This window comes from Culex pipiens, chromosome 1 (genome assembly GCF_016801865.2).
Source record: "Culex pipiens pallens isolate TS chromosome 1, TS_CPP_V2, whole genome shotgun sequence".
NCBI lineage: Eukaryota > Metazoa > Arthropoda > Insecta > Diptera > Culicidae > Culex > Culex pipiens.
The window spans coordinates 121,092,402-121,236,580 of record NC_068937.1 but is presented as its reverse complement, the minus strand read 5'-3'; the positions used below and the strand labels follow the sequence as shown (position 1 = coordinate 121,236,580).

The following is a 144,179-nucleotide window of genomic DNA, read 5'->3' as shown; positions in this document are numbered from 1 at the left end:
ATTGCGTATATATTGTATTGCAAGTTTATATTATTATATTATGGATATGCTAATACATCCCCACTTTAAGGACACAACCCCTTCCGGCTTGAAATTTCAGCAATTTTAGTTTATGATCCAATCTTTCAAGTGATCTTAGTTTCATGTTTAGCATCGGTTAGCAAAAAAAAAATACTCGATTAATAAACACAAAAAAAAACAAATTTTGTCAAAAAAAAATGCTCCAGTTACTCAATGAAAACTTCAGTTTTTGGTTTGGAAACAACATTTTATCTATAAATAGTTTCAAAGTTTATCTCATTACATTTCCAACGATGTATAATTGTCCTAATAAAATATTTAAAATGGCTGAGCTATGTTAAAATGAAAAAATGAGCTTTTTTTTAACGAAAACGCTAACTTTTTACTCCATTTTTTGAGTTTCAGCAGCATGCGTAGGGCGTTCAATTTTCCCGGGTTTTGAATTTCCCGGGAAACGAGAAACATATTTTTGAAATCCCGGGATTTTTTTAAACAGTCATTGAATCTATATTTTTATTATATTTGTTATGTTTTCAAACTTAAAATCATAGAATCAGCTCAATTATATTATTTGGTGATAATCTACACTTCAACCTAAACATAGACGACAGCTTTTAAATAGCTTAAGGGGTTACATAAATGTAAATCGGCATAAATGTCAGAAGTTGGTAGAACATATTTAACTTTTTTAAATCTATTTTCGAGACATTAAAATATATATTTTCAACTATCAACAAAATATTTTTAAAACTTTTGGTTGTACTATTGCCAAGATATAACAATTTGAAGTTGGCAGTTTCAAAAAATTGGATAAAAGATAAAAGATAAGATAAAAATATTTTTATGTTTTTCATATAAAAGCTAGAGAGCTTTTGATTCTTGCATTTTTCAAATATGCTAAATTCAAAAATCAGGCATCGTCATGTACACGAGAGGTCTTGTGGGTCTTCTCCCCAATTTTAGCCAATTTGGTCCATCCTATCTTGACAGTTTGCTTTGCGCACGGCAAAATTTTGTGCTTAAATCGTCTCTTGCTCAGTTTTTTCTTCATGAAACTTTCAGGAGAGATCATCTTTAAAGTGGATTTAATAAATTTTGTTATTTTATTCTGCTTTGGCCAATTGGGGAAAACCGGGAAAAAAGTCTGAATAGTTTAATATATTCTATCCAATTTTTAAAATTATTTATATTCAAAAATGTAATAACCAGTCTTTAAATAATCAAATCAAAATCAAATTATTCGCTCAATAGCATTGCCTTGGCGTTCTCGATTGCGAGATTCCTACTCGAAACTAGGTGTCCGAAGGATTGGTTGTTGAGGCAACTGCAAACCTCTTTTTACACCTTAGCTTCCATCCACCCCGGGATTCGAACTGACGACCTTTGGATTGTTAGTCCAACTGCCTACCAGCGACTCCACCGAGGCAGGACCCAGGGAGACGACTCCTACACCTGGATTGAGCTAACGACCTAACCCTCTAGGTTAGACCGGGGCCAACATTTACTTCCCCATCCGACGGAAGGCGTAGTCAGACAAATCTCGTCTCGAAAAATGCCACCGGGACCGTCTGGGATCGAACCCAAGCCAACCACGCTTACCCCTACACCACGGTTCCCGGCTTCTTTAAATAATATAAAGAGATAAATAAAAAAATTTTAAAACACTAGGAATTTTGTGAACCTGTATGCATATACAAATTTCAACAATTTTCACTTAAAAGCCAAATTAATGCTGATATCGGCATAAAATTAAAATAATAATTCAACTATTAATGTATTTCTACATAAAAAAAATATATATATTTCCGTGCTTTAATTTGATTTTTTTTTTCAATTTCGGGAATTCCCGGGACAAATTGTAAAAAATCCCGGAATTCGGGAATTCCCGGTTTTGGAAAAATCCCGGGATTTTTGTCCCGGAAATTCCCGGGATAGACGCACTAAGCATGCACTCAAAAAACCTTTCACTACATAGTCGCATGAAAATTCCGGTGGCAGCCAATTTTTGGTCCAAAACAACGTTTCACATGAGTCATGCAACTTTCACCATGCATTCATGTCAACTCTGCTTGGTTTTCACGCAGCTTACACTCACACAACCGAATGCCACGTGAAATCCATGCCTGAAAATTTGGAGGCGTGGCTTGCAGTCAGCTGGTTTTGTGTTTGCATGAGAATCATGCAACCTCCGCATGGAAACTGATATGGAAAAAATCTGTACACCTTTTCATGCAACTTTGTGGTGAAAATTCAGTCAAGGTTGCGTGAAATTCCTGTCTGAAAATTTCAGCCCTTGGCGATCGGCACTTAGCAAATTTCCATTCAGTTGAGCCATTATTTTCGTGTCGAACGGATGAAGTGTTGGCGTTCTCCGTTGTTTGAAATTAAAACAGTTCGATTGGCGGATCAAATGTTTGGCAATTGTTGCCGTATTCGGTAAGTGAAATAAATCATTACAGCCAAATATTGGAAAATCAATATTTATTATTCTGTTTATGTTCTATTTTCAGGTTTTGTTTCCACGACAGGAGGCCCGAATTCAAAGCCCTCCCCAATGGAACCGAACCGAAAATTTTCTACGGGAATGATTGTGTACTGCCTCGGTCATCGCCACAGAAAATTCGTGTGCCAAGTTGGAGCCCGACCGTCGCTTGCTGATATGATCGACGATTTTAAGTGGAAAGAATGCCCAACCCCAGGCCGCGACGGATCATTCTTGGGCGCTGATTTTCGTGACGTCGGTGCTAGGAAGTTGATGGCGAAAACGTCAGCCGCGTACGGCAGGAGGTTAGGGAACCCCGCGAGCAGCAAGAACGCCGGAACTAAGGACCATGGTGTCGTGACTTTCCCCCGATTTATTCCGCGAATTCCGAATATTTCGAACCAAATAATAAGACACGTCTTTTCATGCCAAAGCAAAACACACGACTGGTTTATTTCTCGTTTGCTCACGCACACATTCTCAACTTCTCTCTCGGCTTGCCTGCTCTCTCATTACACTACATACACTCTCTCTATTCTCACTCTCTCTTCTCTGCCACACTCATTCACTACATCCTCGTTCTTTCCTACTCTAAAAATTCAATAACAAATTCATCTGCAGATTAAAATCAGCTTTTGTTGATCCATGGTAGTCAGGAAACTCAGCTCATCTCAGGATTCGGCTCCGATAAATACTTCTCCGGTATCCTTGATCGTGACACATATCTGCCAAAACCCCAACGTCAGCATGGTTACCTGCAATTAAAGAAATAAAATACGACAACTTCGAAAGTTATCGTGTAATTAATTAATTGATCGGGAATTTTAACCTACAATTATCCAGAAATTCAATTTGGAGCTAAAATTCAAGTGGTGTAGATTACAAGTCCATCGTTTCTCAAATCATAACTACAAAAAGATTGTTTCTTAAATCATCACATTAAAATATTGAAAATCTACAAATTCCATTACCGACTTGTCCCACCAACTAATTTTTAAAAATCTTTTACGTTATCTTCTCTAAAATAAAATCCTGCGTTCAAATTTAAGTCGCGAAAGTTATTAGCGTATCGTTTCTTAAATCATCACATTAAAATATTGAAAATCTACTAATTACTTCTCCAACTTGCCCAACAATTGATTTTTTTAAATCTTTTACTACATCTTTCCTGAAATACAATTATTCCCTAAAATTTAAATTGAATAGGTTATGAGCCTAACGTTTCTTAAATTATCACATTGAAAAAATTAAAAAATCTACAAATTTCTTCACCCACTTGTCCAAGAACGATTTTTTAATAATCTATTGCTACACCTTCCCTGGAATCCAATAATGAGTTCAAATTTGAGTCGTGTAGGTTATGAGTCTATCGTTTCTTAAATCATCACTTTGAAAAGATTGAAAATCTACAAATTCCTTCACCAACTTGTCCAACAACCGATTTTTAGTTATTTTTTACCACATCTTCCCTGGAATCCAAACATAAGCTCAAATTTAAGTTAAATCGGTTATGAGCCTATCTTTTCTAAAATCATCACTTTAAAAGATAAAAAATACAAGTTCCTTCACCAACTTGACCAACAACCAATATTAAAAAAAATCTGTTAATACATCATCCATGAAATCCAATCATGCGCTGAAATTTAAGTCGTGTAGATTTTTTAAAATCTATTACTACCCTTGAATAGAATCATTAGCTCACATTAAAAAGATTAGATTAAAAACCTACTAATTTCTTCACCCGATTGCCCAACAAAAGATTTTTAAAAATAATTTATTGCTACATCTTCCCTGAAATTCAATAATGAGTTCAAATTTGAGTCGTGTAGGTTATGAGCCTGTTGTTTCTTAAATCATCACTTAAAAAGGAATAAAAATCTGTGTATTTCCTTACCAACTTGTACACGAATCATTTTTATTCTCTTATCGTTTTCCACATCTTCCCTGAAATCCAATCAAGAGCTTAAATTTAAGTTGAATAGGTTATTGTCATATCGTTTCTTAAATCATCACATTAAAACATTGAAAATCTACAAATTCCTTCACCAAGTTTACAACAACTGATTTTTTTAAATAATCAATTACCACTTCTACCGTGGAATCCAATCATTAGCTCAATTTTATGTTAAATAGGTTATGATCGTATCGTTTCTAAAATCATCACTATGAAAGATTTAAAATTTACAAATTCCTTCACCATTTTGTTCAACAATATTTTTATATAATCTTTTACTACACCTTCTCTGGAATCCAATTATGGGTTCAAATTTAAGTCGTGTAGGTTATGAGCCTATCGTTTCTAAAATCGTCAGATTAATAGATTGAAAATCATCAAATTTCTTTACCAACTTGTCCACAAATCATTTGTTTTCTTATCTGTTTCTACATCTTTCCTGGAATCCAATCATAAGCTCAAATTTAAGTTAAATGGGTTATGGTCTATCGTTTCTTAAATCGTTAGATTAAAAGAATAAATCTTCAAATTTCCTACAAACTTGTTCAACAAAATCTTTTTTTGTGGTTACTACATCTTCCCTGGAATCAAATTTAAGTCGTATGAGCCTATCTTTTCTTAAACCATTACTTTAAAAGATTAAAAAAATACAAATTCCTTCACCAACTTGTTCAACAATCGATACATTTAAAATTCCTGCATGAAATCGTTTCTTAAATCAACGCTTTGAAAGATTAAACATTCACAAATTCCTTCACCAACTTGTCCAACAATATTGTTTAATAATCTTTTACTCTAGCTTTTACTACATCATCCCTGAAATCTAATCATGAGTTCAAATTTAAGTCGTATAGGTTATAAGTTTCTTAACTCGTCAGATTTAAAAATTAAAAATCTTCAAATTTCACTGCCAACTTGTCCAACAATTTTTATTTATTTTTTTACTACATCTACCCTGGAATTCAATCAAAATTTAAGTTGAATAGGTTATGAGCCTATCGTTTTTTAAATCATCACTTCGAAGATTGAAAATCTACAATTCCTCCACCAATTATTCCAACGATCGACGGCATATTTCTTTTACTACATCTTCTTTGAAACCCAATCAGAATCATTACCGTGAAATCCGAAAAAAAATGCAGATATTTTATTTTAATTTTACCCATAATCTCAATCGCGATCTCGAATTTAAGATCTCAATGTCTCTCAGGAGACTCAAGCTCAAAGTACCAATAATCACGCTCTACCCTCGCAGAGCACTGCGTTTAAATGGGATGAAAGGCCGTAAGAGAAATGTCATACCGCCCCTTTCAAATGTTGCTCCAGAAATTGAATGAAATACAGAGCATTTTAAATTGATGATCAATTTTCCTTGAAAATGATCAACGGCTTCACATTAAAAATTCAGCAATTTAAAAATTCAGAAATTGAAAAAAATAAAATGAAAAAAAGTGATCAGAAATGTTTTTTAATCATGTTTTTTTACCATTGTACATAAAAATTTACATAGGGCTTTTAGGACCCAATTAAATATAAAAAAAAATCTTGAAACTTTGATAATTTAATTCAGACATTCATCAGCACAACACTCGTATGGCTTCAGAAATAAGAGCAGCATCGTTTCTTTTAACAAGCACACAAAATTCATTATTTTATAAAGGTATAAAACTATACAATACATTGCCTAGAGACTTTAAAATTGAAAAGAACTTTGCGGTGTTCAAAAGGAAGACATTTGGTTTTGTAAAAGAAAATGTTGGTATATGATTTGAGTACTAGTTAAGTGTAGATTAAGTCACTTTTTTAATGTATTAATTGTGTGAATATCCGAGGAGGACGTCACTCTAAAACGCACAAAAACGAGCTCGAAAAGCATCAACGCTACTCATCGTGCCGAGTTTTCACATAACGCCACCTCAAAGCAAGTTATCGCAAGTTAACGCGCGTTAAAGCGAGTTAAAGCGGCCAGCGTCTGCTCGACTTTTTAACCAAACCAAATCGATCTTGCAACCTTGCCGTCTTGCCGTCGAGCAGTTTTTGATCGGGTTTGGCAACTCGGTGTGTTTGTTTTGGTTTATTACTGCAGTTTTCGTAAATAAACAAAGCAATCGGTGAGTTTTTTGCCGACTCCGTGACAAAATCGCTGCAGGTTTGTGCCGCTCCGCTGGTGGTCCCACTGGGCAGGAATCGTCACCGTGGCAGGTGGAACCGAAGGTGAACTAGTTCGTGGTACGAGGATATGTATGCCATCCACGATGCCATCGGTGCGGGTCCAGCGAATCCGTTTTTGACGGGGCAGATGCTGGCGCCAAAGATGCTTCAGGGTTTATGGATTTCCAAAGCTACGAGACGCGTTTGATCCGTCGGTGGAGGTAGAACCGAGTGGATATATCTTTGTATGATGACAAAATTAGCAAAAAAAAAATAAATAAATAAAATAAGGTTGATGGACGCGCATGGGCTTAAAAAATAAATAATAATAGCAACATAACAATGAAAACAAGAAGTGAATTAACTAAACAAAATATCTAACAAGATAAATCAGACACTCTGCTATTCCCATGGGCGGGGGTAAGTGGAGGGCCATCATCATCAAATATTAAATAGACACTTTTAGTGAAGTTTTCGGTTGTACATTTTTGCCCGGGGGACCCCTTAGATCCCATTTCCTGGTGATAATTTTATCATATTCGTGTTCCTGAGACAATTTCACTATAGAAACATGCATAAAAATGTTTATTTTGATTCACGAGGATTAATTTTTCAAAATTGATTTAAAAAACCATTTTAAACTCTTTGTGATCGTGAAAAGGGTCATTGTACACAGAAAAATGAGCTTTATCGCTGTAAACAATAATATCAGCAATCTTAGCTTCATTTTAGGACCCAATTTTCTCATTTTCAGAATTTCAGAAATATTGCGCGTATTGAGAAAATATCAGTTTTGGTGATTTTCTTGTAGGGGTCTCTCAAGCTCAAAAACTCCAAGAACTACGCTCTACCCTCACAGGGGACTCAAGCTCAAAAACTCCAAGAATTACGCTCTACCCTCTCAGGGGACTCAAGCTCAAAAACTCCAAAAACTACGCTCTACCCTCACAGGGGACTCAAGCTCAAAAACTCCAGGAACTACACTCTACCCTCACAGGGGACTCAAGCTCAAAAACTCCAGGAACTACGCTCTACCCTCACAGGGGACTCAAGCTCAAAAACTCCAAGAACTACGCTCTACCCTCTCAGGGGACTCAAGCTCAAAAACTCCAAGAACTACGCTCTACCCTCTCAGGGGACTCAAGCTCAAAAACTCCAAGAACTACGCTCTACCCTCTCAGGGGACTCAAGCTCAAAAACTCCAAGAACTACGCTCTACCCTCTCAGGGGACTCAAGCTCAAAAACTCCAAGAACTACGCTCTACCCTCACAGGGGACTCAAGCTCAAAAACTCCAAGAACTACGCTCTACCCTCTTAGGGGACTCAAGCTCAAAAACTCCAAGAACTACGCTCTACCCTCTCAGGGGACTCAAGCTCAAAAACTCCAAGAACTACGCTCTACCCTCACAGGGGACTCAAGCTCAAAAACTCCAGGAACTACACTCTACCCTCACAGGGGACTCAAGCTCAAAAACTCCAGGAACTACGCTCTACCCTCACAGGGGACTCAAGCTCAAAAACTCCAAGAACTACGCTCTACCCTCTCAGGGGACTCAAGCTCAAAAACTCCAAGAACTACGCTCTACCCTCTCAGGGGACTCAAGCTCAAAAACTCCAAGAACTACGCTCTACCCTCACAGGGGACTCAAGCTCAAAAACTCCAGGAACTACGCTCTACCCTCACAGGGGACTCAAGCTCAAAAACTCCAAGAACTACGCTCTACCCTCACAGGGGACTCAAGCTCAAAAACTCCAAGAATTACGCTCTACCCTCTCAGGGGACTCAAGCTCAAAAACTCCAAGAACTACGCTCTACCCTCTCAGGGGACTCAAGCTCAAAAACTCCAAGAACTACGCTCTACCCTCTCAGGGGACTCAAGCTCAAAAACTCCAAGAACTACGCTCTACCCTCACAGGGGACTCAAGCTCAAAAACTCCAAGAATTACGCTCTACCCTCTCAGGGGACTCAAGCTCAAAAACTCCAAGAACTACGCTCTACCCTCTCAGGGGACTCAAGCTCAAAAACTCCAAGAACTACGCTCTACCCTCACAGGGGACTCAAGCTCAAAAACTCCAAGAACTACGCTCTACCCTCTTAGGGGACTCAAGCTCAAAAACTCCAAGAACTACGCTCTACCCTCTCAGGGGACTCAAGCTCAAAAACTCCAAGAACTACGCTCTACCCTCACAGGGGACTCAAGCTCAAAAACTCCAGGAACTACACTCTACCCTCACAGGGGACTCAAGCTCAAAAACTCCAGGAACTACGCTCTACCCTCACAGGGGACTCAAGCTCAAAAACTCCAAGAACTACGCTCTACCCTCTCAGGGGACTCAAGCTCAAAAACTCCAAGAACTACGCTCTACCCTCTCAGGGGACTCAAGCTCAAAAACTCCAAGAACTACGCTCTACCCTCTCAGGGGACTCAAGCTCAAAAACTCCAAGAACTACGCTCTACCCTCACAGGGGACTCAAGCTCAAAAACTCCAGGAACTACGCTCTACCCTCACAGGGGACTCAAGCTTTAAACCCCAAGAATCACGCTCTACCCTCGAAGGGGACTCAACCTCAAGACATCAAGAATTACGCTCTACCCTTGCGTTAATTCATGCTCAAAGTTCAACCATCCACGCTTTACTTTCTCAAAGAACTAGATTTTCATGTTGCTTTTTAAATATCGCTTAATAAATGAAAAAACTCCATAAAATATTCACAAACTTTAACCCTGCTGTAAAAACAACAACAAAACTGAAGAAGAGCGTTGGCTGTACGTTACTCTTCATTACAGCAAGGGGCATATAAAAATCAAAAATTCCACCCAAAATAAATCCAACATCGGCCCGACGATAAATTATATCTACTGTCCATAATCCATAATTAAATCTTCACAAACATTTATCCTACTGTAAAACAACAACAAAACTCAAGAAAAGCATTGGCCGTACGTTACTCTTCATCCCGGCACAGGCTCTCGCAAATAAAAAAATCCATCAAACATCAACCCGACATCAGTCCGACGATAGAGTGTTTACCATACATATTGTTTTTTCAGTATCGCCTGAATAAATGAAAATAGTACATTAAAATTTTTCACAAACATTTATCCTGTCGAAACATAACAACAAATCTCAAGAAAAACATTGGCCGTACGTTACTCATTATTTCAGCACCGGTTCTACAAAAAACCAAAAATCCATCCGACATCAAACCGACATCGGTCCGACACTAGAGTGTTTACTATATTTGATTTCGAGCAAATCCGTCCAACGTTGATCTTTATTTTTACTGTCTTACCTTAGCGGGAATATACTTCCAAACAAATGACGTCTTCATTCCCCATTTATTTTTTTCTTTCAGCTGCTACTGTAAATTTTCCTCTAAAACCACCAAACACAGCAAAAGGAAAAACAAGAATTGCCACTCTGTCATCCCACACAAACATTTCTGCTGCCACCAAGGTCAGAGGCGTCAGACCTTCAACACTGCTGCTACTGCAACCAAACACCGACGCCATCATGGCGACTGCTGTTAGCCACACGGCAAACACATCTCGCCCATCATCAAAACAATGCAACTTGTTAAAAACAAAAAAAAATACTCAATCTTCACTAATTACACTTCACACTTGCAACGGGAGCATTTGCTGCGCCATTGTCGTGACTTTCCCCCGATTTATTCCGCGAATTCCGAATATTTCGAACCAAATAATAAGACACGTCTTTTCATGCCAAAGCAAAACACACGACTGGTTTATTTCTCGTTTGCTCACGCACACATTCTCAACTTCTCTCTCGGCTTGCCTGCTCTCTCATTACACTACATACACTCTCTCTATTCTCACTCTCTCTTCTCTGCCACACTCATTCACTACACATGGGTGCGTTTGTGAAATGCCCTTCGGAATTTCCAGACATAAAAAAATAGTGTATTGTATAGAGTGGTTTAATTGAGATGGTGTATTAGTGAATATGAACAGCGATTGTGAAAATAAAATTTTAAAAGAACAACTCAACTTTTTCATTCATTTGAGAACCTAAATAACAATAAAAAGAAGAAGAAAACCCCCACCCCCAACCTCCCACACTGTAAAAGTTAGTAGAAAATCATATAGTATTCACATTCAAATCAGGCATGGGTTGCGTGAATTGTCTGCAACCTGAACGTGAAATTCTTGTGATGTGGCGTATGATTGTATTGGTACACTTGAAAATTAATACAGCCTTGCCTCCAGAGGTTCACGTAGATTTGGCATGAACATCCATATGGAAAATAATCACCTGTATTTTCATGCAACATTGTGGTGAACAATATTTTGAGTGTGCGTATCTCCGTAATTAACAAACTTAGAGCTTTGAAAATTTGGATTTTTGTTTGTTAGAATGTTTACTTTCGAGAAAAAAATAACAAATATTATTTGGAGAAGGTCACTTTTTTGAAACATGGTCACCCAATCTACCATAGTACACTGCTGTCAAAAAAGGTAAATGTTAGGACCGGATTACCATGCACACGAATAACATTTTTATGTATTTTTAATCAGTAATGCTTGGAAGAAAGTATCAACCTTGAAGAAGGTAGAGAAACGATGAATAATTTTACTCACCTGTCCTGCCATCGTTTGGCACAGCATCAGTACGAACCGCAGCAGCGTGGACGCCTGGTAGGTCTTGTGGGCCCACAGCCTATGGGCTCCCGCAGTGGCACCCAGAATTCCGCATAAGGTTAAAAAAGCCGCTGTTGAAAAAAGGGATGTGTAAAGATTTATTATGACAAACTTGTTAAAAGACTCAACGCGCTTACTGAACACGAGTGTGATGGCCGAGGTGTGCGAAAACAGCACAAAGATCCCGTACACGCCGAGGATGTTCAGGTGGATGTAGAACAGAACCCAGGGCCAGCTGGCTTCCCGCGTGGTGTCACGTGACTTGGGCTGGCTACTGCTGGCGGGGGTCGTCGTCGTCGTTGTCGTCTCGGTTGTGCAACCATTGCTGCTACTGCCAAGGGTCTCACTGTTCCCACTCGAGCCGGTGGGCGTCGTCGTTTCGGCCGATGACATGACTGCCAGGGCGTCGTCACTGTTCAACTTCTTAAAGGTCTGCGAAAAAAGAAGCGGAATTCCAAAATAAATATCACACACCGCCGCAAGTTGATAAAATCGGAAACAAGTTTTTGCACGGCTGCGGCGCGTCTTGCAGACCTTGGCGCTCAAGGTAGGCTGAGCAAGTCGGTGATGGCCAGCGGAGCGGTAATTCCGCGACCGGCTGTAAGTCGCTGAATTGGTGATGAGCACGGTGACAATCGGCGCGGACATTAGCGACGTAATGTAATTAGCCGGGCGCCGGGCCGTTTTGATCCGTTTACCTTGTTGAACAAAAAGGGTAAGATACGCGATTTTCCCAGGGAAAATGAGCAGTTAGACTTCGAGTATTGCATGGGGTTGCGAGACATTTAGAACTTCTAGCAAGTCACCGATTGTTGTTGATGTTCGTTAAGGTACTAACGCCTATAAAGCAATGTTACAAACATAAAGATTTAGGAGGAATAAAAAAAAGTTATGCTGAAGTACTCTTACTTCAACAGCCTGTGGAATGATGCAACCTTATATTTCTAAAACTAACAAAGGAAAGTTAGATAATCGTATGAATAAATTATCAGCTAAGGAACATTTTATGATTTTTTTTTTCGTGAGAAGTTGTTTGATAATATAGTAAGATTATTTCAAAAAGGTTTGTTATGATCTTATTTAAAACTTTGTTAAAAGAAGATGTTCAAAAAATTATAAATATTGCAAGTTCATAATCTAGTTAAGACCAGGTAAGCCGTTTAGCTCAAGTAAGAAGCAGAGATATAGGGAGAGTGGGGAGACTTGATCCCCGGGGACACTTGATCCCAAGCCTGTATCTCGTCAGCATAAGGGTAAAACAATTAGCTTTGTTCTAGAAAGTTGTGCGAAATTGACTAAAACTCATGGTAGAAAACAAAGAAAAAAATTAAAAAATGTTTAGATTGAGTTACACACATTTTTCTAAGAAGTGCTGCAAAAAACTTCCAAGAGATCTTTTTTCTTTGTTTTGATAAGTATAGAAAACACTCAAAAATTATTCAAAAAATATGTTTTATACATGAATTGTTTGATAAACATATCGACTCCAAAACCCTTACGCATTTGACTTTAAATTTATCGTCATACTATTTTTACAATCAATTGTTTAAAAAAGTGCGTTTAGGGAGACTTGATCCCTGAATTTTTACAGTCACTGGAATCAGCCTCAAGATTAAATAATTGGGCTGGGTTTTCGTACATAGTTTTCTTTAGTATAGTTTTATATAACTTACTGCAGTTTGAACCATTTTTCAAAAGTTTTGTAAACAAAAATTACCAGCTTTTGTAAACATGCTCAATTTTGGTCTAAAAAAGAAAATCTGATGTTTTTAAATATTTTGCATGCTAAACATGTTATATTTTGAACACAAACGCACAGGTTTAATGTGAAATTGCTGTAACTTATAGAAAATTAAAAGTTTGGATGAATAAGAAACATTTTGCTTAAGATTTCTTCAAAATGTTGAAAAAGGGATCAAGTTACCCCTAACATTTTTAAAATGCCGGTTTAAAATATTTTTTTAAAGCGCTTGGCATGATTCGAAGAGTTTATCTGATGAAATACCCTTATCAGCCAAAAATAGTTGAATGTTTAAGCTTTCAATTCATGCAAAAAGATCATAGTTTTGTGATAAATTGACAGAGTTATGTGCGATACAAAAAAAGGGGATCAAGTCTCCCCACTCTCCCCTAATCAAATTGCGACTTCTCTGCCAGTAATATTTAAACGCAACAATAACACAGTAGCAGAACACACACAAACACGCGGGTGCGCGAACTTTCAGTTACGCTGAAATGACGCCTTAAATCTTCTACATTTAGCTTTTCTTCGCCGCCACAGAAATCGGTGCATCGGCGATGAGCTTGCACTCTTCGGAGGAGGTCTAGTTAGCATTGACAGTTGGGGGGGGCTAATTAATACTTTGACCTCACTTCCTGCGGGTGGAGCGGCGACGTTGCCTGAAAGTAACAGTAACCGGGTAGCGATAAGTTCTGGGACGCCTTACATAACTGGGCTTGGACGGTGGTGCGTTGTGACTTGGTGGAATATTAAGTATGTAGAGGTCACCGAAACGTTCGGGCTATCGCCAGTACGTGACCCCAGGAATAAATAATTTGAAATACGAGGCTATTTGAATTCTGAATGTTGACTTTGCAGTTACGGCGTTTTTACCAAAGTTTTACGCCTTTTGCAAAAAATCACCGAAGTACTCATTAATTTGATGATATCTTTAGTTCACCCTATCCGGGATAGCAGTGCACGGAAATATTCAAGACATCAGGTGAGCAGCTAGTTGATCCCATTACATTTATTGTGCTATAATAATTGCCCGCATTCATTAACTCTCAATGTGATAATTTGCCTAAACACGCTCATGCTCAACTCAGCAGGCCTTAGGGCTTAAGAGCGGTGGGTAGCGAGTGCTTTGATTTAACTTTGTAACTTCTTGCTTTGGAGATTGGGTTACTGCTGTTGCACAAATTGAATGGTGTTACCCATTGAGCAGAGGTTACATGATCGACACTGGCTGAACGTAATCGGCTCAGTAGTTCTTGCCTTCAATAATTTTACATGAGTAACAGAACATTTGAACTTGAGATTTGAACCACAGACAACAGGCATGTTTTTTTTGTTATTTTTAAATTTGCCTTAAACTTTTTGGGGAAGCTTTTCCTATGATCAAAGAAACCATTTTAAGTCATTGATTCACTCGTACAAGATCCCATATAATTTTGGCAGCTGTCCATACAAAATACATTTTCTGATCGGTTTGGTATCTTTGGTAAAGTTGTAGGTGATGAGGTTGATGGACAATTCAGAAAAAAACGTACACGGAATGTTTTATTGCCGGTTTTTAAATGACTTTTCTCCATAATTCAGGTTCTAGCTTGATGCAGCTCGAGTTCAGTGAACAGCTGCAAGTGTTTGAGGAATGGTTTCTGTAGTCCCATTCCAAGAAACGCTTCTCATTTGCATAATCGCTGAACACGGCCAGGAACTGCAGATGGAATTGGTAATGTCAACTGTGAACATTGAAGATTAAGACAACATGTGACGAGACGATCAAATGGACTGACGCCCAAGATTCCTGATTTGGTGAGTTCTTTCCAGTTTTTGTGAGGGAATACTGAGCTCGATTTTCTAACCATCCGTATTGACCTTTTCTCGTCTATGATTTTCTTTTTTATTAATAGTCAGAATGAAAGCCATCAATGGGGAGGGAGTATCAGGGCAGTAATGGCGGCGACATGCATGGATGTGGATAGTTGAAGACTAAAACTACGTCGCAAAGGGAAAATAGTTTATTTAATGTACAATTCATAAAGATTGTCTGAAATATAGCCAATAAAAGAAAAAGAAACAAGAAAATTGAGGTTTGTTAAGAGGCAGTATTTGTAGATTTTGATCGTTTTGTTCTAAAGGTTGTTAGGATTTGGATGAAACTATCAGCATTTGTTTGTCTAAAACGGGCATTGAAGCTTGATATCAAGTCTTAAAATAGTTTTTATGGCACATTTTGAAGGGCTTGCAAAGACCTTTCGAATGCAACTAAGAGAATTGAAATTGTTGAAGTATAACGAAAATGCGATTTCCAGATTTGTTATGTTTTCTGGACCTCAAACTTCAATCACCGTTTTACCCCGCTTCCCTTTGTCGTAGATGGCTCATATTTGGCATATTTGGCATGAGTCGAAGGCCGTGTTACGCTCCATACAAAAAAAAAGATTTTGTATGACAATTTTGTTACGTGGAGGTTAGGGGGTCCAAAAATCATTTGTTTGCTATAACAAAGAATGAATCAGGCAGAAACACGCGTTCCAAAATATACAGAGATTCTATTCTTGTTGGCCTCGTCGACATTCTAATAAGAAATGTTTGTTTACATGTAAGTTGGGCAACGGTCAGACAGCTGTTTTCAAGCTAACTTTCCTTTTCAGTGTGCGCTTTGATTTGACAGCACAGCCGTAAGCCACGCCCCCTTTTTTCTTTGAATTCCTTGTTAGCTAGCACAGTGTTTTCAATAACATTTGTCCAACTTACTCCGATAACTTGCATCTTTTTCTGGCAAGTTATACAACAGAAAAAAGTGCGCTTTTTCCAGTTCACAGGAGTTGTAGAACAAGTTGTGGTAACGAGGCCTATTGGTTATACAACCAGTTAGGAAATGCGTTTGTCTAGCAAAGTGTGTTGCTTGGGTACGTTATAAAAGAACGCTCCCAAAGCCCCTTTCAGCTGTGTCTGGTATTATTCAAGACACTTTCTCAAAAAGGCACAAAACCACCTCATCTTATCGTATCAACAATCCCTGTCAGGTCAGGGATGGGAATTCAGTAGAGCGTCCAATTTCCTGTCCCGGAAATTCCCGACACCAAATTTCCCGAGAAATTTGTAAATTTCTCGGGAATTTCCGTAATTTAAGTGCAAGATAAAATTTTGTTACCTTTTTGGCACATTTTTTTAAATGAAAAAAAAAATAAAATAGTGAATGAGGTCAACTCAATGAAAAGTTCAATAACAACTTTGGAGATTTTTTAAAAGGTCCAATAAACCAAATTTCCAGTTTTTGCTTTTTGGGTGTAATACCACTGACTAAAGGCGGTTAAAAAAACTCCCAAAAAGCAAAAACTGAAAATTTGGTTTATTGGAGCTTTTCAAAAAAAACTCCAGAACTGTAAATTTTGTCGAACAATGTACTGTTCTTATTGAACATATTAGTTTGTCTAAAAATGTCATGTTAAGGGTGCACAGCAACCGCGGAAGTTTCTGCCACAACTTGATTGTAAAAATGGTCAAACTTTGTTGTAAATAACTTTTAAGACAATACTTTAGGGGATGAATAAAAAATCATATCGATAGTTCCTGTAAGGTTCTTAAGGTCGTTAAGGTTTATTTTAGATGACATAAATTTCTGAAGCATTCACAACTTTGAATAGATCTTGTTTATTTGTTGGACAACAAAAAATTAAAATATTATGGAATGAAAATAAACTATAATAAGTTATAAATTAGTATAACTATTATAATTTTAATTCGTTATTTTTATGCAAAAAATGTCTCAAAGCGGGTTGTGCTAGAAGAATTAGGAATTAGTGTAAAGTTGAATATTTATAATTCACTTGACTGCCCACCATTGAAAATATCGCTAATATCCACTTTTGTCAAAATCGAGATTATCCCTTCAAGTGGTAGAGGACGTTCCACAAACTTGAATTTCTCTAAAATATTGTTTGGTTTTGGCTGACGATGCAAAAACCAAAAGGCTAATATCTCGTTCTCCTTTGAAATAGCCGTGGCGAAGATTTGGTGACAAAAACGCGTTTTTTTCTCGGAATACTTGATTTGGTTTAAGAGGTTAAAATATGATACAATTATTGATCCTTGCACTGTAACTTGGATTTGGCCCGCACTTTGCTCTCGCGACAACAAAAAATCAAAAATCTAGGCAACCGCTCGTTGTTTATTTACATTCCCAGTCGCACCAAACTGGACATTCGCCCTTCAAAGTTGCGAATGGCAGCTGAAAAACAAGCGATAAACTTTGGCTCGCTTTGATCACTTTTGAGGAAATTTTCATTTTCCCAAGCCAGTTTGACAAGTCGCAATAGTGCGAATGATAGCGATAATTTAGTGCAAAGTCCAAGTTAGTGGGAATTGCACAATATCATGTAAACTTATTACAAAAAAAAAATAATTTTAATTATATTTGACATTTGTACGAAACCAACTTATAAATTTTGGGTAGAGGACCCAGTTTTCGCCCTGCTCCAGTTTTCGCCCACCTACTGGATTTAATCAGTATTTAGCAAACTTATATCATTTTTTGGTTGAATTACTTATGCAGGTTTCAATATTCATTCATTTCTAGTACTAATTGAAACTTTCCTAATGAATTGCTATTGTTTATCACGTTTTTATAAACACGTCAAAAAAAGCTTTCTTACCGCCGCCATATTTTTGTCAATTTCGACTACAGCGGGTAATAATGTTTATGAGCGAAAACAACTCATTTTGTCCGAAAATAATGTAAATGAGTAATTCACTGCTTCACTGTATGTCTGAACTTCATGAAAGTCTATCGATTAACCTGTTTTAACCGTTTACCAAAGGTTATTTTAATAAAATATAGTGGGCGATTTCTGGGGTCATGAAAAAACATGCGATCCAATTTTCGCCCAGGGCGAAATCTAGTACTGTGTTTTCAGATTTTATCTAGAACCAGTTTTCGTTTACCATAAAAACTAATCTAATCACAGCGAAATGTGCTTGAAAATATATTTTCAACATTCTAGATTATTTTTAAAAGTTAATTAATCAATTTATTTTATTTCTTTCATTAGGGACCATCCATAAACAACGTGGACACTTCAGGGAGGGGGGAGGGGATGTATGGCGATTGTCCACAATCGATACAAAAAAGTTTTGTAGGGGAGGGGGGGGGGGGAGGAAACAGATTCCCAAAAAAGTGTCCACGTGGTTTATGGATGGTCCCTTAGGGTGTTTTGGTACAAACATATGTTCAAAATTTAACCTAAGCTGAGATATGGGACACCTATTTCAAATGTGGTAAGAGTTTACTGGTACATAGGAGAACAAATCAAGCAGAGGATGGAAAAGCAGTTACACAATATCCTTCAAAATAGCACATGTGCTTTAATATTTTTATTAAGAGGTATTCAAAGTTTTCTATTGAGTCAATTCGGGAGCAAATGACTCATAGGGTTAAAGCTCCCCTAATAAAATCAACAACAACATGGAGCTAATCTCGGAGCTAATTGTAACTATGTGCCCTTATCTTGGGTGAATGGGAAAACATGAGTTCTACCAGGAATTTTGATTTAGTCATATTTTTTAGTGAGAGTACAGAGAACCTCAAAATTAGTAGGATATCTGTTAAAAAAAACTCCTAGGGTTTTATGACCTTCAATTTATTTTGCGATAAAATATGTGCACATCAATGAAATTGAGCTTCGGGAATATGTTGTGTATCAATAGGAGACCATATTTGCTTAGCTTTGGGCCATAATTTCATTTAATTAATTTCTTGATTTTTGTCGTGGGCGAAAACTGGTTCCAAGGGTGGGCGAAAATTGGATTTAGGGGGGCGAAAATAGGCACTTCAGAGCACTTTATTAAAACGCAAAATTTTAACGAAAATAAACTTGTTTATGATAAAAACCTTGTGGAAGCTTAAAATCAAATAGTTTATCAACGTTCCACAACAAATAGAACCAAAAAACATTAACTGTCACTAATTTCTCGACAAATTTCCAGGATTCCCACTATAAAGTGGGCGATTTTTGGGTCCTTTACCCTATTTTCTTTGAAGTTTTGTTTGTTTATGCAAGCAGTCAAGTCATTAGTTGATCCTCACTCTTATTTTAACTATAGCTATTGCTATTCTATACAATTTTGTTGCAAAATAATAATCAGAACCAGGATCACATAAATTTTCAATAAATTTCAAATTTTCCAGGAAATTTGTTGAAAATTTGAGAATCTGGCAACCCTGTCTCAAGTAATGGCCACTTAGGTGATATTTATGTACTTCTTTGAAGCCGGATCTCACTTAAATGTATTTAAACTATGTCCGGATTTCGTTGTTACGTTACATCCCACGCACATTTAATTTTACAAATTCCTCTGATATCGATCATATTACCAAGCAATTTACATTCGATTTGAATAACGAGTTATAAACAAGTCGCACTCGCTTATTCATTGACAATATCGTAGCACAGTTTGTAGCACCTTTCTTACGGAACTTTTGTATGAAAACTTTTCGCACCAAACTACAAACACCTTATTTCTTCAAGGTGACACCAAATACTCAACAGCTTTGAAGAAAAATGCTTGATTACAAGCAGTAATTTTCGGTGCTTCATCTGTGAAGTCTTCGATATGGCGCAATATTTGAACAACTGGTTGACGCGCACTTTTGAGAGCCCCAATATTGCTTTGAAAATTTCTCACTTCAAAGCTGGATTTGTTTGCCGTTAGCACATGTCACGAAAATTAACACCTGCGCCCGATGGCTGCGCTATCGCTGACCATCGCCCATTTGGGGTCCGTCAACTACATGTACAACAGGAAAGCAACGGCACTTAAAACTTGAAGCGAAGGTTTTCTCTCGTACGAGTCAAGGTTAGAACTGTGTGTTTGATTTTACGACATCTTTGTCGAAGTCGCAAGAATTGTTCGACTAGCTGGGCACTGCCGAGGGTTCTTTGGCTAATTAGGCACGACTAACCATCGGAGAAGCTGATCGAAATCCGTGATCATCACCCTCAGAAGGCTACAAGTAATGACTCTAGTCGAATTGAATTCATGCTCTGATAAATGTGAGCTGATTTTCGTGCAATTGCTTGGGTTTACTGAGTGCCATAATTTTTCGCAAAAATCCATCTTAACATCTGACGAGCTGTGCAATAAAGCCAATTTCATGCGGTACACCCCCTATCACATAAATACAACGGCAATGAAAGTTTAAGCCATGTGCCGATCATTTCAGTTTCAACTGACTCAGGGCGACTTCATTCCGCGAGCAGGCGTGGAACCCGCTCTTTTAACGCAGAAAATTCTTCGCACTCAAGGTCATAGATTCAAGTTCATTCCGGATAGGTTCCCGGTTCTACGGCGTGTGGTCGATGCACTTTTTCTGAACCGGTTCCGAGATCCCTTTCACTTGCAATTCTTGCACACTGCAGTTTTGTCCCTGAAACGCGGAAATTTACAGTTTTGTTGTTTTTCTTCACTGCAGTTGTTTTGGTTTGTTTTGGGTTTAGCGTGGCAATAACAACTTCAGTGTTCGGTTAAGAATTGTATTTAAGCTGCCTTGTGGTTTTCGTTCTCGTGCCTAGTGAAGATTCTGTGAAGTGCATCTATCGCAGTGATTGTACCTATTGGCCATTAGGCGTTCCCTTGACTTGTAAATGGATGATTGATGAAATTAAATGAGAGATTTAACCGCGTACAATTCGCTATGACGGATGTGCAAATAGTTACTTGGCTAAGGTAACTTGAAACTGTTTTGTTTTCCCGAGCTACGAAACTCATTGACGTGGTTAATAGCTTCTAGGGTTGTTGTCACAACTTGAAGAAGGGGTTGTTATTATCTTGAAGAAGGGTACGTTATTACAATGGTCAGGGTATTCTGGAGATAACTTGCTAAGCTGTGAAAGAGTTAGTGCAAAAAATTTAAATAACAAGCCGTACTTTTCCTATTTTAATAAAAATGCGTTTTAAATGCATTTACACTAGTTCAGTTGTTTTGAAATCATAACTTTTCAAAAAAAGTAAAATTTGACGAAACAAAAATTTTACCGAAAATACAAGTTTTTTTTTGCGGTAACGTCCTGATTCGAATTCCTGGACGCTTCGAAACCCGGACACCTCGTCTTTTTTATCATTTATTTGGATATAAGTTTGCATTATGGATGTCAAATCTGTGTAATTTGATGAATTCTAACATCAACTTTCATTTAAAGTTTGTTTGAACGCTGTTGTTAATTCCAAAACAAATAAATAAAATAAAATTATAAGTGTACCAAAAATGCGAAACATTTCATTGAAATATTTCATTGGCATCCGAATCACTGACATTTCAGTCCAAATTTGTGCGATTCATAAGCAAAATCGAGTGTCCGGAATTCGAAGCAAAAGTGGCCGGATTTCGAATCAGCTTTTATCGGTGTTCGGGATTCGAAGCACAACAATTCATTCTAATTTTCAAATTCTGATGAAAAATTGTTAGAAAAGACATATTTGGCATGAATATTTCTACATTTCCAACTTATTACATTATATTTTGCCAGCTATAACAAAACAGCAATTCCCCACGAAAACAGCATGATTCGAAAAAAAAGTTCTCCGATCGGACTCAAAACTTTTCTGGAGGTTCCTTGGCCGAAATAATTAGACCCGTATTTTTTTTGTTTGGCCATTAGGGTGACCTACGCCGTGTTAGGGTGGTCCAAAAAGTGGCAATTTTCGTCGATTTTCGCAAAAACCACTTTAAAAATCTATCTCCGCGCCATTTCATCCGATTTTAGCTGTCCTAGATGCAAAAGAAAGGTGATTAGTTCGGCTTTTTGGTAAAAATAGTAAGAAGTTTCAAAAATCTAGCTAAACATTTGAAAAGATCGTATGAAAACTTAAAATGCTGTTTTGAAGGTCTTGGGACCAAAGAGCCTATGTCAAAAATATTTTTATCGGATTCCTCGGAAAATTTCACATAACATATCAAAAAATGGTGGAGTTATGTTTTCACTACTCTGAGATACGATTTTTTGAAAATAAAAACTGGGTTTTTCGACGCCCCACGCGCAAAAATGGGAAAATGACGAAAACGGGAAAAAATCGACTTTTTTCACTAAAATTGCGATAACTTTCAGCGATGACATGTTTGTACCAAAAGTTGCGTTTTTCATTTTTTTTGATAAATTATGTGAAATTTTCCGAAGAATCCGATAAAATCATTTTCAGACATAGGCTCTTTGGTCCCGAGACCTTCAAAACTGCATTTTAACTTTTCATACGACATTTTCAAATGTTTAGCTAGATTTTTGAAACTTCTTACTATTTTTCCCAAATAGCAAACTAATCACCTTTCTTTTGCATTTAGGACAGCTAAAATCGAATGAAATGGCGCGGAGATATGATTTTTTGAAAAAAGTGGTTTTTGCGAAAATCGACGAAAATTGCCATTTTTTGGACCACCCTAACACGGCGTAGGTCACCCTAATGGCCAAACAAAAAATACGGGTCTAATGATTTCGGCCAAGGAACCTCCAGAAAATTTTTGAGCCCGATCGGAGAACTTTTTTTCGAATCATGCTGTTTTCGTGGGGAATTGGGTCCTAAAATGAAGCTTAGATTGCTGATATTATTGTTTACAGCGATAAAGCTTATTTTTCTGAGTACAATGAACCTTTGTACGACCACAAAGAGTTTAAAATGGATTTTTAAATCAATTTTGAAAAATTAACCTCTCGGTCCTTCTTGACAGAAAAGTTCCTACTTGACAGCTCGTTCCAAGGGGACCATAGTTGATCCATCGAAAAAATGTTGTCTAGTCAAAAAAAAATTTTGCATTAAAATGAAAAAAAGTGATCAGAAATTGTTTTTAATCGTGTTATTTACCGTTGTACATAAAAATTGACATAGGGCTTTAGTACCCAATTGCTGAAAAATGATATGCTTATAAGTGTCCGGATTTCGAATCATGACGTTACTGTACATAGAACTTTTTTAAAAATTCAGAAAAATCAAAAGAGGCTCCATTGCGTCAAAATTGCATTTTCTCAAAGGGAAAAATTTTTGCCGTGAAATTTCCTACATGCTGCATGCATACGTTTTATTGGAAAAACTTTAAAAAATGCGAAAAGTTTCAATGAGGAGCAAATTTAAATTATGCTGATCAACTTTTACTTTCAATATTACACATACAAATGGCCATGGATGCAAACTTCATTATGTCACATTTACATTTAAATTCTTTTTTGCCAAAAATTCTGCTGCCACTGACCTGCCACAGTTGAGGGTGCCCTACCCGAACGAAAGACCGGTTCGTCGAGCGATGACCAAGAAATGTTGATATTGAAATCAAAAATTAATTTATTCACCTCTCAGTCGTGCTCATCTGGGCTTACCTGTTGTTTATTACAAGGCAATAGTGTCGTCTGGGTCCAGTTCCAAGAAGCTGCGACGATCGCACGTGCTTTTTTCTGGTTCTAATTAATGATCCCCTTTGCACAAGGGTTATTTTGTTCTGGTCACAAAAGAAATAATGTGGGCAACTCCGTGACAAAAGTTTCTTTCAAAACTTCGCTGTGCGCCAATTTCGAGCTTTTTAAATGTATCTTAAATACTCAAATTTCACTCAACTTATACCACACTCTATTTTTCTCACAAACACACACACTTTTATCAAAGACAAATCACAATCACAAAGTGGTACTCGACGATGTCCATCCGGTTTCCGGTTTCTCCAGAAGCGATCCGGCTTTCGATCCGCGAATAGTTGTGGAAGAAGCTCCTCCGACGTCCGTTCGGCGCGAGTGTTCGAGTTCGAATAAGCCGTCCGATAAGCGCAAACCGCGCAGCAAGGCCTAGGTCGGCTCATCTACTAAAAACGGGCAGCAGCAGCAGCAGTAGTAGCAAGGTTTTGAGGCGTTGGCTATTGTTGGTGGTTGTTGTTCGAGGGTAGTTTTTTACAGTCACGGTCACAATGACATCGGCGAGAATTTTCCGGAAGATGTGCTGTTGTAAGCATTACAAGCAGTTTGCATCAGCTGTTCAGATTTTTGACCTGACGTTTTTTCAACTTTAACTATTCTTTAAATTTTATTATCCAATAAATATGATTCCGATTTTTTTTTATCACGGTAGGGGAAATATACCCTTTCTAATCAAACACCTATCTTCGTCATATGGAGAGTTTGATGCTCGATTAAAGCTCCAAAAATACTTTTCAGGCTATAAACTTACCAGCAACAGCACCGCCTCGAGTAAGCACGCAAATTTATGCCACTTACTGGCCAAAAAGATCAAATTTAATGCACTTTTGATCATTATTTCATTTTTGCGAGACCATTTCTCATCATTTTGGTGGCACACACATCCACACGCAAGATCAGAGGTTAACTGCTTAACGAAAGTCGCCATCAATATCTTTTCACTTGCGCTAACGATTTCAAAGCGCTTAAGATATAAAATTGCTTTCAACTACCGGCAAAATGTTCTTTTGACCATTAGTTAGTCACTCACTTGAAAAATAATCCCGAAAAATGTAAATAATTAGCAAGCACCATACAAAAAAACAAACGCGCTGTCTTTTGACGTTTGAGTTTTGGATACCCATTCCAATCGAAGGCTGAAGAAAACCGTGCAAGGAGCGAAGGCAAATAAAGAACAAAGGGTGGCCACCAACACCACCAGCATGCTGGTGCAGCGCCTGTTGGAGTGAGCAAGTGCTGCCAGGAAACTTTCGCTATAAATGCTACTTTTCGTGAGTGTTCGCTTAAAATTTCATCAATTTTGGCAGCACTAAGCAGACCCAAAAGAGCGCTGGAAGAAAAAAAAGAACTAAGCTGAAAATAGAAAAATGGGCATGGATTGAGCCATGCACTCGACTGATTAGAATGCATTTTTGGAATATTTTTGAAAAAGAATAGCATAACCTTTAATAAAAGTGAAAATAAACAGAAATGTTCACAAAAAGTTGCTCTACTCGTTGGTGTACTTGGTTTTACTGAATTTCAAGGAACAATCCAGATTATCCAGCATCATTCAAACACGACTGCTTATTAGGCTTAAAATGGACATATTTCCCCTATATCTCATCAATTTCGCGTTAAAATTATGTTTTTTTTGTATTAATCTATTGCATCTTATTTTTTTAAATTTACGAGTAAACTTGCTTGAGCTTTCCTGTTTCAGTACCACTTTAATTTTTTAATTAAAAAAAAAAATTCATAAACTTATAGTTAAAATGTCAAAGAATAAAAAAAGTCCATTTTCCAATTCAAAATTATTCGATATAAAGAAACGTAATTAGAGTTACAGTTATAGCTGAGTTCCACAACTTACTGTGTAATGTTAGTCAGGTGAACGAAGTTAAACATGTAAGAATTACATTTTGCAAAACATTGGCAAAGGTACACTTTTAATCTTTTTTCCCTATTCAGACTGTAGTCCCGGGTTGCCTCAGTTGACGGTACAATATTAATTTGTTATGAAATTCTCATAACCAAATATTTCTAAAAATATAAAAAAAAACATTTAGACTTACTTGGCCTAAATATCAACGAAAATAATCTGGTCCACGAAACAAGTTTAAAATAACAAATAATTAATTTTTTTTTAAGTCTGGGCCTCCTGAACAAAAATAACAAGAGAGAGTTCGTCAACCTCTAGCTGACTAACCAGGAACTAGTCACATTCCATTGGTGCTCATGTCCATCAATCGAGACAAGCTTTGGGGTCACCAATTTGGGCTTGACCGTAGGTTTTAAATTGAGATGCAGTTGTTTTAAACTGGTTCCTCCAGTACCGTACCATTCGCGGTCAAGTTTCAAAGCTTAACCCACCACTAATCAACACAAGCACATACGAAATCTTGCTGCGCCTTTTCTCTGAAAAACGCACATTCAAAGCGAACGAAAGTTTGGTCTGATTTTAAGCTCTGAATTGATTTAAACATAGGTCTAGTTGTTTTCTGCCTTTAAAATACAGAAAACTGATACTTTCAAGAAAAAACAAAATCAACGCATTCATTACAGTCCGCTTCACATAACCACATCAAACGTGACAATTCAAAAAAGCAGCAACGGCGAGCTCACCTTTGGTGTGACCCGATTCGACGATTCAAAAACATGCGACTTTTGATTTCAAGAACCGCGTTTTAATTAACCCTCCCTGCGTTACCAACCCGGCGGTTCGTTTAAGGTGAAATGTTCTTTGTTGGGAAAATTCAGATAAGATAATTTGGATTCTCGACATGCTTCTTTCACTTTTGTACGCAGTTGTAAAACTGCCGTGTGAATTTGAGCACGTGGCAATCGTGTCAATTCATTCGCGGTTTCACATTCTAGAACCAACAATACTGCTCTGCTTTTTCCACTTCCTCTTGAAACCAATCGAAGGTGGCCTAGAACTTTCGCCCATGTGCGTTTAGTTAGGAAATGAGGGGGAAAACAAATGCCTACTAGGTTGGAAAGGCGTAGTAATTTATGCAACAGTGTAGCGAAACGTACGCATCTCACGAGAAAATATTTGATAATTAGAGGCTGATTTTTTTTCTCTACTGATTGTTCTAAGATAGATGCACTTGCGTGCTGATACTGGTTCCCCAGTTAAATTAAGTTCAACCTGCCATAGCTGCGCTTATAACATTATCTAATGCGTCAAAATGAAGTGCAAAAAGATAAAAGTGTGATGCTTGATGAGACTGGCTAAGCAATGTTAGATTGATGTTTTGAAAAGGCACATTTAACTAACGTGAAAATTTTTCGTTCAAAGATATAAATTTTGCGTCGCTTTCAATATTTTGACAAAATTTCTTCCACAAGTTGTTTAGAATAACGTCATGATTCGAAATCCGGACACTTAGTAGCATATCATTTTTGTTATAGCTGGCAAAAAATCATGTAATAAGTTGGAAATGTAGAAATATCATCAGGATGTAGTATAAACAGTCAGTTTCAAGAAAATGCATGCAAAATATGTCTTTTAAAACAATTTTTCATCAGAATTTCAAAATTAAGATAACTTGTTGTGCTTCGAATCCCGGACACTGATAAAGGCTGATTCGAAATCCGGACACTTTTGCTTCGAATTCCGGACACTCGATTTTGCTTATGAATCGCACAAATTTGGACTGAAATGTTAGTGAATGGCATTCTTTAGGTCTCAAATGAGCTGTTAACATCAAAACAATCGATAGTTTATATAAAAATTTGCTAGAATTTAAGGAAATCGTAACCATAAATTTCTGCTTTGCCTTCCCGGTGCTTCGAACGTCTATGAAATATTTCAAGTGAAATGTTTCGCATTTTTGGTAAACTTATAATTATATTGTATTTAATTGTTTTGGCATTAACTACAGCGTTCAAACAAACCTTAATTGAAAGTTGATGTTGGAGTTCATCAAATAACACAGTTTTGGCATTCATAATGCGAACTTATATCCAAATAATTGATAAAACAAAATGAAGTGTCCGGGTTTCGAAGCGTCCGGGAATTCGAATCATGACGTTAGTGCCCTACATATGCAGATTCTTTTTGGTAACGATTATCCCATTCCTTGCAAAATTATGGAAATCGTCATTAATCAATGATTGCCAACTAGGCTACGACGTCAATGGTTTTTACACAAAATTATATAAATTTTGAAACACATTTGATTTAGACCAAAAATTCTTTCATTGGCTTCAAGAAGGCAACAACCAGCACATGCTGATTCATTTTGGTGCAGAAATTCGAAAAATTGGGTCCTAAAATGAGGCTTAGATTGCGGATATTATTGTTCACTGCGATAAAGCTTATTTTTCTGAGTACAATGACCCTTTTTACGACCACAAAGAGTTAAACATGGATTTTAAAATCAATTTTGAAAAATTAACCTCGCGGTCCTTCTTGACAGAAAAGCTCCTACTTGACAGCTCGTTCCAAGGGGACCATAGTTGATCCATCGAAAAAATGTTGTCTTGTCAATTTTTTTTGTTGCATTAAAATGAAAAAAGTGATCAGAAATGGTTATTAATCGTGTTTTTTAACGTTGTACATAAAAATTGAAATAGGGCTTTAGTACCCAATTGAATTCAATACAGAGAATTTTATTTTCGCCGCGTCACTAAACCGAATTGAGCAGGTTTAACTCTCGCGACGATTTTCTGTCGCGAAATATCTGTCAAGCATGTTTAGGTGATTTTGAATCAGTGTGTTTGCTTTTTTGTTTTGACGGCTTCGGATGTTGAGAAAAATGTGGCTGATTTTTTCTGATTTGCCGAGGAAATGGAACGCTTTAGATTAAATTATTGTTTAAAATCTTGGTTTTAAGTTCTCCTACGACTAGAACTGTTTCAATTGGGGTAATTTTTGAAGGTCAGTCGGTTTTTAGCTTCAGAAAAAGACGCAGCATGGAAAAAGTCTTGGTTGAGTTGCTGATTGCGGATGGATTCCGTCTGAATCATGGCCATCATTGTCAAGGGCCTCAATCCGGTCCGTTGTGTCCTACCACCGGGAGAGTTTTGCTGATGCGGGTTGTTGCGGGTGCCGATTGAGTAAGCTCTAGAATCAAAATGGGAAGACCTAGCCACCAATTTGTAAATCAAAAGCGCCGTAATTGTCTTCTCCAAGTTAGACATCATAAAATGGTCCATCTGGTTGATCGAACCCACGCTCACATAACGCTTTCCGGTAGATTTTCGTGATCGATTCCGTGCTCCGTGTAAGTCGCGGCGCGAGTCTTTTCGCAGCTCAACTGGCGACATTTCAGTTTGGTGCCGCGGCGAAATTTTGTTTTGGTTTTGCGTGTGACATTTGAGATACACTCAGAAAAGATCAACAATTGCTTCGCGAGATGAAAAGCATTCGCGCTGTTAATTCGATTTATTTCAAAAACTACAATAGAGTGATGTTCATTTTTCTTCGCAAATGATCAACGGCTTCACCTAAAGTAAAATCATAAAACAAAAAAAATACCAGTTATCACGTTAAGAGCATAGAAAATACAATGATGTTATTTCAGCTTTGTTAGTGAATAAACATCTAAATTTTACACCTAGTGAGTTGATAGTGAGCATAAATTAACTCATCAATCAGCAGTTTTTCACAGCTTATGCTTATGCTTATTCCGGGAAGACGCTGCTGCGACGTTATTATAGCGCCTCCTCGCCATGACGGCTGAAAAGCTTTCAAAGCAATCGTAACTCTGCGTAACACTTCGCAGTGCGGAGCTTTTGATTCGGTTGAGAAAGTTGTGAGCAATAATACTGAAACCAGCGAATGGCCGTAAAGGTTAAAATTGCTTTAAATGATCTAACAAACAACATCGACAGAAGCAAATTTCTAAAAATATTTTATTTTTTATTTAAAAATTACCCTGACAGGCACATTTTTGTCAAAAATCAAATGCTCACACATTAGGGGAACAGTATCTAATTCCAGCGTGCCTCTAACGTTGCCATATCAACACTTTGACATTATAAGCGTTTTCAACTGAAATGGAATTCATTAGGTCTCGAAAAAACTATTAAAAAACTTCAAAACAATCGATATTTAGAATAAAAATTTTCTGGGATTTAACATCAAACTAGAGAAATGGGAAAATTCAAACAAATTTCTCAGGAAATACCCTTAAACTTTTTAAATTTATCGAAAATTATTCTGTTCTTGTTACACAGCTAAAAAAGTTGTTATCCAGCTGCGTCTAAAGGCCTGGGTGAAAATTAAATTTTGCATTATTTTATGAAATCGTATGTAATATTACACCCTGCTATATGTAGCTCATCAGTATGGGAAACCTACTTGACCGAAATGTCAAGCTAATATATGCGTTTATCCTTCCCTTACTTCATCGGTCTGATGGCCGAGCGGGCTAAGGCGATAGTCCTCACTAATGGTGCTGGGTTGGAATCCCGTCGGTTGCAACTTTTTTTTTGTGTTTACGAAAATTGTACATGCAGTGTGTAATATAAAATGTCTTTTTTTACGAAGGTGATGTGCATGTGATTTTACTATCGGATTTTTTGCTAAGTTTCTGATTGATATTTTGCAACAGAATTGTATAAAACAGCAACTTTAATGGTCAAAATGAGTGTGAAGAGCAATAGGGACGTGGCGTTACATCGTGCTGCCATCTGTTTTTTTTAATTGCAAGAGTGGAAAAGTGCTGAGTCATTGTCTAAAAATAGACGGCGTCCTATCTCGCCCAGCAAAATGAAGTCGATAAAGTAGTCGATTTTGATAGGGAAAAAGTGGAAAACTTGGTCTTAAAATAGCGACGCCATCCCCCTATTAATGGCTTGACCTGCTTGTTAAAAAATCATGCAACTTTGAGAAAATATATAAATTTTCAATTTTATTATGCTCTGTCTTTCAAATTGTACCAAATAAAAAATATTATTATTTTTTGTTGAGAAGTATTTGAAGTATGGACAATTAAGAACAATTCTCCACAACAATAAAATTCCTTCAAAATTTGTCTCAGTGACCATAAAGTGAAAATGAAAAAAAAAAATCATGCAAAAATAATGTGAATTAGTATTTTCAACCTGGGTGATGAATAGAGCGAATGTGTAACGTGATTTTCGAATGATCCCACTTTGTTTACATCTAGAAAGTAGGAAGCTGCTAAAGCACAAGCATGACTTTTTTCTTACTAGTAAATGAGCTGTTTTATAATAAGTTATTGGTGTTTCATTTGGGCTAGTTTTGATAATTTTTTTATGCGGGATGACGAAGAGCTGCGGCGAGAGTGTCATTCTGCGATGTCACAGATAAATTCTCTGGCTGATTTTGGAATCCTACAGACCTGGTCCAGCGAAAAAGATCGCTAATTCTAGCGAAGCTGATCCAACAAACAGAGAAGATTTTTCTGTAAACCAGTGTGTTTTCAAACGGATTCAAATTGAGATTAAGGCTTCTGGATGGATACAACCGCATCGACTCCATAAACAACTTCAATTCATAATTATAAAAAAAAATAACGATCTCAACTTCAACTTTTTAAAGATTTCTTGACTTCCACTCCAGATCCTCAAAAGCCACAAATTTCTCATTCTTGAAAAAAAAACATTTTTGTAATGATCGATAACAATACTCTCTACTTTTGGCGAACAGTAAATTGTTTCCACTTTGACAGTTCAAAATTGAGGCGGTTTTGCGAACCACTATTCAGCACCCAGTTTTCAACTTGTGAATAAATAGATAATCATTTAATTTGGCTTAAAAATCTGTTTTCGAACTCTATTTATCTTGAAACGCTTTTCCATGAAATCATATCTAAAAGTTTAAATATTGGAAGCGAGTTTGTGAAATATGGTTACATTGTTTGTGTAAAGTTCTTTTGATACGAAGTTGTTTTTTTTAACGATTTTTCATGGTTCCATGTATGGTATGATTTTAGTTAGGCACTATCCATAAATCACGTGGACACCTTAGGGGGCGAGGGGGTGGTGTTCGGGGCCTTGGCAATTGCCCACGCTCCATACAAAAAAGATTTTATTTGTATGGAAATTGTCCACGATGGGGGGGGGGCGTAGGCTGAGATTTCAAAAAAGTGTCTACGTTGTTAATGGATGGTCCCTTATATTAAATAGATTTAAATAATTTTCATAGTGTAAAAGTGGTTGAAATGATTTTTTTCATATTTACGCCCATGGTAGCTCACGTGCTTCATAAATTTAGAACTTCAAACAGTAATTTCTTGAACTCTTCTCGAACAACCCTGTTTGAAAAATACAATTATTATATTAATTCATTTTTTTTTTCAATTTTATCAAGGTATACAAAAATGTTAAACTAATCTCAATTTTGATCATGGCTGGAAGAGGTGAATAACTTATTTTCAAATGATATAACAAAAAAATCTTTAAAATATGTTGTCAAAAATAAAAATAGTTAATATTCATTCTATAATAGAGCAATTTTGGTTGCCTAGCAAATAATATTGCTTCTGAAATAAATGTTATCCTTGACATGAAATTGATTGAAATGAATAAAATCAAATCAGGTTTTACAACTATTTTTTCTGTAAAATTTCAAAATATTTATGCCAAAAAGGTATGAAAATGTATACTTCCGCTTGTATTTCGGGAATTCCCGGGAAATTTACATTTTTCCCGGGGAACGGGACATTTTTTTCGGGAAATCCCGGGACGGAAAATTCTACATCAATCTGACAATAAAAGTTGCCCAATAGGTTCCTAATAAATATTTTTTTTTCAATCCTGTGCCATTACACCATTACATTTTAAAAGATTTTCGAAACAATCACTTTGTAAAAAATAGTTGGCAGAACAAGTTCCCTAAAAAAGTATCAATGTTGGTTTAAAACAAGCAGAGGTATGCTCAATTTCGAAAAATCCCAAAATCCAACTCTTTCTAGCAAAACAATATAGATAGATTCGTATATTATTCGTTTGTCGTTTATTTCATCATCATTATTTAAAAAAAAAACATGCTTCACGTTCTGAAGGAAACACTGGGTCTAAGCGTTTTTAATGTTCTACTGAACGAAACTATAGCATTTGAACATAAGCATGCGCCAAATACTTCGCTCCAATCTATTTGTTGTATTTTGCTACTTTTCTTAAAACTATATTAAAGCACTTTTTCTCGTTCCTCCATCACTCTTGCCTTCGCAGAATTTCGTCCAGGTCCTCCTTGGCGATGTCAGTATCGCCAAAACCCCACACCGGATCCCGATGGGCACAATCGTCACTGAGGAAGCGCGTCCCATCGCCGTACTTGGCCGCCCTTCGTTCGATAATATCCGGTGAAACTGATTTCCCTAAAATTTAAAAGTTGTGAGTTGGGGCGTACCATTAAAAAAAAAGGAATCGACTTACGTTCGTAGGCCCACCCCAGCTTGGCAAACGCGTCGATAAATCCGGTCGTCACGTTGAACATGTAACTGCCCAGTTCGCCCGTTTTGTAGTCCCACGGAAACACGTGGTGGTAGTTGTGCCAACCCTCGCCCAACGCCGCAATGGCCACCGGAAGGTTCTCCACCGGGCTGATGTTTCTATTTGAAGATAAAGTTAAATCAATACAGTTCCGACAGCTCAGGCTGATGATAAGCATACTTATCGTAGGGTCGGTTCCCGAACATGTGCGCGACGCTGTTAACGAAGAAGGCGATATTCAGCGTTGTGGTGAATCGCACCGTGAAACATACCCAGAAGGCCACCCAAAGGTTTTCGGACCAGTAATAGTATGGGACCAGCACCGGGAGCCCAATGACCAGCAGTGCAAATAGAGGAAGGTAATACCTGAAAGGGTGGGAATTGTAAATTAAGCACAACTTTTAAATGTAGTTAATGTAGCTATTACACTACCGCAAACAAACTCGCAAACTTGATTGCGGCAAACTCGCAAACAAGGCAAACACAAAAAAACCAGACTAACTGTCAAAAACAAACGGGTGTGGCTGCCAATCCCCCGCGTTGTCAGACCAAAATCCAGCATAAAGCTGACAGACCAAAACTGACAGACCAAAGCGGGTTTGGCTACCAATCCCCCTGTCAGACCAAAGAGCAAAAGATAAACAAACTCAAGACACTGATATTGGTGAACACAAATTAGGCAAGACAATTTTGCAACAAAAATATTTTTCAACAGAAAATATATTTTGGAGCTAAGAAAAATAGTCTACCGCCTATAAAATGATTCAATTCATCGGCTTCTTATCGAAAACAGATGAAATAAAAGGATTTATAGCACTTTTTGTTTATTTAAAATTTCAACCAAATTTTCGGTGTTTACCTGAAGCATCTTGCAATAAAGTATGCGGAATTGTGAATCTTCTTCTTACTTCATCTCCTTGGTCAAAAAGTGCGAGTTTGTTTGTTTGTTTGCCGAAGTGTAATTTCCAACCCTCTGGCACCACTGTAAATGGCTAGAACGTTTGACAGTCACCAAAACCTCGAAGAGCCCACGTAGTAGTATTAGTGAAGAGCCCACGTTGTTTACCGTGGGCTCTTCACTAATACTGCTGCGTGGGCTCTGTGTGTGTAGCAGTGTTGGTGTTGTCTGTTTGTTTACACCAAATCTTCAAGAAATATCACTTTTTGTGTGTGCAAATCTGTTACGAAAAAAGGTGAGAACAGTTGCTTCCGATTGACCGGGAAGATTTGCCGGGTAGTACTGGACCGGGGACTGGCCAAGTTCCGCTGTAGATCCTTCCGAACAACTCGCTGCAATCTCCGGCAGGGATTAACCAACCAAGTGCAGAAACATCCGTGATTCCGGTGATTGTGGCGGAGCTGGTCTTTCCAAGCATCCTTCGATAACCTTCTCCGAGGACTGGCCCACTCCCGCTGTCGACTCGCACAGGGAATCGGAGGAATCGCGTGCTTGTGTAGAATCCGATCTTTTGTGGAATCACAAGAAGTTCATCGCGAAGTGGTTCGAACAAATCTGAATTTCTAACTTGCAAAACCGTCTTTATCGCAATTTCGCGGGGCATTTATCCATAGTCTCTGGCGGATAGGGTCCTTCGGGAACTTGTGTTTGGAAATCCGTCCAGTGTCGTTATTTTTTCATGGAAATCATTTCAACATTATGAAATTATGCCGCGTGGTAAGGTTTGTTTATTTTCAAATGTTGACAGCAAACGCGATCTTCATCTTCTTTGTTGTCTTCATGTTCACGTCGAACATTTAGGTTTCATAAACATGGCCGTCGTGACAGAGGGCTGGTAATAGAGTTATTTACGTGCGCATGTATTGCGTGTACGTACACGAAAAAAAGTGAGGTTAAATTTTGTCCGGCCAGCAAAATCAAATGGTGCGCTAGTGTGTGTACGCGAAACGTCATAAAGCTCTATTTCAACCGTACCTTCAACATAAAGTCTTCCCAGTCAAATCAATCCGAATTCTGAAACGGAATCTAATTAGAATCGTATAGAAATTCCGTTCCAAACGCAAAAACCGGTTCGAACACGGAACCGGTTGTTGCGTTTGAAACGTAATTTGTATACGATTCTAATTAGATTCCGTTTCAGAATTCAGATTGAGTTAACTGGGTTATTGTTTCTTAAAAATCAAAGAAGACAATGGTAAAGCCCAGTCACGAAATATTCTAGCAGAGCTGGTTCTGTCAGAATCCTGCTAGAACGATAGAACATTTCTGCTAGAATGCTCTAAGAATATCCAGCTCTGTAAGAACTCTGCTAGAATCCTGCTAGAACGTCGTGACTGGGAGGTAAGGTAACAGTCAAGTTCAGACATAGATAATTTTTCAAGACCCAACACTGCTAAACCAGTCAACAACAAAAAGCTCAGTGGAACCTACTTTTTCTGCCACATGACGATCGGGTCCGCCTCCAGGTCACTCATGTCGATGATTTTGCGCTTCGCCACCACCTCCGGGTGGGGCGTCAGAAACACCCAACCCACGTGCGCAAAGAAGAAGCCCCGCTTGGCATTGTGCGGATCGGCGTCCGTCTCCGAGTACTTGTGGTGCACCCGGTGATCGTGTGCCCACGTGTAGGCGTCACGCTGAAAGAAAATGACAGCATTGTGACGTTTGGTTGTTGGAGAAATGGATCACAGCCAACATACCTGACCACAAATGGTGAAAAGGAACATTAAAAGCACCCGTAGAGGCCACTTTGCTTTGTACGATTTGTGCGACCAGAGGCGGTGAGCCCCGGCAGTGATGCCAACCCCGGAACACCAAACTAAAACTACAGCTAAAAAGAAAAAAAATAAATAAGCTTGAGTCACCAGCAAATGTCAAACATTACTCACTCCATAACACTGTGTACAGCTTGGCCTGCAGTGTTACCACCTGCCAAATGCCTATCAGGAATCCCACATGCAGAAACAGCTGTGCGATAAAGTCCGGCCACCGGATTTCCGGCCGGAACTGGTCCTCATGGCTTGCTTCGATGGCACTTCCCTTCTCTATTTGGTTATTATTGTCGTCGTGGGCGTGGGCGGGAACGCGCTGCCTGGTGCTTTGACAGCTGTCGTCAGTGTTGCCAACCGGAACGACTGGATCCGCAATGTCTGGTGCCATTTTCTGTCCCGTGTGCGGTCGCGAATGTTCCAACTACGGGGCTTGCGGTCACCAGCTGTTGAACGAGAAGGAAAATCGATAGAACCAATTGAGATTGAGATTATCAAATAATTGCGTCGACTGGCAACTTGGTACTAATGTAAACACATTTGTCGTAATTAGAGCGCGATGGGAGTGGCACCACTAGATTGGACTTACACCTAGTTTGAGTCACGGGAGGCAAATGATGACTATCGGAACAGATAGAGTGGGAATAGGTGGATGGGAAATTGATAGGGACACGCGATATCTGCGTTGCACCGCCATGTGATGGATTGATATCTATTAGCTGGAAAAAAAATATTTCCAACGGCCTTATAGTTTAAATATCAATCAGTAAAAAAGTAAACACTCAGAAATTAAACCATTCTGATTTTGTTCAAAAATAGTGTGCAATATTTTTTCTACCTTTTTTCAAAAAAATATTCTTGATATTTCACAACAAACTCGTCTGATAAGCACACAATGACACGCATCGGGCACGTTTCCGTTCTTATCGCATTCATAGATTGCCCCAGGTGCCTAATTCGGTCGGCGGACAGTGATAAAAACCTAACCTGCTTGCCCCATCTACAACTGTCAATCATCACAACAATCGGACGCGTTACGAGCAGATTTTTGTCTTTTTGTCCCCAACATGCCCACATTGACTGGGCAGCCCGCCGGCGGTTCGCTGGTGGACCGCCAAACCGCTCTGGCGATCCGCCTGCGTTTGATTTGGCGGACCACGGGCGACCCGCTGGTGGATAAAATTTGCAACAATTTGGCGCACGATCAGTTTTTTTTTATCGTGACGTTGGTCCGCCAGCGACTCGCCCCGGGGTCGCCCAGGTTTGCCTTGAAATGTTTCACCCGCCGTTCATCCGCCCCACATACGCCGTTTTGTATGGTTCAACCGCCCCTATAGGATGGTCCGCCAGCAAGTCGCCCTCGATACGCCTCCCATAGAAAGTTCATCCGCCTAAAAAGCCCCAACCGCCGCGGCTCGCCCTCGACTCGCCTTTCATATACGGTTCGTCCGCCCCTGTAAGATGGTCCGCCAGCGGGTCGCCCCCTATATAAAGTTCATCCGCCCAAAAAGCCCCAACCGCCTTGGCTCGCCCTTGATGCGCCATTCATACATATTTCATCCGCCCACGCAGAATACCCGTTCAGGTTCCTTCAGGATTCTGATAGTGTTTTTTCAAGTTCATCTAAAACTGAAAAAAACATAAAGTGCCTTATATAGAAATGCAGATCTTTGTAGATTCTTGTGTGCTAAAATTTAGAAATAAAACAAAAATATGAAAAAAAAACATAATTTTCAAAAAAAAATTGTTCTCAATACATCTTACGTGCGTTGTTAGTTCACTGAGGTGAAATGATGAAAAAAATAAAGAAACAAAATAATATATTGATAAGCAAACTTGTTGCGAAGATTTTCCATTTCCTGCAAATAAAAATAATTCTTTAACTAATTCTTAAAAACTAAATTATTTAAAATGTTCATGTACTATTGGTACTTACATATAAACAGTCAACGTATTGAATGTTAACAATTCATACTCTAATCTAATAAAACACAAGCGCAGCTAATCCGAAGAAAGTATCCTAGTAGATTACACCCCATGTTCTTTCTTGTCATTCAATTTGATCATATATTGTATGGGGGAATGGTAGATATGAATATAAAAATAAATCTTACAGTGAAAAGATAAATACAGTAAATTTAAAGATGATTCCGGGAAGCTGCAAAACAAACAACTTTAATTAAAAAGACAAATGCTCCAGATGGTTCCATTGCTGAAAGAAAAGGAATAGGATAAGGAAGGATATAAACATTTAAATAAATCATCTAGTGAATAGATAAATGTAGGCATTAAAATTGAAGAAGATTCCCGGAAGCTGGAAGAAAGATAATTATATTTTAAAGACAAATTCTTCAGATGGTTCCATTGCTATTTCAGTAACTGTCGTTAGTCCATGAAATTTGATCATATATGGTATGGAGGAATGGTAGAAAAAAGGACAAGGAATAGGAATGATATAAACATCCAAATAAATCAAATGAAGAATAGATAAATACATATAAGCAGTTCATTTATAAATGATCCAGGAAGCTGTATAAAAAATAAAACAAAATTTTTAATGATATTGTTGCCGCTGAACTGATAATTGAAAATAATTGAAATGACTTCCTACCCATGTCCTGCATCATGCACACCTAAAAAACGTCAAACAAAAGAAAGACAAAAATCGCTGCTGCACCACTAATTGCCTCCACTGCTGGCACTGAACCCGCAACCTTTGGAGTGTTAACATTCACACAAAAAAACATTAACATTAATTGAGTAAACATTGGCACAAAATCCGCTTTGTAAATGCCACCTCGATACTCTTCAAGAGGTTTCCCTGGGAAAGATATACTTTTTACCAAAATGTACACCAAATTTCCATACAAACATACAAATAAGAACAAATCAAATCATAACAACAATGAAACATATCAAATTCTAAGTATTCCAAATGTTTGCACATCTGCCAACAATATTTATAAGGGGTGTCACATAAATTACACCAACAATAACGATTATTCTTGCAAAACAACCTTCAATCACTATTTCAAACGCACTTTCAACTGTTTGTTTACATAAGTAAACAATCTAAACAACACAACACTTCTCCCAACACAAATTTAACAACGAAAATCAGCAGCCGCCGATTAAATAACAACACCCACCGAAGCTCGTTGAAAACTGACTGAAATGTCAAATTCGAAATAAATTCCTTCAGATGCAAACCGCCACGGCAATCAGCCTTTGGCTCGCCGCGGCGGTTGATGGGCGAACGATATTGAAACATTTCAGCGATCAGTTTGAACCGCCCAGGCGATGCGCCCATGGCACGCCAAGGCGGATGGAGGGCGGACGAAATTGAAAAATTTCAAATGTCAAATTTCAACCGCCCAGGCGGCCCGCCCTCGGTTCGCCAGGGCGGTTCTAGGGCGGACCACACGATCAGTAACGGCCGCCGATGCGTAACGTCCGCACTGAGTTAATGTGGGTGGTGATGGTTCATATCCTGTGCTGCTGTGCCCACTAAAGTTTAATGACTCAAAGACCAAACAGTAAACAAAGCACGTATGTTTGTTTTGTTTATCGCGCTTGTTGTCGCGCCGTCCGTCCGCCGCCATTATGGACGATCTAAGTAAACATGGCGGTAGAACGCTAGAACGGGTTGCTTAGGTTGAGCTCTTGTTTATTTGGTTTTCAGTCATGCGGTTAATTGACTAATAATGATGTAATGATGTTGCGACAAGGCTCGAAAAAAAATGTCAACAAACATTCCCTGTTTCCGTCAAGGTCGCAGTGTGAATTCTGGAAAAGAATGAAGACTTATTGTTTTATTTTTATTTTTATCATGCCACAATTTTGTACACTCAAACCCCGATGGTTTGACACCAACTGTTGTCAAACGAACGGGGTCACTTTTTAGTTTGACACCCCTTTTACACGGAGTTCACACACACTATCAAACGTTTGTTTTGATAGTTTGCGTGAGCGCCGTGTAAAAAGTGACAGTTCGTCACTTTTTAGTTTGACTTTGACCAACCAGCGGGGTACAAACTAAAAAAGTGTCAAACGAAAAAGTGACCAACCACCGGGGGTTGAGTGTATACGCTAAAAAATAAGCGTGTTGGCTGACAGTTTGTTTAGCTACACGTTGGCAGCAATTTAGTCAGATTATAAGCTACAATTTTCTCAACTTTTCATGATCTCTAAACAAACGTTTGCAAGTCGTAGCACAATAAACAGGTGAGTAATCGATTTGTTTTGCCATTCATGGGTCGCGAGCAACAATTATTTCAAGGCTGATTCTCCTATCAGGCTTGCCAAATTTAGTGGACCGACCACCCCCGCGACTTCAGTCGTAACCGATCGATTAGTATTCACTGCTCGAAAAGTGTGTAAAGTACGCAGTAAAAACAAAACAACAATTGATCGCGCGTCGAAAGTTGGCAAAAATTGTTGCATAACGGCTCGAAACATCGAAACATTCGAGCACGTTTCGGACGCGTGCTGCGCGATGATCGAGCACGACGCCGCACGTGACAGGTCGTAAATAAAATCGAGCACTTGCCACCGGCCTGCTGCGACACTTTGTCACCCTTTCAACCAAAACTAACCGAATGGGACCAGATAAAATGAAGGTAATCGATAATGTGTCGCATGTGCTGATGCAGGAATTTTATGGAGATAATAATTTCTGATTACACAGCGACGGCCTCGGCGTTGACAGTAAATCTGAGCCGTCACTCCTGGTACGACATCTAACATCAGCGCATCGTCAACTAGATTTCTATTTATTTATCAAAACCGATGCGATCATTTTCGATCTAACTTGGTCAATTGGTGCTAATTGATGTTAATGGATATGCTTTCGGAGGGTGACGGTGATGATGTTCAAGCTGCACGGGTGTAGTTCAATTGGCAACAGATTTCCGCACGTACTCTGAGCATAGAGTGATTCTGCACCATAGACTTGTTTTGAAGATCGATTTTTAGTTTACAATTTTCATTTTATTTTCATGGAAAAGATGTCATTTTATTTTCAATCATGTTTATTTTTTTATGTAACTCCTTTCGTTTTTTTTTTGCTCCAGATTTGTCAATAATAAAGAGATAAGTAAACGATTAAATATTTACGCGAGGCTTTCCAACCACATGCGGGAGGTCGACATCAAAAATTCTATTAAATCTCGAGCAGTTATGAACGGTTCACGTGTGCAGTGTCCAGTTAAAGTGGAATGCCAGTGCCGAAGTAAATATTGATTTGGACAATTTTCGTTCCGGCTCAACTTTGGGTAATTTCGGTAGATAGTGACCATTTGTAGATGTTGGTGTGAAAGCTATGAAAGTTTCAGTTCAATGAAATCAGTTACTTTTCAAATTATTTCTTAATCACAGAAAAAAAGTTGAATTTTGGAATGTTGAAAATTTGGTAGGTTGAATATTACCTCTTTTTTGGGTAATATTCCGTAAAAAATGTGTAAAAATGTGAACCTGATGAATAATCATCAAAAACTGATGAAAATTCATCATTTTCTGGGGTAAAATTCATCATTTTTTAGCCACAAAATCTGTCACAATTTCCTGATGAATATTATCATCATTTTTTCTGTGTAGTTTTAAAACAATTTCACTGGTAGAACAATGTATGAAATGTACTGCAAGCAGAATTGTTTGAGGGGAAATACCCTTGTATCTAATGTTCACAGCTGCACTCATACGAGTGCGTCACCTTGTCGCAAAAGTAAGTCAGAAAGCCCAGTCAGATGACGACATCTTCTCATCCAGATGATGTAATATATCATCTTACGCTACAACACCGGCACAGCTTAGGGCACAACCCACTAGTTCTTAGACTTTCATTAAAGTTTTTCTTTTATGATAATTTTCCAGCATTTTGTTCAATTTTAATCAAAACAAATAAATTTAAAAAAATATCTTTAATTCTCCATTCTTCCCTAGCGTGTGCTTCACATTTCAAACAAAAGCAGTAAGGTGTATAAGCGTGTTTGCGTCAGTTGGTTAGCTGTCATTAAAACACTCTTATTTGAAGTCAACATAGTTGGTTTCAGTTCAAATTTATTAAAATCATCAATTTTCCAAAGCTAGGAAATTGGTTTCGAATCAAACAACTGCTTCCTGCAATGTCGCCGCCACTTCAATCCGCTGCACTTTTCTTATCGCATTTACCCCGAAACTGAGTAACTAAACAAACAGAGTTGCTACACCGCGCGTTGTTGCACGTAGCCTCTAAGTCCCGGCGTGTATTTCTCATTAAGCGCGTGGCGGCGGTGCGACAATTATTATTTTTATGTTTACTCCAAAAGGTTTACCCGTAAATGACGCAAAAGTGTAAGGCTGCGGACGAAAGTTTTATTGGTGGTGACGAAAAAAAGGGAAAACATCCGACCACATTTTATTTGAAAATCATTAAGCAAACACAGGTGTGCAACAGAGCAAATGCAAGGCCGATAACGACGAGTGTTTGTCGGTTGCTGGAAGATCCTAAATTGGCTTACCTTAAATGTGCCAACATTTGGTTCAATATGACTTAATGTTAGAATAAATTTTAAACAATAAATTGAAAACAATTAGTCATCAGAAATGAGTTTTACTATCCTTATTAGTCATTCTCAAAAGTTTCTAGAAAGCTCATGATAATATGGTTTCAGGTGTTGGTACTGATAAGGCACTGAAGTGTTCCCTAGAGCGCGATATTAATTGGACACTTGCACATCCTGAGATAACAGGATGATAACGAAACAAAACTGACTGTCAATTGAACTTTCTATTACAAAATTTATCAAGAGTCATGCTTGGAATTAGCTTTGCGTGTTAAAATCTGATCATTTAACATTTTGCATTTTACACTTTGCATTTTACACTTTACATTTTACATTTTACATTTTACATTTTACATTTTACATTTTACATTTTACATTTTACATTTTACATTTTACATTTTACATTTTACATTTTACATTTTACATTTTACATTTTACATTTTACATTTTACATTTTACATTTTACATTTTACATTTTACATTTTACATTTTACATTTTACATTTTACATTTTACATTTTACATTTTACATTTTACATTTTACATTTTACATTTTACATTTTACATTTTACATTTAACATTTTACATTTTACATTTTACATTTTACATTTTACATTTTACATTTTACATTTTACATTTTACATTTTACATTTTACATTTTACATTTTACATTTTACATTTTACATTTTACATTTTACATTTTACATTTTACATTTTACATTTTACATTTTACATTTTACATTTTACATTTTACATTTTACATTTTACATTTTACATTTTACATTTTACATTTTACATTTTACATTTTACATTTTACATTTTACATTTTACATTTTACATTTTACATTTTACATTTTACATTTTACATTTTACATTTTACATTTTACATTTTACATTTTACATTTTACATTTTACATTTTACATTTTACATTTTACATTTTACATTTTACATTTTACATTTTACATTTTACATTTTACATTTTACATTTTACATTTTACATTTTACATTTTACATTTTACATTTTACATTTTACATTTTACATTTTACATTTTACATTTTACATTTTACATTTTACATTTTACATTTTACATTTTACATTTTACATTTTACATTTTACATTTTACATTTTACATTTTACATTTTACATTTTACATTTTACATTTTACATTTTACATTTTACATTTTACATTTTACATTTTACATTTTACATTTTACATTTTACATTTTACATTTTACAAAAAAAGCAACATAAATAATAACAAATTTAAAGTTTTTTTTGTTTTAATTCGATATTTGATATGATACTTTTAATTAATTATAAAAGTTATAACTACACAGCTAAAAAAGTAGTTATCCTGCTGCGTGTAAAAGGCCTGGGTGTAAAATAAATATTGCATTATTTTATGCAATTTTATGTGATTTTACAACCTGAAATATGTAGCCCATCAGTATGGGAAACCTACTTGACCGAAATGTCAAGCTCATATATGCGTTTATCCTTACAGTTTTACATCGGTCTGATGGTCGAGTGGGCTAAGGCGCCAGTCCTCACTGTTGGTGCTGGGTTTGTATCCCGTCGGTTGCAATTTTTTTTGTGTTGTCAAAAATTGTACATGCAGTGTGTAATATTAAGTGTTTATTTTGACGAAGGTGATGTGCATGTTTTGCATGCGATTTTACCATCGGATTTTTAGCTGTGTATTTTTTGACTTTTTGCTGAAGGACAAACGGCCTTTTATGGAATTTAAAACTAAAAAAATCAACGATTATATTTCCAACAAGAATAAACCATGTTGAATAAATTTGTTCTTACGTAAAAATTCGTTTCCATTTTGTTTCTCAACATCAAAAAAATACAATGAAATTTGTAATACATATACAGCAATTCCATTTGAAAAGAGCCTAAACCGAAAAAAAAGGTTTTCCGATCGGGCTCAAAATTTTCTGGGGGTTCCTTGGCCAAAATAATTAGACCCGTATTTTTTTGTTTGGCCATTAGGGTGACCTACGCCATGTTAGGGTGGTCTGAAAAATGGCAATTTTCGTCATTTTTCGCAAAAACCTCATTTTTTTAAAAATCATATCTCCGCGCCATTTAATCCGATTTTAGCTGTCTTACGCAAAAGAAGGTGATGAGTTTGGCTATTTGGGAAAAATAGTAAGAAGTTTCAAAAATCTAGCTTACTATTTGAAAAAGTCGCATGAAAACTTAAAATGGCCTTTTAAAATGGATGTTATGGTACCAAAAGTTGCGTCTTTCAATTACAAAAATTTTGATACCCAAACATTTATAGGTCATCGCTGAAATTTTAAAGTTATCGCAGTTTTAGTGAAAAAAGTTGATTTTTTTGGCGATTTCTTCATTTTCCCGTTTTTGCGCGTGGCGCGTCGAAAAACTCAGTTTATATTTTCAAAAAATCATATCTCCGAAACGTACGGTTCGACAACGGCAATTTTTAGAAGAGATATGTGAAATTTTCCTTGGAATCCGATAAAAATATTTTCAGACATAGGCTCTTTGGTCCAGACACGGTCAAAAGGCCATTTTAAGTTTTCATGCGACTTTTTCAAATGGTAAGCTAGATTTTTGAAACTTTTTACTATTTTTCCCAAATAGCCAAACTTATCACCTTTCTTTTGCGTCTAAGACAACTTAAATCGGATTGAATGGCGCGGAGATATGATTTTTTGAAAAAAGTGTTTTTTGCGAAAAATGACGATAATTGCCATTTTTCAGACCACCCTAACACGGCGTAGGTCACCCTAATGGCCAAACAAAAAAATACGGGTCTAATTATTTTGGCCAAGGAACCCCCAGAAAATTTTGAGCCCGTGGGAGTCGCTCAACCTGCATTCCTGTCACACATGAGGTCTGCACAGCTGATTCCACGTAGATTTTCCCCGCCAGTAATGACAGGAAACGTTGACAAACGGAATATGTTCCAAAATCATAAGTGGTTTTTAACATATGAAGGGAAATCATCGTGAACTGGAACTGCCGGTCGTTAGCCCGAGTAAAGTGGAAACGTTGAGATGATTGTTGTCCTCTGCTCTCATCTCGCAAAAATCCATACAGAGAACCAAGTCCCATTCAACCGGCTCCGTGGCTTAATGGTTACGACTTCTGTCTCCCAAGCAGAAGGTTCAGGGATCAAATCCCGGTCGGTACCTTTGAAATTTGGAATCAGGAATTTGAATATGAATAAAAACTAAAATGAATCAGGTGGGATTCGAACTCACACCTTTGGATTGGTGGTCTGGGACGCTAAGCAGTCGGTCATCAGAAGGTTTACACTCTAGCAGTGAATTGATCCGTAGTGTTGAAACATGTTATCTCTTCTTCTTATATTATTAAATACGCGCTGATCCCTGATTTGCCTGAGGGGATTGGAAGTCTAAATATAGATCGAGTTTCCTTCAGATGCTTGCTTCTATGTTTAGGCGGGGCCGAACAATGCCCAGCGACCTCGGAATTGGACCGCAAGGAGCTCTGTCATTCTGAAACGGGTCGTTGGAAGCAGCGCGAGGGCTATCACCACCTAATACCCGGGACTGAGATAAGTTGTATCAGCAATTCGGCATATACAAAGTCTGATACAAACTATACTTTCCCATAATATCGCTACCGGTTAGCGGGTATTGGATTGGACCACACACACACACACACAGGAACCCCCAGAAAATTTTGAGCCCGATCGGAGAACTTTTTTTTCGGTTTAGGCTCTTTTCAAATGGAATTGCTGTATACACCTTTTCCAAAATTATTTTTTTTTCCGAATTGCCCAGGTATCTTGTGAATGATTTTACCAATTCCACCTTGTAAACTTACCACTTGATAAAATCCCCCGGCACCTTTTTTTCCTTCAAGTAATCAGTCACTGTTTTACGATTGCATTGTGATAAGGGGCGCCTTCCACCCGCGCACAAAATCACTGTTCACTGCAGTTTTTCCAGCAATAAATCGTCGTCACCAAACACGCTGCAATTTAAAAAGCCGGCTTGTTTTTACCTCAGCCTAATTATCATTCACTTATTGTTATGCTTGGTGGTATTTAGGTCCCGACCTTGAACCTCACACACCCAAATCCAGTATTTTTCAGTTAAAACGCCAAAAAAGATGAAACATTAGTCACCAACTAGCGCAAAAACCGTCCCTGGGGACAACTCGAACCGACTTTTCGAAGGCACTCGAACTCATCGAAAAAAAAAACCCCAACCGATTCAGCGGACTGCCAAAGACCGACTGACTGACTAAACACTACTAACTTGCCCACACAGAATGACTGACGGAATGAATGATTCCCAACCCCTGTTCAATTTCCTCCCCAAATCGACCGGCCGGCGACGAGGCACCGTTGGAGAGCTATTTTTTCTGCTGGGTGGCGACGCGACGCCAGTGAAGATACTACCTCTAACCAACGAGCTAACTTGGGCGACGGTATTACTCATAACCACGTGCATTCTCATGTATGAGCTTTGTAAAAAATGGGAGAAGATACTGTGAAGCCGCGGTTAAAAGCTCTTTCTCTCTCGCTCTCGCTCTCGAGGATACAGGTTCTCGTGAGGGGAGATATTCAAAATTATTTTCCTATTGAATAACATTTAAAGTAAGAGGTTAAAACAGATTGACGAACTCTCTTAACGATTTTTACCAACATTTTTCAAAAAAGTTCCACCTTATAGGAAAGAAAAAAAATCATATTATAATCGATGTTTCATTGGTACTTTCTGATAACAATAAGGCCGTTGCAAATATTGGATTAGTGCGCTGACCGCGGGGACGCGCTGTCTTGTTTTTGCATGCTCATTTTCATTTCTTTTGTGTCGCTGTTTGTGTGCTTGGGTGCGTGGTTATTATATATAGGTGAAGGGATTTTATTAAATGATCATTGCATTGCATTATTATATTTAATTGATTATATAACCACACTATATTTTACACTTAACACATTATACAAAACACATTTGAAACTGTAAACAGGAGCGTTTGGTACGGTATGTCCACGCATCCTTCCTCCCCTGTAGATTCTGTGAAATGTGCTCCGTTCACAGAATCTGTCTCTGCGGTTAATGCAACGCAGTAGGCCTAGCCGCTTTAATTTATGCAATACATCTTCGGGGTTACTCAAGTGTACTGCAATAATTAATGTTGACAAGAAAGAACTTGGGGCGTAATCTAACCCCAAGTTCTTCCTGGATGCTTTCTTCGGACTGGCTGCGCTTGTGTTCGATTAGATTAGATTAGATTAGACAATAAGGCCGTTGCAAATATTGTTCAAAGTTTATGTCGCCCCTCCCGCCCTTTTCAGAATTGATGCGAAAAAATATGGAGCAAAAAAATTTTTCATGAAACTGAAAAAATGTCAAGGGACATTAGGACTCTAATCAACTAAAAACAATCTAAAACGCCTATTCTGCATTGATAATCTTATTTAGCTTTTTTGGGCTTGTTTAAAAATATTTTGAACTTTTATGAAATTGCAATGGGAAGCACCGCAAAAACTTTTTTTTCTCGCAAAAATAAAATTTTCGTCAATGCTTGGAAATTTTAGAAACTTATGATTGCAAAACAACTGGACAGTCACACTTTTTTCATTAAAATGTTAAAAAAAAGTTTTTTTTTAATGTATTATACACCTGTCCATGGTGGCCTGTAATTTCATTTAATTTTATTTACTTTTTTTGCAGCTTATCGAATTTATTTTTCTCAAAGATGGACAAGGATTTTTTAATTTAAAAAGACAATATTGCTGACTAAATCAAACAGAAAATGTGTAGCTATTACTCAAAACCAGTGCACTTTATCAACATTTTTTTCAAGTAAAAGAATTCAATTTTACACTTACCGATGATTTTTTGAATTTTCAAGGCTTTCAAAAACACTAGTACGTCACGCTAAAATCATCAAAAAATTACGTTAGTTGATTTTTACATTTGAGCAATTTTCTAAGAAATCAGCGGATTACGACCATTTTTATGCATTGTATTTTTTATTTGACTCATACTTTGTGGGCATGTCAATTTCAAAACATAGGAATTTCACGCAATTTCACAATACTCTGAAAAATGTTCAAAAATGAATCGGAAAATGTGAACAGGAAAGTGTCTTAAATGTTTGCAGTTGTTTAAATGGCAAAATAACCCCCTTGCACCAAATACTTATCTTAAAAATAGTTATATAAGATTAATTTAGGCTAGTTAAAAAAATCCGTCAGTGTAATTAATGCTTCAGTTACTTAAATTTTATTGAGGTTTTAGACACCTAAAGCTAGATTACTACTTTTTTAGCTGCGTGGTCATACAAAGGGTCGTTGTACTCAGAAAAGTAAGCTTTATTGCTGTAAACAATAAAATCAGCAATCTAAGCTTCATTTTAGGACCCAATTGGCTGAAATTTGGGGTGAAAACCTGCAAGATCTATCCTGTATGCATGACAAAACCCGATTTTGAAATTTGACATTAAAAAAAAATACAAAAATCAAAAACTGGTGATTTTTTATGTTAAAAACATAAAAATAAATTTATCATTTTTAAATAAACTTTTTGAAAATCGGCTTTCTTCAAACGGGACCGGTTTAACGAGGCTTCACCAAATTTTTGAGCCGATTTGGACAGAGCAGTGTTGAGAAATCATGGCACCCGTTTTTTTTAAGCTGCTAATTTCAAAAGGCTATACAGTCATCCCACATATTCGGAACACCCACAAATTCGGAACACTTTTGTGGTAATTTGTCAATAGGATGCAAAATGCAACTCTTCTGTCGACCCCGCTATTTTTAGGACCTTCATTTGGACATTCTCTTGCTATTTCACTAGTGAAAGTAGTACATTTTGAACAAAAAACTTAATTTCAAGACAATTTTATACAGAGCAGCAAAACAGCAAATGTTATTGTGCCTCCCACAAATGTGGAACACCTGAGTTTAACTGATGTTTTCTCAAAAAAAGTTATTAGACCATTCATAAAACATTACTAAGCATGAGTTTTATTGGTTGCAGTGTGTGAAGTCATTATTTTGTAAAAATTATGTACTCCTAAAGAGAACCAAAGTTTGTTTACAGCCGTAAGAAAAAAAGTGTTCCAAATTTGTGGATTTCAGGGGTCAAAGTGTTTCTCAAAAAACTTGATATAAAAGTTAAAATTTTAAGTTGTTTGATACAGCATTCGAAAGATCGCAAGAAAAGCTTTAAAATGAAGGTAAAAGTGAGCCATTAGGTTCAATTATCGATTTTCTATGATTTATGAGGGATGAGGGATTCTATGAGTATGAGGGATGAGTGTATCTCGCCAATGATACAACCAAATGTCTCCATATTGATTTTGTTAATAGCTGAAAATGTATCCTATTGGATATCATAGAAATAGATTTAAAATAAGTTTAACTGTGTGCACATACCAACTCAGACATTTTTGCCGATTTACTTATATGTAACCCCTTAAGCCGCTGAATATCAGCAAGTAGATGTCCAATTATCAATGTTTTTAGACGAAATTGGGTCCTTGAATTAAGCTTAAATAAGCTTGAAGCTTATTGTTCACATCGATACAGCTTATTTTTCTCAGTACAAAGACTTAAATGACAATGAAATACAATGATTTAAAATGGATTTTTAATTCAATTTTTAAAAATCAACTTCACAGCCCTTTTTGACAGAAAAGGTCCTACTTGACAGCTCGTTCCAAGGGGACCATAGTTGATCCATCAAAAAGAAAGTTGTCTTTTTAATAATTTTTTTTCATTAAAATGAAAAAAAAAAAAAACTTGTCAGAAATGGTTTTTTAATCGTGTGTTTAACGATTGTAACTTGTAATTTAGTTTGAATTCAAAAACTAGTTGTTATTTACTGTGTATTGTTTTCTGCTGAAATCTTTCCTAGTGTTGAGTCGTGTTTATATGTTGCTATTTCTTTTGTCGCGGTGTTTTGTTACAATTTTTGGTCCTGAGCATTTTGTAAAAGTTTTTCAAGAGTACAATAGTAATATTTGTGTTAATTCTTTGATAATTCCAAAAAATAAGTAAGGGCTCGAACCTCATTTGTTTGAAGAAAAGGGTGAAGATTGAAAACAATGGACAGTGAAAGAAATATACTATTTGAAGAAAAGAAAGATAGTAATTTATGAAGTAGATAAAAAAAATTAACAATAGTTTATAAATAGAGGTAACAAACAAGCTTAGATTGTATCAAGCGCAATTTATAGGGCAGATGAAAAATTATTCAAACAGATAAATAAAGATAAACAAAATTGACATCGCTGCCAAATTTAGGGAAAACAGACAGTTTGTTACAGCAGAATCAATTAGTAAATAGAGTGGAAAAGCGTTGAGAAATAAGAGAATCATGAAAGTAAAATCGAAAACAAGTGGACGATAATAAACAGAAGGCGTGTTAGTGAATCAGTGAAACAAAATAAACAGAATATAGATGGTAGATAAAAACGGAAAGTAGAGAAACCCCGTTCTGCGATGCTCAGGTACACCCACAGCAGTTGACTCAACATACTGCGAATCAAAACAATACCGTCTACAATCACAAATGACTTCCCTGTCCCATATTGGCGCGCCCCTTTCTTTTAGCCGTCTCGACTCTAACCATTGCTGGTCAAAGCTTTACGAGTCGTTTCCACAGGCCACCAGCAAGGTCACACTTTGTCATCATGATGACGAAACCAAGCCAACGTGGAGGTAAGAAAATAGGACACTTGCAAGGAACCAGAGCTATACTGTCCTGATCAAGAATGATCTAACAGGACTACGGACATAGTCAGTGACGCTCCTTCCAGGATGTTCCTCGCCTGAGCGTCAACTGAAGAGGTATCATCAGCATCATTCGCCCTTGGCCTGCTAAAAAAAACGGAATTTATCGGACAAAATTTAACATTGAATGTCTATATTTTGAAAACGGTGCACCTAATCAAAAAATGTAAAGTACTTTTCGAATTCGATTATACACAACAAAATGAGGTCAATAAATTTGAAGTACAAGATCTATTTTTTACAAAAATCTGTAATTCTGTAATTCTGTAATTTCGGAATACATTCGTCCGGCTTCAGCTGAAGATTCATGCTGTCCCATGTTGCATGTTCGAGTGTAGACCTACGGAAAACCTTGCCGCGAGGAGAGGTGAGTGAACCTGTACACGAGCCACCTACGACATAATTCCTCGGGCGGCCCAGGTCAACTCGAAGTTACCCCAGGCACCCCCAGTGCAGGACACATTGGGGGTAGAAAGCGGATAGATATTTCAGTGAATACAATAATTATGACAATATAGTTTCATATAATCCTTATTCCTTGATCTTACCTTTTGACACTATCAAACCTAGCAATATTACTATTGCATCTTACCATTCCCTTTTGATAGTGTCAACTTCAAACCTTCATCCATTGTGCAATTAACACATAATTTCCGCTATGTTCTTCATGCGGAATCTTCGTCTACTTTCTTCGCCTTATTATCACTGAACCACGGCGAAAAATACACGTGTGTTGGCTGATACAATGACTTTTTCGGTCATCGTATGCTCGCAAGGTACATGAAAGAGAAAAAAAAAAGAAAAAATGGGATAAGTACAATGTAAAATAAAATCGAACATTGAATAACAGACTAACACAGAAAGAAAGAATAAAGAAACCTTATTTTGCAACTAGACAGAACTACCAACTTGTAACGAGAAGTTTACAAGAAAACAACTGAAGTTGTGAAATATGGGACAGGACAAGCAAACTAGAATAGTTAATATATATAATAAAACAGATTGAACGTACCTTTAATCGTATTAATAACAGTTATGCCCAAATTTCTTACCATAACCAGCAGTTACGTTTCTACAATAATGTATTGCGATTCCAAGATTGAAGAATAGAGTACTTAAAGTTTGTGAAGTAAGGGACAAGTTATAGCAATAGCAAAAAATAGATAGATAGATTTTACTAAATTTTATCTTAAAATAATAGGGAAAATCTAGCTTGTTTTGAATAAAGACAATGCACCAATTGCAAACATACAGCATTTCACGTTCACACCATATGGAGTAAGTGTGATAAACTATATGTCCACATTCGGCGCATCACCTTTTTCAAAATACAGGAAATGATAGAAGGAAGACTTCTTGATCTATAGTGGAAGATTTCTGCAACACCTTGGATTCGGACCAGACATTTTGTCTGAAATAAGAGAGAAAGACAAATATTAAATTGTGGTATTATCACTAAATCCTATCATCCTTTCACCCTCCAAGACATGGTCTATCCTTCGTGCCTTCGTGTCTTGGGTGATGGCGAATTCTACCTTCTTCAATGATCTTCGGACCACCTCCAACTAGAATTCACAACAGGACCTCCCTCGGCTCCAGTTTACAACATGACAGCGACGAGAACACAGCCGAATGGGAGTTGACAGTATCAAATGCATGCTATACCCTTTGCTTTGCTGGATACTTACTAATAGCAAAGGGCGAGAGTCCTGCGACTCTCAGCAATCATGCATACTGCCCATTTGCCACAGTACAAGATCTATTTTTTACAAAAATCACTTTAAAAAATCATGACTCGTCGGCAAAATTTAATTTTTGTGAAAATAGTAAAGGAATTTTGGTGGAAAATAGTTAATAACAAAATAAAAAAGAATAAAACCGTGTACCTCTTTTTTATGAATAGTCCCCAGTAATACCTACAAAATTGCCGAAGAAACCAAATGAATCAAACAAAATCCTTGATAAGTTACAGATTTTCGAATATTTCCGTACCATTTTTGTATGAACAGCTGCCAAAATTGTAGACTTTTATGAGTGAACCAATGACACATAATTACTTCTTTGTTCATAGGGAAGGCACCTACAAAGTTTGAGTCAAATTAAAAAATAATATAAAAATTCTAGATATTAAACAACAAAATTCGTGAATAGGTGGTGTTTGGCCATTTTGCCACTGTTTATTTAAATTAGCGTGCGTTTACCTCTGATGGCCAGCACTGAAATTCACTCGCAGCTCTTAGTAAACCAAAGCATTCAGCATGCTATAAATCTGGATTTGATTTTTATAGCTTTCAAGCAAATAAGTACAGTTAGCTGTACAGAAAATCTAGCATGTTCCGCTTTATGCCTTCTTTCCGGGCGTAAACAGCAACAACCCCTTTCGAACTCCGCTTTCCTACCTTAAATGTCCACTTAGTTTTGAATGTCCCCTCAACACCAAAGGCTCAAAGTGCTCAAGCATTTAATATTTTGTTTAATTCCGTAAAACGAAACAACTACATTTATTTCCGTTGGATAAGATTTATTGACTTCATTGCTATGTATTTAAACGAAAAATCGTCAATTTTGCTGAATCATTGCCACACTTGTTGGTGTCCTCGCCACAAAAGGGAATCCTCTATCCGTTGGCCACGCCACCCACTCGTTTAAAATAACTCTATTCTCGCCGCACAATTTCTAGGTCCGTTCTCTTCACACAAATCGGTTAAATTACTTCGAATAAATTAACATAGCAAAAGTTTTAAAATCGAAAAAAAAAAACAAAACCTTAAGGGTTTCAGCAAGCCTACAACAACAGTGCGGGTGGCGTGCGGATGTTTGTTTTTCTGTTTCGTTTTGGCCACTTAAGAATCCGCCGCCGGCGGGGGCTGGTTGTTGTCGTCGGGGTTTTCCGAGGCCGGTCCGGCGCCGGGCGGGGTCACACCGCTCTGCTCCATCTGCCGGATCACGTTCGCAAACACGTCCGGATTCTGCGAGCTCATCTGCATGGCCAGCTGGCGGCCCGTCTCGAGGAGGGCGTCCACGTTGTTCATGCCGGACAGTTGGCCCAACCTTGTGGAGGGGGAATTTCGTTATATTTTTGTGAGGTTTTCGTGGTTTGAGGGCGTTTACTCACATGTTTTGGATCGACGGGTCGCTCATCATTCGGGTGGCCATGTTGACCAATGCGGGGTTGTTGAGGGCGGCAGCAAAGTCGATTCCGCCGAGTCCTCCAGCGCCCAGATTCGGCATTCCTCCGGCGGCGGCCGCGGCTGCTGCTGCAGCGGCAGGTCCTGCCCCGGCAACGGCACCGGCTCCCCCGGGGGCAGCTCGTAGCTCCTCCAACCGTTGCTGGGTCACGCTCATGTTGTTCTTGTAGTCCTGGTTGTCCGGTTCGATCCGCAGGGCGCTCTGGTACGCCTCGAGTGCCTGCTCGTTCTTGTTCATCTTGGAGTAGGCCAACCCTAGGCGGCCGTACGCTTTGCTGTAGTTCGGATCGTACCGCAGCGACATCCGGCAGTCGTCGGCGGCACGCTGGTAGTCACCGAGCCGGCTGTAGGCCGCGGCACGGTTACAGTAAAACACCGGATTGGTGGCGTCCAGGCTGATGGCTCTGCAGAACAAAGAAGAATTTTTAATTAAAAAATAATTAATTTACATTTAAATGAATTCACTGTTGATAAGCACCATGTAATATTGCTTTATCATTATCAGAAGCCAGCTCATCCCAAGAAATACGGCTTTATCACACTCATATAAATAACAATCAGCAGAAAGAAAGGCAAGAATAAAAATCTTGCACTTGGGCAAACATCCACCACGACTAACCTGCCGTACGTGTTGAGTGCCTCCTGGTACTTTTCCTCCTTCATGAGCCGGTTGCCCTCGTTCTTGAGCGTTTCCGCTTCCGCCTTCCGTTCCGTCGAAACGTTGGTAAATGCACTCCGGTAAACCTCAAACAGGTCAATGTGGTTCAGCGGGTTGGCCTCGTCGTCGTCCGCGGGCGCCGATTCCCCTGCACCGCCAGCCGCCGGCGGAATTTCGTACACATTCTCCAGACACTGGATGGCCACCTCGAGCGACTCGCGGGAATCTGAGCTAAAGTTGGGCTGCTCCAGCTGGGCGTTCAGGAAGCGCAGGAACGCCCTCACGAAGAATTTGGCCTCGATGTCACTCATCGTGGGGTTCGGAAGCTGGTACCTGCTCGAGCGGCGGGCGCACTTTTCGGAACTAATTTATCACCGTAGCAAAACGGAATTTACCAGGAAAAATTGCGGCGGTGTGCGGCGAACGAGAACCAAAATTTTGATCGGCGACGATGACAGTCAGATCGGGCAGACAGATGGGACGTTTTGTTGTGAAGGTGTCTGGAAAAGACGACTGAAAAAACTTGCGTGCGAGTTGGACGCAATGTATAATGCAATGTGAGTTTTGGGGGAGTATCATTCAGGCGTATTAATATTTGTTGGCGGTCCCCATTGTTAACAGCCAGAAGGTATGCGCTCTGGCATAGCATACAACACTCTGGATTTATGCATGCGATTATGACGATTTAAACAGGTCTATCCAACCTACGGCCCTCAGGCTAGCCCTCAGGTCTTTTTATACGTCCCGCTAAGCGTTTTAAAATTGGTCTATGAAAAATTTACTAAGTCTTTGTTTTCCATTATTACGTAAGGACCTTCCACAAACCACGTGAACACTTTTTTTTAGATCTTTTTTGTCAAGAATGACCGCGAGGTTAATTTTTCATAATTGATTTAAAAATCCATTTTAAGCTCTAAGTGGTCGTACAAAGGGTCACTGTACTCAGAAAAATAAGCTTTATTGCTGTAAATAATAAAATCAGCAATTTAAGCTTTATTTTAGGACCCAAAAATTGTTTTCATACAAAAAAAAAAACTTTTTTGTATGGAGCGTGGACCAACGCCAGCGTGGGTATTTGGGTATTTGATTAAGGCTTCATCCATAAAGTACGTCACGCTAAAATCAGCCAAAACTAAAGACTAAATTAAATTAAATTTGGTTAATTGGTAGACTGGTTAAATGGGTATTTGGGTATGCGGGTGTTTTGGTTTTGGTTTTGGTTTTGGTTTTGGTTTTGGTTTTGGTTTTGGTTTTGGTTTTGGTTTTGGTTTTGGTTTTGGTTTTGGTTTTGGTTTTGGTTTTGGTTTTGGTTTTGGTTTTGGTTTTGGTTTTGGTTTTGGTTTTGGTTTTGGTTTTGGTTTTGGTTTTGGTTTTGGTTTTGGTTTTGGTTTTGGTTTTGGTTTTGGTTTTGGTTTTGGTTTAATTGTTTGTTTTCATAAAAAATAAAACTTAAAACATTTGTTTGGAATTGTTAATTCTAAAAAAAAAAATGGTTTTTAGGTAACGGCATTCTGGATGGGTATTTATAACTAGTAAATAATGTGGTTAAATTTATTTTAGTAAAAAATTCAGGTCTAGAAAATTATTGTTTGAAATTTTAATTTTTTGAAGATTTACTATTAAATTTTTTTTATTACAATGGACTCTCTGGCTGACTAAGCATGATTAATGTTTTATCATAAAATAAAAGACAGCTAAATAAAAGAAATGTTAAAACTAAATGTTTATATGCAAATTACATCAGCATCTTAGCAAAATTTGACAAAAATTTTAACAAATATGGAGCGTTGATAAGATTCGATATTCATCCGAAGTGAAATATTTGCGAGGGCTTCGTACAGGAATAGAGCTAGGATTTTCTCTAAGATCCATACAAAAAGTGCGTCCACGTGGTTTGTTTATGAATGGTCTCTTACAAATATTCTTTGAAAAAATCTGCGTAATTATCATACTTTTCCCATAAAATTTGATCTAATGGTTCCTTCAATCGCCCAAAACCGCCCATAAAAAGGCTTAAACTCTTATCTCATTACTCATGCTTAGAAGGTGAAAATTACAGCGCAATTCCAGTTTGATGAAGACAAAATTTATGCCACCGTTAAAATATCGACACCAGAAAAGGGAAAATCTGCTACGATAAAAGCGCTACCCTGGTAAACTCAATAAAATTATCATAAAATCGCGATTCTAAAATCTAATCGCGAGTGCCTTTTTCGCGGTGACATTCTTGACTAAGTTTTAATACACCCTCATCGGAGGAGTCGAAGTAAAGGGACGTAATTTGATGCCACATCAGCCCATAATCATACGGGGCCAATAAATGGACTTTTAAGCATTTCTCTTTTGGAGGGGTATATTTTCAGTTTTTTTTGCGGATTGACATTGCATTGTTTTTTTAAACCTAAGGGGATTGATACTTTCTTTTGACATGTCGAAATCAATTTCGGATCAAAACTCAATCTTTTTTTGCTTTTGCTGGAGAGAGGTAATGGATATGTTTTCATTTTTTTTTCCCGATATTTCCCTTTGATGGACACAGATGTGACGAAAGGGACCGCGCGATGGAATTTGTTATAGGGTCTAATTTTTGGACGAGCGGAAATTCAATTGCGGTGGTTTGACGTTTGTTGGCCACATGGATTAGATTAGATTGGGCAAATTTTAAATTATAGGGATTGTAAAGTGCATGTGTTTTGCGGAGAAATTGGATGATGACATATGGGGTGAGAGAAGTATGAAAATTCACCCCAATCGTTTAGAGATGCAACCCAAATATATCAAAACTTGGTTAATTATATCAAAACAATCCACAAATTTTTTTTTATAATGGGCATTTTGCGCAAATTATTTTTTTTTGTGCAAAATGCTTAGAAGTGTAACATTTCTTCATACACTGATCTCCTCCATTTTAAAACAAGAACACAAGAAAATTTAAAAGAAGTCAATCTGTATGCAAATCACCTTCAAGCTAGAAAAAATAGTCTAAATCTGAATCAAAACAGAAGCAGATATGATTTATTCGAGAAAAAGGTGGCGTAGAATTGCTAATTAGTATCAAGCAGAGTATTTTTTATGTTGATTTTCTTTGCACAAGCTAAAGGGTTGAATGGTAACAGTTGGTGCATGCAGTTGGCACCCCTTTCCTTTGTTTTTTTTTATTTTTTCTACGTTTCCGCTTGACTTATAAATCGGCACTAATTTGTTTCGTATTTTTTCTTTTCAATTTTAGCACTGATTGAAATTCCTTCGGAGACATCCAAGGCTTAAGGACATGTCACCAAACCAAATTGCCTACCTCCCCTTCCCCTACGAAAAAAGTTTCTCCTCCACGTTTGGCACCACTGCCTGAATTAGGCACTCGAGCGCGGCATAAATCAAACCGTGCTGCCACCTTATTGCTTGCGGATAGCCAGACAGGAGTGAGCAATCTGCTGGGCTGGTGTCTTGTCCTCGACTCAGATTTATCTTCTTTTGATTCGGTGGAAAAGTATAGTTTCCCGTCTTTTCGCGAAATAAATAAATAATCGAATAATTCCATTCTTCTCCACTTTCTTTCTCATTGAGATGTCTTGGGATGGGACACATATTGCGAACGCAGGGCTCATTGTTGGAAATTCCAATCAGCGATTCTTAAGCAATAAGTCAGTGCGGCTTCCGGGCGGGAGATTTATGTCGTCGCAGTAGGCGTCGCGGAAGGCTCCGCCGGAAATTCAATCAAGTGGTCCTTGACTTTCGGCTTTTTTCTTGGAAGGAGAATTCCTTGAAGAGGGAATCTTACGATGCCAACTTTGATTACAGTTTGGCAGCTCTGCAGGGCTATTGCTTCGCTTTGTTTACTAACAAGTTTTTCCCGGTGACAGTTTGGCGGAAGTGAAAGTTTGTTTACTTTTGTTACGAGAAAATAGGGGACACGAATAAATCCTTTGTGTTCTGGATTTACAACTGTTGTAAACAGAAAAGGGTAGTGCCAACGATTGGGTTATGAATTTATTCGGGGTGTTCTAATTAATTTGTTTGTTTGCACAGATGATAGCGATATGCTTGGATTGTTTTCGATATTTGTATGCTTTCAGATCGTCGCCGTCGTGCTAACTTGTCGTACGTGCATTTTGAGCCGAATTGAGTTGAATACGTCATTTTGTGCAGCTCACCTTTTGACCTTCACAGATCCCCGATTTGGATTTCAATCTTGAGATATTCAACGAAATCCGAAAAAACTCCGTGCATTTTTGTCACTTTACATTTGAAAGTAGTTTCAATCTTGTCGTGCTATCTTGTCACTCCCTGAAAATTGATGTAAGTGCGACAACTGTCCAAAGGGATTTCAGGTCAGAACGCGTTTGACGCACGTTAGACTACCGTAAACATGTGTAATTATAACTCGGGACTCTGGCAACTAACTTCAATCAAACTTCGGGACATTGTTTGTTTGTTATTGTTTGCATTGCGTGCTTTCGTTTTTGTTTATTCAAGGTCAAACATTAAAAACAGTTTTTCTCGGAACGTCGAAATGGTGGGTGCGACAAGATAGCACGATGACGTCGAGATATTGTTTTTTTAATAGTTAAATAGGGCCTTAAAATCTTTGTTAAAATTATCAAATTTCTGAAATAAAATAACGTTAAAATATAACTTTAACTTAGAAAAAATATAGGAATATTGCCCTAATTAAGATTTATTCAAAATAGAGTATTTTTTTATGTTGGGTAAGGTATGTAAGTATCATCAATAAACACTGCTACAGTCGACTCTCTGGCTGTCGATCTTCTCGATATCAATATTGCTCCATCTATCGATGAAGGTGAAGATGAAGGGACTGAACTTCAAACTGCATACTTCGATTGGCTTTATTCCTCGATATTTTCTCTTGCTTGAAGGATCTCTTCCTCGACGGTCCCTTGGATTCTGTTTGCTTTAAAAATCTCTTCCGGGTGTCAATATTGTCACTATCTCATGGCTTGCATAGACATTTTTCTTTGCGAAACGAAGCTTTGAAGGGTGTTTGACATTAGTTTGTTTTTGTTTGCTGGACGTTGCCATGATTCCCTCCCATAGCTGGGTACCAAGAAAAACATATTTTCAATCAAGTCTTCATTTTGCATCGTTCTGTAAAGTGATGATTCTCTTCCTCGACGGTCCCTTGGATATTGATAACCAGAGAGTCGACTGTATTTGGAACAGCTATTTGAAACATTTTTTCCTAAAGGTTAGCTTTTTAGCTAACAAAACAAGCCCTCCTTAAAATCAGTGTCTTAATTTGTGGATTACATCAGCTCACGTTTTGACTCCGGTTATAAACTGTAACGCAATCATGTCGTCTTCATCGTTATTGCGACTTTATTTCATTACCATTATTTGCCTGAACCCCCCTCTCGGCCTTCCTCCTTTTTTCTAACACAACAGCTCCGATTCCTGGCTTTGACAGCCTCTTCAACCCTTTTGGCACCTTTTTTCCGTCGTGATTTCAAAGTGGCATCATATTTCCGCCAGATCTTTATGGTTTTGTTTGCACTTTCACTGAGATGGCAAGCCCTTCGAAAAGGGTTACCCACGCGTCCATTCCAAGTGACACAAATTGGTTAACCAAATATTGGCGCGCTCATTATAAATTCACTCCCGTTTGGTTTGATGAGGCGTCAGTTTTAAGGAAACGAAACGCGTGTGACAAGCCCCTCGGAGCTGTCAAAAACGAAAGGCGCACGCACGAGGGGGTGGACACTCGCTGTCACCGCGATTTGTAATCAGATCTGATTTTATGGCGTGGGCCCACGGAATTGGACGGGGATACGGGTGGTTGAAATCGTAATTAAAAGTTTTCATTACGGCCAGGAAGGAAAGTGTCGGCATAGGACAAACCGCGGGTGACATTTCCGCGGAATTTGATGCCAGAGGGAAATGAGTGGAAAGTTTCGGAAAGGGGTCGCTGGCGAGGCACATTTCGCGGTTGACTTCAGTGATTCGGTTGGTAAAACAATGCTGAGGTTGCTATAAAACGAGTCATGAATAAGTTTTACACTTGACTCGTTTGATTAGCTTGTTAGGTTAGTTTTCCGAGTTTGTTGAACAATATCTAATATTTTAATAAAACGCCAACAAGTTTAAAATAAACGGTCTTGAACGGTTTGTTACTTTGTCAATGCTTCAAAATTCTCACACATGACCTTTCAAAAACCCGATCCATTATACAAAAGAAATGAATTCCAAGCCCAACTGATTTATTGCCAAGCTAAATCTAGCTTATTGAAAGATGGTATTGATTTAGACAGTCTCCCACGTGGAGCCGTTTTTCATAAACCGAACGGTAAATCCCTGGGGACCAGTTTTTCTCGTTCCATCGCCGACACTTGCACTTCATGAGCTGGAAAAATCCAACTTTTCCTCTGCGATAAGAGAGTGGAACCAACGTGTGCGCAAAAGGAGTAAATAAATGGCACGTTGTTAGCATTTTTTGCGAATAAATAATATTCGGGATTTGTTTTCAATTTTGCGACAGTGGAGTGAGTTTCGGACCTGGGTTATCTGTGTGTTTATGCTCGAGTGAATTGAAAAAGAAAGGTTGTTTTTGGAGGAATGAGGATTTAAGTTTTACAGTGGATGCCATAATGGTGTAGTGAGATAACTGTCAGTTACACGTTTAGTAGATCTACCTGATTCTTGCAAACAGAACTTATTATAGCGTTTTAAAGATATTTCAGTCGTAAGCCATAATGGCAGACTTTGAACCAAACGTCTTTATTTTTCAATTCATTCCGAAAAAAATTAAGGATACCTTCCTTCCGTCTATAGCTTTTAATCGTCGCCCATTAAAATTGTGTAATTTTCGGGCATATTCTCAAGTGGCGTCTCGACGTCGTCGTCCGTGTGCCATCAATTCGTCCTGTAATTAAACGCACATAATACTGCAATTTATTTTGCTCAGGCAAGAAAAAAAAGCCTCACCATACACTCAACCGTCATGGTTTTACAGGTTTAACGAGGGGTCGCTCAGAGGAGGAAAAAACCTCTTCTCCTAGGAGTGATCAGGATAATTCCGATTAACAAGATTGTGAATTACGCTTTTTCCTTTTGAAATTTGAGTGAAACAAGCAACAGCAAAAAAAAAGCCTCTGACATAAATAAGATTTTACGACGGTTCGCCATAACGGAAGGAATTCAAATGAGATTGATTTAATTACTCGGGCTCGCTTTCTTCTTGACGGCCCCGCGGATGTCCACGCCGCGAAACCAGAGTGGAAAAATTTTATTCGAATTTTATCGTCCGTGGTTAATGAGACTCATCCCAGTAGGCCTCCTTAGCCGGGCGAAAAAAAGGATCAATCTAATTTGATTAATGTCAAAACATTTCCGCGCGGACAAAGTAGGCTTTTACCGCCATCTAGGGGACAACCAGTACCACGTGCGTAATTAAAAATTCCTTTTCAAATCGCGCAAATTACGACCGGTTGCGGGATTAAATGAAGACGTTTTATTCTGTCCTCTAGAGGACAGTAGCGTACGACCACGTGGTGGAATGTCTGTTTTGTGCGGCAGTAAAAGTGGTTTATTGTTGACATTAAAATAGTTGTGGACAGCTTGAAGCACGGTGATCTAAGATGATTCATCTAGGACCCAAAAGTTTTAAAAAAGAGATTTTTGGCACGTAGAAGTTCTTCTATGTCTAGTTCTGTGTCATTATTTTTTCAATCTGCCAAACTGTCAATCTATTGTCTACTTTGACAGTTTAAAAAAAGCATGTATTATTCCCAATTTCGGAAACTGTCAAAGGTGCCATAATGAAAACATAAAATTTCCTTTGAAAAAGTGATAAAAATTGCGACCATCTGCTCCGAAGCGGCATCTTAGAAGTAGCTCCTTAACCTTTTTTTTACCCCTTCCGTCACGGGGTGACATCTGATCTGCTCCGGGTAGTCACTGATTTGCATTTAACCCCTTTCTTTGTACCCTAATTTGGGCATGACAAAAGGGGTTATTTTAAATTGAGAAAAAAAAGTTCCAGTGACACTGCTTTTTTAATAAATTGAAAAAATATCAAACAAATTAGTTCAAATCAGGATCGCAAAGAAAAAAAAGCAGAGTAGCTGTCACAACAATGTGCCGTCAGAGGCACTCGGGAATGTTGTGTTTAATATCGCAGTTTCTCATAACCTAATTGTAAACAAATAACACCTTTCCTCGCGGAAAGACATCGTTCCAGAAATCACCGGCAAATCCACGCCACGCCAACCGGATTATTTGCTTTTAATTTGCTCTTCCGCGACGGCAAATCCAGGCAGGCTTAGGACTTGTCATGTAACTGACGGAAAGACGGCGCGACGTCACGGTGTGGCGTGCGGTATGTTTATTAATGACTTGTCATTAAAGTAAACATAATCATCTCACTTTTGACGTTTTGCCTTTTCTCCGGCGGATTCAGCGAGTGATAGACGATATGTGATTAGGAGTAAGGGCGAAATGAAGTGATAATCTTGGGCTTTTGTTGAGGGTGGAGAGAGCAAATAGGTTGTATTAGACAACGTTTTTGAAGGTTTTGGTTTCAAGTCAAGAATATACTTGGTGGGTAATGTTATTGTTAGAGGTCTTGATAATTACGGTAAAGTACTGATGTGGTGTCATCTGTCAATCGGTCAAACTTTCAATCTTTCAAACTGTCAATATGTCAAACTGTCAATATGCCAAACTATCAATATGTTAAACTGTCATAATGTCAATATGTCAAACTGGCAATATGTTAAACTGTCACTCTGGCAATTTGAACGCGTACACGCACAATCATAATTCGACCATTTTATTGATTTGCGAGTATTTCTCAAAGAATTTATCGCAAATTCACTGAATCTGACGTGTGGCATCTGAACTTATTCTTGAGTAAGTTTGGTTTTGACGCAAACTGAATGTTTTTAGATGAGGGTGTAGTTTCCATCTCCACAATAGTTTTCTTTCAAAAGTATCCTCATTTACATAAATTAATTTGTTCTTTGATGTAGTTTTCCTTATATGTGCTCTTAAAATTATTCATTACTACGCATCTCGAACCGATATAAAGCAAATCCCAAATTGAAGAATAATAACTCTCGGCTTTTCTTGCTCAAAACTGTCATCTTTTGTTGGGCAAAATCTTCCTAACCTAGCAAAACCCCGCCGAAATAGGGAGGAAAAATCGAGAGGGATTTACTTCCGATTTATCTCCACTGTAATATTGATGAAAGAAAAGCAATATCTGGCGGCTTTGGAGCGCACAATTTCGCGTACCGGAGTGCACGTTTTGGCACAAATATATCGGTGATTTTTAAAATTTAAAATGAAATATTACCTCGCAGATAATGCTTCCCATCTCTTTCAACCTTGCCGAGCTGGCCAACATCTCCCATCAAAGATTATCCCCTCGCGCGGCGGCATCATCTTTCAACAATGGGCCAGGGATTTCTTTTTTTGCTAGATTTTGCACCATCAAAGGACGGGGGAAAACCACCAGCAGAGCAGCACCAGAAAGGATGTACATTATCGTAAAATTTAATAGATTTGTCCTGAATTCGTAATTGAATTCCTTTCCGCTACCGTGAGCACGCGGTTGAAGAAGTTTTAAAACGCGGCTACACGATAAAATGAAACTAGGCGGTTTTTGTTTCTGACGGAATTTCTGACGTCAAGTTTGACAGATGTCGAGTTAAAACATTGTTTTTTTTAAATACTATGCAAACCACCGACAATTTAAAATTTAGAGTGTATCGCCACCGATTTTCACCGATGCCGCGAATCGACGCACTTTCCCCAGTAAAAAGTCAACCAGGAAATGCTTATTATTTATTCTTTTGAGTGCCGGGTAGAAAATCCACCGTTCCGCGTCTTCCGGCCATCCGGTGATTCTGACAGGGGCGCGGAAAATCCTCACGATTGTCTCTGAATTGGCGCGGTGTGGAGCAGGCAATATTGTCCAGATTTATTGATGGAAATCATGAAAATAAAATTTGGAAATAAATGAGTGGGGAACGAACGCTTATTGGGCAATAAACGTAATACATTTTTTGAGTGTCACTCCCCTGCTGGGACGTTTTTTTTTCGAGGAAGCCTAAAGTGGGTAAGGTACTCATTAACTGGAAATTTGGAAATGCAAGTCTGCCTTAAGATGTTGTGGAAGAGCGTCTTTCGATTTCGATCATTCGTGAAATGTTATAAAAAACGATTAATAAGAAAATTGGAAAAGTTTTCCCAGTGGTTAAGGGAATCTTTTTACGAGGAATGGAATGAACTTCGTCTATTTGCATTATTCTTAAATCTAAAAAATAAGTTTTGAAATGTGTATGTGCATGTTTAATGCGTGCCGTCATCTGGGGTGAATCGGGACACATGGGGCGAATTGGGACCAGGTTATTGATCTATATTTTGATATTTTTGATTAATAATTTGAAGCTTTTAAATTCCTTAAAAACTGTTTTCCCTACATAGACTGTAGTCTCGATGCGTCAGTTGACGGTGTGTCTATTTTTTTTCTTTTTTTTGATCTATCAATAGTTCCTGTTCCAAAGCGTTTCGTCTGCCAAAATAATGCTGAGTTCTCAGCATGCAAAACAAAAACAATCAAGCCGTTTCATGTTTATGTCGGCCTTACAAGCTAAACTTTGGCATATTTTGTATAGGGGTTTGCTTTGCACCAGAAAGCTTTTTAAAGATATTGATTTTTTAAAACAAAACTGTTTCCCGTTCTCAATGATCCAAAGCCCGTTAAAAAAAGCAATTTTCTCAAAGATAAATGTCATTCAAAGCCGCTCGTTTGCGACGATACACCACCACGTGTGTAAATAATATTTCCTCAATTTTTCACATTTTCAATTTTATTTATGTCCCCTTCGAGACAATCACAGCAGGCCGCACGAACGCCCGAACAATACACCCATTTATGAGATCCTGGTGCGTGAGCAAAAATGATGAGTGATATGTGATGCGTGACGAGTGCTTTCACTCACTCACTCACACGCACCCATCTAATGTCCCACACGCGTCAGCAGTCAACCTTTCCGCAACCAAAAAAGTACAACGAAACAAAAAAAAAATCACTTGTGTTTACATGTTTTGACAGTTCGATTTCAATTTCGCTTCCGCGATGCGATGCCCGGATGGATGGGTGACCGACCGTCCGTCGGTCAAGGTTCGGTGACGTCGGAGAAAAGGCGGAAGATTCTCCGAGCGTACGCTTCATTGAGCCGTTGATTGATTATTATCGGTTAATGATCTGTGCCTGGGGACGGTACGGGACGAACTCAGGGGTGTTTTGTCATCAATAAGGTTTGCAGTTTCAATGCGGTGTGGATGAGGATCATTGGAATTGGAAGGGGATGGAACGGTGATTCAAGAGTCTTTAGTTAAACAGTTTATGGACGTTCATTTTAAGTTAGTAAGTAGAGTAGAGTAGAATAGAGTAGAGTAGAGTAGAGTAGAGTAGAGTAGAGTAGAGTAGAGTAGAGTAGAGTAGAGTAGAGTAGAGTAGAGTAGAGTAGAGTAGAGTAGAGTAGAGTAGAGTAGAGTAGAGTAGAGTAGAGTAGAGTAGAGTAGAGTAGAGTAGAGTAGAGTAGAGTAGAGTAGAGTAGAGTAGAATAGAGTAGAGTAGAGTAGAGTAGAGTAGAGTAGAGTAGAGTAGAGTAGAGTAGAGTAGAGTAGAGTAGAGTAGAGTAGAGTAGAGTAGAGAAGAGTACTCGAATTTGGCCTTGATGGTCTGATAACAATCGGTGTCAAACTGTGCGTGTTTTGAGTTAAAATTTAAAGTTGGTAACCTTGTTAGCTTATAACAAATTTGGAATTTCACTACTGCTACGTTCTTGATACAATGGAAAATGCTAGGAACTTTGCTGCGAAATTTTATTAATAACAGTGTAACTATAACGACTAACGGTCTAAAGGCTCTTACTTGGCCTTCTCCTTGCTGAGGATCGAGTAGTATGAAAACGCGCCCTTCATGATCGATATGAACGTTCCCATGTTCAACGGCATCAGGATTCCGTGCAGGGCCGCGTCAGGTTGAGCGTTAGCCAGCAAGAACTTGAACGCCTTTTGATCCACCAAAGGGAGCTTGTACCAATCGATCGCGTAGATCGCATCCGGCAGGCTATCGTTCTCGATCAGCAGCGTGTTGCCGAAGAAGCAGTGGACCAGCACGGAGAACGTCCCGGCGAGCATGAGCGCGTTGGCCGAGTTGAACAGATCCTCGGCGATCACGTTCAGACAGGAGCACACGATGCCACCGCAGGTCACAAACACCGAAAGGTAGACGATCGCTGCCTTGCGCTGCAAAAGCCGGATGTAATCCTTGGTAGAGGCGTGAAGGTAGATGATTTCACCGAGGGATTCGTGGACGGTGTCCGGCTTGACAGACGGGTCATTGATCTGCTCGTTCAGATCTTCCAGCTTGATCTTCAGGGCTCGAATCTGACAGCAAGCGGACATGATCCCGATGATCAGCGAGGAACATTGCGCGATCAGGACATGCTGGGCAATGCCGACCATTAAAAGCTGGATCAGGAAGATTACCCAGTACAACTTGTTGGTATCGGGCACCAGGTGAGGAATGGTAGCTGGTATCGGTAGATTATACTTACCCGGATCGGGCAAAATCGCTGGAAGCAAAAAGTACGAGAACGTCGACATGTACACACCGTACAGGAATTTGCAGAACATGATGTTCCGTTCGTAGTACTCGTCAAACAACGCGGAGATCTTCGCCGACTTGTACATAGATCTTCGACTTGAGACGTCTTTCATGAGCGCGACCCACGCCTTCCGGTTTACGATGATCTCCACCAGTCCGAACCAGGCATCGAGTCCAGCGACCAGTACGGATATTCCCTCGAAGACCAGGTTGAACGAATCCGTATGCTGTAGCATGAAGCTCAAGTCCATGTACGGAAAGAAAGAAATCGAAACCAGCGTCAGGAAAGTCAGCAAATTTGGGCGCCAATTTTCCTCAAAAATGTCCGCACCCACGATCCGCAGAGAACGGCGGACGAGCGACAGCACGGCAAGGAACTTGGCGTCTTCCATCGTGGATTGACTGGTTATGGATGTAATTCGTTGACGGATGTCTTTATAACGAGTTCGCGAAATCTATTTCTGATCATGAGTCAGCGAGATTGCTGAAATCTGCAGAAAGCAGCTGGAAACTTTCGCATGACCACTTGATATGAACCAATTCCGGGTAAACGATTCTTACGACTCGATGGTACAAAACTTATTTCCAGTAATTTCTCAGTTGCAAGTAAAGGAAAATTTTCAACTTCCCAGGAAGAGCTGAAGGTCGGAACAATTCAACATGTTCCGAATGAATGTAATTCCACAAACCCTTTTCGCTCGGTTGACTTCTTCAGAGATTCCCGAATTAATCGGCCCATAAACCGCGGGCGCTGATCCGCGGCAGACCCCGTCCCGCGGAATCTCCGATAAGGGCGCGCGAGTTACGAGCTCGATTATCGGCCCTGTTGGCCGCTTAAATTATCCCTCGGAAACTCATGCTGATTAAAAGGATTTCAAAATGTGATTTGCACCAGTTTCGCTTTCGAGACTGATAAAGCCGTAAAAGCTGAGAGGCCTGATGGCTACGTAAATTTTGGCCGGAAAAAGGGTTATCTCGCCGGGGGTTTTTAATTTATTCGATGAAAGTCCGGGAGTTTAGCGGTGCGGAACCGCGAAAGAGCAACGCTGGATGTTTGTTTTATTTATTTGTGTTAATTAACTTTGTGATCCTTTACGAGAAAGAGGAGGATGGGCAGGATGCTGCGCTGCAAAAACAGCAGGCTATATATTTCCGGAGCTAGAAATCCTAAAAATGTGTTAATTATTACGGAAGCTGGTGTGATTCATTCTGGGGCCAGGGGGTTATATAAAACACTAAGCTTTAAAATGAAATTTTTTGCTCTACAAAAAAAACTTTCTGTTTTTTGCAGATTCTAAAAGTACATTAAATTTTCCTTCAGAAGTTTTTAAATCTATTTTTGCAATAATTTGTATAGTTTTTTATTCGGACATCCAATTTGACATAAAATTAGGAAATAATTACAATTTCAGACTACACATACTTTAAAAAAAAACTCTTCTTTTCTAATGTTAAAAAATAATAATAATAAATAATTAAAGGAAAAAAGTTTTCAAATTGGAAAATATTGAAAAGAATTTCATGTCACTTAAAGAAAAGAATCTCTGTACAATTCAAACTTTAAAACTTTAAGGAATCCTCAAAAACTAAAAAAAAATGCGTTGTCTATCTGTACATAAGTCATTCTAAGTTCTATTCATCAGTCCCCAAAATAGTTCCAAATCCACCACTCGTCCCAGCCAAAATTAAAAATTTACGATTAATTGCCCTCCGCAGCGGCTTAAATTCCCAAACTTTTCCCGCACCAGGAGACTCCCATATCAGCCCAAACTAACCAATAAATTATCACACCCCGCGTTAGAAGCATCAGCATCCCAATAAATTATTCATTTTTTCTCGCATTCGATTCCACGTGTGTGGAACGGCGTCGCGACGCCACTCAACCGTTGAAACCGCGACGCTTCACGCGTATGGTGGGAGTGCTCCGAGGCGTGAAAAAGAGCGCCAAATTTATCACACAAAGAAAGATAAAAACCTACTCCTCGCCACGCTCACAAGAGGAAAGGGGTTTGAAATTCGAAAGTAACACGTGGGTCTAGAAGGATGGGTTGGAAAAGGGTTAAACCACGTGTTTTCTCGTTGCCCTTTCGCCTCGTTAACCCCTGGTTGATGTTTTTGGGTGGAAAATTAGAGGCAAAAAAAAGCAAGTACGAATGCCTTCACGAACTTCGCGTTCAGTATAATTAACAGTCGTGTTATCGAGATAAATGTAGACCTGCTTCGCAAACAGTCGAAAATTCAACCTGTCAAATGACTGGCGCGAAAGAAGGAACACGAGCGGGAAAAGATGTGGGTGTCATGTTAGTCAAAGAGAAGCTGTCTGTCCTGGAGGCGTTAGTCGTTCAAGGAAGGAGAAAAAGCATTGCTTTACATATGAATTAGTTAAAACTTTAAATGAGGAGGCGTCATGTAGTCAGCATTTATTTGCTAAGCGTACGTCGTTTTTTGACTCATTATGGTTCGAAATTATGGAGTTCTTTATACAAACTATCGAGGAATTTTGAACTTTTTTCTGTGACGGACGTTTGAATTTCGGTATAAATATAAGTTTCGGCGCAAAATGTGCAGTAAGGTGTATACTGTTCTCACGTTTTTGCACGTATGTATTTAGAATTTGTGGGTCTCGTGGCGCAGGGGTAGCGGCTTCGGCTGCCGATCCCGATGATGCTATGAGACGCGGGTTCGATTCCCGCCTTATCCACTGAGCTTCTATCGGATGGTGAAGTAAAACGTCGGTCCCGGTTTCTCCTGTCTCGTCAGAGGCGCTGGAGCAGAAATCCCACGTTAGAGGAAGGCCATGCCCCGGGGGGCGTAGTGCCAATAGTTTCGTTTCGTATTTAGAATTTTTTAATGTTTTGAAACTTTTAATTTTTTCATACTTTTTGTGGTAGTATGTTCGGCATCTGATCTGCACATTTTGCGCCGAAACTTACCAAACTTACCGAAATTTAAACATCCGTCACAGAAAAAAGTTCAATTAAGTATTTTGTTGATAAATAAATCATCATAATTTTCTGAATTAATTTTGTTTTTCAACTATTAAGAATACATTGCATAACGTTTTTTGTAACTATAATTAAATAAGGCTCTTTTTGGCTTTTAACAAATTTTGAATTTAAGGACCACCAATCGGAAAAGACCCTAAGGGAACAAAGATATTTTCATAAATAATAATTGGTATCTAGTGTCACATTGCTTTTTTTTTCTACAGCAGGCTTGTTCAAAATTGCATCCAAGTATTTTATGACTTTTTTTGTATCTTAATTTTAATTATTTTATTTAAGATTTAATTAATGTATTTAATGAATTAAGAGTATCTAAAGTACTTTTCGCAGCGAAAGTATTAAAAGTATTCAAAGTATTCAAAGTATTTAAAGTATTTAAAGTATTTAAAGAATTTAAAGTATTTAAAGCATTTAAAGTATTTAAAGTATTTAAAGTATTTAAAGTATTTAAAGTATTTAAAGTATTTAAAGTATTTAAAGTATTTAAAGTATTTAAAGTATTTAAAGTATTTAAAGTATTTAAAGTATTTAAAGTATTTAAAGTATTTAAAGTATTTAAAGTTTTTAAAGTATTTAAAGTATTTAAAGTATTTAAAGTATTTAAAGTATTTAAAGTATTTAAAGTATTTAAAGTATTTAAAGTATTTAAAGTATTTAAAGTATTTAAAGTATTCAAAGTATTTAAAGTATTTAAAGTATTTAAAGTATTTAAAGTATTTAAAGTATTTAAAGTATTTAAAGTATTTAAAGTATTTAAAGTATTTAAAGTATTTAAAGTATTTAAAGTATTTAAAGTATTTAAAGTATTTAAAGTATTTAAAGTATTTAAAGTATTTAAAGTATTTAAAGTATCTAAAGTATTTAAAGTATTTAAAGTATTTAAAGTATTTAAAGTATTTAAAGTATTTAAAGTATTTAAAGTATTTAAAGTATTTAAAGTATTTAAAGTATTTAAAGTATTTAAAGTATTTAAAGTATTTAAAGTATTTAAAGTATTTAAAGTATTTAAAGTATTTAAAGTATTTAAAGTACTTAAAGTATTTAAAGTATTTAAAGTATTTAAAGTATTTAAAGTATTTAAAGTATTTAAAGTATTTAAAGTATTTAAAGGATTTAAAGTACTTAAAGTATTTAAAGTATTTAAAGTATTTAAAGTATTTAAAGTATTTAAAGTATTTAAAGTATTTAAAGTATTTAAAGTATTTAAAGTATTTAAAGTATTTAAACTTTTTAAATATTTAAAACAAATTGAACAGCCTTGCCAAAATAGTGGAAAAACCAGGTTAACCAATTTAAAATCTTGTGAAAATAAATTTCTTTCAAAACTTATATCATTTTTTCCAATTCTTACGAAAATTCTAGAAACATATTGGATTTAAAACATGAAAAAAAAGTTTGCAATCATTTGCGTATTCTTTATGACAAAGCAATAAAGTTTAGGTTACCTTCGAAAACAGTGTAAACGGATTCAGAATGTATCAGTTAAAGCCTTGTATTGTAAAAGCAGACAAAAATCAAAATACGAGCGCAACCTGTCAAACCTGTTGCGCCACAGGCTAATGTACACGCTAACCAAAAATCACAACATTTTTGTTCGGCGCAACAGATTTTTTCGCGCAACAGAAGTGATGCGCACTTCGGTTTGGTGCAGCGCGGATAATAAACACTGTTTCATAATATATGTTGGCAGCTATGCAGTAATATCATGCCATCTCGAAATTTTCAACAGAATAAAATTGCGTGTAAAATGTTGAAAAAAATAACCCGTGCTTCAAATTTGGTTTGAAATAACTCGATTAGCAAAACTAATTTAAAAAAAATTGAGGCCAAAATCATGAGTAAACCAAAGCAAATAAACTTAGTTAATTAAATAAAAAACAATGTTCTTTTTCTTAAAAAAAACAATCTATGTGATGGTATAGTCCAGACTCGATTATCCGAAGCCTCGATTATTCGAAGTTTTGATCACCCGAAGGTTTGTATGGGGCTTCGGATAATCGAACTACGAAATTTTTTTTTATTTTCTTACATTAAACATAAAATTTGAGTTCTGCGATTCCATTTTAGTCAAATTCTATCAATGTTACCCCGGTTTACGGTAGTTCAATTCGGAATGGTCAGTTGCTCTTGATGCTGGAAACCCCTTGACATATTCATTTTTTTTCCATTTCCATCCATTTGATTTCTAATGTATGTCAAAAAAGCTATTTGTAACACGTCACATTAAAACCCCCTTTAAACCGACTCCAGGGACGCATCAAACCCACTCAAAAAAAAAAAAAAACTCTTTCGCAAGCGATCACCATAATCCGCTGCATATCATCAATTTCAAATATCGATAAATCCCGTCAAACCGAAATATTTCACCGCACAAACGCGCCGTCGTTAAAAGTGATTGCCCTGCTCAGAAAATCCCCGAACTGTGGTGCACTTTTTGGCATGTTGATAACGATAATATCGCCACCCCCGCGAGAACATTGACGGGAGGTGAGGAACGAGGTATAAACATACGTTTTTGATGACGCTAACGACTTTCACCGCCGACTTTCAAAACCACAATATCGCAGCACATCATCAACCATATGTGCTTGTGATTCCTGAGGTTTTTCCCTTGGAGATTTCCCCTTCGTGAAGGCGGCGGAAAAAGACATTCAAAGTAATGTGATGTTGCCTTGTTCTGGGAGTCGCATGTGTGGCGTCGACACGCCGTAAAGTATGCCACCGTCAAGTGGAGGTAAATCCCTCCGTAAGAATATGACAGAATCAGCTTCTTAGGCGGAAAGATAAGCTTGCGGAAATCGCGCCGACAAGTGGCGGCACACGGTGTGGCCTCTCCAGCTAAATCATGTTCTTCCAGCGATCGTTACTGTCAACGGCACACGCGAACGAGCGCGCCCGCTAGTTTTTGCATACCTTCGGGGGGATGGTAGTTTCTTACGCCCCTTACGGTAGGCTTCCGGCTCAAGTGGGTGATTGAATTTTACGATTATTACATCACATTGCGAGGGATTTTCGTCGACGTCGTCGAGTGTTTACACATTCGTCCGTAGGAAAATCCAGCTAATTGAGTCGGCAGTTCATTTTTGGACAACCAGCTCGAGATCAAAGTGTGGTTTTCACTGGTAAAAAAGCCATCTCAATCACAATAATAAACAAAAATCACGCTCCGAAAGCAGTCAACGACATCAAAGCAATGGGAAAATCCACCAAAAATTCTTTTTTTTTTGCAATAAAATCTACCGTCCAAAAAACCAGGCCCTTTTTCCTGGCAAACAGTTGGACCCCTTTTTCCAGCCGAGTTTGTGTCCTCGAGATTTGTTATTGGACGCTGCCAAGCGCGAAGAATTTTTGATCTTTTGGCTGCTGGTTTTTGCACACACGTCCTGGCGCGGCGACCCTGGTTTGCACTCGCTGGTCACACACGTGGATGCTTTGAGGAGGATTGATGGTTGGTAATGGAACGGTGGAGAACAAAAAAAAATAATGCTTTGAATTGGCAACCGTGCCAACCAAGCGTTAACACGTGTGCACTGTGAAGTGATATGGTTCACGTGGAAAAATATTGGGCAATGATTGGGAAGCGAAATTTTGGAGAAAAAATAAATCAAATCGTAGTGTCTAACTAGAAATTGAAAAAAAGTTCAACATTTTGCAACTTTACATAACTTTTTAACGAAATAAATCTCTAAAAACATTTAAAACAAATCCGCAAATTTACCACAACTTGTGAATGAGCCAGACAATCCAATTGTTTTATATAGTTGTTTTTGCTTGTTTGTGCTTGAAAGTACTTTTTGAATCTGCAACAACTCAGCTAAATCAAAATTTTATGTTTTAAAATTTTTCCCTTAAAATTAAATATCTTGTAATTTTCGAGTTGTTATCACCCAAACGTCGGTTCGTCCAATTTTATAAAAGTCCCTTTGACATCAAATTTCTATCTCATCACCGTTTCAGGCTGCAAATGATTGAAAAACACCTCTTTTTTCGCATGATCAAAAATGGAAGGGGTCGTAGCGCCCCTCCGTCACGAGATATAAAAAATGAACCTCGGATTCGTGATCAGGGACAAAAGTTACCCCGTAGGACAAAGTTTAACGCAAATCAAGGAGGGGTCAGGGCAACATTTCCCGATTTCGTGTGAGTTGGTAGAAAATTACCCATTGATCGAACGAGGAGCTACATAAATTTTGAAAAATATTTGTTTATATATAATTTTTTTTTGTAATTGTCTGCTCTACAACTTTGTAGAACATTATTACATTATTGCCTTCTGGGTTAATATAGATTCTAAAATTACATTAAATTTCCCTCAAAATGACATGTTCCAATATTTTATTCAGTTGAGTAACGGAAAATGGCCGAGTTTTCAGAACTTTTTTAGTGTTTTTTTCGATGAAAAATACGTTTTTTCGGAATTCTGAGTACGCCATCAACTCGGACGTCCAATTTTACATAAAAGTCCCTTTGACACCAAATTTCTATCTCATCACCGTTTCAGGCTGCAAATTATTGAAAAACACCTCTTTTTTCGCATGTTCAAAAATGGAAGGGGTCGTACCGCCCCTCCGTCACGAGATATCAAAAAACGGACTTCGGATTCGGGGGACAAAAAGTTTTTGTTCAGAATTTACCATAATTATTAACCAAATCGTCGCCGTCGTGCTAACTTGTCGTACGTGTATTTTGGGCCAAATTGAGTTAAGAACGCCATTTTGTGCAGCTCACAATGCCTCACCTTTTGACCTTCACAGATCCCCAAAATTCGATTTCAATCCTGAGATATTTCATAAAAACCGAAAAAGTTCCGTAAATTGTTGTCACTTTTCTTATTGAAAGAAGTTTCAATCTTTTCGTGCTATCTTGACACAGCCTGAAAATTGATGTAAGTGCGACAACTCGCCAACGGGATTTCCGGTCAGAACGCGTTTGACACAGGTACGAGTTCGACTGCCGTAAACTCTGGCAACCAAATTCAACCAAACTTTGGGGCAATGCACAGAATGGTCAACCAAACAATATGTGTTTTTTATTGTTTACATTACGTGCTCTCGTTTTTGTTTATTCAAGGTCAAACATTAAAACGCGTTTTTCTCAGAACGTCGAAAAGCGACGTACGACATGACAGCATGACGGCATCGAAATATAAAAAAACGGATAGATTTTTTTGGAATTGCACTCTTCGTATTTATCCAACTCGGTAATCCTTGTTGGATCAATGTACAACTCGAGTTCGACAATATTGTTTTGTAACATATTTTTTAGTTTCTCTTTTGATTATTTAACAAAATTTGCCCTTATCTGCGATTTTGGATACAGTCAAAATACATTTTCAATTTTTTTTTCTCTGATCAAATCAAACAGTTTGCAATCAAGTAAGCAAGTTGAAATTTTGGCCTGGATTTTTACTTTGCCTCCTTGTCTCCTGGAAAATATTTGGAGACGAAACTTAAAAGTGATTTTAAGTTGGGCTTAGAATAAAAATTATGCTTGATCTTTAATTTCTTTTAAATTTTTAATTTTAAAGGTAATTTTTTTATAAATATTATGCGTAAATTTGTCGATTTTTGGATGACTTTAAGATAAACTGATAATATCTAAGTGTTTTTTGTTTTATTAGTGAATAATCAAATTTAAATTTGTTACCTTTTCGTTTTCACTCGAGTTTCAATCAAATGATTACGCAAGAAATAATGGAACAATTTTGAAGATATTTGAAGCAAATTTGCTGCACTGTATTTCATTTTACAAAAAATGCTTGAAATATTGAACATTTTTTTTTTAAATTAGACTTTTGTGATACTTTTTGCTTTTTTGTAATTGATCTTGAATTATAATTGTTTAAACAATCTCAATTTCAAAAGGATATTTTTTTTCATCTGATGCATCGAAAAGAAGAATACCTACCAAACCATTTTGGTTAGATAACGAAGTGCTATTGTCCGAAATCGGCACCGTCCAGCGTCCTTCATCATCAGCTTATATATCCCTCATGCTCATTTCGTGCTTCAATTGTCCTTCTCGGTCGGTCTCTCCAGACTAATCAGTCGGTCCATTGTTTCAACTCTGGTTGGCTTTTTTCTCCTTTTTTTATTTTATTCACATCAACTGTTCTCAAGTTTTTTTTATTCCCCACATCACTGTGAGTGAGCAATTGCTTGTCGTGCGAATGCTCTCCTCCCCACCCACACATCTCACTCCCCCGCGTGCACTTCACATTTGAATAATAATCCAATAAATTTTCCTCCACAATTATTAGCTTTCCCGTCATTATCAATTTCCGCCGTTCCCCTTGAGTCGTGAGAGGGGGAGGGGAAGAAGAAAAAATCCAGCCACTCACGCTAGTACCTATATTCCTCGTAATCGCAATCATGGTAATCATCAAACAGCGAAAAACCGCTCTAATAACGCTACTTTTCATATTTTCCGGGTTTTTTTTCTTCTACGGTTTGAGAAAATTCAAAAGAAAAGCTCCTTGTTTGAGTTTTTGTTGCTTTCATTGCTTTCCCAAAAGACATTGTACACGCAGCGAAAGGTAACGTGCATTGTAATAATAACTTTTCCTTGACTTTTCCCGACTCGTGAGCGCAAATGTGGCGCGCGCAAATATTTGCGTGAAAGATGATGATGATTATGATGATGTTGGAGAGGATGGCAGTGATAGCTCATCCCTGCAAGGAGGGATTTATTTATGGTGCTTGGTTCTTCAGACAGAATTGGCCCGAGACGTTTCGTCCTCGTGCGGTGGCAAAATTGGCAAACACATTTTGCCAATTATCATATCGCCGTGTTCCAACAACGCGAGTGCACGTGGAGAATGCTAATGTTTGTGTTAACATTTGTTTTAACTTTATGGGACATAGGCAATTGAGGGCATATCAGTTATGATTTGTATTTAGGATTTGATAAATTATGATGTTTTATTTAAGTGTTATTTATAACGGTGAAATGCAGTAATGTCACTGTACCAAGAATGAGTCTTTTTAATCAGTTTTTTATGAACTACAAATTGAAAGAACGATTTCAGTTCAAATACTACATAAAATTCAGAAATGTAGGGAAGGCTGTCCCAAAAAAATGAAAAGTGGTCAAAACTTCGGTGCTCACCCCTAGAATAATAGATAAGAATGTCAGGAACAATGTTTCTATACAATAAAAAATTCTCGAAAATGGTTTACAACTCGCGCGCGGAAATGAATGAAAAATGTGCCTTTTTCGAGTATTTCTCAGAAATACACGTAACAAACATAATAAAGTCATTCAAATTTGGTCGCCTTGGGCTTCAAATTTTAGTTTAATTTCCCTGAACAAATTCCTGTATAGACATAGTCTATAAAAGCTTGGGGAGTTTTAGGGAGAAAAATTTTAATGGTAGATATTTGCACTTTAGTAAACAAAAATCGACGAGTTTTCAAAATTCTCAGTATATTAGCATTTTTAGCATAAAACACTGGCTACTATGATTAAAAACCGGAAGGCATATATTTTGGATATTTTTATTTTGATCGCTCAAAAACAATATTTGTTTATAACATTTTTTGACAAAAAAACATGAGATTTTCTCACAATTTGACGTAAACGACAAATAATCATAAATTAAAATAAATTTTATTTTTTGGCATGTACATTCGAATAAAACAAGTTCATTTAGATCGAGAAGATCACAGAGCAGTACTTATAAATATGTCGTTTACGTCAAATTGTGAGAAAACCTCATGTTGTTTCAAAAAATGTTATAAACAAATATCGTTTTTGAGCGATCAAAATTAAAATATCCAAAAGAATTGTTTTCACTAAGAAATACAAACTTTTCTCCCTAAAACTCCCCAAGCTTTTATAAACTATGTCTATACAGGAATTTGTTCAGGATACATAAAACTATAACTTGAAGCCCAAGGCGACCACATTTAAATGACTTTAGTATGTTTGTTACGTGTATTTCTGAAAAATACTCGAAAAAGGCACTTTTTTCATTCATTTCCGCGAGCGAGTTGTAAACCATTTTTGGGATTTTTGTTGTTGTATGGTAACATTGTTCCAGACATCCTAATCTATCATTCTAGGGGTGAGCAGTGAAGTTTTGACCACATTTCATTTTTTTTGGGACGCCCTAATGTAGGTGGAACAGTTATACTTTGCTGAGAGGTACATATCTAAATTATTTTTTAAATACCAAAACAAACAATCAAAATTTTTAAATTACAAATTTTACTTTTATGCAATTCAAGTTCAAGTCAATAAACGCTTAAGTTTCGTAAAGGTATGATAGATTTGGGTTCTCTGAACGCGCTCCAATCAACAGAAATTAATTTTAGTGAATTCCTAACCAATTAATAACATTGTAAATCTGAGTATAAATGCTGTGGAATGATTTTGAACAACCATGCGCACGAGGGGGCCCAGAAAAAATAACCCCCAGCTCCACAAGCGGACAATGGTTTTTTGGGTTATTTTAAGCATCTGTGTAAATTTTGAACGAAAGTGGTTGAGATTAACCGATTGATACTCGAGCCTAAAGTTGGTAAAAAATGTTTTTCATGCAAAAATGACATTTTTAAATCGCTAATAACTTTTCACGTACGAGTTTTACAGCTTTGGAATGTTGTACAAAGTTGTAGAACACTAAATTTCCAATAAGAATCTCACTTTTGAGAATATTTGGATGAAAGTAGCGTGCCCTGCTGACAAAACCGTAAAACAATTGGTTTTTCATACATTTTTCCGATTTTTCCCATACAAACTTCACCCTCGAGTATCAATGGGAAAATGTTGACCGATTATGCTCATATTTGACCCAGAGTCCTAAATTAGGTCAAGGAACAATAATCAGCTTGTGAACCGAGGTTTTGGAAAAAAAGTCCTATATTCTGGGCACCCTAATACGCACCCATTTATAAGCAACCATGCGCATCCTCTTACTTTTGTTTCTCCCATAGATTAACGTTCATCAGTGTCTTGCGAACCTTCGAGGTGAACGGACACTAGAGCTGCGGTATTTTTTACTACCTAAGCTCAGAGTTATTTCAAACAAAATTCACAGTCTTTTTAAAGACTACCTGAGTTACTTTCCAAAATTCTAAACAGTCTTTTCAAGACTAACCCCACCTGAAATTTTGTTGTATTTCACAAACAAAGCCATCTTTTTAAGAGAACTTTGCTTGCAAAATGCGTCAAAACAAAGGTAAACGCAAATCTTCTGAAGATTTGATCGTTACGTCGGTGAAGCGTTTGAACGCTAAACCGGCTAACGGAAACAGAAAAAGAAAACAGCCTCTTCTGAGGTCTGATTCTGATTCTGAAAGTGAGGTCAATCCTCCAATTCCATTGGCAAACGGTTTCGGTGTTTTATCCGAAACTGTTGACAAGGATCCTTCTCCTCGTACTGAGCCTTCTGCCGTCGAGAAACGAGTAAAGGCTCCGCCAATTGTAGTGACTTCCGTCTCCGATTTGGCCAGCTTTCGAACGCAACTGAAGAATTGCAAGGAAACTTGCAATTTGAAGGTTTCGTTCCAGCTTGGTCGAAGAGGAGAATGTCGCTTGTTGACGGAATCTTTACAAGATCACCAAACTTTTGTTGGTTATTTGAAAAACCACAAACACAATTTCTACACGTATGAGACCAAGAATGCTCGTCCATTCAAGGCGGTCCTGAAAGGTCTCTCCAACGACTTGTCGGTGGATGAGATCAAAAACGAACTTAAGGTGTTGCTTGGCTTTGCCCCATCCCAAGTAATACCAATGAAGAAAAAATCAAACGGGAATATTTCTCGCTTTGGTTTGACTTCACAATTTTATCTGATTCATTTCAACAGAAATGAAATCAACAATTTGAAACTTTTGGACAAAGTACAGTTTTTGTTCCATGTACGGGTAAAGTGGGAGCATTTTAAGAAACATGGCGGTAATGGCCAGAATCTGACCCAGTGCCGGCGTTGCCAGGCATTCGGTCACGGTACTGATCATTGCGCCATGGTTCCAAAATGCATGGTTTGCGGAGATTCTTCTCACGACAAGGACAATTGTCCCGTGAAAGAAGTCACCCAATTTAAATGTGCAAATTGTGGTGGAAATCACAAATCAAATTTCTGGGATTGCCCCATCAGAAAAAAGGTTTTGGATTCTCGTGCTAAGCATCAGCCGAAATCCAAACCGAAATTTTCTCAAAGTCAGGTTGTACCTGCATCTTTAAATCAAACGTTCGTGCTGTCTCACTCGAACAATACCCCTACCGTGGAAAAGTTAGGTAACAGCAATGGCATTTCTTATGCCAACGTCGTTTCGGGTTCGGGTTCTTCCACGAATTTTAAATCCTCTACCAATTTTCACATTGGGCAGGTACCTCAAATTTCATTTGAAAATTTTTCTGCTGGCAACGCTTTGGGATCATCTGATCTCGGCGATGTTACGTTTGAAAAAATGACTTTTTTGCAAAACTCACTGTTTGGTTTGATTCAAACAATGAGTAATGCTACATCCATGATGGAAGCTATCCAGATTGGATTAAAATTTGCGAATGATGTTGTTCTTACCCTGAAGTTTAATCATGGATCTAAGTAATTCCATCAATATTATGAATTTTAATGCTCGCTCTTTAAAAGCGAAAGAAAATGAATTTTTCAACTTTTTACGAGTTCATAACGTGCATGTTGCTGTTATAACCGAAACATTTTTAAAAACTGGCACTTATTTGAAAAGTGATCCAGATTATAAAGTTATAACCAATAACAGAATGAATCGAAATGGCGGTGGAGTTGCAATAGTTATCCACCGTAGTATGACTTATAGCACGTTACGTGACTTTAAGTTAAAAGTTATTGAAAGTTTGGGCATTGAACTTGAAACTTCTTTTGGGAAAATTATGATTGCAGCTGCATATTTGCCTTTCCAATGCACTGGGGAAAATAAAAATTATTTCAAAGGGGACTTGAATAAACTTACTCGGCATAGATCTCGATTTTTGATCATCGGTGATTTTAATGCCAAGCACCAATCTTGGAATAATTCAAAAGTAAATTCCAATGGTAAAATTCTATTCAGAGATTGCACTTCTGGTCTTTATTCGGTTTTATATCCGAATGGGCCAACTTGCTTTTCTTCTGTTAGAAATCCATCAACAATTGATTTGGTTTTGACAAATCAAAGTCAGTATTGTGGTCCTTTAGTGACTCATGCTGATTTTGATTCTGATCACCTTCCAGTAACTTTTTCACTTTCTCATGAAGCAGTTATCAGACCCAATAGTTCTGTGTTTAATTACCACAAAGCTAATTGGGACAGGTATCAGCATCATATTGAGAACAATTTAAATCATGATTTTGTTTTAGAAACCAAAGCTGATATTGATTCAGCCTTGGAATCTTTAACTAATGCAATTTTGGAAGCTAGGAATATTGCTATTCCTAAAGTCCAAGTCAAATTTGATTCTCCCATTATTGATGACGATCTTCAGCTACTGATTCGTCTGAAAAATGTTCGCCGAAGACAGTATCAACGTTCTCGTGATCCTGCACTGAAGCGAATTCAAAAAGATTTGCAAAAGGTTATTGACCACAGATTCACTCTCCTGCGAAATGAAAAGTTCGCAAGAGATGTCGAACAAATTAAACCTTATTCCAAACCTTTTTGGAAACTTTCAAAGGTTCTTAAGAAACCTCAAAAACCAATCCCTTCTTTAAAAGATGGTGATAATATTCTATTAACTAATGGGGAGAAAGCTCAAAAACTTGCTCAGCAGTTTGAGAGTGCTCATAATTTCAACTTAAATGTTTTGAGTCCTATTGAAGATCAAATTTCAATAGAATTTCAGAATATTGTTGATCAAGAATTTTCATCAGATGAAGTTTTTAATACAGATCTGAATGAAATAAAATCTATTATCAAAAAATTTAAAAATATGAAAGCCCCTGGTGAGGATGGCATTTTTTACATTTTAATTAAAAAATTACCTGAAGCAACTTTAAGTAGCTTGGTCAAAATTTGCAACAAATGTTTTGATTTGGCATATTTTCCCAGTAGTTGGAAAAATGCCAAAGTAGTTCCGATTTTGAAACCGGACAAAAATCCTGCCGAAGCTTCAAGCTATCGGCCCATTAGTTTGCTTTCATCTATTAGTAAATTATTCGAAAGAATAATTCTTAATAGAATGATGACGCACATTAATGAAAATTCAATTTTCGCTGATGAGCAGTTTGGATTTCGCCTTGGGCATTCAACTACTCATCAGTTGTTGAGAGTTTCAAATTTGATTCGAAGCAACAAATCTGAGGGCTATTCTACTGGCGCTGCTCTTCTAGACATAGAAAAAGCATTTGACAGTGTTTGGCATAAAGGTTTGATTGCGAAATTAAAAAGGTTTAATTTTCCGATTTATATCGTGAAAATTATCCAAAATTATTTGACGGATCGTACTCTGCAGGTATGTTATCAGAACAGCAAATCTGATCAACTACCTGTACGTGCCGGCGTCCCTCAAGGAAGCATTTTGGGTCCAATTTTATACAATATTTTTACTTCTGACTTGCCTGATTTGCCCCCAGGATGTCAGAAATCACTTTTTGCTGATGATACAAGCATCTCCGCCAAAGGTAGAAGCCTTCGTGTCATCACAAGAAGATTACAAAAAAGCTTGGATATTTTCAATTCTTATTTGAAAGAATGGAAAATTACTCCAAATGCTGCAAAAACTCAACTTATTATTTTCCCTCACAAACCAAGGGCTGATTTTCTTAAACCAAAAAGTCATCACATTATAAAGATGAATGAGGTAAATTTAAAGTGGGAGGATCAAGTGAAATATCTTGGACTTGCTTTTGACAAAAACCTTACTTACAAGGATCACATTGAAAGTATCCAGGTTAAATGTAACAAATATATTAAATGTTTGTATCCACTTATAAACAGGAATTCTAGACTTTGTCTCAAGAATAAACTGTTAATTTATAAACAAATTTTCAGACCTGCCATGCTTTATGCTGTGCCGATCTGGACAAGCTGTTGCCTAACCAGGAAGAAAAAACTTCAGAGGATTCAGAACAAAATTCTGAAAATGATTCTGAAACTTCCTCCCTGGTTTAGCACCAGTGAACTTCATCAAATAGCCGAAGTTGACACTTTGGATGTTATGTCCAATAAGATAATTGATGCATTTCGACAAAAATCATTGCAGTCTTCAGCTGCATTGATCCGCTCTTTATATAGTTTATAAGTTAGTTTTAAGGTATCCCTTTTCCCTTTTGTACATGTAGGACCTCCTACATTTGAAATCACTGAATAGCGAAGGCTACAATAGTTCATGAATAAATGAAAGTTGCTTGTATTTAAAATTGAGGTGAAAAGTCATCGATTGTGATTGGACACTCAATAATAATTTAACTGAATGAATGTACATGGAAGAGAAAATCAAAATAAATATAAATTAAAAAAAAAAAAAAAAATAGATTAACGTGGGTGCGTATGGTTGTTTAAATTGATTCCATACAATTTATACTGGAAATTTACAGTTTTATTTATTGACCGGGAAATTACTAACATTCAATTCTGTTGATTGGAGCATGTTCAGAGAGCCCGAATGATTCAATTTTTTATGGTAACTTGTACGGGAAAATCCATTTAATTCGATTTTTTTTGTAATTGTAATATTATTGTGAGTTTTTCCATTCCTTCAAACATTATTTTCAAAAAAGGCCTTCTTCTAAAATATTGTGTTTGTTTTTTTTAATTATTTGGGATGGGGGGATTTTTCCATTTTTTTTAAAGAGTGTGACTTGTAAAATATTTCGGGATTTTTTCCATTCTTTAAAAAGAAATATGTTGCAACATGTTTTTTTTTATTCTAAGCACTTCCAAAGCAAGATACAAATTCTGAAGTCTTAAATACTATTATGCTATTTTTAACATGCTAACTTCTAAAATTGTTTAGGCAATTCAAAAATCACTAAACTTTAATGAAAATAAAAGTGGAATTAGCTGAAAACCGTACAACACAAGGTGTGAACGAACGAGTATGCAGTTGAGTACATTTTAAATAATGTTTGAAGGAATGGAAAAACTTTATTGTTTTGTAAAATATGTTAATAACCTTCGACCATTTGTCCTTTCAACCTTGAATTAAAAGTTGAGTGTCATTATTCTGCTGTTTTAAATTGCGCACTTTTTCTTTTTTTTTTCTAAGGCCGCTGCAAATATTTTTCGAATTTTATGTCGCCCCCCTCCCCCCCCCTTCCTTCAAAATATGTCCGAAAAATCAGGGGGCAAAAGAAATATTTTTTCACAAAACTTCAAAATTTTAATGAAAATAAAAGTTAAATCAACTCAAAACAATGTTAAATGCCCTTTTCTGCATTGATAATCATTAGCCTGTCCCATTTTGAGGTCATGTCGAGGAATTTCAGGTGCTCACTTCTTAAATGATAGATTATGATGTTAGGAACAATGTTTTCTTAGACAAGAAAAAATAATAAAATACTTTCTCGCACCCCCTAGTCGATTTACTAAAAAAAGTCACCTTTTTGAACAAATTTTCTAAAATCGCTTGGAATCAATACAAAAACTGCTTCGATCAGGTGTGTATTATCTTCAAACGATAGGTTTTTGTCCATAGATTAAGATGCACTATCAATATTGGACCAAAATTTAAGTTTTTGGACTCTCCCAGGCGGATTTGTGTCGAAAAAATCGCATTTTTTCGAAACTTTTTTCAGAAATGTTCATTTAATTTAGGGTAGCCTATTTTTCCCAGTAAAACCAATACATGCAGCTTGTAGGAAATTTCATGGCGAACATTTTTCCCTCTGAGAAAATCCAATTTCGACACTCCAGAGCCGAGATATTTGAGTTTTAGTGAGGAAAAAAGTGGCAATTTTCAAAATTTCTCAAAATTCAGAAGCAAGGCCTACTAATTACACGATGTAGCAAGCATATGTCTCAAAGGTCAGGGTATGCTTTTTTATAGTAATTTTGGCCGCTGAATCCGAATCTGAAATCAAATTTCGTGTAAACAGTGATGTTTTGGAGCTACACCCTTTTGGAATGTTATTTGCGTGTTTAAGAGGCAGTTTTTGTAAATATTGCTCGGTTTGTTCTAGAGGTCGTATCGAGGTGCTCCGATTTGGATGAAACTTTCAGCGTTTGTTTGTCTATACATGAGATGAACTCATGCCAAATATGAGCCTCTACGACAAAGGGAAGTGGGGTAAAGACGGGCATTGAAGTTTGAATTTTCCGAGGATTTCGAATATGCTATGGGACAATAACTAACGTTGTAAAATGTTTGTTCTAGAAAAATCGAAAAACTATGAGGAAAACTGCGATTGGCCAAAAAGTTATTACCGTAGGCTTATAGTCCATGAAATTCCCTAACTTTTGAACTAAAAGAGTATGGGTGTTGCTGACTGTTGCAAAAAGATATTGAGGTTTAAAAAAAACCATTTCTAACAGTAATTTGCAAAAGCTATGAGAAAATGTTAAACCAATCCTGGATGTCTATGGCTCATTCATTTTGAAGTGCTTCAAAAGACCTTTCGAATGCATCAAAGAGAGTTGGAATTGATGAAGTTTTTTTGTGTGTGTCCAATACCCGCTAACCGGTAGCGATATTATGGGAAAGTATAATTTGCATCAGACTTTGTATATGCCGAATGCTGATACAACTTATCTCAGTCCCGGGTATTAGGTGGTGATAGCCCTCACGCTGCTTCCAACGACCCGTTTCAGAATGACAGAGCTCCTTGCGGTCCAATTCCGAGGTCGCTGGGCATTGTTCGGCCCCGCCTGAACATAGAAGCAAGCATCTGAAGGAAACTCGATCTATATTTAGACTTCCAATCCCGTCAGGCAAATCAGGGATCAGCGCGTATTTATTATGATAAGGTAACATGTTTCAACACTACGGATCATTTCACTGCTAGAGTGTAAAACCTTTTGATGGCCGACTGCTTAGCGTCCCAGACCACCAATCCAAAGGCGTGAGTTCGAATCCCACCTGATTCATTTTCGTTTTTGTTCATATTCAAAGTTCAAATTTCTGATTCAAAATTTTAAAGGTACCGACCGGGATTTGATCCCTGAACCTTCTGCTTGTAAGGCAGAAGCCGTAACCATTAAGCCACGGAGCCGGTGAGTTGGAATTGATGAAGTTTTACTAAAATGCGAGCAATTATAAGATTTTTTATGTTTTTTGGACCTCGAACTTCAATGCCCGTCTTTACCCCACTTCCCTTTGTCGTAGAGGCTCATATTTGGCATGAGTTCATCTCATGTATAGACAAACAAACGCTGAAAGTTTCATCCAAATCGGAGCATCTCGATACGACCTCTAGAACAAACCGAGCAATATTTACAAAAACTGCCTCTTAAACACGCAAATAACATTCCAAAAGGGTGTAGCTCCAAAACATCACTGTTTACACGAAATTTGATTTCAGATTCGGATTCAGCGGCCAAAATTACTATAAAAAAGCATACCCTGACCTTTGAGACATATGCTTGCTACATCGTGTAATTAGTAGGCCTTGCTTCTGAATTTTGAGAAATTTTGAAAATTGCCACTTTTTTCCTCACTAAAACTCAAATATCTCGGCTCTGGAGTGTCGAAATTGGATTTTCTCAGAGGGAAAAATGTTCGCCATGAAATTTCCTACAAGCTGCATGTATTGGTTTTACTGGGAAAAATAGGCTACCCTAAATTAAATGAACATTTCTGAAAAAAGTTTCGAAAAAATGCGATTTTTTCGACACAAATCCGCCTGGGAGAGTCCAAAAACTTAAATTTTGGTCCAATATTGATAGTGCATCTTAATCTATGGACAAAAACCTATCGTTTGAAGATAATACACACCTGATCGAAGCAGTTTTTGTATTGATTCCAAGCGATTTTAGAAAATTTGTTCAAAAAAGTGACTTTTTTTAGTAAATTGACTAGGGGGTGCGAGAAAGTATTTTATTATTTTTTCTTGTCTAAGAAAACATTGTTCCTAACATCATAATCTATCATTTAAGAAGTGAGCACCTGAAATTCCTCGACATGACCTCAAAATGGGACAGGCTAATAATCATATTTAGCATGTTCGGGCTCGTTTAAAAATATTTTGAATTTTTATAAAATTCCAATGCACAGCACCGCAAAAAAAAAAATTTCTAAAAAAATAAAATTTTCGTCAATATTTAGATATTTTGGAAACTAATGATTGCAAAACAACATTCAAATGTTGAAACCATGGTTTGTTAATTTAATTTTTAATTTTTTTTTATTTTTTGCCCCCCCCCTCCCCCTCGACTTTGGTCAGAGACGAGGGATATAAACTTCAAAAAATATTTGCAACGGCCATGTGTTGAAAATTTATTTGAAATAAACTAATGATTTTTTATTTTTTGAAAAATATGATAATTTAAATTTAACATCTTTAACATTTTTATTATGTGTTTGAAACATATTTTTTTGAATGTAATAAGCGTTTTTAGGTTAGCAAAAAAAATCTAATATAAAATGGACTACTTTCTTGAAGTTTAACTTTGTTTTCTAGGTTTTTTTTTTATAAATCCGGTTTCAATTTTTTTTTTGAAAAATCATGTTTTAATAACTTCACTTTGGTAACATAACAGAGTTTTATTTTTCCTTTCAGCTGTGTGTTACACTAATTCATGTTGTAGGAATTATCGCATAAATTGTGAGCTCAACTAATGTGAGAAAAGTTTTTAAAAACAAACTGAAAATCTTTAGGAAAGGTGTTGGAGAAATGATGTCTACTTACAGATTTTAAATTGTTTGGATAGATTTATGTGAGTACCAGGCCAAAATTGTATACTGATTTCTACGGAAGAATTAATGCTACAAAATAGCTTCTTTAGTCTTAGAAAAAATATTCACAAAAAAAACGATGTTTAAAATCTCAACGTTGTGCAGTTTGAAATTACAATTTAATAATTTAATTCACAACTTTTTAAAATTTTCTCAAAGTAAATTGATTGCACAACAAACCTGTAAACCGACTGAACCTGGTTGACCAAGAAATTGCCTTTGGCGCGCACGCAAATTTTAACTCCAATTTCCAGCTCACTTGCCAAATCGCAATCACAAAAGCCACTTGAAGCAAGGATCAAAGGCCAATCAAATCAATTCTCCCGTATTTTCAAAGCCTTTCCACACACACACAGGTTAGAAAACAAGAACTGTGGGAGAGGGGAGTTCAGGCCCAGCAAACTTTTGTATGTTTATACGAATTCGTCCAAACCACAAAAGTGATCAATAACCATTTGAGTTTTCAGCGCCCTGGGAAAAACGAGGGGAAAAGAAAAAGGTACACATCAATCTTTTTGTTTAGCTAAGCTAATTTCCTTTCTCGATTAGACCGACCGACCGACGAGAGAATTTGTCCGGAAAAACGGCAAACTTTCACTTTTCGATCCGAGCGTTCGTAATCAAATTCGCTTTCGTTACGGGATGGAAAAACTGCAACTGCCAGCCAGAGAGCTGAAGCTGAAATTGATGAGATGTTCTGTTTTGCGACGCAAGGGACAAATGTCACCCACGAGGGAAAGAGTTTTCCACTTAATTACAAACGAATGAATACAAACGATGCGAACAATTGTACGAGTTGGTGTGGGGAAAGGGGGGACGTGAAGGGAAATAGTTGATCGATTTTATGTTTTGATGGAAAGCGAAATGAGTCACGAGTTGTGGTGGAACGTGGCAGGACAGTTGGATTTGTCAGTGGTTTTCCGCCTTTTTGATTATTTTTTTCTGCAATTTGAAAATAATTCCACGAAGGAAAAACATAACAAAATATTTGTTTAAAGTTGATCAAATTTCCAGTAATTTTCGGCTTTTTAATTTTTAGATCGAACTATGTATTTGTTGCCGAGAGCCTCTTAAATTATTTATGATAAGTCTAATAAGTGTAATTTTCATTAAAAAAAAGTATCGAAAAAAAAAACAAAGAAATCCTTTTTAAATCACCATAACTTAGCTTGGACCACCCGTATTTATTTTCGGGCTGAGGAACCAAATTCTAAATTATGCAATAAGTATTTTCAAAAATCTCTATTCGTTTTTACCAACACTATTTTATTTGTAAATACACAACAACTGTCAGAAGTACTAAAGGCATTGAAAATATTCAGTGGTTTTATTACTAAATTGATTTTTTTAAATATCATTTCATTTTATCGCGTATTGGCCATTTAGTCCTTTTTGAGCTGAAAACCACTGCCTCAATCAATTCCACTTGTCCACCAGAAGAATCCCATTTTCCAGGAAAAGCCAACGCCAACCTTGACGATGACCATCAAACATGATTAATGACATGCTCAGCATAGTTGGCCGAGCGAGTGTGTTTTCCAGACAAAGGGACAAATCCGTTCGCCGAGAGTGCAACCAACCGTGGCCATTCAAATTAATCCTCATTTCATTCATTTCTACCCTCCAGGACGGTCGAGAACCTCGCGCCACAGGTTGCTTTGATTTCCTCACGCAAGACCGGAAAAATCTAATAAAACTCTAATCTAGTGTCCTTTCCAGTTACGGCGTTGAGTGATGGCAGCAAAAAAAAAGTTAAACGAGTGTTTTCAAGCACCTTTTCACTAAAATTTTATTGCAATTGTAATTTTTTAATTCAAACTGCGCGCCAAGTGCTGATGATGCAAAGGATTTTCCACCTTAAAGGATTCCAGTCGTGAACAAAAGGGGGAGGGGAAAAAATAATTATCAACAATGATACTGTCTTTTTTTTAAGTTCGTCACTTTTGTCCCAACTGAAGAACCGCCTTTTGGTGACACAAAAGGGAAAAGGATTACTGGGAAAAATTAAAATCAGGCGAAAAAACGAACTTAAAATAGCAATAAGCGTTGGAAAGCAAAATGGGACTTTACAGGAAAAAAGAAATTAACTCTTTTTTGATTGCACTTTCCCGGGGCATTAATCTGATCCAAATGGGCACAAAGAAGAAAAAAAAAAATATCCGAGGGTTTGTCGCCGAGGTGGAAAATCTGCATTTGATGACTTGGCAGTAACTGAAGTTGGGGCGAGGAATTTTGAAACGGCAAGAAAGGGTTTCTTTTTTCGCGTGGGTTTTTTTTGTTGTTGCGTCAAATGAAAATTTGGTTTTACGAGTGCTCGTCAAATGCAGATGGGACTCTTTTGTTCCGAGAGTGAAGTGCAATTTTAATTCATTCAGAATCGGATTATTTTCAATTAAGAGAAGCTGATGAGGTATTATTTCAAGTGTAATGATGCAACATTCAATTTAATTATGAATTCAAATATGCAATTTAACTCTTAAGCTCCGTTGAATGTTAAGGGTTGGTAAGCTAGGCATTGTATCATACATTTTTTTTCGTTTTTGAATAGAATTCAGCATAGTTATATGTCTTATCGTTCAAAACATATTTTGAAATAATTTTAATACTAAAATTTATGGCAATATCAATAATATCAAGTTTTTTGTATTTATTTAGTTAAAACATAAATTACAATGACACAACCGCACTGATTCTCCATACAAACTTTTTAGAATAACCATTCGGCCCTGTCTAAATATTTTTGAAAAATTCAAAGTACACGTGTTTCTGAGGACCCCAAAGTTCATGCTTCCCTCGAATTGAGCCTACGCTAAAATTTTGTTGTTCGGTGATATCTGATAAAACGTTTGTTTTCTTGTTTGGGGACCATCCATAAACCACGTGGACACTTTTTTGGGAATCTCGAACCCCCCCCCCCTTCGTGGAGAATTGTCCATACAAAAAAAACTTTTTTGGATGGAGCGTGGACAAAGGCCATACCCCTAAAGTGTCCACGTGGTTTATGGATGGTCCCTTGATTATTACTTTTAAAAACGTTACTTAATCCACCTTTAGGTGGTTGGTGCCTTCCTCACATTCATATATGTCATCATTTCAACAAAATTAAACTTCATTACTCATCTATATATATAAAAAATTTCGATGGTTTTGTTCGAACGCGAATCAGTTCAATACGGAGCGTCGGATCGAGGTGCTCTTTGTTGCGTTGGGTTCGTATAAGCCCAAGGAAGGTTCTTACGCCAAAAAGTTACAACTTTGGCCACTCTGGAATCGATTCCGGAAAATCTGCCCTTTGTATGGGAAATTAAATGAAAAACTAATTTTTGATCATAGGAGGCGTCAAGATACATTCGAACAAAAAAAAGTCCTTTGACAAAAAACAAACGTCAAAACGGAAAAGTTCAAAGTAGAAAATGGAAGAATATACAGTTTTGAGAAAGACAAGTCAGTCGAGAATATAATCACATTTGGGTTGAATCATTTTTAATTATTATTATTATTTTAGTTTTTGGAACAAAAAACCCTGTCAAAATAACAGTGATAATGAAGAATCAAAATGAATTAAATAGACGATTAACCACTGGAAAAAAGAAGGAAAATGATTGCCAAGGGCCTAAAATTAATCTAAACTTTTCAGAGCACCCAGGTCTTAAAAAATTACATAAATGAAAAAATGAAAAGAAAGCATAAAAAAGAAAAAAAGAGGAAGAAAAGGTACATAAGAATTCAGTGTATTTTATGTGTGTATGAAAGTATTTCAACGAAGCAAAACAAACTAAGAAAGGTACTGTGTGATTTTACAACTGCGGTAACATCAATATAGTTTTTGAAACAACACCAAAAAAAATTGTAAGAAAAAAAGTATAAAATTCAGTTCGGTAAATAAACAATTAAAAAATTATCTCCAAAAGGAAAAATTGCAAAAAGCAATAAAACAGTGATTTTCACAGACTAAGTGACTATTTAAGGAGGGAAGAAAGAGGTCTAACAAAAAACCAAATGTGATTTGTAATATTGTGATTGGATTTAAAAAATAGAGGAAAAAAATATAAATAGGACACTGCATGAAGCAAAGAATAAAGATAAAAAAGTTGAAACAAAATACAAAAGTGCTGACAGTACGAAAACAAAGAACTAGCAGGTTTAAAAAGTGACTGAACTCATTTAGTTGCTTATTTAAGGAGAATCATGTAGTTTTCTAAATAGTAAATAAATAAAAAAGTACAAAAACGAGTGTAAAGAAAATTAAAAAGAACAAATAACAAACTTACTTAAAAAAAGGATAGAAAATGCAAAAATGCTTTTTTGAAGAAAACCAGCCATCTTTGGATAGTAATTTCTAAAGAGGAGAAAATAGCAGTAAAAAATAATGACAAGCTTAAGAATCTCAATAAAAAATGAAAAAAATGAACTGACAAAGTGGACATTTTTCAAACAACAAACCAAAAAAGAGCAGGACGAAATTTGCCGGGAAAAGCTTGTTTCTATTGATAGGGTTTTCAGATCTTCAATCTTATCGGCAAGGTCTTAATCAAGTTGTTATCAAAATTTGGATAACCTTGCCAACAATGCATACAATATTTTTATCGCAAAATCTGAGACCCGGTTTCAAAAAAAGTACAGTCTAGACTCGATTATCCGAAGGCCTTGGCAAAATTTCACTTCGGATAGTCGAATCACAAAAACATTATTTTTTTCGTTGTCCTATTTTTTATTGTTAAAATTAAGTCAAGCAAAACAATGTAAATGGGACAATGTGAATTTGTAAACAAGCAGTCTGTCCTGATCATGTCAGTGGTTGTTTACATTTGACATGAGCAGGACAGCCTGCTTGTTTACAAATTCACATTGGCCCATTTACATTGTTTTGCTTAAAGTTTGACTGCTTTTAAGTGATTTAGAATTTTTAAACCCGAGATGGCGGTGAAAAAATCCCAAATTATCCGTTACGGGATAAAAAACGCTCGCCAAGCGCGCTAACCAACCCGAACATCGTTGCGGTAGTGCTACTCTCCACCAGGATGCGTGCGCGTTTCCGTCGATTGTCTGCCAAGCTGGAACCGCTGGAACCACTGCATTTCGAAATGTCAAAATCTGTCTGATCTGATTGTTTACGATTCAAAGGAGGACGAGGAGGACCGAAAGTAATTTTCTCACAGAACAAGGCAAATTTAAAAAAGTGATACTTACGTAAGTTTTACCGTTTATGCAGTTGAATCTGAAGAGTAACTTACGCAATTCAAATTTTTCAGGATGTTCAACGTGGTGCACTACTGCAGCTGCGAAATTAATTTTCCTGCTTGAAGTCCACGTCAGCACCTCCTACACGCTCCGCACAACGGATCACCCGGCCATGTTTATGGAAGAAATAGACTTAAGACCGTCACGGAATGCAGCTAAACTCGTCCACGGAGTCAGGATTGAAGGAAGTGGTCGTGGTGTAATTTTCGATTCTAGGCATCGGTTCCACGTCAAACATTTGCTGATCATGTCTGGCACGTCCGGGTAAATGGTCAATGCTTGAGCCAGAATGAGCAAGCAGTACTACGAGTATTGGCCAAATGTTGGAATCCGGAACCTCTCCCCGTCAACGCCGTAACGGACCGCTGCCGGACCAGCTCAGCAAAGGGACGTTTGTTTTCCACCGGTATGGAGATATTGAGGCGGCGGGGTGCATACATTGTTAATAAAAATAAAGAAAAATATGTTGAGTCTTTTTTTTTTTAAATTGCCTTTATACTAGCAAAAACTTCAGATTTTGTTCACTCCATCTAAATTCTGAGAATATTTGAAAATACGTTGGATTTCAATCGATTCTGGAATGTTGCAGAGGTGTAAATTCTGAGATTAGTTCTCAAAAAGTGCACGAATAAAAGCTAAATGCTCTTAACTTTTAATAGAGTTAACAGATCTTTATTGCTATAGGATCATTAAAAGGCCTTTTGATTATTCAACTAACGATGGCTCGCATGATGGATTCGGCCATCGTTTGAAAAGTATTATTAAAACTGAAGTGCAAATAACTTTGGATAGGGTTTTCAGATCTTTGATGTTTTTGATTCATTGGAAAGCTATTTAGATTATCTAACTAACGACGAATCGCATAATAGACCCGGTCATCTTTTTCATCGAAATATCTGGAATCAGGCCTCAAAAAATGCGTGTAAATTACACTGAAGTGCTTATAACTTTCGATAGGTTTGTCAAATCTTCAATGTTTTGGGTTTCCTAGAAAGGTCTTTTGATTACCCATCTAATGATGGGTCACATGATAGATCCGGACAACGTTTTTATCAAAATATATGAGATCCGGCCTCAAAAAAGTGGATAAATAACACTTAAGTGCTTATAACTTTTGATAGGGTTGTCAGATTTTCAATGTTTTGAGCTCGTTGGAAAGGTCGTTTGATTACCCATCTAACAATGGGTCGCATGATAGATCCGGACAACGTTTTTATCAAAATAAATGAGATCCGGCCTAAAAAAAAGTGGACAAATAACACTTAAGTGCTTATAACTTTTGATAGGGTTGTCAGATCTTCAATGTTTTGAGCTCGTTGGAAAGGTCTTTTGATTACCCATCTAACAATGGGTCGCATGATAGATCCGGACAACGTTTTTATCAAAATAAGTGAGATCCGGCCTCAAAAAAGTGGATAAATAACACTTAAGTGCATATAACTTTTGATAGGGTTGTCAGATCTTCAATGTTTTGAGCTCGTTGGGAAGATCTTTTGATTACCCATCTAGCAATGGGTCGCATAATAGATCCGGACAACGTTTTTATCAAAATAAATGAGATCCGGCCTCAAAAAAGTGGATAAATAACACTTAAGTGCTTATAACTTTTGATAGGGTTGCCAGATCTTCAATGTTTTGGGCTCGTTGGAAAGGTTTTTTAAATACCTTTCCAAAAATGTATAGCATGACGGGTTTTCTTACAAAAACCACCCTTTTTACAATCTTCGGAAACGTAGTCAAGATCGTTTTTTTAGCATAACTTTTGAAGTACTTAACTAAACTTGCTGATTTTAAATAGAGACCTATGGGACCCCAAGACGGATCGAATGAGACTAATACGGTCAAAATCCGTTCATCCAGTCCGGAGATAATCGAGTGACATTTTTTTTGTCCACCCACCTACACACATCCACACAGACATTTGCTCAGAACATAATTCTGAGTCGATATGTATACGTGAAGGTGGGTCTTGGAGGTCAAATTAAGAAGTTCATTTTTCGAGTGATTTTATAGCCTTTCCTCAGTAAGGTGAGGAAGGCAAAACACATTTAAAAAATCCAAAGAGTTGCTAATCAATTAATTAGTTATCCATAATCTGTGGTGTCCTCAAATTCAATGAAAATTTTTTTTGTTTTATTTCTGAGCACAATTATAGAAAATAAAATGTTATCGTTTAATTTAGAAGTGATATAATCTTGAATGAATATTTGTTATATTTTTTTTTTGTTAAATTTTTCAAACATATTTAGATTTTTCGTTAAATAAGAAAATATATTTGATATCATAAACCGGGGTGACTTTGATAGTCCAAATTTATACGTACGGAATGGTATGGAACCATGCTGACCGTGTTAAAGAAGAGTCCAAAGTACTTTTCAAAAACTCAATGAAAATGAGCATGAGCATGAGAGACCACCCATGGTTGTCTTTCTCCGTTGCTGAACAGGACCGTAATATCCTATCAGCACAAGCGATCATACGCTTCAATGATCTAGTGATGTTTCCCTTATCAACAGCATGCATGAATGCGCTGAAAAGATAAAACATCAAGATCATCAAAACAAGAGCTGCTGTAGATAGGTAACAGTCGTTGGCCACCAACGGCGCCCGCCATGTCAGTTTGTAGATCTCGAGGGGATGGGACGGGAATGTTAGTTAGCACAGGCTGCTACCAAGGGTGGGTTCTATACGATATCCACTCCCCCGCGTGTGCCGGAAAACTACTTCTACTTGGGATTTTGTTAGTAGGGAAGGGTAATGGTCAGGATTCATCATAGAAGATGATGATGTGACCCAAATAATCGCTAAGTTTTGTTTAATGGGTTGATGTATTATTCCCAAGGCAAGCAATCGGATGCTGCTGTTGAGACAATTCCCGTTTATTTGTGATTTATTAACGTTTAGATGGATTATCTTAGACAGCCGGCTGTGGAAAGACAAACCACAAAGAATGTATTTAACAGGTAAAATATTAAACTCTACTTAAACTGTTTAATTCGAGTGGATCATAGAAGATTTCAACTTTTGAATAATTATAAGATTAGCGACCGATAACTGATGAGTTACGAAACTACAAGAAGGGCTTAACAACCGCCTTTTCAAAAACTCAAGGAAAATGAGTTTGAATTGGAGCTCATTTTCGTATTTTTTTGGACAATTTTTCAATAGGAACAAAAATCGAAAAAACCTTCAAATTGATAGGCATCTCAGGAGAAAAAAAATCATATAAAGTGTAAAATTTTTGGATTTGCGCTTAAAATTTAGTTTAAAATGCAAAATGTATATTTTATAGACAAAATAAGTTGAATAATTGAGCATAAGTTCAATTTTCATAAAAAAATATTGAAAATAAAAAAAACAATCCTTATAATTGAGCAAAATTCTAACTTTTTATCAATTTTACCTAAAATTTATATGCAAAGTGCACAGTGTTCAAAAAAACGGAAACGGAATCGACGTAACGCATGATAATGTGGTCCTCTTAAACCTTGCCGGTTTCGTCAATGGATCCACAGGCGTGTATCGTTCTTTTTGCGACAAGACTCCGCCTCCCGGGTCTCCTAAGTGTGAAGGTATGGCACAGTGTTCAAAAGCTTATCAATAAAGTTAACTAACTAATAACAATGATTTTTTACTCAAAAACTATAGCAACAACCTCTGTTATGGTACATTTGACGCTAAAATAAATTTGCACACATTAAATCAAATTTTTACAAGAAAAACTAGGTCTATTAACACTCCTCCGTCCAAGCCTCCGAAACCGTTGCTTCGCTAATTTCAACTCGCTCGCATTTGGCCCCATTTCAACCAATCTTGATCGTTCTTGCAGCATTCGAACCGGTAGGATTTCAAGATTCATCTGAAACAAGAACGAACTTGATCCGACTTACCTGCTAGTCACACCGACTAAATTCGTCGAAGCAACTCATTTTAGGCACTCGTTTTAGGGAACACACCATGGCCAAATCAACAAGAAAGCATTAAAATTTGAAATCAACCATTCAAATTTAACTAATTTGGGGTCGCTGAACACGAATATGACACTTAGAATATTCCAAAAAATTCAGAAATCCAGAAATCCAAGATGGCGGCCAATATGGCGCCTGTAGTATATTGGGAACATATATTTGAGGGTGTAATAGTGATTCAACCACTCAAATCTAACTGATTTGAGGTTGCTGAACAAAAATATGACACTTAGAAAATCCCAAAGTATTCAGAAATCCAGAAATCCAAGATGGCGGCCAATATGGCGCCTGTAGTATATTGGGAATATTTTTTTGAGGTTGTAATAGTGTTTCAACCACTCAAATGTAACTAATTTGGGGTCGCTGAAAACGAATATGACACTTAGAATAGTCCAAAGTATTCAGAAATCCAGAAATCCAAGATGGCGACCAATATGGCGCCTGTAGTATATTGGGAACATATATTTGAGGGTGTAATAGTGATTCAACCACTCAAATCTAACTGATTTGAGGTTGCTGAACATGAATATGACACTTAGAAAATCCCAAAGTATTCAGAAATCCAGAAATCCAAGATGGCGGCCAATATGGCGCCTGTAGTATATTGGGAACATATATTTGAGGGTGTAATAGTGATTCAACCACTCAAATCTAACTAATTTGAGGTCGCTGAACAAAAATATGACACTTAGAAAATCCCAAAGTATTCAGAAATCCAGAAATCCAAGATGGCGGCCAATATGGCGCCTGTAGTATATTGGGAATATTTTTTTGAGGTTGTAATAGTGATTCAACCACTCAAATCTAATTAATTTGAGGTCGCTGAACACGAATATGACACTAAGAATATTCCAAAGTATTCAGAAATCCAGAAATCCAAGCTGGCGGCCTATATGGCGCCTGTAGAATTTTGGAAATATTTATTTGAGGTTGTAATAGTGATTAAACCACTCAAATCTAACTAATTTGGGGTCGCTGAACACGAATATGACACTTGGTATATTCCAAAGTGTTCAGAAATTCAGAAATCCAAGATGGCGGCCAATATGGCGCCTGTAGTATATTGGGAACATATATTTGAGGGTGTAATAGTGATTCAACCACTCAAATCTAACTAATTTGAGGTCGCTGAACAAAAATATGACACTTAGAAAATCCCAAAGTATTCAGAAATCCAGAAATCCAAGATGGCGGCCAATATGGCGCCTGTAGTATATTGGGAATATTTTTTTGAGGTTGTAATAGTGATTCAACCACTCAAATCTAACTAATTTGAGGTCGCTGAACACGAATATGACACTAAGAATATTCCAAAGTATTCAGAAATCCAGAAATCCAAGATGGCGGCCAATATGGCGCCTGTAGTATATTGGGAATATTTATTTGAGGTTGTAATAGTGATTCAACCACTCAAATCCAACTAATTTGAGGTCGCTGAACACGAATATGACACTAAGAATATTCCAAAGTATTCAGAAATCCAGAAATCCAAGCTGGCGGCCTATATGGCGCCTGTAGAATTTTGGAAATATTTATTTGAGGTTGTAATAGTGATTAAACCACTCAAATCTAACTAATTTGGTGTCGCTGAACACGAATATGACACTAAGAATATCCCAAAGTATTCAGAAATTAAGAAAAAAAAATTATTCCCAACATACTACAGGTGCCATTTTGGCAGCCATCTTAGATTTCTGGATTTCTGAATACTTTGGGATATTCTAAGTGTCATATTCGTGTTCAGTGACTTCAAATTATTTAGATTTGAGTGGTTCAATCACTATTACAACCTCAAATAAATATTCCCAATATTCTACAGGCGTCATATTAGCCGCCATCTTGAATTTCTAGATTTCTGAATACTTTGAAATATTCGAAGTGTCATATTCGTGTTCAGCGACCCCAAATTAGTTACATTTGAGTGGTTGAATCACAATTACAACCTCAAAAAAATATTCCCAATATTCTACAGGCGTCATATTACCGCCATCTTGATTTTCTGGATTTCTGAACACTTTGGAATATTCTTAGTGTTATATTCGTGTTCAGTGACCTCTAATCAGTTAGATTTGAGAGGTTGAATCACAATTACAACCTCAAATAAATATTCCCAATATACTACAGGCGCCATATTGGCAGCCATTTTGGATTTCTAGATTTCTGAATACTTTGGGATATTCTTAGTGTCATATTCGTGTTTAGCGACCTCAAATTAGTTACATTTGAGTGGTTGAATGGCTATTACACCCTCATATAAATATTTCCAAAATTCTACAGCCGCCATATTAGCTGCCATCTTGGATTTCTGGATTTCTGAATTTTTGGAATATTCTAAGTGTCATATTCGTGTTCAACGACCTCAAATTAGTTAGATTTGAGTGATTGAATCACTATTACAACCTCAAATAAATAATCCCAATATACTACAGGCGCCATATTGGCCGCCATCTTGGATTTCTGGATTTCTGAACACTTTGGAATATACCAAGTGTCATATTCCTCATATTCATACCCCAAATAAGTTGGATTTGAGTGGTTGAATGGCTTTTACAACCTCAAATAAATATTCCCAATATACTACAGGCGTCATATAGGCCGCCATATTGGATTTATGAATTTCTGAATACTTTGAAATATACCAAGTGTCATATTCGTGTTTAGCGACCCCAAATTAGTTATATTTGAGTGGTTGAATGGCTTTTACACCCTCATATAAATATTCCCAAAATTCTACAGCCGCCATATTGGCCGCCATCTTGGATTTCTGAATTTCAGAATACTTTGGAATATACCAAGTGTTGTATTCGTGTTCAGCGACCCCAAATAAGTATGATTTGAGTGATTGAATGACTTTTACACTCTCAAATAAATATTCCCAAAATTTTACAGGCGCCATATTGGCTGCCATCTTGGATTTCTGGATTTCTGAATACATTGGAATATTCTAAGTGTCATATTCGTGTTCAACGACCCCAAATTAGTTAAATTTGAGTGGTTGAATCACTATTACAACCTCAAATAAATATTCCCAATATACTACAGGCGCCATATTGGCCGCCATCATGGATTTCTGAATTTCATAATACTTTGGAATATACCAAGTGTCATATTCGTGTTCAGCGACCCCAAATTAGTTAGATTTGAGTGGTTGAATCACTTTTACAACCTCAAAAAAATATTCCCAATATACTACAGGCGCCATATTGGCCGCCATCTTGTATTTCTGGATTTCTGAATACTTTGGGATTTTCTAAGTGTCATATTCTTGTTCAGCGACCTCAAATTAGTTAGATTTGAGTGGTTGAATGGCAATTACACCCTCATATAAATATCCCCAATATACTACAGGCGCCATATTGGCCGCCATCTTGGATTTCTGGATTTCTGAATACTTTGGGATTTTCTAAGTGTCATATTCGTGTTCAGCGACCCCAAATTAGTTACATTTGAGTGGTTGAATCACTATTACACCCTCAAATATATGTTCCCAATATACTACAGGCGCCATATTGGCCGCCATCTTGGATTTCTGAATTTCTGAACACTTTGGAATATACCAAGTGTTATATTCGTGTTCAGCGACCCCAAATTAGTTACATTTGAGTGGTTGAATCACTATTACAACCTCAAAAAAATATTCCCAATATACTACAGGCGCCATATTGGCCGCCATCTTGGATTTCTGGATTTCTGAATACTTTGGAATATTCTAAGTGTCATATTCGTGTTCAGCGACCCCAAATTAGTTACATTTGAGTGGTTGAATCACTATTACAACCTCATATAAATATTCCCAATATACTACAGGCGCCATATTGGCCGCCATCTTGGATTTCTGGATTTCTGAATACTTTGGGATTTTCCAAGTGTCATATTCTTGTTCAGCGACCTCAAATTAATTAGATTTGAGTGGTTGAATGGCTATTACACCCTCATATAAATATTCCCAATATACTACAGGCGCCATATTGGCCGCCATCTTGGATTTCTGAATTTCTGTACACTTTGGAATATTCTAAGTGTCATATTCGTGTTCAGCGACCCCAAATCAGTTGGATTTGAGTGGTTGAATGGCTTTTACAACCTCAAATAAATACTCCCAATATACTACAGGCGCCATATTGGCAACCATCTTGGATCTCTGGATTTCTGAATACTTTGGGATTTTCTAAGTGTCATATTTGTGTTCAGCGACCCCAAATTAGTTAGATTTGAGTGGTTGAATCACTATTACACCCTCAAATATATGTTCCCAATATACTACAGGCGCCATATTGGCAACCATCTTGGATTTCTGAATTTCTGAACACTTTGGAATGTACCAAGTGTCATATTCCTCATATTCATACCCCAAATAAGTTGGATTTGAGTGGTTGAATGGCTTTTACAACCTCAAATAAATATTCCCAATATACTACAGGCGCCATATTGGCAACCATCTTGGATTTCTGGATTTCTGAATACTTTGGGATTTTCTAAGTGTCATATTCGTGTTCAGCGACCTCAAATCAGTTAGATTTGAGTGGTTGAATCACTATTACAACCTCAAATAAATATTCCCAATATACTACAGGCGCCATATTGGCCGCCATCTTGGATTTCTGGATTTCTGAATACTTTGGGATTTTCTTAGTGTCATATTCGTGTTCAGCGACCCCAAGTTAGTTAGATTTGAGTGGTTGAATCACTATTACACCCTCAAATATATGTTCCTAATATACTACAGGCGCCATATTGGCAACCATCTTGGATTTCTGGATTTCTGAATACTTTGGGATTTTCTAAGTGTCATATTCGTGTTCAGCGACCTCAAATCAGTTAGATTTGAGTGGTTGAATCACTATTACAACCTCAAATAAATATTCCCAATATACTACAGGTGCCATATTGGCCGCCATCTTGGATTTCTGGATTTCTGAATACTTTGGGATTTTCTAAGTGTCATATTCGTGTTCAGCGACCCCAAATTAGTTAGATTTGAGTGGTTGAATCACTATTACACCCTCAAATATATGTTCCCAATATACTACAGGCGCCATATTGGCCGCCATCTTGGATTTCTGAATTTCTGAACACTTTGGAATATACCAAGTGTCATATTCCTCATATTCATACCCCAAATAAGTTGGATTTGAGTGGTTGAATGGCTTTTACAACCTCAAATAAATATTCCCAATATACTACAGGCGCCATAATGGCCGCCATCTTGGATTTCTGGAATTCTGAATACTTTGGAATATTCTAAGTGTCATATTCGTGTTCAGCGACCCCAAATTAGTTACATTTGAGTGGTTGAATCACTATTACAACCTCAAAAAAATATTCCCAATATACTACAGGCGCCATATTGGCCGCCATCTTGGATTTCTGGATTTCTGAATACTTTGGAATATTCTAAGTGTCATATTCGTGTTCAGCGACCCCAAATTAGTTACATTTGAGTGGTTGAATCACTATTACAACCTCATATAAATATTCCCAATATACTACAGGCGCCATATTGGCCGCCATCTTGGATTTCTGGATTTCTGAATACTTTGGGATTTTCCAAGTGTCATATTCTTGTTCAGCGACCTCAAATTAATTAGATTTGAGTGGTTGAATGGCTATTACACCCTCATATAAATATTCCCAATATACTACAGGCGCCATATTGGCCGCCATCTTGGATTTCTGAATTTCTGTACACTTTGGAATATACCAAGTGTCATATTCCTCATATTCATACCCCAAATAAGTTGGATTTGAGTGGTTGAATGGCTTTTACAACCTCAAATAAATATTCCCAATATACTACAGGCGCCATAATGGCCGCCATCTTGGATTTCTGGAATTCTGAATACTTTGGAATATTCTAAGTGTCATATTCGTGTTCAGCGACCCCAAATTAGTTACATTTGAGTGGTTGAATCACTATTACAACCTCATATAAATATTCCCAATATACTTCAGGCGCCATATTGGCCGCCATCTTGGATTTCTGGATTTCTGAATACTTTGGAATATTCTAAGTGTCATATTCGTGTTCAGCGACCCCAAATTAGTTACATTTGAGTGGTTGAATCACTATTACACCCTCAAATATATGTTCCCAATATACTACAGGCGCCATATTGGCCGCCATCTTGGATTTCTGGATTTCTGAATTTTTTGGAATATTCTAAGTGTCATATTCGTGTTCAGCGACCCCAAATTAGTTAAATTTGAATGGTTGATTTCAAATTTTAATGCTTTCTTGTTGATTTGGCCATGGTGTGTTCCCTAAAACGAGTGCCTAAAATGAGTTGCTTCGACGAATTTAGTCGGTGTGACTAGCAGGTAAGTCGGATCAGGTTCGTTCTTGTTTGAGATGAATCTTGAAATCCTACCGGTTCGAATGCTGCAAGAACGATCAAGATTGGTTGAAATGGAGCCAAATGCGAGCGAGTTGAATTTAGCGAAGCAACTGTTTCGGAGGCTTGGTCGTCCGTGTAAGTGAAATATGCCTTGGACGGAGGAGTGTTAAAGTCACCTCGGGATTAAAAATAAGAATTTTCTAACGCAGAAATTTTTTAAAACACTGCTTAAAAATTTGTTTACAAAAAAGGGCCTGGGCCTTGTGTGGCCAGCCCAGTAAATGTTTGAAAAATAATAATTTTCGGAAAACCCTACCAGTGGAAATCCATTCAAAAAAATTATTAAACTCAAAAAAAAATATTAAACTTAAATATACTGAAAAAAACTCTATCATTTTATGCTGAGCAGTTCTCTAGGATTTTGATCATTCGATTTTTTTTTGTATTTTTTAATCCGACTGAAACTTTTTTGGTGCCTTCAGTATGCCCAAAAAAGCCATTTTGCATCATTAGTTTGTCCATATAATTTTCCATACAAATTTGGCAGCTGTCCATACAAAAATGATGTATGAAAATTCAAAAATCTGTATCTTTTGAAGGAATTTTTTGATCGATTTGGTGTCTTCGGCAAAGTTGTAGGTATGGATACGGACTACACCGGAAAAAAATAATACACGGTAAAAAAAATTTGGTGATTTTTTTATTTAACTTTTTATCACTTAAACTTGATTTACAAAAAAACACTATTTTTAATTTTTTTTATTTTTTGATATGTTTTAGAGTACATAAAATGCCAACTTTTCAGAAATTTCCAGGTTGTGCAAAAAATCATTGACCGAGTTATGAATTTTTTAATCAATAATGATTTTTTCAAAACATCGAAATTTTGGTCGTAAAAATTTTTCAACTTCATTTTTCGATGTAAAATCAAATTTGCAATCAAAAAGTACTGTAGTAAAATTTTAAAAAAGTGCACCGTTTTCAAGTTATAGCCATATTTAAGTGACTTTTTTGAAAATAGTCGCAGTTTTTCATTTTTTAAAATTAGTACACATGTTTGCCTAGTTTTGAAAAAAATATTTTTGAAAAGCTGAGAAAATTCTCTATATTTTGCTTCTTCGGACTTTGTTGATACGACCTTTAGTTGCTGAGATATTGCAATGCAAAGGTCTAAAAACAGGAAAATTGATGTTTTCTAAGTCTCACCCAAACAACCCACCATTTTCTATCGTCAATATCTCAGCAACTAATGGTCCGATTTTCAATGTTAAAATATGAAACATTTGTGAAATTTTCCGATCTTTTCGAAAAAAAATATTTTCAAAATTTTCAAATCAAGACTAACATTTCAAAAAGGCCAAACATTCAATATTACGCCCTTTTAAAATGTTAGTCTCAAAATTTCACTAAAGTACTTTTTGATTGCAAATTTGATTTTACATCGAAAAATGAAGTTGAAAAATTTTTACGACCAAAATTTCGATTTTTTGAAAAAATCAGTATTGATTAAAAAATTCTTAACTCGGTCAATGATTTTTTGCACAACCTGGAAATTTCTGAAAAGTTGGCATTTTATGCTTCTAAAACATATCAAAAAATAAAAAAAATTAAAAATAGTGTTTTTTTGTAAATCAAGTTTAAGTGATAAAAAGTTAAATAAAAAAATCACCAAATTTTTTTACCGTGTATTATTTTTTTCCAGTGTAGTCCATATCCATACCTACAACTTTGCCGAAGACACCAAATCGATCAAAAAATTCCTTCAAAAGATACAGATTTTTGAATTTTCATACATCATTTTTGTATGGACAGCTGCCAAATTTGTATGGAAAATTATATGGACAAACTAATGATGCAAAATGGCTTCTTTGGGCATACCGAAGGCACCAAAAAAGTTTCAGTCGGATTAAAAAATACAAAAATTAAAATTGAAGAAAAAAGACCGATTTCGTAGAGAATTGCTTTGCTTTCAAATCCAGCCCGTTGGTTCTCAGAAAACTACTTTCACTGATTGCCTAAAGTAGGTTCCTGTCATCGCGTAGTAGAAAAATATGAACTTAATTCAGCACCCGCACCCAGCAAAACCTCAAGAGATAAAAACGGAAAATATGAGTGTGCAAATATAAACCCCTCAGCTTTGGGTAAACGATATTCCTCAAGCCCAACAGTCGTCCACTCTGTGAACTGTGCGCCTCCTCTAAAGTATGTGTTTATTTTGCCATACTCGTACAAAACAACCTCGCCCCAGCCCCCAAAACCGATAGTAAGTGAATTTGCTCCGATGAAAAGTGGGCACATACCAGAGCAGTCTGGGCCAGTTTCGGTGGAAAAAAAACGAGGAAAATTTTGCGTTGGGCAAACATTTTCCGGCATTCTTTGCAGTTTCTTTTTTGCCTTTTCTCAAAACTTGACGACAACGACGAGAATGATGCTGATGATGATGGTTTTGATAAGAGGTCCTATTATTCGAGGACGTACGGCGAATTCAGATCTCCAATGAGTATGCCAATTCAACAATTGTAAGAGAGACGTGCACACAGACGTTCGAATGCAGGAGTTCTTGAGGATCTTTCACCGAAAAACTGTGGGATGAATCCAACCAGCAGGATTTTTTTAAATTTTTAGTTAGTTTACTTAATGTTTTGGTCTTTTTTAAATTATGTTTCTTTTAATTTCCATAAAAATAGTTTTTTTTCCTAATTTTTATTTTGCTTGCAACAAAGATACCTCTAACAGCGAACTCGTAACTGCTTCCAGTGCTGTTGATACAGTTAATGTCGATTCCCGGACGAACTTGACGATGGCGGCGGCACAAGTCGGGCAATCTTGATTGAGTACCGCAATTTTCGACTGGAAATCAAAACAAACAAACCCTCAGTCGGTCTGCTTTTTTCCGGTTGGTTTTGTGTTGTGACTCCTGGAGGATTATTTTTTCCCCGGCTGTTGTGTGTGTGTGTGTGGGCTGTTGAGACAGATATGTCCTTCCCCCTTGGAGATATGAGTCGTCCTGAGAGTTGTGTGTTTGTTGTTTGCACACTGCTGGGACTGGAAAATTGATGTTTTTAATTAAAAATGAGGTTTCTGACAAGTGGCCACCTTTTCCTCAGTCGAGAACCTGGGACCAGGATTGGACCAGGATTTACGCTTTCGAGTGGTGTAAATATGAAAAGTTGCGATGTGGTCGAAGTTGGCCGTTGCTGTGTAGGAAAATAATTCGGTTCAGTGGGTTTTGCTTAATGCTTGAGGAGTGGATCTTTTTGGGGAACCATGAATGTTTGAATATGGTCAGCATTTTTGGAGAATAAGGGATTTTGGTTTTAGAATTGACAATGAGTTAAAGGATTAGCCAAATTTGCTTGGGAAGAAGTTGTCTTTTTTCAAAATTTTTGTTTCAAAAACCCTGTATAATCATAATTTGCAAAATTTACAATCAAATTGTTTCAATATTTGGTCAGTAAATGCAACAAGGATTTACCTCGGCTCAAGGGTAATCTATGAAGATTTAAAAAAAAGTTCAATTTTGCTTAAATAATCGATTCTTAGAAAACCTACACCAAATTTTCACTTTTTGAATGCAACAGCCAGGTGGTTTATGCATGGTCTCTTATGGAAAATGTTCGCATTTCCAGATGGATTATTTTTGATTTTTGCTTTTGGCAAAAGAAACATTTTGAAACCAGAAATTTAGTTCTGCTGGTCTGTTTTGTAATGACTGGCAAAAATATCTGACAGCTTTTTTCCTTAAAAAAAACCTGACAATTCCATTGTGTACACAAAACCCGTAGGGGAGTTTGGGGTAATATGGACAGTGGGGGTAATTTGGACACCCCTTTAAAAATCACCTTTTCTTTGGATATAAAGTGAAAACGGCAATTTAAGTGATAAGGCTAGTACTAGTAATGGCCTAGGAGTATGGACAAACCAAAAAATTTGGAATAGGTTAAGTAGTTTAGGTATAATATGTAAAAGTTTCCAAAGGCCGATTGGCACTGTCTTAAGTTGAAAGTCTACCTGTCAGGCAAAAATAAAGTAACTTTCATGGTTGGTTGAGTTTGCAAAGGCATTCAGATAAATTTACCTAGAGGGAATTAAAATGTCAAAACACTGAAAAAGGAATGTGAGCAATGAGAACCTTCACAAAACCCCTATTTTTTAAATTTAAATAAATTAAATTTATTTCAATATTCGAATGGATGAAAATCTGATTACTGCACATTTGGCGTTTAACTAGACTTTAATGTTGATTGTTTTGAATAAATTTCTTTGACATGTCTTATTTCTATATGCTGGTTTACAATAATATTTAAATTTGAAGGGATAAGGAATGTAAAATAAAAAAAATTATAGTTTCAGGTTAATTAGTTCTATACAGCAATTCCATTTCAAAAGAACCTAAACCGAAAAAAAAGTTCTCCGATCGGGCTCAAATTTTTTCTGGGGGTTCCTTGGCCAAAATAATTAGACCCGTATTTTTTTGTTTGGCCATTAGGGTGACCTACATCGTGCTAGGGTGGTTCGAAAAATGGCAATTTTCGTCATTTTTCGCAAAAACCTCTTTTTTTTTAAAATCATATCTCCGCGCCATTTCATCCGATTTTAGCTGTCTTAGACGCAAAAGAAAGATGATGAGTTTGGCTATATGGGAAATATAGTAAAAAGTTTCAAAAATCTAGCTTAACATTTGAAAAAGTCGCATGAAAACTTAAAATGGCGTTTTGACCGTGTTTGGACCAAAGAGCCTATGTCTGGAAATATTTTTATCGGATTCCTCGGAAAATTTCACAAAACATATCAAAAAATTGGCGATGTCGAACCGTACGTTTTGGAGATAAGATTTTTTGAAAATAAAAACTGAGTTTTTCGACGCGCCACGCGCAAAAACGGGAAAATGACGAAATCGGCAAAAAATCAACTTTTTCCACTAAAACTGCGATAACTTTAAAATTTTAGCAATGACCTATAGATGTTATGGTACCAAAAGTTGCGTCTTTCAATTACAAAAATTTTGATACACAAACATCTATAGGTCACCGCTGAAATTTTAAAGTTATCGCAGTTTTTGTGGAAAAAGTTGATTTTTTGCCGTTTTTGCGCGTGGCGCGTCGAAAAACTCAGTTTTTATTTTCAAAAAATCAGATCTCCAAAACGTACGGTTCGACATCGCCAATTTTTTTAAATGTTTTGTGAAATTTTCCGAGGAAGCCGATAAAAATATTTCCAGACATAGGCTCTTTGGTCCAAACACGGTCAAAACGCCATTTTAAGTTTTCATGCGACTTTTTCAAATGTTAAGCTAGATTTTTGAAACTTTTTACTATATTTCCCATATAGCCAAACTCATCATCTTTCTTTTGCGTCTAAGACAGCTAAAATCGGATGAAATGGCGCGGAGATATGATTTTTTAAAAAAAGAGGTTTTTGCGAAAAATGACGAAAATTGCCATTTTTCGAACCACCCTAGCACGATGTAGGTCACCCTAATGGCCAAACAAAAAAAATACGGGTCTAATTATTTTGGCCAAGGAACCCCCAGAAAAAAATTTGAACCCGATCGGAGAACTTTTTTTTCGGTTTAGGCTCTTTTGAAATGGAATTGCTGTATATATAAAGATTGGTTTGAATAAATCTAAACGATACCTTAATCACTAAAAACTATACTTGTGCCTAATCCAGAATCAATGTTTAAATCATTTCAGAATGAATGATTAAATTCGGTATACTACACTGAACTATTTGTTATCATCCTATTGAATTATAGTTCTATCACAAAAACATTATTAAAACCATTGATGAAATATTGTGAGCAAAAAAACACTTAAAAATATAAAGCAATTACAAAACCAGGTTGAAGGATATAAAGCATGCTCAAAAAATCAAATGTTGAACTTATTCTTCAACATGTGTCCAAATTACCCCAAAAAAGGTGTTCATATTACCCCACAAGGTATGCCCATATTACCCCACAAGGCATGTCCAAATTACCCCACAAGGCATGTCCAAATTACCCCATAGGGGTGTTCATTTTACCCCCACACAAAAATGTGGGGGTAATTTGGACACCTTTTAATTTTTGCGATAAAAATGGGTTTTTCATCAAAATTTATCGAAATAAATGACATTTTTCCATAACATATGGTCTCCATTATCAACTGGTGTCATCCACATTCCTTTAAAATATCCATACAGCCCGTGGCAGAGCAATTTCCTTAGGGTGTCCAATTTACCCCACACTCCCCTAGTGAGAATGGGAAACTTGTTAGCAAACTTGTCAAAACAAACTGAATTGTATAATTTGACTCTCCAGATATTTGTTGTGTTATCGTCTGTCTTCCAGACTTTTTTTTTACCAAAGAAGTAAATATTTGTACTGGTTCGGGCAAATTTTATCGGTTTTTGGCGATGGATCCCATTTCCGTGCTCGATTTGCCCCACTTCTCATTGACCTAGATTGCTAATAATTGGCCCAGGTGCTAGTAATATATGTCCGAACAACCTCTGAAAATTGACGAATTTATGAGGTACAAATATCGTCCCCAACAAAGGGGTATGCCCTTTGTATGGACTCCCTTTTGAAAAAATACGTTCATTTTGATGCAAGTTTATTTTATGTTGAATCTGCAGTTGTCAGTGCTTAAATCCCTATGAAAAGAAGAAAAAAAGGATAAACCCACACTTATTCCATTCAATTTTTCCACCATCCTGCTGTAACCAATGAACCACGACGAGGCCATCGTCGGTACATTTCCAAGTACTTTTACTTACACTTTCACTATACGTGCCACCCAGAGCATATGTTGTCCATGCGGTTCAAGGATTCAGTAGAAGCAGGGTGAAAGTGCAAGGATTTTTGCGATGTGTCACACCGCGGGGGGCTTGTTCCCTCTTTATTCAAGGGAAATGAGCTTGAAAGAGTGAAGGTATCGTTGAGGGGAAAAGGCTGCCGCGTGTTTCTGAGAGGTTGTAAATAAGTAAATTTATTGTGTGGAAACAGCAGATTTTGAAGAAGGTGACGCTTTACTGCAAAACTAAAGTAACTTGTTTAGCGGCAAAATGTTGCGACAAGTTCTTCACAAAACTGTCACACTGTCATTTCTATCACAATCGGCATTATCCTAACAATTAACGGGGCTGACTTTTGGCCCCTCGACAGCAATCAACAGTCAACTCCACTTATGAAACTATATAACTTATCCTCCCTCCGTCTCTCTCTCTAGTTATATTAATCCCAAATAATTAAACTGATTTAGCTGGCATGATCCACCACCCGACTCCACAGCCGGAGAAATGCCTCAGCGTCTCTCCCCTTTTCACATTCCCGCCAGAGGACATGATTCCAGGCACGACCGTATCATCATTTCCACCAATTTCCTCCCTGATTGACATTGTGTCATGATCATTATTGTTACGCAGCTCTCCTCGCAGTCATAACTTGTCATACACTTGAAGAAACCAAGAAACGCTGGATTGCTCCTTCTACTTGTTCTTCCGCCGCTTCTAATCCAGGAAATTAATTATGAAATACTGCCAAGGAAAAGCCAGCCCAAGGATAATGGGATTTGGTCCGGGGCTCATTACTCGGTCACACATGTGCTCTGGGCTGAATGAAGAGGAAAGAACCAGCCAGCCAGTGCCAGTGGGTTCGAGTCGATATAATTACGAAATAAAGACCCAGTAATCGCCCAAAGTGCTGTGCTGCTCCATTTCGGGGTTTGTCTGGGTAATTTGGCAAATGGTAAATGAGACCAGCCTGGAGGATGTGGCATGAGGGTGTGGTTTTTGTGAAAAAAAAAAATCATTTCGTTAAAGAAACAATATTTTAGTACAGGAAACAAATCAACAATAAAAAAAATCAGTATTGGATTTTATTTTTAACCCTTGAATTTAAGGACAATTATATTTAGACTAAACTCACGAGAGTTCTCGAAACCGAATGAAAAAATAAATATAGGTCATTCCACCTAAAGCGTATCAGAACTCAAAATCAACTTTGTTTTATCAATCTCAAATAAATCTGGGTTTTCACAATTATCGCGATAAAGGCGAAACTTTAGGGTAATGGCAAATAGAAGGGGGTGGTAATAGAGAGCCTGGAGCTTATTAGAGAACGGACATCTTAAAAAACTGAAACTGGCATCACTACATGCACATCAGTCAAAATAGCTTGCAGCACTGCATTGTCAAAGCACCTGCGTGACTCTTTTCAGATTCTCTTTTGATCAGTCAATTGAACCAAAACAAACTGAGTTTAAACATAGTTTATGGTTGGTGAAATCTAAAATAAGATGCTGCGCTTGCAAAAAATTAAAAAAAAAAATCCCTCGAAGTGATTAGCGCCCGAAACTGACCATTTTTGAGCGGCATTAACACGTAACGACATAATGAGTTTACGAATCAAATCAAAATTTAAATTGAAAAAGAAAATTTAAATTGTTTTGTTTTCAATTTGTGTTTTGCACTTTTTCGAATAAAATATAAATCACCCAAATTACAATACTTCCCATCGATTGAACGCCAACTGAAATTTCTTCTGCTCGATTGGTACATCCGTTTGACAGTTCTCGTGCTTCGATTGGTACTTTTGTTTTGAGATGGCCATTCTCTAATAAGCTCCAGGCTCTCTAGGTGGTAACATTTAAATGAAAATCTGGATTCTTGCTTGTTATGATCCGTCAAATTTTCAAAAAATGTTGATTCTTAATTAGCACTTTTTTCTAAACGATTAAGGTGGAATCACCGATAAACATTTCCCTTAAAAAAATACCGAATTTGAATGTTCACGTAATTTCAGATCAGAAAAATCGTTTCCAAGGACAAATTTTAAATCGAAAAGCATTACAAAATGCTCAAGGCATGGTGAAAGCTACGCTTCTTTTAAAAGATTGCTAAGATTTATGAATTCATACAAATATATCTTTTTAAGTTTTACGTCTTTTCTGTTCAGTGTTCAGATAATTCAAAATGATCAAAAAGCTTAAAAGCTACATTAATTCGGTTTACAACTTTTTCAATAAAAACCAGAATTTAAGGAAATTATTTACTTTAATTATTTACTTTACCGCTTTTCAGAATAAAAATTGAAGGGGGAGGCAATTTCTTTTGTGCTAACAGTCTTTGCATCGGCATTAATTTTTTAAATATTTTTTAAAACTTTTCATGTTGTTAACCTCACAGAAACTTTTTTGAATGTTTGTGAACAATTGAACAATGCTTATGAACAATTTGACGGTCTAGAAAAGTTTCAAACATACAGTTCATTCTGTAAATTTGGCAGATCTACCAGATTTACCAGAAGATATGTTACCAACTGTTGCGGTGTCAAATATAAAAATGCACAATAAAAGTTGTAAAAATCAAGAAACATCACTTTGATAAACTTGTTAATGGTCTGATATCTGTTGATATTCGATATAGAGTAGTTTAAAATAGATACACCACACACACTATCCAGGTTTTTAAGGGAAGATGGCGTTCGAATGGTGAACGCCCGAAATGTCAAAATCACACAGTAGCACCAACATTAGGAAAAAAATGTGGCTGTCATGCCATGGCACACTTTTTTCGTAATGTTGTTTTCGTAACATTTCGGGCGTTAACCATTCGATCGCCATTTTGCTTAAAAATCTGGATAGGTAAAAAACAACTATTTTGTCATAATGAAAAACTTATTTTTTTTTTTTTACTTTATAAGTTAATATTTTCCATTGTTTTGTATTGTACGATAGTCAAAAATAAAATGCATTTGTTTTTGTAAACATATTCCATCTCGATTTACTGTCTATTTTTGCACACTCACACCATTCATACCCTTCAACAACGCCAGAAACATCCTTTACTCAAAATAACGAGCTCCTGATGCCTGGTTGATTGAAATTTCAAACTTTCAATTTTCTCTCCTGCCAAGCGAGGCAAAAATCAACCTTCAGATAACGAGAAATGAAAAATAACTCCGTGATTTTCGTTCCCCTGAACAAAAAAAAATCTTTCAATACCTTCCATCAGGCTGCAGAAAATTGACTTTCTCCGCTACTAGCAACAAGAAATAGTCATTTGATCCCGCCATTCTTTCGCCACGTGGTGGATCCAACGACGACAAGGCAAAGGATTACGTCCCGATGACAGGCCCGCGTCGCGGGAGTGCTTCCTGTCTACCGCGCGTGGAGGAGGTTGATTTATGGTTCCAGAAGTCGTCACCCTGTCCTGTCCTGTCCTGTGAGCTCGCTTAATAGCGCATATTATTGCTCGATTCCCGGAAGTTTTGCGACAAGAAATGGCCAAAAGTGATAGGATTGAGTAATTTCCGGCGCGACCCCGTTCGCGGCACAAAGTTTCGGCAATAACATTAAAATAAAAGTGAATTTATTAGTAATAAAAGTAGAGATTTTCCGGCGCAGTGCGAGTGGCACTTTTATCGTCGTAAACGTACACACAACATTCAAGGACGAAGCTGCTTTTTGATTTACACCGGATAAATAGTGCGAAGGGAAAGTTTTCGGTTAGGGGACCTCGCACCACCGAGTCAGACCGAGAGCTTTCTTCCAATAAATTAATGACACTTTTCGAATGTGAGGAAAAGTGGGTGAAACTCGATACCAAATTGTCGGCACGAGTTTGATTGATAATTATGACAGCAATAAAACCAAACGATCCGAAAGTATCGAATGGCACTCACTTTGTGGGATGTTCTTTCGAGCGTTTGTTTTGGCTTTTCCTGGCAGGATCTCTTCAGCTCAAGTGGACATATTTCTTCTGGGAACTTGCTTAAGAATGATTTATGATCAATCTGGGAAAGTGACTTGAAAAGTTTGAAGATTGATGCCTTTATCAAACCCATTTACATGTCATCTCAAATTCAAACAACCTTTGTGAAAACTATAATTAAGAATCTTAAAGCTTCATTCATATGCAAATCGATTCCAGAAAGGTAAAAACTATAATTTGCCTCATTCCTTCATACGAGAAGTTCCAAATTACGGCCTCTAAAATCGTTCAGCTCTGGCGGCGTCACTCCATCCCAATTCCCCGTGTGTATGCGATTTTCCTATTAGAACAACTTGGCTTACCGGGAACCCCTCTCCTTTATACCCAAGCTTGATTGCGCCCGAATTTGGTATTATCAAATTTCATTACCCTCCGCCAGCTCACCCGCCACTCTACGAGCTCACCCTAATTCATCGACGTACGAAGTACAGCCCTGAATGGCAGCATCTTCTGGTTGGAAAAAGTACAGTTACGTCGTGATTTCCAAACATCAACAAGTTTTGGAGGAATTGTGCGCCTAGGGTGGTCGTGGGAATGGTTCGTGAAAATTTCAGGCTTCTATTGCGGACTTCAGTGTCTACTTTTTTTTAACTGTGTGTGTTCTAGTGTCAAATGTCAATTAACTAACTATTCAGCTGTCCTGTTAAACTGTTGAATTTTGAAAAGTCCAACTTGCTATCACACTGTTCTTTTGTTTTACTGTCGCTGTGTCTTGCTGTCTTCAGCTTTCCTGATATTGTTCTATCTTACTGACTTACTGTGTGACTGTTTTGCTTGTCCGAATTCTACTGTTTTCGCAAACTGGCGCTTACATCATTTAAGGGGTTACATACATGTAGAAAATCACAAAATTTCATATTACAGAAAATTTATTGAATCCACTAAAAAGATGATTCTCAATCACTCTTGAAAGTTTCATGAAGATATTTCATGATTAAACTGAGTTAGAGACGATTTTAAGCTCAACATTTTGCCGTGCGCAAAGCGGACTGTCAAACTTTCTGAGCGTTTTTCTCGAAACACCGAGTTGATTTACGGGTGCCACGATATCTCGAGATGGGATGGACCAAATTGGCTGAAATTCAGGGTGAAGACTCTCAAGATATATCCCGTGTGCATGACGAAGCCCGATTTTAAAATTTTGCTTTTTTTAAAAATACAAAAATCAAAAATTGACGATTTTTTATATGAAAAACACAAAAATATTTTTATCTTTTTTAAAAATAAACTTTTTGAAAATCGGCCTTCGTCATGCACACAGGACCGGTTTAACGAGTCTTCACCAAAATGTTAAGCCGATTTGGTCAAGGCAGTGTTGAGATATCGTGGCACCCGTTTTTTGAAACTGCTAACTTCAAATAGCTATATCTTGGGAATGATACAGCCAAATGTCTTCAAATTTGTTTTGATAATAGATGAAAATGCATGTTTTAATGCTCTGAAAAAAGATTTTAAATAAAACTAAGTGTGTGCTGACACCAACCTCTGACTGTTTTGTCGATTTACATGTATGTAACCCCTTAAGATTAATGCGAGAATATTGTTATCTGTCATCCAGCTTGTTTTGTTTTTTGTTTGTTTCTGTTTAGTTATGTATTTGTTAAATACCAAGTGACTGTTTTGTAATGAAATTTGATGTTTTGCAACCCTGACAACTAACCCTAGACAATAATAAGTGTACTTACCCTAGTTACCTAACCCACCTGTAAAACACACACAAATTACATGCAAACACACAACATACCAACTTGTAAACCCTACACCACACATGTTAATACCTACAGACAAAATGACACAAATTGTACAGACATACACAAACCCCAAAACCAGCACCACTGCTACGCGAGATCTGTCATCTCAGCGCAGCATAATCGATGTAAACAAAAGCATAACGAGCAATAAAAGTCAAGTCTAAAAGCAACCATCGCGGAGTTCGGTTCGACGTAAAAATGAGTGTTTTCGCTAAATAAGTCCGAAAGTCTAAATTAGTACGCGCGGGAGTGATTAGTGGGAGCAGGATCCATGCAAAGAGAGTGGATTTAAGGAAAAGGAGTGGAAGGAACATGCAGCAGGAGTGAAGGAAGTTCATGCAGGAAAAGGTTCTGGGGAAGTGAAGTTTGGGGACACAGGCCGTCGGTGATCCGGGACGGCCGAAACTTGTGTCCAGTGCGTGGACAGTATTAAAATGTCATTTCATGTTGAACAGATTTGTTAAGATGGTTAAAATGCCTTTTTCTTATTGATACTTTTATTGCGGACTTCAGGGTACACACGAGTAATCAAGGCCTGTAGAAAACACAAATACAAAGTCATCAGGTAAGTACATTCTAAGTTAAGTTAATAATCGAGAAATGCATGTAAGTAGCTCAACTCTGTCAATTGTCAACTGTCAACCACTCTACCAATAGATCGAACAGTTGCATCCTGTTTGCTGTAACTGTTACATCTATCCTTTCTACAAGAACCATTCCCATTTCATCCCTCTCCGGTTCCAACAAGTTGCACCGCGTCCTTTTTCCCTTCCCATCCCAAAAACCCCTCCGACTAAGGAAGCGCACCTCCGACCCCTCGGTTATTGAACCTCGCGTTTCCCGCGAATTAGAACCGTTCAACCCCTGCGCGTCCGATCTGCATTGTTTTCACCCCCCTCGCGTAAAAACCCAGTTACATAATGCCCCCGAAATGCACTTTGAGCCGATTCCCCTTGGATTTTTTTTTGTCGTTTTCTAAATATCGCGATTTCCCACAGGGTGAGCCGTCCTTTGTTCGAAAACTTATAGTTTCGCGTTTTTTTTCCCGAAAACTTCCAACAGGAACCAGTTGGATGAGTCCACGTCCCCGTCGGAATATCCTGTCTTTTCGAGGTAAACAATGGGATTTCGTGGAGGGTCGCGCGCGACTTTTTACGAGGTGGTGGCGGGAAAAAACGCTGGGAAGCGATTCCACTTTCTTCGGCGAGTGAGTTCACGGGAAAGGTGAAATTAATTTATTAGCTTGCCTGCTGGTTTCACCGGTTTTTGATTAGAATCGGATTAAGAACATCGCTGGGTTTCGTGAAAGGTTGGTGTCAGAAGCAGACAAATCTTTATTTTTTCAGGGAAAAGGTTTCAACCTGGAATCGGAATCGCGATTGTAACACGTTGATGAATATAAAACGCCACTTTTTATCCTTATCCGTATACGCCGCCAAGCACGAGTGAGTCCCGCGAGGTATTGCGACGCCTGTGCTAAATTGCGCCATTTTTCACACGCGATTTGCCCGTGGAAGTGTCATTCGCAGAGTGACTGCTTGTTCGCATGTCGTCACGTCACAAATCCACCCCCGCGGTGTGAGTTTTTTTCTTATTTATTTTTTGCAAGGTAGCACAGACTGATCAGCACGGAAACATTTTTTTAGAAATAAAAAAATATGATTTTAACTCTATTATTTAGTTTGACTCATAATTTGATCAAGTTTTAGAATGAAAACATGGTAAAATAAGTTTTTATTAAAAAATTATGGTAAAATATACATTAAATTCTGAATAAATGTTACTAAATATTAAATTTACACGTTGAAAAGAAAACATCAAAAAGATTAGGTACACGGAGAAAAATCAGTTCCAAAACAAAAAAACAAAGTGTCCAACTTGCAAGGCACAGAATTTGAACACTTTATTAGTGGTTCCTAATTTCATGAACGCTTGTTCACTATTTGACCGAGCCACGTAGCCCAGTGGTAACGCTTCCGCCTCGTAAGCGGTAGATCGGGGTTCAAATCCCGGCTCGGACCAACACAACTGGTGATCTTTTCCCTTCTGGATTCGATTGCTTAGTAAAGGGAAGGTAGTGTATCGTCACAAACTGGACCTTATCACGACACCTTAGGGAGGCGACCTATGGAATGTTAACATTAACCTTAACATGTTAACATTAAGTTGAGAATGAAACTGCCACTGAATCCGCTTTGTAAATGCCGGCCCCGATACTCTTCAAGGGTGTTCCCCTCAGGAACTGGGAAAGATTTACTTTGTTCACTATTTTGGAAATTGAATTTTCTCCATGTAAAATTCTGGAGTTTTTTTCGAAAAGGTCCAATAAACCAAATTTTCAATTTTTGCTTTTTGGGTGTTTTTAGAACCGCCTTGAGTCAGGGGTATTCAAAAACACCCAAAAAGCAAAAAATGAAAATTTGGTTTATAGGACCTTTTCAAAAAAAAACTCCAGAATTGAACTTTAACGTCTGAACAGTCTGTGGTGCACGCATTAGAGTGGCTATTGTTGAATGTCGCGAAAATTTGCGTGCGGCGGTGGTTCGTTGTAAAAAATGAACCCGACGCGGTTGTCAAAGAAGAGGAAGAAGTTGTCAAACCGTGTTGGGCGCTGTGGATATGGATTGGAAGCAAGGTAATTGAGTGTGTTGTGCGATTTTTTTCTGTTGTTACTTGTTTTGATAAGGGGGTTAAGCTTGCGGATTGTGATGCACACGTGGAGATTTTGCTCAAGAGGAAGGAGGTGATAAGAATTGATGACTTTTTTTTATGGCGCTTCGCGTTGACAGCTGGTTGTAAATGACACTTGGCGGAGAGAGGAGTTTCGCTTCGTGTGGGATTGCACAGATTTGGGATGCATAATGAGATTTAGTTTTGATAAATTGAAGAAATGTCAAAAAAAATCATCAAAGTCTCAAATCAAAACGATGTTTTTTCATGAAATTTCTTTACTCAAAATCGAAAACTTATAAATATTGAAAATTTACTTTAAACAAAAAAAAAGTAGGAAAATCTTTGTGAATACAAATTTGGTCAATTTTAAATTGAAAAAAAAAAAACAATAAAAGTTTAGGGTTGAAATAGTTTTTTGTGGAGCAGTTACATGAAAACAGGATGCAGCTGTTCGATCTATTTGAGAGATAATTGACATTAAACAGTTGACAGAATAGCGGTACTTACATGACAGTTTTACCTCATTAACTTTGTGTTGTACTTACCTGGAAATCTGCATCCATAGAACTCATATAAAGATTGATAACTGTTCTAAATGTTGAAGTCCGCAATTTAAGTGTTGACTGGAAATGTTTCCAGTGAGATTCAGACATCATTCTCCATTCAACCCCTCTGCATCTCCCACCACGTGACACCATTCATCTAATCTGCGTTCCGAGATTACAACATTCCTGGCCACATTCCAGGTGCATCGAACCAAATTCCACTCTTTGCAATGGCAATAAGGATAGGAATTTCGCACGCTCGCTACCCTCGAGCAATTTTCCACCACCCAAAGAATCAGACAGAAGTCGTCACGCACTTGCGATAATCGAACTTGATGAAATTATTAATATTAATATTCCGAACCCCTCTCCGTTTGACATTCCCACCTTTTCGCCCTGGTATCGCTGGCTGGTGTCCCGAGAACAATCATCAGCATTTTTGCATATGAAAAAGAAGGTTTTCATTCCATCTTCCCGGTTGGTATCATACACGCTCCCATTTTTTTTTTGCTGCGATAAAATATTTTTTGCGAAAATCAATCGTCACCCGAAAAAGAAGGCGGAAATTCGCATCGCGATCGTTTAACCCCGCACAAAAGAAACTCAATTTTGCATATCTTTCGGCGCTTTTGTCGTACGCCTTCCGGCGGCCACGTCAATCGTCGCGACATCAATTAATCATGTGCTGGGATGAAAATGGAATGTCGTGTATTTCTTTCTTCTTCTTCGCGGGCACTGATTTTTCGTGGGGTGGCAGCGATTTGGTAGTGGCAAAACATGAAAAATTATCGATGGATTTGATGGGTGAATTTGTGAGTAGTATGTGCCCTCGGGAGATGTCACCCAGTGTTCTGGGATGGAAGATCATTACTCTTCATAACACGCATATTGAGTTGAATGTGATGATAGGGGATGGGATCTTTAGTCGGGATGAGTGCTTTTTGGTGGGGTGCTTTCAGGAATAGTTGTTTAGGTAGTTTAGCGGGTAAATTAATGTTTTGAATTGCATAAAATAGCTTTTTGTAAGGCGTTAAGAGGCAGTATTTGTAAATATTGCTCGGTTTGTTCTAGAGGTCGTATCGAGGTGCTCCGATTTGGATGAAACTTTCAGCGTTTTTTTGTCTATACATGAGATGAACTCATGCCAAGTATGAGCCCTCTACGACAAAGAGAAGTGGGGTAAAACGGGATTGAAGTTTGAGGTCCAAAAAACCTAAAAAAAATTAAAATTGCTCGCATTTCCGTAAAACTTCACCAATTCCAACTCTCTTAGATGCATTCGAAAGATCTTTTGAAGCACTTCAAAATGTGCCATAGACATCCAGGATTAGTTCGACTTTTTCTCATAGCTTTTGCAAATTACTGTCAAAAATGGATTTTTTTAAAACCTTAATATCTTTTTGCAACAGCCTCCAACACCCATACTCCCATAGGTCAAAAGATAGGTAATTTCATGGACTATAAGCCTACGGTATTAACTTTTTGGCCAATCGCTGTTTTTCTCATAGTTTTTTGTTTTTTCTAGAACAAACATTTTACAACGTTAGTTTTTGCCCTGTAGGCCAAGAAAACGGCACTTTTTGGTCTCAATTTTGTCATATTCGAAATTCTCGGACATTTTCACGTAAGTTAGAAGTATCGGAGTTGTAATATTGATTTAAAAAAAATAAATAAAACATTTTTGAAAAAAGAAATAGATCTTATTTACCCTATGACCAATACGTCAAATGCTGTATCAAGTAGGCGAAAACCTGTTTAACCCCTAATCCAATAAATTGTTAAAAAATATTTTAATTTATCCCAAATGGCAATTTTTTCAATCAAATTTACAACTCCAATACTTCTAACTTACGTGAAATTGTCCGAGGATTCCGAATATGACAAAATTGAGACCAAAAAGTGCCGCTATGGCGGCCTACAGGGCAAAAACCAACGTTGTAAAATGTTTGTTGTAGAAAAATAAAAAAACTATGAGAAAAACTGCGATTGGCCAAAAAGTTAATATCGTAGGCTTATAGTGCATGAAATTACCTATCTTTTGACCTATGGGAGTATGGGTGTTGGAGGCTGTTGCAAAAAGATATTAAGGTTTTAAAAAAATCAATTTTTAACAGTAATTTGCAAAAGCTAAGAGAAAAAGTCAAACCAATCCAGGATGTCTATGGCACATTTTAAAGTGCTTCAAAAGACCTTTCGAATGCATCTAAGAGAGTTGGAATTGATGAAGTTTTACGGAAATGCGAGCAATTTTAAGATTTTTTATGTTTTTTCGACCTCAAACTTCAAAGCCCTTTTTACCCCACTTCTCTTTGTCGTAGAGGGCTCATATTTGGCATGAGTTCATCTCATGTATAGACAAACAAACGCTGATAGTTTCATCCAAATCGGAGCACCTCAATACGACCTGTTACACATTGGTGAAAAACTCGCTCTTAAATGAAATATTAACAGCGAAGAAGCATTACTTTCATGGTAATAAAGCTTTTATTGCTACAGATAACCAATATAGATTAACTTTTAAATTAATTTTGCATAAAAATAAATGTCAAATTAAGTACGTTTAAAATATTTGACAAGTGCCAAAATGTTACCTTAAAATTGGCTAGAACTTGATAACGGTGTAGTTTATCAAATAAGATCTGATGTACTTTTTGTTTTAAATTTGATTTTACTTAAAAAAGTCAAGTTAAAAAATTGATGTTTTAAGATTTAAAAAAGTTATTTGAAAATAAATTAACATGTTTTGCACTTTCTAGAATTTTCTGAAAAAATTACATAAATCTTAAACATACAAAAAAACAAATTGTGTTTTTAAGGAAAATAATTTCAAGTGTCAAAAAATGATTTTAACAATCACAATTTTTCTCGAATTTTTTAATTTTCGGTGTAGTTCTCATTCACGCTTAAAAATTTGATTAAAAAAATCCTTCAAGAGGTACAGCACTATGAATTTTCATGTAACATTTTTATATGAATAGCTGCCAAATTGGTTGCCAAATGCTCTGGACAAACTGATTATTCTTTTTAGGGCAATCGGAAGGCACCCAACAAGTTTTAGCCAGATTTCAAAATACAGCAATTTAAATTAAAATAAGGACCATTTCGTAGAGAATTGATCATTTGTGCAAAAACACTTCTTGATTTCTTGGTTTCTTTTAAATTTTCAGTGAATTTTTTTTTACAAATGTTTCATTTTTAACATTGAAAATCCGACAAGTGGTTGCTAAGCTATCTTCTCTCGAAATATGAATTCTAATAATTTAGGCTGTTGCAAATATTTTTCAAAGTTTATGTCGCCCCTCAAAGTCGGCCGGAATAATCAAGGTTTAATATTTTTTCGAAAAACTTCAAAAATTTTATGAAAATTAAAGTTTAATCAACTGAAAACCAGTTAAAATGATTTTTTATGCGTTCATATTCATATTTAGCATCTTTGAAATCCTTTGAAAACACTTTAAATTTTCATGAAATACCAACCCACAAAAAGTTTTTCTTCTTGCGAAAAAAAAATCCGTCAGTACATTGATATTTTGAAAACTAATGTTTGGAAGTAACTGGACGTGTGTAAAATGCATTTTAAAACACCTTTTTCATCCAAATGTTGAAACCTAGGCTTGTAATTTCATTTTTTATAATTTTTGCTCTCCCCCCCCCTCTACTTTGGTCAGAGCCGAGGGACATAAACTTCAAAAAATATTTGCTACGGCCTTAAGGGGTTACATACTTGTAAATCGTCAAAAATGTCAGAGGTTGGAATGAGCACACACTTTAACTTTTTTTAAAACCTATTTTCAGGGCATTAAAATATATTTTTCGAACTCTTACGAACACAAATTTTGATACATTTGGTTGTATCCTTGCCGAGATATAGCTATTTGAAGGTGCCTTAACACTGCTTTGACCAAATCGGCTCAAAATTTTGGTGAAGGCTCGTTACACCGGTTCTGTGAGCATGACGAAGGCCGATTTTCAACAAGTTTTTTTTCTAGCAGAGATAAAAATATTTTTATGTTTTCATGCAAAAATTCGTAAGATTTTGATTTTTGTATTTAAAAAAAAAAAGCAAAATTCACATATCGGACTTCGTTATGCACACGGAATATGTCTTGAGAGTATTCACCCCAAATTTCAGACAAATCGGTCCATTCCAAATCAACTCGTTGTTTAGAGGAAACTGCTCACAAAGTTTGACAGTTCGCTTTGCGCATGGCAAAATTTCAAGCTCAAATCGTCTCTTACTCAGTTTAATTATGAAGTATCTTCATGAAATTTTCAGGAGTGACTGAAAATCATATTTTTATTGGATTTAAGAAATATTCTGTAATATAAAATTTTGTGATTTTAACCCCTTAATAATGTTTAGAAAAACCTAATTTTATCAAATTTTCTTCTTCCAAGGCTGTTCTCAGAAACTTCTTGTCCGACTTGAAAGTCCAAAAACGAAAATTATAGATAATTTTCTTAGCAATTCGAACTAAATATTTACAAAAATGGATACTAAGCATGTTTCAAAAATGGTTAAAGATGGACACTATTTATCTACTCTAAAATACTCATATTTTATCATAAGCTTATAATTGCTGTGACTTGAAAATGTTGCCTTTTAGGCCATTGCAAATTTTACTTCAAGTTTATGTTTCTCTCCTTCAATATTTGTTAAATGAGGACACACAAAAAATTATGGATTATAATTTAAATTTTTGTTTGTTAAATCGATTTTCAACTCTCCAGAATACATTGCAAAATGTTTTTTATGTGTTTTTAATCAAATAAATATTTTTGAGCCTTTTACAAATTTTGAATTTTGGGACGTTAAAGATCTGTTTGGATCGGTGAAAGATGTGAATGCTAATGAACGAAAATATTATCATAAATTCAATGACATTTTTTCTCTTGTATGAACGAAGTTATAATGAAAACGGCCTCTTAGGTTGTCCAGGAATGTCTAGTTTAAAAACGTTACTTAATCCACCAGAAGGTGGTTGCTGCCTTCCTCCTAAAAGCCTTGCAACCACACACTACGAAAGTTTTGGCTAACGCTTACTTAGTAAAGACACTATACATCTGAGTGCTGCCATCTATGATAAATTTATTGAACGATTTGAAAGCACTGCAGTGTTTGTGTGCGTGCACTGAGCGGAAAGTTCCGACAGCCTTTCGCCGGAGCTTTCAAATTATGTAAATAATGACCCTTTTTATTATCAACCAAAACAGTTTTTCGAACATAACTTTTAATGTACTGCACCATTTTAAAATGATGGATGAAATTTAAAAAAGACTTAAAGAACCTGAAGATGAATCCAAAAACAAAGATCCGGACAAAATCGGTCGAGCCAGTTCCGAGAAAAGTGAGTGAGAAAAAAAATTCTACGTCCATCCACACGCACAGACATTTGCTCAGAATTTGATTCTGAGCCGATATGTATACGTAAAGGTATATCTTGGAGGCTTATTTAAAAAGTTCAATTTCTGAGTGATTTTATAGCCTTGCCTCAGTGAGGTGAGGAAGGCAAAAAATCGATAAAACTGGTCTAAAACTTCAATTAGAGAACTGCTTAGATTCCCTTCGTGACTCAAACTCAAAGAAACTGTTAATTTGAAAGAGTTTACCTAATATTTTGACGATGCTAGTTTCGGGGGATAGTACCGCTGAGATTCCCCTTTTCTTCATCTTAGAAATGGATCAATCTCAAAAACCAGTTAGGAATCAAAACAGTTCAAGAAGGTGACCCTTCTCATATTCTTAGGTGGTGTTGTATATCGTCCTAGTTTGTCCAACCTTAGACCAGCTGGACGCGTGAAAAGTGACCAATAAAGAGGGGAAACCTAGAAAGGGAAAGGTACTTCACAGAATTGTTCAATCGACCTGAATCTTTCTTGAAAAGGGACTTCAAGCTGCGCTAATGGCTTTATGGCGCAACTATTTGATAGTTTTTAACGGCTCTTTAAAAGGGCGAGAGCATCGATTTGTGATTCGCGGACGATGCAGCTGGTCCAAGCTGACCAGCTGTCTCAGCCCAGGTAGCGTCCCCCGAAGGAACGGACCTAATCCACGCCAAGTGGCTACAAATCACCAAAACAAACACACATCACTCCGTCGCAAGGCGCTGCTGTCAATAACTAATCCCTAATTGAAAAAGCAACCGAAATCCGGCCGTTTTCGTGTTGTCATGTCATAAATGGAAGGCCAGAAAGCAGAGGGGGAGCGTCCCTGTCCGCCGGGGCAGTTTCTCAAGTTTTTTCCCCGATGATGGTCGTAAAGAAGACAATTACAGATCAATTTATGTTCCCCACACTTGAGTTGTAACGCCTGAACAAGGCACTTTTGCTTGCGACGACATTTGGGGGATGTTTTCAATATTCCTTAAAAGCAACCTGAAGTTCTGGAGGAGGGTCGGGGGGAACTCTCTAGGAGAAAAAAAGTGCCAAATAGGAACTTGTAGCAGCAGCTGGCGGTACTTGTCCACTCTCACTCTCGAGGACCAGGCCTAGCCTGGCAGGACACTTTGAAGAGGACGCTGAGTTTCCTTTCTTCTTGCTCAAGGATGTCCTTTTCACCCCAAGGAGCGAGAATTACGCACACACACAAGAAGCACATAATCATAATTTAAGATAAAAGAGAAAAATCTGCTGCTCGAGAGGGTACGACACGAGGGCTTTGAATCAAAGGTGAGACAGGACAGGGGATATCCCGAAGGCCTTCGACGGTGGTGATGAGGGGACCAGGTCGAGCAAGAAGCGTGTTCGTGTCGGATGACATTTTGGTGTGAAAGCACGTGTTGCGGACAAGGGCACATTGGTCGAGGGAAATGTCCAATGTGGTGTCAATTGTGGTGTGAAGATTGGATATTAAAATTTACAAGACTGACCAAAACCTCCAAGTCCTCCATAGAATTTTACAAGCGACGGCAATTTAAAATTAGGTATAGGTTGACCTATCAACCGATTGTCATTCAGTCAATCCGTCAATTTCGTCAATCTTCTCATTTCAGTATTTTTACACTCCTGAATCTAAATATTGTAGCTTCTTGTCCCTTCAATCAACCCGCGGAAAATTAACGCAAACAAACCCTCTTTTCTCTCAACAAACAACCCAAGTAACATTTTTTTCCAGGAGTTCTACAAGAGCTCTTCAAGATAGCTACAGCATAGCAGTTTGGACCGCGGTAGGATAAAACTCTCTTCAAGTACTCTTCCAAACTCCTGAAGAAGTTTTGAAGAGAATTTTATCCTACCGCGGTCCAAACTGCTATGCTGTAGCTATCTTGAAGAGCTCTTGTAGAACTCTTGGAAAAAATGTTACTTGGGAAACCCCGTTAATTGTTTACCAGCATCCCTTTTTATCCCGAAACCCTGAACCGATCCCACCAATTAGATCTTCTACCAAACAACACCACCAAAAAATAAAAAAATAAAATCCCATCAAGATAGTGATCTGTTTGGGACTGAACCGCGCCAAGTGAGTGTGTCAAATTGGGATGACTTTATAATGCTGCAGTGCGGCGAGGAGTTGCTGGGCGCGAAACTTTCACCTCATCCTAACTTTTTTTTTCCTCTCTGTGATTGATCAGACCTTTTTTTTCCCGCGTACGCGCGACATAATTAACCAAAAATTTACATACTCAAACGTGCGTGACAAAACCGTGGCTAGAGAGTCTTTTTATTTTGGACTCAACCCTCTAAAACTGGGAAATGACAGCTCGTCATGCGATGATTGAATTAGAAGGATCAACATCGTTGTTTTGGGAAGCGATCCCATGACGTAGGTTGTTTAGTGGTTGATAATTGGGCATAATTGGTTTTGGTGACATGGATAGTGGATTTGGGATCGGAATTCAGAATTTATGCATGTTGACAATAACTAGGTATTCAGTTTTGTTTGCCTGATTTTAGTATATTTTTTTCCAAAATTATGTTTGAATTTGGTGAATTTGGTTCAGGGTATCATAAATAGCCTGAGTCATGCTTTTATTTTATTTTTTTTTATGTAAAATGGAGTGTTTCAAAAGTACTTGATACAACATCAAAAGTTGGCTTTTCAAATGAGATCTATTCTGCCGCTCTAATCGTGTCCGTCCCATATGTAAAAACAGCAAGCCGAGAAAAACGCGAGAAAAAGTTGTCCCGCCCATAAGGCTACGTGTTAGAATTTCACGAAAAAGTGGATTTTCTCCGGCTTTCTAGAACAAAGTACTACATTTTATTGGTTTTTCTGATAGTTTACACGATTTTGAACCAAACTGCATCATTACCTCAAAATTGACGAAATTACACATGGGACGGACTAGCTTCGAGCGGCAGTATTGCGATGTCAAGACGACAAAAAGGAATTGAATCTTTATTTATATAATTGCTTTCCAAATCATCAGTATGCAATCCTGAATGCATAATATACTCATTTAGGACTTAAGAATTTTAAGAGTTGATTTTATAATGTGAAAAAAAAACTCAAAAGTTCAGAATATTGAATTTATGTTTCATTTTATGACATGGAAAATCAGTCCAATAGTTTCTGAAATGTCATCTCTTGAATACACCTTTTGAATACTGACATCTACAGTTTAAAAATAGTAGTTTATGCAACAAGTTGCAAAATGATGATTTTTCCACCGCGAGTCGCAACAAAAATAAAATAAAAACTGAGTTTTGTAGCGAGTCCATGTGTTTGAACAACTCGAAAACCAAAACAGTGTCGAAAATCATCCCTTTTCGATACAATTGCAGAAAAGTTCCTTCTCGGTATCTAAATTATTTTGATTTTGATTATTATATTTTGTATATTTTTTTGCCAGAGCCGAGGGACAAAAACTTTTTTAAATATATTTATGCATCGGCATTAGTATAAATGAGCTTATCACTGTTATTTTTGGTGATGATAGGTGGACTATTTCTTCACTTGTGGAATCATTTTAGACATGTTCTTTATTTAGTTTTTTGCTAAAAAATGCAACGTTTTAAAAGTTTTTGAGAGTGCACAGTACGGTGGTATATCAAAACAGGTTGATTAGGCTTTCCAAGTGACGAAAATATTGCTGAATAAAAAAATGTTAATAAATATTGTGGAGAATTTTGTAACACTGATTTTTTTCGAAAATTTCTAGTATAACATAGATTATAGTTAGCTTTTTTCATTTTTCTTTTATTGACTGTGATTTAAATTCCACAAAAATAATCAAATCAAGCATGAATTTTCAATACGTTTACCGTTACTTTTACATCAAAATAAAACAAAATTACACACGCTTGCTTTAGTTTTTGCGTTGATTATTCTTGAAGTTAAATTAAATCCAAAATACTCGATTATTGCTATCAAAATTAACAAATCTAAATAGTTGAAATTTTCATATGATCGACAGGGCAAGTATTCAGCCCTGTTTCCATCTAATTTTCTGTTTTTCACTTTCATACAAATAATTTTGCAAAACTTTTGATGGAGTTGTTTACTTCCTGCTGAGGTTATTTATTTTTCATTTTCAGGTTAAACACTTTCTAAAAGTTGTAATCATTCACTAAAGTGCACATACGTTAAACACAAAAAAGCTTTTGAATAGAATGTTAAGGGTTATGCAACAGTTAAATAAATTTCCAAGTCCCTGCCACTGCATACATGTAGTTGAGATTTTGACAAAACATTTTAATTTAAATTTTCAATTCGGTTTTAGTGGTGAATAATCAAGTAAAAATTAGTTCATTTGAATTACATAACAGAGTTTTGGGGTTCCTTTCAGCTGTGTGTTAAATTATAATCCATTTTGGAGCAAAGATTGCTGTTGACTGAAACATTACAAAGAGTAAGATTCAAAAAAACTTACTTAAATTGCAAAGGAAAGGGGATACAAAGAGAGAAAGCTTATAACTAGATCACAGTTTTCAAAACAGTTAAACGAGTGTTTTTTTTTAATATTTGAAATTTTGAGTAAGGTTAGAGATATGGGCCGACGACATATCTTTTCCACCATATCAGAAAAACCATGAGAACAAAAAAAAAAAAAAATTGTGGAACTGTATGGGGGAAGCGCGTCATTTGCAGTTAATCGTTTGTGCCACAATTGTCTCATTTCAAATCACTACTCAAACTTTGCAAATCTCTCCTTTCCTCAATCAATTTGCGCCAGCTTGTCACGTGCTTCCGGAACAACTCACATCCCATCCACGTCAACGTTCTCAAAATGCAAAAAGATAAATTATTTTAAATCGTCAGCGGGTTTTGAGCGGGTACTCGCGAATTTGTTCATCCGTTCCGTTCTACGCGGCACACCGTCTGCAGCGTAATTTGCAGAATCCGGTAGTCAAATTATCTCCCTCCAAATCTGCATACCCTTCACGAGTTTTTTTTTATTTTCGCACACTCAAAAAGGATCTCCCGTTTCAGCCTAAAGACTGTCATTCTACCGCGACGAGGTAAATCGACTACGGCTGCTGGCTTTCAGAAGATATAATTTCCGTCACGTGGTTTTAATAGAGTTCGCGAAACGACGAGGCGACAACCCCTTCTCCTGTTTTTTCGGTTGCTACTGGTTGACAGAAATCACAGGACGAATCGGAAAACTGTCAATTACAGTCGTGGCAAAGTCGTTTGAATGGCGAGCGTTTCACACGCAAGCAGTTTTTTTTTTCGCGCGCGTAACGACACATTGTCAGTCAGTTGAGGGAATTGGGGTGCACTGTTGGAAATTTTTATGGGTTATTAATAAAAAAAAAAAATGTTTTTTCACTATTAATTTTCAGTTTATTGAAGGTTTTTTCCTAACTTGGCCCCTTGTCTCTGGTCTCTTGTCTCTTGTCTCTTGTCTCTTGTCTCTTGTCTCTTGTCTCTTGTCTCTTGTCTCTTGTCTCTTGTCTCTTGTCTCTTGTCTCTTGTCTCTTGTCTCTTGTCTCTTGTCTCTTGTCTCTTGTCTCTTGTCTCTTGTCTCTTGTCTCTTGTCTCTTGTCTCTTGTCTCTTGTCTCTTGTCTCTTGTCTCTTGTCTCTTGTCTCTTGTCTCTTGTCTCTTGTCTCTTGTCTCTTGTCTCTTGTCTCTTGTCTCTTGTCTCTTGTCTCTTGTCTCTTGTCTCTTGTCTCTTGTCTCTTGTCTCTTGTCTCTTGTCTCTTGTCTCTTGTCTCTTGTCTCTTGTCTCTTGTCTCTTGTCTCTTGTCTCTTGTCTCTTGTCTCTTGTCTCTTGTCTCTTGTCTCTTGTCTCTTCTTTTCGGATTTTCGTGCTTGGCTAAATAGTGAAACTTCCAACAGTGCACATTTTGTGTTCTTCAATCAAGGGGTTCCTCATTTACGACTGTTCGACTCATTCAAAAATTTGCTCTGCTCGGCATGTATCAGCGAGAAAATAGATACCCATTCATTTGAAATCATTTTCGGAAACATAAATAAAGCAAAATGCCTATAGGAATTTCGTCAACACGTGTGCCAAAAGCAATTCCCATTTTTTTTTCCTTCCCTCTTCTGGATGTAAATAGGAACGAAACGGAACTTTTCAAGTTTCATTTTACGATATTACACTCACATCCGGAGTTACGCGCGATGTTTTTGCAACTCTACCCCTTTTCTCTGAAATCTTTTAGGGATCTTTTTGGCCAAGGGGAAGAGGACAGCAGCAGCGGTTCGCGCAGTTGAATATCCCATTGGGAAAACGGCGTTTTCGTGTAATTCCAACATGATACCGGTTTTACGGGCCAGATTAGAACGCGATGACGAGCTTCTTTTTTTGCACGTGGGTTTTTCCTTTTTCGATTACACTCTGATTTTCGATGACGAGGCGACGATGATGACAGGATGCAACTCGCGTGATTGAACGGTGCTTTGGGAATTACCTTCGGCGTCCTGCGGGGATCATACGCAATTTCGATTCCGACAGTCATACCTTAAATTCGGAGACGAAACAAAGAACGCCGTCTTTTGCCATTGTCAGTACAAACAGATTAATATCATTGTGTTATTTCTTGGCGGGGTTTGAAGGGTATACGATTCTTCCCTTCTTCAAAAGTCACTCAGTCGTGGAAGGATTAAATGGCTTATTTTCCTTAACCAGAAAAGAAGGGATTCTTTTCTGCAGCTAACCAGAAAAAAGAACGCCTCAAATTGGTTACTTCTACCTTCACTCTCGCAAAGCATTGTAATTCTAATTCAAACAGCGAATGTCAGCTGCCGACCGTTCCCGATTCAAATCGGAAAGCCTCGGTAGAAATTCCCATCGGTAAACAGAAGTGGTGAAACTTCTCCACTCGAGGAAAATGCTCCCACCCTCGTCGGGGAAAACTCGCGCGCGCGAACCACGTGGTGAATATTGATAGGTAAATATTTGCAATCCATGGCCGGGATTTGTTTGATTTGATTTTCGTGTTTTGAACAAGCTGAAGTGCGCCGCACCCTCTTCTGTTACATCAATGGACGCGAGGCTCATTGAAATGAGCTCGTAATTTGTTACTGCTTTGTCAATTTTGATTATGAAGTGGTTTCGCCGAGTGGAATTCACTCAAATTATGAATTTGAATATTTCGATCTAGAGCAACCCGAGCACAGGTAGATAACACGAGAAGGTCCAGGCATCACGGTGAGGTTTTGATACCACATTTTGGTATCCGTATTGTAAACACAACTTGACATTTTTGAAGTTGATGTCAGTAAACGCCTCAGTTTCGTCAAGGTATGATAGATTTGGGCTCCCTGAACACGCTCCAATCGACAGAATTGAATTTTAGTGAATTCCCTGCAAATAAATAAAATTGTAAATTTGGGTCTAAATGCTATGGAATCATGTTAAACAACCATGCGTTCCCTCATATAAGCAACCATGCGCACACCCTTATTTTTGCTACCCCCATAGATAAACGTGGGTGCGCATGGTTGCTTAAGATAATTCCATAGAATTTGTACCCAAATTTACAATTTTATTTATTGGCAGGGAATCCACTAAAATTCAATTCTGTCGATTGGAGCGTGTTCATGGAGCCCAAATCTATCATACCTTGACGAAACTGAGGCGTTTACTGACATCAACTTCAAAAATGTCGAGTTGTGAAATCAATAACATATCGTAGAATGAAACCTGATATCGTAATGTCGTTATCTCAAAAATACCATATTGAGGTATTTGAATACTATCAAAAATAAATGAATACTTAAATAAGGTAGGGCAATTCTCTGACACTTCGTACAACGATTATTATTTGTATTTTTGATTTGGATGAAATATTGTGTATACCTTTTCGTATGACCAAATAACACAATCTGCATCATTTGTTAGTCCATACAAGACTCCATACAATTTTGGCAGCGTCTCATACAAAAAAGTTATTAAAATATTCAGAAAATCTGTATCTTGAGAAAGGATTTCTGCTTAATTTGGTGTCTTCGGCACATTGTAAATGTTGCTTAGGACTTTTAAAAACAGTTGCACTCTTAAAAAGATTTATCCGGTTTTACATTTGACTTTTTACTAATCTAATCTAATCTAACACAAACGCAGCCAGTCCGATGAAAGCATGCTAGAAAGTCTTGTGATTAGATAACGCCCCAAGCACTTTTCTTTATTAATAATTGCAGTACATCCGAAAACACCCGAAAATGTATTGCAAAAATTAAAGCGGCCAGCCCTACTACGTTGTGTTTACCGCAGAGAGGATTCTGAGAACGGATAACATTTCACAGAATCTACAGGGGAGGAAGGATGCGTGGACATACCGTACCAAACGCTCCAGTTTACAGTTTCATATTTGTTTTGTATAATGTGTTAAGTGTAAAATATAGTGTGGTTATATAATCAATTAAATATAATAATGCAATATAATGATCATTTAATAAAATCCCTTCACCTATATATATTAATAACTACGCACCCAAGCACACAAACAGCGACACAAAAGAAATCCCGGTTTCACATTTGATTTTTTACACAAAAAAATGCTCAAAATAGCATAAAATGGCATTTTTTTAGCTTTGGCACAAGTTGGTCAAAATTCATTTGCCAGAGTTGATTTTTTTCAAATCATATTTAAAAAAAAACAAGGAAAAAAGTCAAAAAACAATATTGATATTATTTTTTTTATTCAATTTCAATATCGAAACATATTGTACATCCATGAGTAACTGATGTTCTTTTTTAAAAATTCAGTAGAGCTTTTCCTCATAGTATTTTATCTCGTTGGTTGGTAGGAAATAATCGCTAGTAAAAAAATATTTGGCTTTCTCAATTCTCTAAGTGCGTAAGACCGAGCCACGTTGTCTATTGGTAACGCTTCCGCCTCGTAAGCGGTAGGTCGGGGTTCAAATCCCGGCCCGGATCAACACAACTGGCGTATCCGCTTCCTGATACTCTTCATGGGTCATGGAAAAATTTACCTTTTTTACTCTTAGAAAGAAAATTTCGGAATTTCGATTCTGTTTTAGGTTTTGACACTTGACTTGATGACAAATAACATTCAAGCGGGGAAACAAACGTTTTATTGAAGAACAAAACAATTTAAATTGTGTTTCTGGAATGGCTATTCAAAAATTAAAACAAACTTGTATGTGGACCTGAAACAATGGGAATTTCCTGCACCATTATACCTCAAAATTTCAGAGCGAATTTTTGCTTCAATATATATTTTGGGCATTTAATTTTTAGCTTTTTTTTTCTTGGTAAAATATGTTATTAAATTGTTATGTTTTCACAAAACAATACACTAAATCAAAAGAATAATTAAATGTAAGCTAATCCAAAGACACATGAAATTTTTTAAACAATGGTCTAACTCTAATGATTCATCTATATTAGTTTATTTGTTATAATCATTCTTGATTTTCTTTACATTTTTCAAGCAGCAATGCACATTTTCCCAAAGTTAACTTCAGAAAGGAAAATCAAAAAATTCTAAAATAAAAACAAATAATTTAATTTTGAATCAAACCTAATTTTCAAAATTTAGAAACGGGGGAGTATCAAAAAATGTTTTAAAATCAAAATATCAATGAATTATGCAAAAAATCCCTAAATTTTGATATTTTTATAACGATCTGTAATACCAAAGTTCAAATTTGAGAAAAGATGCAAATAGCCCTGTTTGATTAGAAAAAAATCCATGATTTTTTTTTCGCAAGCATTGCGTCCCTTGATTTTTTAGGCAATTTTCAAGGAGAGGGCAACAAAACTTGAAATGAAATTAGCATTGGCCTTATCTAGCTTAAAATAATGAGTAAACATCATGATGAAAACTAAATTGGACATCATCGAAACAATTTTTAGGATGACAATATTTTGGATTATGTTATTCACCTTTAGATTTCAAACACTTTATATATGTTTTATTTTATCAGAAATAGCAATCTTTTACTCTCAACCAGGCGACCTGCTATAAAGTTTAAAATTATTTTCCCCGTTTTTCACCTCACGTAACCCATCTCACTTAAAAGTGCCATGTGGCTTTCCACTTTGGCTCCTGCGGTTCGAAACCACTTTCTTGCTGCTCTCACCTTTTCCAACCTTTCAACCATCATCACCCAGCAAGTTGCTATAGCACTGAACAAAGAACGAAACTTTCGGCAGCACATTTCGCCTGGAAAAATTCCCCCTAGAGCAGCTAGAGATCTTCATTTGAACCACAATTTGTGTGTAAAAGAAGTTCCCGCTCGCTGCTGCGGTGTCGGAATTCTTATGCAAATGAATAAATCAAATCCATAAATTATTGAATAGTCTGTGTACCCTTTTTTCGATCGAGAAAGGAGAAATTCCCGCGCTTCTTTCCTTTTTCTTTTGTTGCTTACTACTCTTTGAAAGGTCCTCACAGAAAAATAAAGTTAAGAGAAAGGGGTTTTGCGCGCGCGATTTCAATTCTTGTTTTCATCGCGAACGTGCTTTATTGAATTGAAATATATTATTATCAAAACTCAAACCGCGCTGCCGAATTGCAAGGAAACGAAAGGGGAATGAGGGGTGAAATTCCTTTGCAGATTTTTTCGAGTTCGCAATGCAGTCGGAAGCATTATGAGCGAGGTATTGATTTTTGTTCCATTATGAAAGGCAGCTCTCTTCTTTTTCAATTTGTTTGGCATCTATACGATTGCTTTCATCTTTTATTAAGCATGTTGGCTTTTATGCTTTCTTTCTTTTTTTGGTCGGGGAATCTTTTAACTTTGCCAGCATGAATAAAAACTGCAGCTTGACGTGCAGTGGCAAGAAACAACTTGACTTGTTCGAGTGGAACCTTTTCGACATTGATTTATTTGTGCAAGATCTTGTTGAGTTTTGAGCTTTGTGTTGCGCTGACGGAAATCAATGTAATTATTGTGAAAAAATAGTTTGTTTTTTTTGGTGAGAAATTATGCAGCAGACTGCATTAAAGACGCAAAGTGAAGTGACAGTCTAGACCTCAGATTTGCAAATATATCAGCAAGTTAGTTTTCGTTTCACTATCTCCTTCTCACTTATGATTGATGATTTTTTTCACTGAAAAGTACTGTTATTTTTGGCAATGAAAAGTAGACTGTTGCATCAAAGAAGTGCCAGGCAAAGTAAGAGTTTTTGTGAAATTATTAATTGTTTTCGTCAAAAACTATTTTTCCTGAAAACCTAGATTTTATAAACTAATGATTGAAAGATAACTGTGGTCGTTTGTAAAGCCCTTTTTCCATGAAAAAAAAAAATAAACCAATGTTCAGAATTATTTTTTTTTTGATATTTTTGCTATTAAAAACATAAAAAAATCATATATCATTGCAAGAGCATTTGGGTGATTCTCCGCCAACTCACACAGCAGTTGCCCCGACCCCTCTTCGATTTGCGTGAAACTTCGGCCTCAGGGGTAACTTTTGTCCCTGATCACGAATTCGAGGTCCGTTTTTTGATATCTCGTGACGGAGGGGCGGTACGACCCCTTGAATTTTTGAACATGCGAAAAAAATTGTCTTTAATAATTTGCAGCCTGAAACGGTGATGGGATAGAAATTTGGTGTCAAAGAGACTTTTATGTAAAATTGTGCGCCTGATTTGATGGCGTTCTCAGAATTCCGAAAAAAACGTATTTTTCATCGAGAAAAAAACTAAAAAAGTTTTAAAAACTCTGCCATTTTTTTTTTTTTTTTTTTGAATTAAATATACTTTATTGAATCTTTCTTATAATAATTACATTTGGTTTACATAATAAGTGGTCAGCTGTGGCTCTTCAGCTTTAGTTTGCTTTTCGTGATTTAAACACTGTTCATTTTCTTGACTTTAAAAGTATATGATTTATCATTTTTGTAACACTAGGTACAACGAGGAAAAAAAAAAATTTAAGAAAACATAACCTAACTTAAAACTAACTTAATCTTACCATAAACTAAACCAATCCTTGAATCAAGGGGTATTCAGATATAGCACATTTTTCCCTGAATTTCAAACATTTTTCTTGAATCTTCTGATTCAACATTTTTACTTCTGCTAATTCATGAACCTCACTTGATCTTGTCCAGCCAGGAACATTCAAAACCATTTTGAGTACCTTGTTTTGGACACGCTGGAGCTTCAATTTATGAGTTCTAGCGCAACACTCCCAAACAGGTACTGCATACTCAATAACGGGGTAAATTATTTGTTTGTAAACTGCTAGCTTATTTTTTAAAGATAGCTTTGATTTTCTGTTAATTAAAGGATACAAACACCTGAAGAGAATGCTGCACTTGTTCAATATTTTGTCTACATGCTGCCGAAACAAAAGTTTCGAGTCAAGTATGAGACCTAAGTAGACAACTTCCTTTGACCAGGGTATCGAAACATCATTCATTTTTATCAAAACATCATCCTTTGGGACAAATCTGGCCGATTTGGAAAGAGGAAAAATGATGGTTTGAGTTTTTGCTGCATTTATACGAATTTTCCAGTCGCCAAAGTATTCGGAAAGAACGTCAAGACCCTTCTGAAGACGGCCAACTAAATATCTGGTTATTTTACCCTTATAAATAACGGCAGTGTCATCAGCAAAAAGTGACAACACACCATTACCAGGAAGAGTAGGCAAATCAGATGTAAAAATATTGTACAGAAGTGGGCCAAGAATACTTCCTTGGGGAACCCCAGCATCAATGTTGAATAATCCAGAAGCAATCCCATTCAGAAAAACCCTGAACGATCTCTCCGAAAGATAGTGCTGGATAATTTTGATAAGATACATTGGAAAACCGTATAAATACAGTTTATGTATCAAACCATCATGCCAAACATTGTCAAAAGCCTTCTCAACATCCAACAAAGCCATAGCAGTTGATTTAGACTCAAGCTTGTTCTGCTTGATGATTTTGGTTACTCTCGTAAGCTGATGAGCAGTATTATGTCCCTTACGGAAGCCAAACTGCTCATTCAAAATTATATTATTATCGTTGGTAAAATCCAAAAGCCTTGAATAGATGACCTTCTCAAAAAGTTTGGACAGACTACTCAAAAGACTAATGGGACGATAACTTGTTGGCGATGTTGGATCTTTTTGAGGCTTCAAAATTGGTATGACTTTGCCCAGTTTCCAATTGGTGGGGAAGTAACCAAGTTGCAAACATTTATTGAAAATATTGGCTAGATGTTGAAAGAACTGATCACTCTGTTTTTTCAACACTAGATTAAAAATGTTATCAAAGCCTGGAGCTTTCATATTTTTCATTTGTTTAACTGCAACTTTGACTTCCTCACCAGAAACATGGGAATCTGCAGGAAATTCAAAGGTAGAGTCATTGATTGTTGAAATACTATTGGCAACTGATGTTTCTTTACGGCTGGTCATGGAAGCGCCAAGATTATGTGAACTAACAAAATGAAGCCCAAGTGCATTTGCCTTTTCCTCGGATGTAATCAAAGGAGAATCCTCAACAATAAGAGGAGGAATAGGCTTTGGTTTGTTTTTAAGAACTTTTGAAAGTTTCCAAAATGGTTTTGAATAATTCCCAAGCTGGCTTACATGTTTTGAAAATTCTTGATTTCTGATATTGTCAAGTCGGTCTTGTATGATTTTGTTCAAATTGTTCACTGAAATCTTTTTGTCATAGTCCCCAGTCCGTTGATATTGTCTCCTATAAACATTCCTAAGTCTAATCAAGTGTTTAGTATCTACGTCAATATCAGTTACCTTAAAATTAACAGGAACCTCCCGAACGTTGGCAGCCTCTGCTTGGTTGATAGCCTGCTGGATCACCTCCAGCGAACGATCAATATCAGCAGAAGTTTCCGGGTGTTGATCATAGTCGATGTTGCTGTCTACCACTTGCTGAAACTGCTGCCAGTCAACGTTGTGATAATCTTTCCGGGTTGGTTGCCGCTGCGGAGTAACGGAAGCTCCAACCTCCACAACCACCGGATAGTGATCAGAACTCAACTCTTCAAACACCTCAGGATGAGCCACGTTCTCAGCCATATTGGTAATGAAGAAGTCGATGATTGAGTGATTCCCAGACCGAGCCACCCTCGTTGGACGATCCGGACTCACAACGTTGTAGTATCCGTTTTGCAGATCGTTGTGCAGAATCACTCCGTTCCGATTCCTCCTGCTGTTGCCCCAAACTTCATGCTTCGCGTTGAGGTCACCAGCGATGATGTACTTTGCGCTCCGCCGTGTCAGCTTTTGGATATCGCTCTTCAGTTTTGCTGCTGAACCATCTCTGGCATTCACCTGACGTGGGCAGTATGCAGCAATGAAGAGTACTGGGCCAACCGAAGTGGGAATTTCCACCCCAACGGCCTCGATGATGTCCAGCTTGAAGTGTGGCAGCCGGCGTGGCTTGAGATCACGATGAACAGCGACAAGCACACCTCCTCCTCCAGAGGTGGTCCTGTAGAGCTGCGTCGCGATCTTGTAGTTTTGCAGATAAACTTTTTCACCGGGCTTCAGATGAGTTTCCGTGATGGCAGCTACGTCGATCTCCTTCTCGCGAAGAAAATCCACCAGCTCTAAGTTCTTCCTCCTAATGGAGCAAGCGTTCCAATTCAGCAGCTTGAGAGACCTACGATCCATACTGGATGACGAACGAGGTCAGCACTTCAATCTGCTGGGTCTTGGTTTTGCATCCACGCAGTGCAGCGGACATCTGTTGGAAAATATTGAGGAGTTCGGTTGAGGTGTAAAGATCATTACCATTTTCCTCAACTGCTGGTTCTTGGGTTGGTCTTGGCTCCTGGCTGAAGCCCGGTGGTGGCGGTCTCGGCTCCTGGCTGGAACCCGGCCGTGGATGATTCATCTCAGCTCTCTTCCTGGGATCCAACGGCAACGGTGCCAAGTTCGGGACCTGGCGTCGCGGTTGAAGAGGTGGAAAGTTTTGCTCCACCAGGGCTGGAGGAGTTCTACGACGCTGAGGCTGATTCTTCATCGATGCTTGCTGCCGAATTTTCACGAACTCAGCTCTCTTGGGGCACTTTCGGTCGGTTGACGAGTGCTCACCGTTGCAGTTGAGGCACTTCACCAGCGAATCTTGGATGCACTGGGATGTGATGTGCGCATCGGTACCACATTTGGCGCAACGACGCTTCAGGTGGCAGTTCTTACCTCCGTGCCCGAAACCCAGGCAGTTGAAGCATTGTGTGACGTCACGGTGCACTGGTCGGTATCGCTCCCACGACACGATAATGTTGAAAACCGCTCGGATTGCCTTCAGCTCAGGAAGCGTCGTCGATCCCTTAGCCAAATGCAGCAGGTAGAGCTGGTCACGGTACTTGATGTCTTTGTTGCGTCGGCTCATTTTGTGCACGGCCAACACATCGAGTTTCAAAACTTTTAGCTCGGCAGCTAATTCCTCCACTGGCATGTCGTACAGACCTCTGACGACGATTTTGAACGGCTTATCCATGACGACATCATGAGTAAAGTACTCCGCCTCGTTTTCGGTCAAGTAATCCTTGACCAGTTGATAGTGCTGCCTGGATTGCACCAGCACCTTAAATCCGTCCTGACACAGACGAATGTTGCCTTGGACTTTCCCAGACTTGATGAGTTCAACCAGCCCCGCTCGAAAGTCGATCGTTGCTGCTGTTTGCCGTACATAAAAAGGAGGCAATTTCTCCTTTCGCTGTTTCACTTCATTCTCCTTTGCTTTCGCTACCTGGTCCTCGTCAGGCAGTCCAGCAAACTTGTTGTTCTTCAATAGCTGCTCCTCGTGCGATGAAGAGTTCTCCTCCTCCTCATCCATCGGTACAGTACCGTCGCTCTTTTTCGTCTTTTTGCTGTTCGATGTCACTTCCAAAAGCACCTTCCTTTTGGAAATTCCCGGTTTTTGGCCATCAGTTGAGGCCTCAACCTTCCTTTTGGAAATTCCCACTTTTTTGCCTGCTTGAGCCGCAGGTAGGGCGATATTGCCGGCGTTTTGCGCCGGGACGCGACGAGTCATGTTGATTCAGACAACCTTCACCAACGAATGCTCGGATAACAATGATGACTCTGCCATTTTCCGTTACTCAAATGTAAAGAAACTGGAACATGTCATTTTATGGAAAATTTAATGTACTTTTCGAATCTACATCGACCCAGAAGGGTCATTTTTTCATTTAGAACAAAAAATTTCATTTTAAAATTTCATGTTTTTTCTAACTTTGCAGGGATATTTTATAGAGTGTAACTATTTTCTGCAAAGTTGTAGAACAGACAATTACAAAAAAAAAAAATGATATATAAACATAAGGGGTTTGCTTACAATCATCACGAGTAATGGCGATTTACGAAAAAAAGTTTTGAGAAAATTGGTCGTCGTTGATCATGGCCGTTCATGGTCATCCGCGATAGACACGGACGACGAAACAAAGAGAAACGCAAAAGAGAACTTTTTCAAAACTTTTTTTTCGTAAATTCGCGATAACTTGTGATGTTTATAAGCAAACCCCTTATGTTTACATATCAAAATTTTTGTAATTGTCTGCTCATTTTTTTAACTTTTTATTCAGTGTTTTTTAATGTTGTAAGAAATATACTAAAAATTGATATTTCTGTCATAGAGAAAGCTGATAATGTTGTTAAAAATCTCATGAAATTGCTCATAACATAAATTTAAATGCTGGGCTAGGCTCCTTAAACAATATGAGGTCAAATAATTAAGACTGACTTTATTTTAAAAAAAAAACACGAAATAAGAAGAAGTTATTTGAATACGAGTAGTAGAAGGTTCCAAATTGATTTCTGTTGAATACCCTAAAATCTTTGCGCAATTCTACACGAAAAAAGGAAGCACCACAACCGCCATCACGCCAAGTTCCGGTCACCGTCGAGTGCCTCTGAAGTCGTCTTCATCAGGCTGATTACTCCTTCTTACCCCAGTTCAGTTGTGTGTGTGTGAAGTTCCACAAAATCCCGTTCCGTGTCGGTCAGCTTTCACGGTCCATTGGGTCCATTTTTATCGACGATCGACCAGAACAAGTTGCGATGGAAACATTCCTGGTCCCGGTTCCCCTGGTTTGGGTTCACTGGAAAATAAGAAACTAGATTAATCAACGAGGAAGCCTTTTCGCAGGAGGGACAGTCCTACGGCGCACACATTATCGAAATTGAGTGGTTGTTGCTGGGTTGTGTCCGGTCGTGGAATAGGGACAACTCTCTGGACAAATACAGCCGGCGTTGACCAGCAGGAGGAACGTGAAGGGGATTTCAATTGGATTTTGTTCGATACAAACGGAAAGCCTGTTATTAGAAGGTGGATTGGGGTGAGGTGTGTCTTGTCCATGGGTTTTTTTTACCGGTTTTAATAGGAAACAGATACAAGGGATTCGTGACCCATTGTAGGATGTTGATTGAAATAAACTGAGGATGATTGAAATTAGAAAACAGACTTGTCACATACAGTGAATTAGAGCGTAATTGGTAGTGACAAAGTCTTTGCTATACTTATGTTTGGAGGAGACAAAAACTCCTAGAATTTTTAATTAAATGAATGAAGAAAAAAAGACACCTGAAATCCACAAAATAAAAACACTTTTTATTTGAAATGTAAACAAAGCTGGGATCTCACTTTAGTTTATGAACTCCATAAACTTTAATCATTTTTTCTTTCCATTCCACTCTACAAAAATAAGTTTTTGTAGAATTTCTTAAAACAAGGTAAATTTCCCCTCTAAAATTCCACACCATCAAGAATTACACCGTTTTTACTTTGTAAAACCACTCGGAATTTCCCGTATGTGGTCATCCCATTTGGCCGCCGCCCCAAGACAGACTGGCCATAAATAGATAAGCATTATTTTAAAACCCATTATCTCGGGCATCATCTTTCACCGTGTGGTGATCCCATGGCGGCGGCGTCGGCATCCCTTTTATTCCCGTTGCCCGGGGTGACAATGTCCCTGTATCCTTGCGGGACGTGCGAGTTCTTTCCCGGACCGAGTGGTCATAAATTGAAAAATATTATTATGATTGAATTTATGCTGCTTTGATGCTGTATGTTTGGCGTGGAGTCCATTTCCGAACTTTTTCTTTTCGAGTGGATTTGGGGAAAACAAGTTTCACCCTTCTTTTTTTAAAGAGAGAAAAAAAATGCTGCAAACTCTAGAACGGAGATCAAAATGATTACGAGTCACATGTTATCCGGAAAAGTTCACGCATCATTATTTAAATAACTTTATGCGCGATATGAATAGCTTATTGTGTGTAAGGCCATTTAGGGGTTTGAACACCCCTCCTGGGTGAAAGTAAAATTTCCTCCAGTTTGGACCAGTTTCTTACTTGGTCTCTCTTGTGACACGCTGAGAAAGTGATATCTGATCCTTCCGGTTTGAAAGTCAGTCTTGTTTTCACTTTCCGAAGGGATTAGATGGACATCGTGGAGTTTCCAATTCAGTGTGGAAACTCGGAAAGCTGAGAACCGTGAGGATGCATCTCATTAAAAGAAAAACGTCTTAAATTTGGTTTGTTTCCTTGTGGCTAACTAATCTTTGTTTGTCAAAAGGGTTGATCTGAATTTAAGGAAAAGTGATGACCAAGGAAATCTAATCTATATCACTATTTTTCGCAGATCGATCCTTTTAAAAACCATCAAAAATGTATATCCCTGGCGTCATAAAGTATTCTCACTTCCCGTAACATTTTTACGACCTTTTTGGCCCATCAAACGCTAACCAAAAACATCCAAGCAAATTTTTATTTCCTCCAATTGAAAGACCCCTCGTAATTCTTCCACACACAAAAAAAATAAATAAAATAAAATGACGAGCGTCTTCCCCGCGTGGCAGACAGCCACTATTCTCTCGTCAGGCGATGAGGTTATAATTTTTATGGTCCCGTTTTGATTTTCCCTCCACCGAATTCCGTGCCATGTCGTTATTAATTGTACTTCACTCAAACTTTTGCAGAGAGATTGACGCTTGTTCTGGCGGTTCGCAACGCCATAAATGTCCTTCAAGGAAAAGTTTGAGGAAACGGAAAGAGCCCGAACCGATGACAATTGATGACAGTTCAATCGAGGAATGGTTGGTGCTTCTGCTGGGAAATGAATGAAAGACGGAGGAAAATGTTTGTGGAGAGCAAAAAATAGGGAAGCTTCTTTGTCGTTCTTTGCTCATTATTTAATGGATTCGATTCGCGACGGTTGTTAAACTTGAAGCCAATTGTGAGTCACTTTTTTTTTTGTTGGTGGAATACATAAGATTCATGAAAACAGTAGGGGAGAGTGGGGAGACTTGATCCCCGGGGACACTTGATCCCAAGCCTGTTTCTCGTCAGCATGTGGGTAAAACAATTAGCTTTGATCTAGAAAGTTGTGCGAAATTGACTAAAACTCATTGTTGAAAACAAAGAAAAAAATTAAAAAAATGTTTAGATTGAGTTACACACGTTTTTCCAAAAGTGCCCCAAAA

At 37.3% G+C, this 144,179-nt stretch overlaps 4 protein-coding genes across 6 annotated transcripts in view; all 4 read right to left on the bottom strand.

Moving 5' to 3' along the window:
• The window catches only part of LOC120423294 (acyl-CoA Delta-9 desaturase), a 26,668-nt gene extending 2,836 nt beyond the window's left edge, over nt 1–23,832 (bottom strand). The window contains exons 1-3 of one of the 2 annotated variants that reach the window (XM_039587057.2): nt 23,365–23,832; nt 11,412–11,706; nt 11,215–11,345 (exon numbers count right to left, since the gene is read on the bottom strand). In XM_039587057.2, the coding sequence (XP_039442991.1) occupies nt 11,215–11,345; nt 11,412–11,667 (387 nt within the window). In that variant the 5' untranslated portion in view covers nt 11,668–11,706; nt 23,365–23,832. Of the gene's footprint in view, nt 1–11,214; nt 11,346–11,411; nt 11,707–23,240; nt 23,264–23,364 lie in introns of those variants that run through there. The other variant, XM_039587058.2, reaches the window with a different exon arrangement.
• Nucleotides 23,833–32,348: 8,516 nt separating this feature from the next.
• Nucleotides 32,349–139,433, bottom strand: LOC120423295 (acyl-CoA Delta-9 desaturase). Of its 2 annotated transcripts, XM_039587059.1 has the most exons (7): nt 45,943–46,365; nt 35,692–36,017; nt 35,503–35,633; nt 35,234–35,439; nt 33,025–33,210; nt 32,788–32,963; nt 32,349–32,729 (listed from the first exon to the last, which is right to left on the bottom strand). In XM_039587059.1, the coding sequence occupies exons 2-7, from the start codon at nt 35,960–35,962 to the stop codon at nt 32,566–32,568; spliced, it is 1,134 nt and encodes a 377-aa protein (XP_039442993.1). In that variant the 5' UTR covers nt 35,963–36,017; nt 45,943–46,365; the 3' UTR covers nt 32,349–32,565. The 2 variants fall into 2 exon arrangements, with proteins under 2 accessions (XP_039442993.1, XP_052562068.1); XM_052706108.1 differs by lacking the exons at nt 35,503–35,633; nt 35,692–36,017; nt 45,943–46,365 and adding an exon at nt 138,484–139,433.
• Nucleotides 53,370–55,181, bottom strand: LOC120423300 (small glutamine-rich tetratricopeptide repeat-containing protein alpha). The gene is made up of 3 exons (XM_039587064.2): nt 54,677–55,181; nt 53,985–54,461; nt 53,370–53,920 (listed from the first exon to the last, which is right to left on the bottom strand). The coding sequence occupies exons 1-3, from the start codon at nt 55,024–55,026 to the stop codon at nt 53,713–53,715; spliced, it is 1,035 nt and encodes a 344-aa protein (XP_039442998.1). The 5' UTR covers nt 55,027–55,181; the 3' UTR covers nt 53,370–53,712.
• Nucleotides 66,611–67,744, bottom strand: LOC120423307 (uncharacterized). Its single transcript, XM_039587072.1, has one exon. The coding sequence runs from the start codon at nt 67,742–67,744 to the stop codon at nt 66,611–66,613; it is 1,134 nt and encodes a 377-aa protein (XP_039443006.1).
• Nucleotides 139,434–144,179: the final 4,746 nt, after the last annotated feature.

Excerpts from the sequence above, each read along its gene's own strand:
- LOC120423300 (XM_039587064.2), bottom strand. The coding sequence starts at position 55,026 with ATGAGTGACATCGAGGCCAAATTCTTCGTGAGGGCGTTCCTGCGCTTC. Across the intron at positions 54,462-54,676 it reads GCACTCAACACGTACGGCAG|AGCCATCAGCCTGGACGCCA; the intron begins GTTAGTCGTGGT and ends TTTGTTCTGCAG. Across the intron at positions 53,921-53,984 it reads GACCCGTCGATCCAAAACAT|GTTGGGCCAACTGTCCGGCA; the intron begins GTGAGTAAACGC and ends CCCCTCCACAAG.
- LOC120423307 (XM_039587072.1), bottom strand. The coding sequence starts at position 67,744 with ATGGAAGACGCCAAGTTCCTTGCCGTGCTGTCGCTCGTCCGCCGTTCT.
- LOC120423295 (XM_052706108.1), bottom strand. The coding sequence starts at position 139,365 with ATGGATCGTAGGTCTCTCAAGCTGCTGAATTGGAACGCTTGCTCCATT. Across the intron at positions 35,440-138,483 it reads AGGTTCCTGTTAATTTTAAG|CGTGACGCCTACACGTGGGC; the intron begins GTAACTGATATT and ends ATTTTCTTTCAG. Across the intron at positions 33,211-35,233 it reads ATCGTCATGTGGCAGAAAAA|GTATTACCTTCCTCTATTTG; the intron begins GTAGGTTCCACT and ends CCACCCTTTCAG.